The sequence below is a fragment of the Heptranchias perlo genome, chromosome 28, assembly GCF_035084215.1.
Source record: "Heptranchias perlo isolate sHepPer1 chromosome 28, sHepPer1.hap1, whole genome shotgun sequence".
Lineage (NCBI taxonomy): Eukaryota > Metazoa > Chordata > Chondrichthyes > Hexanchiformes > Hexanchidae > Heptranchias > Heptranchias perlo.
This window is the reverse complement of record NC_090352.1, coordinates 16,720,946-16,832,029: the sequence shown is the minus strand read 5'-3', so window position 1 is coordinate 16,832,029 and position 111,084 is coordinate 16,720,946. Positions and strand designations below refer to the sequence as shown.

The following is a 111,084-nucleotide window of genomic DNA, read 5'->3' as shown; positions in this document are numbered from 1 at the left end:
TGCAAGATCAAGTAGGTAAGTGAAAATTAGTTTTAATTGATTAAGTCTAGAGTGTCTTAGAAATAATAGGATTGGAAGGAGGGCTAGCAATGTATGCAGCATGTATGATGTGGGATATCATGGGTATGCAGTGTATTCAGGAGGAGTACATATGCATGGAATGTCAAAATTATGTTGGAGGACCAGCTGCTATACTCTGCTACACATGTGGGAAGGAAGGATTTCTGGAAGACATATTCCAGAAGGTGATTACCCAATAGAGAGAAGTAGAAAAAAATTGAGATGGCCTTCACTTCAGGGCAGCTGAGGCTCAGGAGGACCTGCTGCAGGCAACTGTGCAGTTGCAAGGTCAGCCTGCCTTGGCTGCTTTATCCCACGTGTGCAAGCATCTGAGGGGGGTGACAGGAGGGCAGACACATGATACTATCTTGAGAGAGTACACCTGCCAGACAACTAATACTGGGCCCTGGATCCGACTTGCCACTAATCAAGAAGTAAGCGGACCACGGTAGTGTGTCGTAACTGCGGCATGTGGGCATTGGTGGAGACCAGCAAGATCCAGAGTAACCACATCTGCAGTAAGTGTCTGCAATTCCAGAAACTTCGGCTCAGAGTTGTTGAGCTGGAGTCTGAGCTGCAGACATGGTGATGCAACAGGGAGGAGGAGAGTTATCTGGACACTTTGATCCAGGAGGCAGTCACGCCCCTTAGGTTAGGTAGTGGTTTAGGTTTGGTCAGTGGTCAGGGACAGGAGGCTGTGACTGCGAAACAAGCAGGTAAGGGGACCCAGGATGCAGTGATGGAGGAGCTTCAGCCTTTGACCTTGCCCAACAGATACAAGGTATTTGCTACCTGTATGGATCAGATCAAAGACTGCAGGGAGGATGAGAAAACTGACCATGGCACATGGTACAGGGGGCCATTCAAATGGGGGGGTAGAAAGGAATGTGGTAGGGGATGGTATAGTCAGGGGGATAGATACTGTTCTCTGCCCCGAAGGCTGTGTTGCCTGCCCAGAGCCAGGGTTAAAGACATGACATCTCGTGGCTGGAAAAGAACTTGGAGCATGAGGGGGAGGATCCAGTTGTTGTGGTCCACGTAGGAAACGACGACAGGTAGAACTAGGAATGAGGTTCTACTGAGGGAGTTTGAGGAGCTAGGGTCCAAATTAAAAAGCAGAACCTCAAAGATGGTAATCTTTGGATTGCCACCAGAGCCACGTGCAAATTGGCATAGGGACAAACAGATTAGATGGTTAAATGCGTGGCTGAAAGATTGGTGCGGGAAGCAGGGGTTTCAATTCATGGGGCACTGGCACCAGTACTGGGGAAAGAGGGAGCTGTTCATTGGGACAAACTCCACTTAAACCGGTTGCAGGGTGACCAAGGTTAGGAACTAAATATTCCAGGGTACTTGACTTTTAGAAAAGACAGGCAAAATGGAAAAGGAGGGGGGTGGGGGTAGCCCTGATAATAAAGGATGAGATAAAGACAGTAGTGAGAAAGGATCTTAGCTCAGAAAATCAGGATGTAGAGTCAGTATGGGTGGAGCTAAGAAATAACAAAGGGCAGAAAGCACTGGTGGGAAGAGTTTACAGGCTCCCTAACGGTAGTTATAGTGTTGGACAGAGCATGAGTCAGGAAATTAGAGGAGCATGTAACAAGGGTAATGCAATAATCATGGACATTAATCTTCATATAGACTGGGCAAACCAAATTGGCAAAAGTAGTTTGGAGGATGAGTTCATGGAATGCATCTGAGTCAGTTTTCTAGAACAATATCCTCGAGGAACCAACTAGGGAACAGGATATTTTAGATCTAGTATTGTGTAATGAGACCGGATTAATTAGTTATCTTATAATAAAGGATCTTCTGGAGAAGAGTGATCATAATATGATAGAATTTCATATTGAGTTTGAGAATGATGTAACTAGGTTTGAAACTCAGGTCTTAAATTTAAACAAGGCCAATTATGTAGGTATGAGGAGCAAGTTGGCTAAGGTAGATTAGGAAATTAGATTAAAAGATATGATGGTAGATAAGCAATGGTGAACATTTAAAGAAATAATTCATAATTCCCAATGAATATACATACCCTTGAGGAATAAAAACTCCACAGGAAAAGTGATCTAACCGTGGCTAACTAGAGAAGTTAAGGATAGATTAGATTAAAAGAGGCTTACAATGTTGCCAAAACAGTAGCAAGACTGGGGATTGGGAGGGTTTTAGAAATCAGCAAAGGGTAACCAAGAAATTGATAAAAGAGGGAGAAAATAGAATGAGAGTAAACTAGCAAGAAATATAAAAACAGATTGTAAGAGCTTCTGCAGGTATATTAAAAAGGAAGAGATTAGTGAAAGTAAACGTGGGTCCCTTAGAGGCAGAGACAGGAGAAATTATAATGGGGAATAAGGAAACGGCAGAGACGTTAAACAAAATATTTCATATCTGTCTTCACAGTAGAAAACACAAAAAACAAGGGTCTAATGAGAGGAAGGAACTTAAAGTAGTTAAGATTAGTAAAGAAAACATTTTAGAAAAATTAATGGGACTAAAAGCCGACAAATCACCTGGACCTGATGGCCTACATCCTAGTGCTTTAAAAGAGGTGGCTGCAGAGATAGTGGATGCATTGGTTTTGATCTTCCAGAATTCCCTAGATTCTAGAACAGTCCCCATGGATTGGAAGGTAGCAAATGTAACCCCTCTATTCAAGAAAGGTGGGAGAGCGAAAACAGGAAACTGTAGGCCAGTTAGCCTGACATCAGTAATAGGGAAAATGCTGGAATCTATTATTAAGGATGTAGTAACAGGGCACATAGAAAATCATAACATGATTAAGCAGAGTCAACACCGTTTTATGAAGGGGAAATTGTGTTTGACAAATCTATTATAGTTTTTTGAGGGTGTAACTAGCAGGGTAGATAAAGGGGAACCAGTGGATGTTGTATATTTGGGTTTTCATAATGCATTCGATAAGGTGCCACACAAGAGGTTGTTACACAAGATTAGGGCTCATGGGATTGGGGTAATATATTAGCATGGATTGAGGATTGGTTAACAGACAGAAAACAGAGAGTAGGAATAAACGGGTCATTTTTGGGCTGGCAGGCTGTAACTAGTGGGGTGCCGCAAGGATCAATGATTGGGCCTCAGCTATTTACAATCTATATTAATGATTTAGATGAAGGGACCGAGTGTAATGTATCCAAGTTTGCTGATGATACAAAGCTAGGTGGGAAAGTGAGCTGTGAGGAGGATGCAAAGGGATATGGACAGATTAAGTGAGTGGGCAAGAAGGTGGCAGATGGTGTACAATATGGGGAAATATGATATTCACTTTGGTAGGAAAAATAGAAAAACAGAATATTTTTTAAACGGTGAGAAACTATTAAATGTTGGTGTTCAGGGGGATCTGCGTGTCCTTGTACACAAAGCACAGAAGGTTAACATGCAGGTGCAGCAAGCAATTAGGAAGGCAAATGGTACGTTGGCCTTTATTGCAAGGGGTTGGAGTACAAGAGTAAGGAAGTCTTGCTGCAAATGTACAGGGCTTTGGTGAGACCTCACCTGGAGTAGTGTGTGCAGTTTTGGTCTCCTTACCTAAGGAAGGATATATTTGCCTTAGATGTGGTACAATGAAGGTTCACTTGATTGATTCCTGGGATGAGAGGGTTGTCCTATGTGGAAAGATTGAGGAGAATGGGCCTATACTCCTCTGGAGTTTAGAAGAATGAGAGGTGATCTCATTGAAACATAAGATTCTAAGAGGGCTTGACAGGGTAGATGCTGAGAGGATGTTTCCCCTGGCTGGAGAGTCTAGAACTAGGGGACATAGTCTTAGGATAAGGGGCTGGCCATTTAGGACAAAATGAGGAGGAATTTCTTCACTCAGGGTTGTGAATATTTGGAATTCTCTACCCCAGAGGGCTGTGGATGCTCAGTCGTTGAGTATATTCAAGACTGAGATGGATAGATTTTTGGACTCTAAGGGAATCAAGGGATATGTGGATTGGGCAGGAAATTGGAATTGAGATCAAAGATTAGCCATGATCTTAATGAATGGCGGAGCAGGATCGAGGGGCCACATGGCCTGCTCCTGCTCCTATTTCCTATGTCCTTGTGTTTCTTATGTTCTTAAATTCTGTAGTGACAATCAAATTTTGGAGGCCTTGAGCAATACTTGTCTGCATTCTAGTCTTAATTGTTTGGAGGCCAGAAGAGATAGCCATCCCAACCAGGTGCTCAAGGTGTCAACTGCAGAAGTTGTAGCTTCCAAGACAGAAGGTATAACTGTCCTCTGATCCTCTGTTATGAGTGCATCTGCTGCTGGTTTTGCTGGAGCTGCCATGCGCTCCATGGCCATTCACATACGCAAGTGTCGAGAACTTTATAGCTATTGGAGAACTGCAGATCCAGAGGATTTTTTCTGTTCCTCCTGTCTCCTACCGCCCCCCCCCCCCCCCCCCCTGTAGACAACCCAATTTCTCTCCACTACTTCACTTTCTGTTGGGTAGCCACCTGCTGGGGTAGGAATTCACTGTTCTCTAAGCCAGTCATTCAGTTCAAACAGCACAAAGTTAACTTTGTACCTAATCTGCTAACAGCAAGGCATCAGTTTAAAATAGTCACAGTCAGAAGGGTGGTTTGTAAAAACTTCTTTACACTAGGTTGGAGCACGGAATGCAGCTGTTAAAGCTGGAACTCTGTGCTCCCATCGGTGTTGCTTTGAAACAATGTTGTATTCTGTGCAATAAAAACAGAAAATGCTGGAAAAGCTCAGCAAGTGAGGCAGCATCTGTGGAGAAAGAAACAGAGTTAACATTTCAGGTTGAAGACCTTTCATCAGATGGAATACAATGTAGGGAAATGTGAGGTTATTCAGACAAGTACTTGCTTAAAAACTTGAACCCTTTAACATCTCCCCTTTCCCTGACTCTGTACTTGCTTAAAAACTTTACTTTAACATCTCTATTATAAGCCCGCCGACTCCCACAGCTACCTTGATTACACTTCCTGTAAGGATTCTATTCCCTTCTCCCAGTTTCTCTGTCTCCGTCGCATCTATTTTGACGATGCCACCAGTGCTTTCGATATGTCTTCCTTTCTCCTCAACCGAGGATTCTCCTCCACTGTAGTTGACCGTATCCATCCTATTTCCTGCACTTCTGCCCTCACCCTTTCCCTTCCCTCCCAGAACCATGAAAGGGTCCCCCTTGTCCTCACCTTCCACCCCACCAGCCTCCACAATCAACATATCATCCTCTGCCATTTCCGTTACCTCCAGCGCAATCCCACCACCAAACACATCTTCCCCTCCCCTTTCAGCATTCCGAAGGGACCGCTCCCTCCGCGACACCCTGGTCCACTCTTCCATCACCCCCAACACCTGCTCTCCTCCCCACGGCACCTTCCCGTGCGAGCGCAGGAGATGCAACACCTGCTCTTTCACTGCCTCCCTTAACACCGTCCAGGGCCCCAAACACTCCTTCCAGGTGAAACAGCGATTTACTTGCACTTCTTTCAATTTAGTATACTGTATTCGCTGCTCACAATGCGGTCTCCTGTATATTGGGGAAACCAAATGCAAATCGGGTGATCACTTTGCTGAACACCTCCGCTCTGTCCGCAAGCGTGACCCTGACCTGCCGGTCGCTTGCCAGTTTAATTCCCTATCCCACTCCCACTCTGGCCTCTCTCTTCTTGGCGTCTTACACCAATGAAGCTCAACGTAAGCTCAAGGAATAGCACCTCATCTTTCATTTAGGCACTTTACAACCTTCTGGACTCAATATTGATTTCAACAACTTCAGACCATAATCACTGCTCCCATTTTTTATTATTTTTTTATATTATTTATTGGACTGCAGCTGCTGGTTATGGTTCTGCTGTTGCCATTCTCAGCTACTCTAGACCTATCTTTTGTTTCTTACCACCTATTACCACCCTCCTTGCCTTGCACCATCATCCCTTTTGTCATTTAATCACTCTCGCCCTCTACCCTATGACAGACCTTCCGTTTTGTTCTTTCCTTCCCTCCCCTCCCCCCACCCCCTTCCCCTGGCTCTGTACTTGCTTAAAAACTTTAACTCTTTAACACCCTCCGCAGATGCTGCCTCACTTGCTGAACTTTTTCCAGCATTTTCTGTTTTTATTTCAGATTTCCAGCTTCCACGGTATTTTGCTTTTGTATTCTATGCACATTTTTACTCCCACTCCCTCGCGAAAGAAGGGGCTTCTAATAAACATACAACCAGGTTCAGGGTAATGGAATTGTTCTGGTGGCTCCGACTGGGAGTGTTTGATCTGTCTTTTGCAATTGGAATGATCCCTTGCAGCGATGGAGGAGAGGGATATGAAAACCCTTCCCATAAGTTCTTAGAAGGCAAGAACGAACTACTGATAGAAGAAGAAGGACAGAACCCACTCCAGTAGATTTGCAAAACTTCTGTTTGTAAAATGAGTAATAAACCCTGGACCATCCTTAGCAAGCTCCCAATGTTTGTAGTTCTTAGATGAGGAATCGCTGAAGCAGAATGCAGAAGCACATCTGTTGACCAGGTCTGCTGGAGAAGAAGCATTTCCATCTTTTCCTCAGCTACATAGTGAGTTTGTACATTCGCGTCTGTACCTGTGCTGAAGTGCATTAGGGAAGAATTTATCGATGTAATTAAACCTTGTTTGATTGTTCTAAGAAAATCAACATCTGACTCGTGTTATTTGCTCTGCACCATCTTTAATTAAGGACCTTGGGTGAAGCTGACCCTATCTCCATATTAAATAGACCTCCTCCCCCTGCAGCAATTTTTGTCATATAAATCTTTCTTGATTAAAATTCATTCATGTATTGTAAATCAACGTGTGCTACTTTACAAATCAACAAGACCTTAGACAAACATTCAACAAAGCACAGATTTTAAAATGTGAAATTGGATAAACTACTGATCTACAGTAACTGCCTTACTCCAAAGTGATAGAATAAGTGGTTAAAACTGTTCCAGCATAATGTTTTGAAATATGTTATACACTTAATTTTGTAATTTTTTTTCCTTCAAATATTTATCCAATTCCCTTTTGAAAGTTACCAATGAATTTGCTTCCACCACCCTTTCAGCCAGTGCATTCCAGATCATTACAACTCGTTGCGTAAAGAAATGTTTCCTCATGTCGCCTTTGGCTCCTTTGCCGATCATCTTGAATCTATGTCTTCTGCTCACCGCCCCTTCTGCCACTGGAAATAGTGCACCCCCTTTAAAATTGTACCATTTAGTTTATGTTGTCTCTCCTCATTCTTCCTACCAAAATGTGTCACTTCACACTTCTCTGAATTAAATTTCATCTGCCATGTGTCTGACCATTTCACCAGTCTGTCTATATCCTCCTGAAGTCTGTTAATATACTCCACATTGTTTACCACTAGTAATCCAGAGGCCTGGACTAAAATCCAGAGTCATGAGTTCAAATCCCGCCACGGCAGCTGGTGAATTTAAATTCAATTAAATAATTAAATTCAATTAATTAAATAAAAATCTGGAATTAAAATACTAGTATCAGTAATGATAGCCATGAAACTACCGGATTGTTGTAAAAACCCATCTGGTTCACTAATGTCCTTGAGGGAAGGAAACCTGCCGTCCTTACCCGGTCTGGCCTATATGTGACTCCAGACCCACAGCAATGTGGTTGATTCTTAATTGCCCTCTGAAATGGCCTAGCAAGCCACTCAGTTGTAAAATCTCGCTACGAAAAGTCATAATAAGAATAAAACCGGACGGACCACTAGGCACCGGATACGACAATGGCAAAACACCAAGCCCTGTCGACCCTGCAAGGTCCTCCTTACTAACATCTGGGGACTTGTGCCAAAATTGGGAGAGCTGTCCCACAGACGAGTCAAGCAACAGCCTGACATAGCCATACTCACAGAATCATACCTTTCAGCCAACGTCCCAGACTCTTCCATCACCATCCCTGGGTATGTCCTGTCCCACCGGCAGGACAGACCCACCAGAGGTGGCGGTACAGTGATATACAGTCAGGAGGGAGTAGCCCTGGGAGTCCTCAACATTGACTCTGGACCCCATGAAATCTCATGGCATCAGGTCAAACATGGGCAAGGAAACCTCCTGCTGATTACCACCTACCGTCCTCCCTCAGCTGATGAATCAGTCCTCCTCCATGTTGAGCACCACTTGGAGGAAGCACTGAGGGTAGCAAGGGCACAAAATGTACTCTGGGTGGGGGATTTCAATGTCCATCACCAAGAGTGGCTCGGTAGCACCACTACTGACCGAGCTGGCCGAGTCCTGAAGGACATAGCTGCCAGACTGGGCCTGCGGCAGGTGGTGAGCGAACCAACACGAGGGAAAAACTTACTTGACCTCGTCCTCACCAATCTACCTGTCGCAAATGCATCTGTCCATGACAGTATTGGTAGGAGTGACCACCGCACAGTCTTCGTGGAGATGAAGTCCCGTCTTCGCACTGAGGACACCATCCAACGTGTTGTGTGGCACTACCACCGTGCTAAATGGGATAGATTCAGAATAGATCTAGCAGCTCAAAACTGGGCATCCATGAGGCGCTGTGGGCCATCAGCAGCAGCAGCAGAATTGTATTCCACCACAATCAGTAACTTCATGGCCTGGCATATTCCTCACTCTACCATTACCAACAAGCCAGGGGATCAACCCCGGTTCAATGATGAGTGGAGAAGAGCATGCCAGGAGCAGCACCAGGCGTACCTAAAAATTAGGTGCAAACCTGGTGAAGCTACAACTCAGGACTACATGCATGCTAAACAGCGGAAGCAACATGCTATAGACAGAGCTAAGCGATTCCACAACCAACGGATCAGATCAAAGCTCTGCAGTCTTGCCACATCCAGTCGTGAATGGTGGTGGACAATTAAACAACTAACGGGAGGAGGAGGCTCTGCAAACATCCCCATCCTCAATGATGGCGGAGTCCAGCACGTGAGTGCAAAAGACAAGGCTGAAGCGTTTGCAACTATCTTCAGCCAGAAGTGCTGAGTGGATGATCCATCTCGGCCTCCTCCCGATATCCCCACCATCACGGAAGCCAGTCTTCGGCCAATTCGATTCACTCCACGTGATATCAAGAAACGGCTGAGTGCACTGGATACAGCAAAGGCTATAGGCCCCGACAACATCCCAGCTGTAGTGCTGAAGACTTGTGCTCCAGAACTAGCTGCGCCTCTAGCCAAGCTGTTCCAGTACAGCTACAACACTGGCATCTACCCGACAATGTGGAAAATTGCCCAGGTATGTCCTGTCCACAAAAAGCAGGACAAATTCAATCCGGCCAATTCCAGCCCCATCAGTCTACTCTCAATCATCAGTAAAGTGATGGAAGGTGTCGTCGACAGTGCTATCAAGCGGCACTTACCAATAACCTGCTCACCGATGCTCAGTTTGGGTTCCGCCAGGACCACTCGGCTCCAGACCTCATTACAGCCTTGGTCCAAACATGGACAAAAGAGCTGAATTCCAGAGGTGAGGTGAGAGTGACTGCCCTTGACATCAAGGCAGCATTTGACCGAGTGTGGCATCAAGGAGCCCGAGTAAAATTGAAGTCAATGGGAATCAGGGGGAAAACTCTCCAGTGGCTGGAGTCATACCTAGCACAAAGGAAGATGGTAGTGGTTGTTGGAGGCCAATCATCTCAGCCCCAGGACATTGCTGCAGGAGTTCCTCAGGGCAGTGTCCTAGGCCCAACCATCTTCAGCTGCTTCATCAATGACCTTCCCTCCATCATAAGGTCAGAAATGGGGATGTTCACTGATGACTGCACAGTGTTCAGTTCCATTCGCAACCCCTCAAATAATGAAGCAGTCCGAGCCCGCATGCAGCAAGACCTGGACAACATCCAGGCTGGGGCTCATAAGTGGCAAGTAACATTCGCGCCAGATAAGTGCCAGGCAATGACCATCTCCAACAAGAGAGAGTCTAACCACCTCCCCCTAACATTCAACGGCATTACCATCACCGAATCCCCCACCATCAACATCCTGTGGGTCACCTTTGACCAGAAACTTAACTGGACCAGCCATATAAATACTGTGGCTACGAGAGCAGGTCAGAGGCTGGGTATTCTGCAGCGAGTGACTCACCTCCTGACTCCCCAAAGCCTTTCCACCATCTACAAGGCACAAGTCAGGAGTGTGATGGAATACTCTCCACTTGCTTGGATGAGTGCAGCTCCAACCACACTCAAGAAGCTCGACACCATCCAAGATAAAGCAGCCCGCTTGATTGGCACCCCATCCACCACACTAAATATTCACTCCCTTCACCACCGGCGCACTGTGGCTGCAGTGTGCACCATCCACAGGATGCACTGCAGCAACTCGCCAAGGCTTCTTCGACAGCACCTCCCAAACCCGCGACCTCCACCACCTAGAAGGACAAGAGCAGCAGGCACATGGGAACTACACCACCTGCACGTTCCCCTCCAAATCACACACCATCCCGACTTGGAAATATATCGCCGTTCCTTCATTGTCACTGGGTCAAAATCCTGGAACTCCCTTCCTAACAGCACTGTGGGAGAACTGTCACCACACGGACTGCAGCGGTTCAAGAAGGCGGCTCACCACCACCTTCTCGAGGGCAATTAGGGATGGGCAATAAATGCTGGCCTCGCCAGCGACGCCCACATCCCGTGAACGAATAATAAAAAAAAAGTTTTGTGTCATCTGCAAACTTTGAAATTATACTCTCTATACCCAAGTCCAGGTCATTAATATATATCAAAAAGAGCAGTGGTCCTAATACAATCCCCTGGGGAACACCACTGCATACTTCCCTCCTGTCTGAAAAACAACCATTCACCACTACTCTCTGCTTTCTGTCCCCTAGCCAATTTTGTATCCATGCTCCACTGTACCTTTAATCCCATGGGCTTTAATTTTGCTAACAAATCTATTATGTGACACTTTATCAAATGACTTGAAAGTCCACATGCACAACATCAATCACACTATTCTCATCAACCCTCTCTGATATTTCATCAAAGAACTCAATCAAATTGGTCAAAGCTGATTTTCCTTTAACAGATCTGTGCTGACTTTCATTTATTAGCTCATACTTTTCCAAGTGCCAATTTATTTTGTCCCGGATTATTGTCTCTAAAAGTTTCCTCACCACTGATGTCAGCTGACTGGCTATAATTGTGGGTTTATCCCTCTCCACTTTTTTGAACAGGGGTCTAACATTTACAATCCTTCAGTCTTCCGGCACTGTCCCCATATCTAGTGAGGATTGGAAGATTGTGGCCAGAGCCTCCGCAGTTCCCGCCGTTACCTCCCTCAGCAACCTAGGATGCATCCCATCTGGACTGAGTGACTTTTCCACTTTGAATACTGCCAATCTTTTAAGTACCTCCTCTTTATTTTTTTCCTATCTAATATCGCTACTACCTCCTCCTTTACTGCTACAATGGCAGCATCCTCTTCTCTAGTGAAGACGGATCTGAAGTATTCATTTAGTGCCTCAACCATGCCCTCTGCCTCCTTAAGATCATGTTTGTCCCTAATCGGTCCCATGCTTCCTTTGATTACTCTTTTACTATTTATATGTTTATAAAAGACTTTTGGGTTCCCTTTTATGTTAGCCACTAATCTATTCTCATACTCTCTCTTTGAATAGACCAAAATTGTGATTGTTAATGACCTACTTAAATGCATGCACAAAGTGGATTAGTGATGTAATGGTCCATTTTTTCGAAGATTAAGTCTGACATTCAAACTAATGTAAGCTAAACAATGTGATCCTTTGACAGTAGTTTCATCTACTCCCCACACACCTTCAAGGTAACAATCCTGTGTTGTTTTTTCATAACTTTTCCATTATTTTAAATGGAGCAGTTCACAACAGTGACTAGAAATTCCTCCCGGCATTACATTTATCCTACAGACAAATTCAGTAGGTGAATGACTTTCCCATGGGATACATGTAATGCACGGAGGAATTTGTAACCAATAAAGCTTTGTTTTAGCTTGTGCTGCACCGTTCTACAAATAAAAAATCTTCGCTTATCTTGCGCCTCACCTTCTTGTTTTCCTTTCACTATTAATTTATTTGTCTTTTAAGTAAAGAACTTTATATAGCACTTCACCATATCCTCAGAATGCCTCAATGTGCTTCACAGCCAATGAATTACTTTGCAGTGCAGTCACTGTCTTTGTATAGCAAACATGGTAGCCAATTTACATTTGACTAAAATTATACAGCCGAATAGTGTTCTGATGAGGACACTCTTAGAATGCTGCATTTAATTCTGGGGATCAAGGCAAAGGGGAAACAATACTTGGAAGCCATACAGAGAAGTGCTATGAGTGTCAGAGGACTGAGGTATGAGGAAAGGTTAGACAAACTTGAACTCTTCTGCCTTCAAAGGAGGAAAATGAGAGGCAACCTGATAAAAGTATATAAGAAGTAGAATAGAAAAAGTTAATCCTCAGCAGTATTTCAAATTAAACCATGATTGCAGGGGAAGGAGACATTGCAGGGCTACGGGGAAAGGGCAGGGGAGTGGGACTAGCTGGATTGCTCTTGCATAGAGCTGGCACAGATTCAATGGGCCGAATGGCCTCCTATGCTGTAACCTCTCTATGATTCTATGATAGGCACAAACTGATACAAAGCAAATTGAGGTCTGATGTCAGCAGGTACTTCTTCACATAACGTGTGATTAATACTTGGAATGATCTTCTGCGTACACTAGTACAGGGAAAATTCTGAATCCATTCAAAAGGCAGTTAGATGCTGTGATCAGGAAGACTAAATTTCTATGGAAGTCTAAGCCAGATAGCCCGAATGGGCTCTCTTATCTGTACTTATCGTTGTGAAATGACATGACAGTCTCTCAATCTTTCCTACTGCTCTTGCAATCATGCAGGTTCATCTCCACATAAGGGTAATTTTATGCCTCTGACCACTAGGAATGCCTATCAGGAATTCAGGTGTGTGCCCCTCATAATTTTCTGCTCATTAATTTGGACAAAAAATCATGGGGCAGGGTGCCCAAATTCTCCGTAGATGTTTCTGGTGGACAATTTCATAAAATTACCCCTTCTCTATGTATGTAATTAAAAGTCTTGTGTCTAACTTGCATCGGTAGCATCACAACTTTCAAAGAGTCTCACGTGAAAATACAGTGACAGACATTCCAGTTCAAAAGTATCTCACCTCAAGACCTTTAAAATGTAGAGCAAACAATCATGATTGGTTTAAATTGGTAAGTTAAGTTTACCAAACACCAACTGATTAAATCCTCACAAATTGAAAGTAGCAAAGATACTAATAAGGAACTTATAATCAACAGAATACTGAGCAATTCAATCCATTAGTTTTTTTAAAGCTTATATTCACAAACCAGCAAGTACCACAAAACAGGCCACCCCCACTTGCTCTTCCACACTCATGCTGTGTACTTCATCTGATGCTCCCTGCTCAAACTCTAACTGTATTTCATCCCCCCGGAGTGAAAAATCCTGAGATGCAGCAGGTGGTGTGACATGGACTAGCCTAATGCCCTACAGAAACATAATAGGAAAGGCATCGATTAGAATCCTTGGAGCACATATACAGCAGCACCTGATGTAGTGCTGCCAGATAATATTGGTTACTGGAAGAATGTATACTTGAAAGAAGTATTCCTTGAGGGAAGACAAAGCACAAAGAATGGTTATTCACCTGCACACCTTTAGGGATGGACAATAAGTGCTGGCCTTGCCAGCGAAGACCACATACCATGAACGAACTAAAAAAAAGACTCTGGGTCACCACTTGCATGGTCCCCTCTAAAGAGTGTCACCCCACAGTGCCCAGGGCTAACTTCTCTGCAGATTTGGGGAGTCCCCTCCAGTTTTCAGCCTTTTTTTGTTGTGGCCATCCTTGGCTTGCAATGGGAAGTGAATTACTGACCTCTTCCTAAGGCCTATGAGAACTAGGCAATTGGCCACTCTGCTTCCCTAAATAGGAGTGCAAGAACAGACAGAATGCAAATGGACAATAAGGAAGTCGTTAATGGGCCTACCCAACACTAGTGAAAGGGTTCCAGTCGAGGAATTATAAGGACATGAGGATGAAGCTACTTAAGGGGAAAGCATGTGTATTGCAGGCATGCCATTGCAAAGGGAAAGAGGACTCACCTCAGCGAACTTTTATGTATGTTGAATTTCTTCCTCATCTTTGCAGGCTGTCCTCTTAACTGCAGAAACTGCATTGACCTGCTCTGCTACCTCTTCTCAGGCTGCCCTGCCTGCATTTTACTGAGGAGGTTGTTCTTCATAGCCAAAAATGGCATGCCTCTTCGACAGCACCTCCCTCACCATAACCTCCAGGGTTTTCTTGCTAATGCGAACTGTCCCATCTCCACCCTGAGAATTGTTTGACTTCTGGCTGATTTCTGGACCGTTTGCAGCAATTCAGGAACAATAGAAGTATTTCTCCCAGATCAGGAAAAACAGGTACAGCTTTAAGATGCTGCATCTACACGTTTAAGGCTTTTTATAGGAAATCCCTCCCTCCTCCCAACGTCTATGCTCCCAGTGAACATGCAAAGTGTGCTGGGAGCACGACAGTGGGATAGTAGAGGGGACCTCAGTGAGCTGGTGGTGTAAATTATAACATGTAAAGTGTCCCTGTGTCAGCAAGAAATTGGGAGCACAACTTCAGGCCCAAAATTATTTTGTGTCTCTGAGGGAACTGATTTTTCCATCTGGCTACAGCAGGCGTTTATCATGTATTCTGATGCTGAGGCATTGCGGCCAGTCAGTCAGGCTTGGGCAATAGAAAATGACCATCAGTTAAAGTGCTGGTCATTAAAGAATGGAGAGTGGAAAAATTCTCCCTAGACTGGTACATCAAAGACAAACACAGCAAGAACTACAGGTCCACCATAAGGGTGAAAAAATATCTTTTATAATCATGTATGTAATTGAGAAAAGAAAAGGAAGATTTAGAAGAGGGAAGAATGAACAAATAAAGTTTTTGAAATTTTAGCAAATATTGCAAATCCACCGTCAGAAGTAGAGCAAAATAAAATGTTACAATGTGCAATACAAAAAAACAGGTCTCAGGAAGGGAAACATTTGCATCTTCTGCAAGTTTTATAAAGTTGCAGGTTAACAGAATTACAAGTATAATATCTATGATGCCTGTATGAGCAAGGTGTATTGGGTCAGTAATGTGATATATAACCTAAGTAAATTTGCTGTATTTTAGCTGTGGGTGAACTGCTGTTTAATCTCAATGACAACAATGATAGACATCAGAAACAGCACTCCTTTTTTGTACCATTCATTGACCAACAAGGGAAACAAATGACAGGTCCACAGATGTCTACTGGTGCCCCTCTACATGGTATGAACTTACAGTGTAGCTCACTTTTTCCTCCCTTTGGATATATACTTTCCTCAGGGAGCTCAGTTAGACTTGGAGTTTCCCACATGGGAATTTGCATCTTGCTGTTCCATCAAAATAGGCATAAAACAAGCACTGAATTGTGAATTAGCAAAACAGATGTTTAAGACTCAAAGGAGAGAGGATTTTTAAACTATGATAAACATTATCATTAGGCTGTTCAAATTTTAACTTTAGAAGAAAGTCAGTGGGACCGTATTAAGGATCAAGTAGAGCTAAAAATAAACCTGCTATTAGGTTAATTGATAGCCATAGCATTTTGCTGAGTCAAGTCCTAGGACAGTTTTTACTATTTTGGGATAACTTATCCACGTGAGGACAGAAACTCCCCGTGCAGAACATATGACAAAGTATTTGCTACAGCTTGCAGGGATTTATAAACTAGCTAATTTTAATCCATTTTTGGAATGTTAGAGATCATGTGCGTACTCCCCCACTGGGATACCAGAAAAATCTTAGTAGACTTTCCAACTTATGAACATTTTCTTGACTGAGGCTAAAGGGTTTTTGCTGAACAGTCTGCCAGGGTGTTGGCCTGTTTTCCTTTTTCCAGAACCAGCAAACCTACTTTGCATTTCTAGCATTTTTCGGATGGCCTCCCATCTTCCACCCTCCATAAATTCGAGCTCATTCAAAACTCTGCTGCCAGTATCCTAACTCGCACCAAGTCCCGTTCACCCATCATCACTGTGCTCGCCGACCTACTTTGGCTCCCAGTCCGGGAATGTCTCGATTTTAAAATTCTCATCCTTGTTTCATGTTTCACGCTTCATGGCCCCGCCCCCTCCTACCTCCGTAACCTCCTCGAGCCCTACAACCCTCCAAGGTCTCTGCGCTCCTCCAATTATTGCCTTTTCCGCATCCCCGATTTTCATCGCTCTACCATTGGCGGCCATGCCTTCAGTTGCCTAGGCCGTAAGCTCTGGAATTCCCTCCCTAAACCTCTCCACCTCTTTACCTCTCTCTTCTCCTTTAAGACACTTCTTAAAACCTACCTCTTTGACCAAGCTTCTGTGAAGCGCCTTGGGATTTTTACTACGTTAACGGCGCTATGTAAATTCAAGTTGTTGTTGTTGTTTTCATTTCGGACCTCCTGCATCAATGTTACTTGCCGTTTCCTTTATATGTGTCAGCTTGGCTCAGTGGTAGCACTTTTGCCTCTCAGTCAGAAGGATCCGGGTTCAAGCTCCATCTGTAGGGCTTGAGCATGTAATGTAGTCTGACACTTCAATGTAGTACTGAGGGAGTGATTCACTGTCAACGGTGCTGCTTTTCACTTGATACGTTAAACCAAGGTCCTGTTTGCCTTCTCTGGCAGACGTTAAAGATCTCATAGCAACCAAAACAGATTAACTGGTCATTTATCTCATTGTTGTTTGTGTTTACCTATGAAACAGTGAATGCACTTCAAAAGTAATTCATTTGCTGTGAAGTCCTTTGGCATGTTCTGGGGATGTGAAAGGTGCTATATAAATGCATGTTCTTTCTTTGTGTGGGCCTTTTCCAAGTCTTTTCACGATCTTAGCTACTTGCAATTATTTTAATGCTTTTCCACTGTGACGATGTTTAGTTTGCAGGTCATTTAACCTATTAATTTCCTCTCTGTGATTGGAGTATCTGTTTTCTCTTCTACTTATCTTTCAGTTTTCAGTTCCAATAAGGGGTTACACCCAAAATGTTAACGTCTTTTCTCTTTACAGATACTGACTGATCTATATTTTCATTTCAGATTTCCAACATTTGCACTTCCTTTTTTATTAGCAGAAGGACCTTAATGCGCAGATACGCAGGTCATTAAAGGAGGCAGCACAAGAAGATAAGGCCATAACAGAGGCAAATGGAATCCTTGGTTTTGTATCTAGAAGCATAAAATACAAAAGCAAGCAGGTAAAGTTGAACTTGCACCACATCTTAATTAGGCCGCAGTATGTTGTATATAGTTTTAGACTTGAGAAGTTAGGGCTTTTTTCTTTAGAGATGTGAAGGTTTAAGGAGATCTGATAGAGGTCGTAAAGATTATGAAGGTGTATGATAAGGTAAATAATGTTAGATTGTTTCAACTGATCGGTAAGACAGTAACAAGAGAGAACATATTTAAGCTAATAATCATGAAAAAATTTATTTACACAAAATGGTGGTTAGAATGAAAAATTCTCTGCCACAAACCATTGTTGAAACAAATTATTTTAAAAGGGAATTAGATTGTTGTTTGAAAAAAAGGAATATTAAAGGGTATGGGGAGCGATCAGCACCGTGTGATTAGGTCGGTGGCTTATGTGGAGATAAACACAAGAATGGCATTGATGAGCTGAATGGCTTGTTTTTGTTTTATAACATTCTATGATTTTAATTTCCCAGGATGTTGGACATAACTCACTGCCCTGGGTTTTCCTTGGAGACACAATCCCTACCCCAAATAGTTTCCAGAGTCAGCACCATTTGAATAATTTGGGTGAGCTCCAGGTATTGGGTATTGGGTTTGAGTCAAATAGAAAGACAGAAAATGGAAAGATTAGCTAGCTTTTTTTTTTATTCGTTCATGGGATGTGGGCGTCGCTGGCAAGGCCGGCATTTATTGCCCATCCCTAATTGCCCTCGAGAAGGTGGTGGTGAGCCGCCTTCTTGAACCGCTGCAGTCCGTGTGGTGATGGTCGTCCCACAGTGCTGTTAGGAAGGGAGTTCCAGGATTTTGACCCAGCGACGATGAAGGAACGGCGATATATTTCCAAGTCGGGATGGTGTGTGACTTGGAGGGTAACGTGCAGGTGGTGTTGTTCCCATGCGCCTGCTGCCCTTGTCCTTCTAGGTGGTAGAGGTCGCGGGTTTGGGAGGTGCTGTCGAAGAAGCCTTGGCGAGTTGCTGCAGTGCATCCTGTGGATGGTACACACTGCAGCCACAGTGCGCCGGTGGTGAAGGGAGTGAATGTTTAGGGTGGTGGATGGGGTGCCAATCAAGCGGGCTGCTTTATCTTGGATGGTGTCGAGCTTCTTGAGTGTTGTTGGAGCTGCACTCATCCAGGCAAGTGGAGAGTATTCCATCACACTCCTGACTTGTGCCTTGTAGATGGTGGAAAGGCTTTGGGGAGTCAGGAGGTGAGTCACTCGCCGCAGAATACCCAGCCTCTGACCTGCTCTCGTAGCCACAGTATTTATATGGCTGGTCCAGTTAAGTTTCTGGTCAATGGTGACCCCCAGGATGTTGATGGTGGGGGATTCGGCGATGGTAATGCCGTTGAATGTCAAGGGGAGGTGGTTAGACTCTCTCTTGTTGGAGATGGTCATTGCCTGGCACTTATCTGGCGCGAATGTTACTTGCCACTTATGAGCCCAAGCCTGGATGTTGTCCAGGTCTTGCTGCATGCAGGCTCGGACTGCTTCATTATCTGAGGGGTTGCGAATGGAACTGAACACTGTGCAGTCATCAGCGAACATCCCCATTTCTGACCTTATGATGGAGGGAAGGTCATTGATGAAGCAGCTGAAGATGGTTGGGCCAAGGACACTGCCTTGAGGAACTCCTGCAGCAATGCCCTGGGGCTGAGATGATTGGCCTCCAACAACCACTACCATCTTCCTTTGTGCTAGGTATGACTCCAGCCACTGGAGAGTTTTCCCCCTGATTCCCATTGACTTCAATTTTACTCTGGTGCCTTGGTGCCACACTCGGTCAAATGCTGCCTTGATGTCAAGGGCAGTCACTCTCACCTCACCTCTGGAATTCAGCTCTTTTGTCCATGTTTGGACCAAGGCTGTAATGAGGTCTGGAGCCGAGTGGTCCTGGCGGAACCCAAACTGAGCATCGGTGAGCAGGTTATTGGTGAGTAAGTGCCGCTTGATAGCACTGTCGACGACACCTTCCATCACACTGCTGATGATTGAGAGTAGACTGATGGGGCGGTAATTGGCCGGATTGGATTTGTCCTGCTTTTTGTGGACAGGACATACCTGGGCAATTTTCCACATTGTCGGGTAGATGCCAGTGTTGTAGCTGTACTGGAACAGCTTGGCTAGAGGCGCAGCTAGTTCTGGAGCACAAGTCTTCAGCACTACAGCTGGGATGTTGTCGGGGCCCATAGCCTTTGCTGTATCCAGTGCACTCAGCCGTTTCTTGATATCACGTGGAGTGAATCGAATTGGCCGAAGACTGGCTTCTGTGATGGTGGGGATATCGGGAGGAGGCTGAGATGGATTATCCACTCGGCACTTCTGGCTGAAGATGGTTGCAAACGCTTCAGCCTTGTCTTTTGCACTCACGTGCTGGACTCCGCCATCATTGAGAATGGGGATGTTTGCAGAGCCTCCTCCTCCCGTTAGTTGTTTAATTGTCCACCACCATTCGCGACTGGATGTGGCAGGACTGCAGAGCTTTGATCTGATCCGTTGGTTGTGGAATCGCTTAGCTCTGTCTATAGCATGTTGCTTCCGCTGTTTAGCATGCATGTAGTCCTGAGTTGTAGCTTCACCAGGTTGGCACCTCATTTTTAGGTACGCCTGGTGCTGCTCCTGGCATGCTCTTCTACACTCCTCATTGAACCAGGGTTGATCCCCTGGCTTGTTGGTAATGGTAGAGTGAGGAATATGCCGGGCCATGAGGTTACAGATTGTGCTGGAATACAATTCTGCTGCTGCTGATGGCCCACAGCGCCTCATGGATGCCCAGTTTTGAGCAGCTAGATCTGTTCTGAATCTATCCCATTTAGCACGGTGGTAGTGCCACACAACACGTTGGATGGTGTCCTCAGTGCGAAGACGGGATTTCATCTCCACGAGGACTGTGCGGTGGTCACTCCTACCAATGCTGTCATGGACAGATGCATTTGCGACAGGTAGATTGGTGAGGACGAGGTCAAGTAAGTTTTTCCCTCATGTTGGTTCGCTCACCACCTGCCGCAGGCCCAGTCTAGCAGCTATGTCCTTCAGGACTCGGCCAGCTCGGTCAGTAGTGGTGCTACCGAGCCACTCTTGGTGATGGACATTGAAGTCCCCCACCCAGAGTATATTTTGTGCCCTTGCTACCCTCAGTGCTTCCTCCAAGTGGTGTTCAACATGGAGGAGGACTGATTCATCAGCTGAGGGAGGACGGTAGGTGGTAATCAGCAGGAGGTTTCCTTGCCCATGTTTGACCTGATGCCATGAGATTTCATGGGGTCCAGAGTCAATGTTGAGGACTCCCAGGGCCACTCCCTCCTGACTGTATATCACTGTACCGCCACCTCTGGTGGGTCTGTCCTGCCGGTGGGACAGGACATACCCAGGGATGGTGATGGAAGAGTCTGGGACGTTGGCTGAAAGGTATGATTCTGTGAGTATGGCTATGTCAGGCTGTTGCTTGACTCGTCTGTGGGACAGCTCTCCCAATTTTGGCACAAGTCCCCAGATGTTAGTAAGGAGGACCTTGCAGGGTCGACTGGGCTTGGTGTTTTGCCGTTGTCGTGTCCGGTGCCTAGTGGTCCGATGCCGGGTGGTCCGTCCGGTTTTATTCTTATTATGACTTTTCGTAGCGAGATTTTACAACTGAGTGGCTTGCTAGGCCATTTCAGAGGGCAATTAAGAATCAACCACATTGCTGTGGGTCTGGAGTCACATATAGGCCAGACCGGGTAAGGGCAGCAGGCTTCCTTCCCTGAAGGACATTAGTGAACCAGATGGGTTTTTACGACAATCCGGTAGTTTCATGGCCACCATTACTGATACTAGTATTTTAATTCCAGATTTTTATTTAATTAATTGAATTTTAAAAAAATTAATTAATTGAATTTAAATTCGCCAGCTGCCATGGTGGGATTTGAACTCATGACTCTGGATTTTAGTCCAGGCCTCTGGATTACTAGCCCAGTAACATAACCACTATGCTACCACTCCCACAGATAGTAAAGAGCTCTATATAAAGAAGTTATTTTTCTGTATTTCATTGTCTTGTACATATTATAGATAAATTAATAGTAAAAAAACCTGCTCATTATCAAGGGCCTTTTTTTAAACAATGGGAATTCTACAGCCTGAATTTCCTGCTGGGACATAGCTCTCGCTGACACCAGCCATATTTCTGGTCCCAGGGTTATTTGTATGTCGGAGGCAAGATCCCAGTACTCTGCTCGGGGGTCAGGCAGTCATCTGGAGAGGGAGAAGGCAACCACCACACTGCCTGATGCTGGGGCCTCTGCATGTCTGCCCTCAGAGCGCCACCACAGGTCTGATCGGCGGGGGTGGGTGGCATAGGGAAGATAACCCCCAGCAGATTTCACCTGCTCCAAATCTACTGCAAAATTGGCAGAGGCCAAGTGAAAAATATTGCTCTAAGTTAGGCAAATAGGCATCAATAAGGAATACTGTCCTCAGTGAAGGAAAATTTCCTTCTCTCCTCTTACTGGAGTTTTTTTTGGTTCCCACTTTACTCTTTTCAGGTTGCTTTTGCTACCCCTTCTCTTCCTGTCAGAGTTGATGTTCTCGCAATGGCCACATACAAGGTCGCTGATCAGATTGATTGAAATAGATGAGATGCCAGGTTACACTTGTTTGCAGCTCATCTTGTCAGAGGACTGAGTTATGACAGGTTAGGAAAAACTCAAGGTTCCATCCTTGAAAGGAGGTCAATGAAAGAGGGAGCCTTACTGAGATATACAAAATACTAAGTGGAATAGAAAACATTGACCGGAGTTAAACTACAACTATAGGGCGATGGAGGATAGGTGTATCATGGTAAAAGGCACGTTCAAGATTTATGTCAGGAAGCACTTCTTCACATACTGGGATTAATATCTTCAGGTAGGGAAATGAAGGGAGAAACTCTGAAAACATTCAAGAGGCAGTTGGGCACTGTTGTGGTGGCACATAAATTTCTATATATGAGCAAGATGGGCGAAATGGACTCCCTCATTTGCACTTATTGTGATGACTTTTTAGTGGGGTTGTAAGGGTAGTTGCTAGGCAACTAAATAAATATGGCAAAAATGAAAATACAGCTTGCCAGGTTTAGATCGTGAATGTAATACATTCCATCTGCAGGGTTGCCAACATCAACTGACAAAGCGCACACAAAGAATTTATTTAGTTTTTGGTTGGGTCACAAGTTAGGGGTCCCTCATTAGTATAGCAAATCACTTCAGCAAGAGAACTGGTAGAGCTTTTTTTTATTCGTTCATGGGATGTGGGCGTCGCTGGCGAGACCAGCATTTATTGCCCATCCCTAATTGCCCTTGAGAAGGTGGTGAGCCGCCTTCTTGAACCGCTGCAGTCCGTGTGGTGAAGGTTTTCCCACAGTGCTGTTAGGAAGGGAGTTCCAGGATTTTGACCCAGCAGCGATGAAGGAATGACGATATATTTCCAAGTTGGGATAGTGTGTGACTTGGAGGAGAACTTGGTGTTCCCATGTGCCTGCTGCTCTTGTCCTTCTAGGTGGTAGAGGTCGCGGGTTTGGGAGGTGCTGTCGAAGAAGCCTTGGCGAGTTGCTGCAGTGCATCCTGTGGATGGTACACACTGCAGCCACCGCGCTGGTAGTGAAGGGAGTGAATGTTTAGGGTGGTGGATGGGGTGCCAATCAAGTGGGGTGCTTTGTCCTGGATGTTGTCGAGCTTCTTGAGTGTTGTTGGAGCTGCACTCATTCAGGCAAGTGGAGAGTATTTCATCACACTCCTGCCTTGTGCCTCGTAGATGGTGGAAAGGCTTTGGGGAGTCAGGAGGTGAGTCACTCGCCACAGAATACCCAACCTCTGACCTGCTCTTGTAGCCACCGTATTTACATGGCTGGTCCAGTTAAGTTTCTGGTCAATGGTGACCCCCAGGATGTTGATGGTAGGGGATTCGGCGATGGTAATGACGTTGAATGTCAAGGGGGGGTGGTTAGACTCTCTCTTGTTGGAGATGGTCATTGCCTGGCACTTGTCTGGTGCAAATGTTACTTGCCACTTATCCGCCCAAGCCTGGATGTTGTCTAGGTCTTGCTGCATGCGGGCTCGGACTGCTTCATTATTTGAGGGGTTGTAAATGGAACTGAAGACTGCAATCATCAGCGATCATCCCCATTTCTGACCTTATGATGGAGGGAAGGTCATTGATGAAGCAGCTGAAGATGGTTGGGCCTAGGACACTGCCTTGAGGAACTCATGCAGCATTGTCCTGGGGCTGAGATGATTGGCCTCCAACAACCACTACCATCTTCCTTTGTGCTAGGTATGACTCCAGCCACTGGAGAGTTTCCCCGATTCCCATTGACTTCAATTTTACTAGGGCTCCTTGGTGTCACACTCGATCAAATGCTGCCTTGATGTCAAGGGCAGTCACTCTCACCTCACCTCTGGAATTCAGCTCTTTTGTCTATGTTTGGACCAAGGCTGTAATGAGGTCTGGAGCCGAGTGGTCCTGGCGGAACCCAAACTGAGCATTGGTGAGCAGGTTATTGGTAAGTGCCGCTTGATAGCACTGTCGACGACACCTTCCATCACTTTACTGATGATTGAGAGTAGACTGATGGGGCTGGAATTGGCCGGATTGAATTTGTCCTGCTTTTTGTGGACAGGACATACATGGGCAATTTTCCACATTGTCGGGTAGATGCCAGTGTTGTAGCTGTACTGGAACAGCTTGGCTAGAGGCGCAGCTAGTTCTGGAGTGTACCTCACTTCAGGGTAAGTACAAAACTTAGCAATTGTGCTGAAGTTCATGGTTCACTTATCCTTCTGATCAGAGGAAGCTGCATAAAAGTCAAAGCCAACAAGTAATGTAAGGATTACAGCACAGGAGTCCATACGGCCCATCAAGCCTGTGCCAGCTCTTTGTAAGAGCAATTCAGTTAGTCCCATTCCCCTGCTCTTTCCCTATAGCCCTGCAAATTTTTTCCCTTCAAGTATTTATCAAATTCCTTTTTGAAAGCCACAATTGAATCTGCTTTCACCACACTTTCAGGCAGCACAATCCAGATCATAACTACTCACTGTATTAAAAAGTTTTTCCTCATGTCGCCTTTGGTTCTCTTGCCAATCACCTTAAACCTGTGTCCTCTGGTTCTCAACCCTTCCGCCAATGGGAACAGTTTCTCTATGTACTTTATTTAAACCCTTCATGATTTTGAACACTTCTATCAAATCGCCTCAACCTTCTCTGTTCTAAAGGAAAACCACCCCAAGTTCTCCAGTCCATCCACACAACTGAAGTACCTCATCCCTGGAACCATTCCAGTAAATCTTTTCTGCACCCTCTCTAAGGCCTTCACATCTTTCTTAAAGTGTGGTGCCCAGAATTGGACACAATACTCCAGTTGTGACTGGACCAGTGGAACATAAAGGTTCAACATGACTTCCTTACTTTTGTACTCTTATGCCTCGATTATAAAGCCCTGGATCCTATATGCTTTTTTTTAAAACCACTTTCTCAACCTGTCCTGCCACCTTCAAAGATTTGTGCACATATACCCCCAGGTCTCTCTTTTCCTGCACCCCCTTTAGAATTGTACCATTTAGTTTATATTGCCACCCCTCGTTTTTCTTGCCAAAATGTATCACTTCGCACTTCCCTGCGTTAAATTTCATCTTCCATGTGTCCAACCATTTCACCAACATATCAAAGTCCTCTTGAAGTCTATTACTATCCTCCTCGCTGTTTACTATACTTCCAATTATTGTGTCATCTGCAAATTTTGAAATTGTGCCCTGTACGCCCTAAGTCCAAATAATTTATATCAAAAAAGCAGCGGTCCTAGTAGCGACCCCTGGGGAACACAGCTGTATATCTGCCTCCAGTCCGAAAAACAACTGTTCACCACTACTCTGTTTGCTGTCACTTAGCAAATTTCGTATTTATGCTGCCACTGCCCCTTTTATTCCAAGGGCTTCAAATTTGCCAACAAGTCTATTATGTGACACTTTATCAAACACCTTTTGGAAGTCCATATACACACTACCCTCATCACCCCTCTCTGTTACCTCATCAAAAAACTCAATCAAGTTAAGCATAATTTGCCTTTAACAAATCTGTGCTGGCTTTCCTTTATTAATCCACACTTGTCCAAGTGACTGCTAATTTTGTCCCAGATTATTGTTTTTAAAAGCTTCCCCACGACCAAGGTTAAACTGACTGGCCTATAGTTGCTGGGTTTATCCTTACACCCTTTTTTGAACAAGGGTGTAATATTTGCAAGTCTCCAGTCCTCTGGCACCTCCATCATATCTGAGAAGGTTTAAAAGATTATGGCCAGCACCTCTACAATTTCCACCCTTACTTCCCTCAGCAATCTAGGATGCATCCCATCTGGACTGGGTGACTTATCTACTTTAAGTAGAGCTAGCCTTTCCAGTACCTCCTCTATCAATTTTTAGCCCATCCAGTATCTCAACTACCTCCTCTTTTACTGTGAGTTTGGCAGCATCTCCTTCCTTGGTAAAGACAGATGCAAAGTACTCATTTAGTACTTCAGCTATGCCTTCTGCCTCCATGCCTAAATCTCCATTTTGGTCCCACCCCTCCTCTTACTACCCATTTACTATTTATATGCTATAGAAGACTTTTGGATTCCCTTTTATGTTAGCTGCCAGTCTATTCTCATACTCTCTTTGCCCTTATTTCCTTTTTCACTTCTCTGCTGTACTTTCTATAGTCAACCTGATTCTCACTTGTAATATCAACCTTACATCTGTCATATGCCCCTTTTTCTGCTTCATCTATCTTTTTCGTCATCCAAGGAGCTCTGGCTTGGTTGCCCCACCTTTTCCCCCTCGTGGGAATATACTTCGACACTATCCGAACTAGCTCCTCTTTAAAAGCCGCCCATTGTTCGATTACAGTTTTGTTTGCCAATATTTGATTCCAATTTACCCGGGCCAGATCCATTCTCAACTCGCTGAAATTGGCCCTCCTCCAATTCAATATTTTTACTCTAGATTGCTCCTTGTCCTTTCTATAAGGAATTTAAACCTTATATTATGTTCACTGTTCCCTAAATGTTCCCCCACTGACACTTGCTCCACTTGAACCACCTCATTCCCCAGAACCAGATCCAGCAATGCCTCCTTCCTCATTGGGCTGGAAACATACTGATCGAGAAAGTTCTCCTGAACACACTTCAGAAATTCCTCCCCCTCTTTGCCCTATACAGTATAACTGTCCCAATCTATATTAGGGTAGTTGCAGTCCCCCATTATCACTACTCTATAGTTCTTGCACCTCGAATTTCTGTGTAAATTTGCTTCTCTATAGCCTTCCCACTAATTGGTGGCCTATAGAATACACCTAGTGTAATGGCAGCTCTATTGTTTCTTAACTCCAACCAAATAGATTCTGTCCTTGACCCTTCAGGGACATCCTCTCTCTGCAGCCCTGCAATATTCTCCTTAATTAATACTGCCACCCCCAAACACCTTGTATCCAGGAATATTTAGTACAATTCTGCCCTAATGCGAAAGATAGGAATAGCATTGCTCTGTCACAAATATTAAAGGGACGCAAATTCATTTTTATTCCATTTCTCTTTTCTATGCCAATACAAGGGGCAATTCTGCTCGAGTTCATGCCCACTGATTTTTTTTGTTGAAAAGATTCATAACAGACAATTACAATCCACTTGTAACAATGTCTTGATCTGATTTTGTGAGCTAGATTCAAACTCAGGCCCCACGAGGTAAAACGATAGAGTTTTAAAATCAGTCTCTCAAACAAAACTTTAGTTAAATTAATTAAAGTAGTTAACAAAACTCACATCAGCAATATGTTGTGTTTCAATATATTTAGATATTACATTAGTTTTCAGATAAAACCACTTCTCACTATTCTAAATATATATTTTTACAGTACACAAGTCAACTAGGAAGGCCTGAAAAAGGGATACACAGGGTGGGCTCCTGATTTGAGCAGGGCTTTAGTAGATGGGGTGGGGGAAAGAGAGAAGGGGAAGAGAGTTGAGCAGAGCATACTGGATTCCCAAGGATGATGGGAAAGGACATTAGGGGCCCAGTCAACAAGGCTTGTTCTCGTGTTTCTCCTAAAGGTAACTGATTGTAGCCTGGGGACGCATCTGCCTGCTTACGTTGGATATGGAGGGGAGAGGAATCCAAAAGGAAAATACTTTTTTTTTTAAAAAAAAGGTATCCTTAACATCACAATGATTATGGGTTTGAGTTTCAACACCGAGTAACACTCAGTTCCTCCAGCCATGAGAAGTTTCTATATTTTCACTGCCAGGCGTCCTCCTACAGTGGAGAGAACATAAAATCTGGCAACTAGCTTGTGACATTGGCAATTGTGCTCAGGGTAATCTAGAGCCCATCTACACCTTTCCAGCTGGGGGAGGGTGTGTAAAAGCCAGAAGCTTACTGGGAAGAGATCAATAAGGAAGATTAAAATTATTATAAACACAAACACCAGAGAACTTTCTCTTCACAGTGCACTATATATTTTTTTTAAATGAAGTACAGATTGTTTTCTTAAAACGACGTTTATTTTTCCAGTTCTCCAGTAATTTCTTTAAAGCTTGTGACAAACCACTTGGCTTTCTCCTTTACTTGCTGTCGGACAATATTCCCACCAAATCCGATAAATGCATCCTAAGACAGGAAACCAATAGTTTATTAGGCATTTCTGTAAAACCAGCATTCAGTACATTTTAGCAGCAGTCAGAATCTAACTTAAATAGATTAGGCTAATTGTCTAGTACTAGAATGAGCCCCAATGGTGAATAATGAAAGGCTTAAACTTAAATGTATTTTTAAAAGTAACACACATGGTCTAAGTTACACCTTTGAAGGGACAAAGTTAGTTCTATATCTGTACGTACCGCAGGAGGGCACGCCTCCAAGTCCGTGGCTCCATCTCCAATCATAACAACCTTCTTAAAGCCCCTTTCTTCTTTTAGTAGACTTATAATCCGGCCTTTCCCACCGGATTCTGCTGTTGGCTGGGTTTCATCAAAACCGGCATACTCACCTGTAATAAAATAAGGTCAACTGTTGGGTATCTGTTATACTTTGTTTCTATCAGGTAATTTTGTGCAATAATTCAATTTGGAGGAGGGGTAAAGAAAGAGGCACAAATTTCACAAGAAGGCTTGTGCCATTTATTCTGATCACATATTCCACGTCTCAGCCTGCCAGACCACACACACACACAATGGGAGCTCTAAACATCTCAACAGCACCCATAAAATTCCTCTCATATTAAAAAAGTGTGACCCATGATGGAAACGGTCCTACTTTGAGGTCTCCTTTCTGTTAGCCATTCTACCTCTTTACTTTGTCTCACAACCAAACCAAGAACAAATCATCATTTGGGGCAGCCCGAGTGCCAAAACTAGCAGATGCTGGGATTCAAATTTATGTTGCAGAGTCTGTGGCTAGCTGCTTAACTTGCACAATTTGGCTATAATAATAAGCTCTGAAAAAGACAAGTTAAAAAAAAAGTGTTAAATTTCCCAATCCAGAGGTCAACATGTTTGAGTCTCCACCTCATTGATCATTCAAACTCAAATGGGAGGAGGAGGAAGGGATGGAGAGAAGGGCAGGGTCAATCTCACCTCCAGTTAGCCATTTACAGCAACCACAGAACATTCAGTTCCAGCTCATTTTGTTCTCTTGGCCATTCTAGTAACATGGTGTATGAGGGCAGAGAAGATAGATAATAAATGGCAGATATAAATGATAAAGGAGCCAATTATGTATTTTAATATCCAGATCTAATGATTGGCATTTACTTTAAATACAAATCTCACTGCTGTATGATAGTTGAATAGTTCCAGTAAATAATTACATTATAACATTTTCACCAAGAAATATGAAAAATGTTTCATGGAGCCAATATCACTTGTGGTAAAAATAATTAAAGAAATGACAAGTAGATTATTGAGTTTTGAATACTAGATATTTTTCCCTCTCTGCCACTTCCCCCTCACCCAAAGGCTTTCATACCCCTTGCTGGTGTATGGCTCCACAACCACTGACTGCCTTCATTCAAGTGATCACCATTCATGTATGAGCATTAATAGTGAATATTTTCAGATTATTCAATTGTAGGAGGCATCGCAACCAAGCTCAATCCAGTTCTCTGCTGATATCCACACAACTGCACTTCCAGCTGGAACCCTGGCCATGAGCACAGTGTGCGTACGCATACAATAAAAGTAGATGTAGACTCAATTCTCAATATGCCCAACATCCATTTACCTTTGACTGTCACTGGGCAGCCTACCTTCCAGGTACAATTCAATGAATCGGGGTGAAATTCTGCTCCTGTGAACCAAACGCAGAGGGGCAGAGCTTGCATCCGATTTCCATTTGAAATGCACTGCCCTGAGTTTTCTGCAAAGCCTGCACTGGAGGTTCATGCTCTCCAAGGAAGGAAATGAGGTAGTTGGTTCTTAAATTTCCACCATAGCATCTTGGGATAAAAGTAGCAGCTTGCCTCCTCCTGCAAGATTAGAAGATATCTCTGCAATTCCAGACACCATTTGGGCTGTTGTGGTAACTGACTGGGCCTGCACGCTTTCTGGTTCTTCGGGAGTCCTTTGAGTGGGGTGACCGAGTAGCACAGATGGGAGTCATCCCGAGACACCTCCCTCATTCCTACTTCCTCTTGCCATAGCCCTTCTGCTGGGCACACCCTCAGCATATTTGATGTGCGGGCAAACCATGGAACCACTGCAGTTATAGGTCAAGCTGCCAGCATACCACAGTAGGGCTGAATCATACATCCTTACACATTACAAAAAGTTATAGATATTTCTGTTCCAGGCCCAGATAAATCTCATGTATGTAAACTGTCCTGACCGTCCAATGACATGGTGACCAGGATTGGATGTTGGTAACTTCCCTGAACTTGGATGAGTCTGGCAGCATTGTTCAGGCTAACTTCCTCATGCTGCTGCTGTCAGTTCCTCTCAACTCTCCTTCTCTGGACTGTTCTCAGAGCTCTCCAGGCAACTGCATATCTTTCTGCCTCCCAGGCCTCCTCCGTCCCAGGCCTCCTCCGTCCCAGGACTGCTCTCAGGCCTATCTCCTGCGGTACGTACAGCTGACCTCTCACTGCTGGTCTCACTATCTGATTCAAGTCCCTCTCTTGCTGCCATGTTCCCCTCAGTGATTAAGCAGATTACCAATGTCAACTCATGTCCCACGCTCAGCTGGTGTCTCTCCCTGCTTCCTACTCTCTTGCACTTGGCTTTCTCCCTCACCCCATAGAAGTTTGCAGCACAGATGGAGACCATTCTGCTCATCATATCTGTGCCAGGTCTTTGCTAGAGCAATCCAAAACTAATCTCAATGTCCTATGTTCTCCCCATAGCCTTGTATCTTTCTCTACTTCAAATATATATAGTTTTCCTTAAAAGATGTAATGGTCTCTGCCTCAACCATTCAGTGACAAAAGCATTCCAACAAGCCTGTGTAAAGGAATGTCTCCTAACCGCCCTTCCCATTCAGTGATCAATTTTAAATTGATGACTCCCTTGGCACTGACTCCCCAACCAGAGAAAATAGTTTTTCCCCTAATGACTATCAAAACCCTTCACAAATTTTAAAAACCTCCATTAAATCTCCTCTGAGCCTTCGCTGCTCCAGTAGAAATAGTCCCAGGATCTTAAGTATTTGAACCCCAGGTCTCAAGTGCGCCACATCCTTCAGTGTCATTCCATTGAGTATATACTCCCATTCCTGGTTTTCTTCTCCCAAAATATATTACCTCACACTTATCCACACTAAATTGCATCTGCCACCTGGTTGCCCATTCCATTAACCTGTCTATGTCTCCCTGAAGTATGTTACAGTCTACTCACTATTTGCTAAACTTTCTACTTTTGTGTCATCAGCAAATTGAGAATGTGCTCCCTAAACCCAAGTCCAAATCATCTATAGACAACAAAAGTGAATCCAGCACTGATCCCTGTGTACACCACTTCCAACTCTTCTCCAGTCTGAGCAACACACATTTACCCATGCAAGTACATCTAGAAGCAATCTGTTGGGGTTACACCCTTGATCAGAGAGAGCAGCAAGAGATTTGCAGGGGAGACAAAAAGGTCATCCTTGAATAGGAGTTGTTTTGTGCTCGTGTTAAAGACAGCAACAGGATCTTTAAAGATTAGGAAGTATCCTATGATTAAATAGCTGTTTGAGGGGGAAAGTTTGTGTGCTGTAGCTGATCAATTGCAGAATAGTTAAGAGATAAGAACACTTACCTTTCAAACTTTAAGGCATTGAATTTCTTACTAATCTGGGCAAGTGGTCAGAAAGAATCAGAATGCAGAAACTGCATTCATCTGCTCTGCCACTTCTTCTCAGGTATCCCCAGGAAGTGCTGCTTGAACTTGCTTGCTTTCTTACAATTAAGTTGCCGACAGTGTGAATGCACTGTAAAATATCAGTGCAAAGCTGTTTTGGCTTTGCAACGACACCAAACTTGGAGTGTAAATCAGGTGTCAAGGCCCAAATGTGGATGCTGAATCACTAAATATATTCAAGGCTGAGATGGATAGATTTTCAGACTCTAGGGGAATCAAGGGATATGGGGATCGGGCGGGAAAGTGGAGTTGAGGTCAAAGATCAGCCATGATCTTACTGAATGGTGGAGCAGGCTCGAGGGGCCGTATGGCTTACTCCTGTTCTTATTTCAAAGGATGGGTGAAACTAGAACTAGGGGGCATAATCTTAGAATAAGGGGCTGCTCCTTCAAAACTGAGATGAGGGGAAACTTCTTCACTCAGAGGGTGGTAGGTCTGTGGAATTTGCTGCCCCAGGAAGCTACATCATTGAATAAATTCAAAGCAGAAATAGACAGTTTCCTAGAAGTAAAGGGAATTAGGGGTTACGGGGAGCAGGCAGGAAATTGGACATGAATTTAGATTTGAGGTTAGGATCAGATCAGCCATGATCTTATTAAATGGCGGAGCAGGCTCGAAGGGCCGATTGGCCTACTCCTGCTCCTATTTTTTATGTTCTTATGTTCTTAAAACTGTCTTGCACCAATGCTACCATAATAGTGCGAGAGCACCATTACTCTAGTTAGTGAAGTAAACTTTCCTTTTCAGATAGAAGTCAAGGAAAATGTGGGATAAGAACAATGGCACAAAATGATCAACAGTTACTTGTGAAAATACTTCAGCTTTATTTCTCTCTCCCAGCCCCTCCAATTTCTTAATGAATTTTGTGTTAATCAAGGTTAGTATTGGGGAACAGAACACTTTATTTTGGGCACCTAGAGTCAGCAAAGAATTCCAAATCAGATTTAGCAAGATTAGGTGCGATGTAAAGCTCACTTTACTCTTCCCCTTCAACATGTCTTAATCCAACCTCAAAAGATCACCTTCTACCATACCACTAATAATTTTCCCCACACTCCATGCCATTTCCCCGATGAATTGAATTGCCAATTAAGTGCCAAATAGTAGTCAATGCCCATGACAAAATTGATCTGCAACTCCATATCATTTCATGTCAGGCCTTTAAAAACAGCACAGAAAGAAAACTTTCATCCCATCAGTCTGGACTAGATTTGAATGGAGGTCACAAAAGTCACCAACCTGTCTTCTGTCCTGCTTACCTCTTGTTTGTTTCCCTTCCTTTTAGGGTGCTTCCTTCTACCACTACACCATTCCCTCAATAAAGAGGACAAGACATTCTGGATATCAGCAGCAGTTCATTTTCTTCTCCTTTGAATTCTACTAAGGAAAAGTTTTCTGGCCCAGAAATATCTAATTTACCATCATGGGGCTCCTTACCATTGAAGTAAAACTTCAGCCTGTTTGCATATACATTGGATAAGGGAATATTTATCCTCGCTGCTACATGTTCCACTATGCACTTGAATCCACCCGATATCAGGAACACTTGCACACCGTGCTTTTGAAGATGATCAACTAGATCCCTGTTTTAAAAAATACAAGTTTAAGAAACAGTTATGCTTTGTCAAAATTATTGGGATCAAAACTAAAAAAGATATTTAGCAACAAAGCTGCACTCTGCATTGAAAAATATTTTCATCACTAACTTCTGTTTCTTCCTCCTTGCTCTCTCCCCAGCCCCGCTTTGTAGGCTATTTTTCTTCCGCCTCCTGGCGGAAAATTTTTTTTCCCCTACCTCCCAGTGGTTCAGTATGTAAATGCTACATGTGCAGTCCTGAGCCACTGAGTCCAGGGAGGAACCAGGTTCCATTCCAGGCCTGCTTCAATTAGACAATCTCAAGCAGGGCTGATGCTGGGACCACAAGAGTTACAACTCACAGTCCCCACTAAGAGATTTAAAAAAGCCAGGGTTCCAGTTTCTGATTGCTATTGACTTGCAAGCAGAGTGCCTGGAGCCACCCTCTATTCTAGGCACACACATGACAAATAGCCAATATGGCAAGGATCAGTGCCTGAAGATCTATATGCAGCACAGGTAACTGGCTTCAGAAGAAGAGGAGAAATAAGAAAAAAATTAAAAAGTTACATTTTCATCTTACTATATATACACACACACAAAGTTTTTTCTTCTTTCTCACTGCAATGACACTACTTCTATGGTAACTATTTACACTTTTTCCACAGGAATCCCAGTTTGTTACTTTAAAAAAAAAATACGTTTAGAGTGTCCAATATCTTACTTCATGCCCTCTGTTAAGTGAGGGGGATGATCAGTTATTAGTTTGTTCACTTGTTCTCGTGAAGGTCGTATTATAGCTAGACGTCCTGTTAAAGCCTTCTTAAATGGGACTGTCCCTCCCATTGCATTCCGAGTCCTGTAATAAATTAAAAATAGCTCAGTTGTTTGGAGAAAGTGACCGAATGCTAGAACATACTTTGACAATGAAGACAATCTCCATGGTATAGCATGGTGCTGTGCTAAGTGAGGCAGACAAAATAGATCTAGCAACTCAAAACTGGACATCCACAAGGCAGTGTGGACTATCAGAATTGAAGACCATCACATTCTGTAACTTCATGGCCCCGATTTCCCTTACTTCTCAATCACTATCAAGTTGTGAGGCCAACCCTAGTACAATGGGAGCTGTAAAAGGGCATGTCAGGAGCAGCACCCAATATACTTTAGAATGAGGTACCAACCCAGTGAAGCTATTACACAGGGCTACCTGCATCCTAAATATTAAAAGCGCAAACAACCAACGGATCACAACAAAACTCTAGACCCACCACTTCCAGTCAAGAATGGTGACGGACAACCAGATAACTAACAGCTAGAGGAGGCTCCACGAACATTCCCATCCTCAACCATAGACAAGAACCAAGTGTTTGTAAACATACTTCAGCCAAAAGTACTAAGTAGATTATCCTACTCAGAAGGATCAAGGAGAGGCAATATAAACTAAACGGTACAATTTTAAAGGCATGGCAGGAACAGAGAAACCTGGAGGTTCATATACACAAATCTTTGAAGGTGGCAGGATAAGTTGAGAAGGCTGTTAAAAAAGCATATGGGATCCTTGGATTTATAAATAGAGGCATAGAGTACAAAAGCAAGGAAGTTATGCTAAACCATTATACATCACTGGTTAGGCCTCAGCTTGAGTATTGTGTTCAATTCTGGGCACCACACATTAGCAAGGATGTCAAGACCTTGGGGAGGGTACAGGGGAGGTTTACCAGGAAGATAACTGAAGTTCCTCATACCTGGTATGTGGAGAGGTTGGAGAAACTGAGATTGTTCTCCTTAGAGCAGAACTTCCTACCAAAGTGAATAACCTCACATTGTACTCCATCTGCCACCTTCCACTCACTTAACCTGTCTATATCCCTTTGCAGTCTCTTTGCATCCTCGTCACAGCTTACTTTCCCATCTAGCTTTGTACTGTCAGCAAACTTGGATACGCTACACTCAGTCCCTTCATCCAAGTCATTAATATAGATTGTAAATAGCTGAGACCCAAGCACTGATCCTTGCGATACCCGACTAGTTACAGCCTGCCAACCTGAAAATGACGGACTGTTTTCTGTCCATTAACCAATCCTCTATTCATGCTAATGTCACCCCCAACCCCATGAATCCTTGTCTTGCGTAACAACCTTTTACGTGGCATCTTATTGAATGCCTTTTGAAAATTCAAATATACTACATCCATTGGTTCTCCTTTATCTAACTTGTAGTTACATCCTCAAAAAACTCTAAATAGATTTGTCAAACACAATTTCCCTTTCATAAAACCATGTTGACTCTACCTAATCGTATTAGGATGTTCTATGTGCCCTGTTGCCACTCCCTTAATAATGGATTCCAGCATTTTCCTGATGACTGATGTCAGGCTAACTGGCCTGTAGTTCCCCGTTTTCTCTCTCCCTCCTTTCTTGAATAGTGGGGTTACATTTACTACCTTCCAATCTGCTGGGACCGTTCCAGAATCTAGGGAATTTTGGAAGATCATAACCAATGCATCCACTATCTCTGCAGCCACCTCTTTTAGAACCCTTGGATGTAGGCCATCAGGTCCAGGTGATTTATTGGCTTTTAGTCCCACTAGTTTCTCAAGTACTTTTTCCCCCCTCTACTGATAATTACTTTAAGTTCCTCACTCTCATTAGACCCTTGGTTCTCCACTATTTCTGGTTGTCAATTACTTTCAGAATACCCACCTGCTTTTTTTTGTTCTAATATCCAAGTTCCACTGAAAAGACCTTGGCACCCATAGCATTCATTTGTAACCCATATGGGAGTGACATTATGACACATACACTCAAGGTATTGGGTGGTGGGTTTTCTTCCTGCAACTTCTGTACTGGAAAGTCTGCAACCTACTTTATTGCCAGCAGATGAGCATACTCGCCCAAACTACATCAATGTGATGCACAAAGTTCTTAAAAAGGGCACTCTCAGGCAGCCTAACGCCTGCAACTTGTAGAGTCAGGATTTAAGTTTAAGAGGTAAATATGAAATCTTGCTCAAACTGGGTAAGGACCGTTGAAATTTAGTACTACATTCTACAATGGATTTGCCCATTAATACTAAAAAGCAAATAAAATACCACGAACACCTACATTTCTGCAACAGCATCTCCGACTCCACAGAATTTCGCTAGTTCATCAATTCCTTCTTCTTTTATCACTGTGCTGTCTACATCGAAACACACTGCATCGGCACTCCGAAGGACTGCTTTTGTTTCAGCAAGTGTCGTCATATTGCTGTGCAAGTATCTGTAGAAATGCAACAAAATGAAAGAATTATAATTCTATAGCATACTGTAGAAGTAAAAGCCAAAGTAACTGGGCCACAGGTGTTCCACACCACATACACATTGTACAACCTACAAAAAGGGAGGCTGATCTCACTTCGATCAGATTGTGGTACCTTTCCCTCCACATTCCTCTCTCTGATCATGTCCAATTTCAGTCCATAGCCTACTAACAAATTGTAATTGCTAGTCTCAGGCCAGAAAACTGTCTGGGGCGACCCACTCCTCAGTACTGGGACCATGAGCAACCTTGCCGGAGACCCTCTGATGATACAATGAAGAGATTATTCTAAGGAAGCAACAAGTCAGTTGAAGGGAAAAGTTTATTGTGGATGTGTTTTGTTCACCAAATATTGCATTGGCTCAAATCAAGTCAGGAGGTTGAAATCAAATCAGGACACTCTTAACTTTAATCTCTGTCCCCTAGTCCTTAAATCTGGTACCTAGCTGAAGAACTTTCCTGGATCCAAATTCTCCATATTTGGTGAAAATCAAAGACTGCTGTCAAGTTCCTCCTCTTCTCCAGAGACTGATGTCCTAGGGTACACAACCTTGGCTTATAACTCAGCCTTCCAAGTTTAAGGATCAGCCTAACAACCTTCCTCTGAACTCCTTCAATAATTCTACATCTTTCCTGTGATAGGGAGACCAAATCTGAATATTGTACTCCAGATCTGGCTTCACCTCCTTCGCTATATACTTACTGCTTGGGACACTGAACTGACAGTTTCAACAACCTATCCATCAAACCCTCGAGCACAATGCAATTTAATAGATCTTCCACAATCTCGCTTCTATCCAATCTCATTAATTTACGCTTAGCCAAGTTAAGCCCTACCTGCCACCTCCGCCCACTAATCTAGCCTCTCTAAGCCCTTTGGATAATCACATATTGGCTAGCATTGACCAACACACCCATTTTAGTCCCATCCACAAAGTTAGACACCTTAGGAAGATCATGTCTGTCATTTATAAAATTTACAAACAGCAACATCCTGAAAGCTGACTCTTATGGTAATTTCCCCCCCCCCCCCAGAATGAATATCATCTTCCTCTTAATTGACTGGCTAACTCCATTTACATTTAACAACATAAACACTGCAATGAGGAGTGACTGAAAATTTGTCCTGGTCTTCAATTAAATCAGTCATCTCCACTAAATTGCTTGCGGAATTGCTGTCCTATTGCCTTGTATCAAAATCTGTGGTTATACAAAAGAACCCAAAATATAAGGCAATAAAGAAACTTCAGGGGATGCGCATTTAAGGAAGTAAAAGAAAGAAATTGGAATCCCACTCCTAATTTTCCAGAATCCCAATTCTATCCCCAGTACACGCACTAATCTTCACCCCCTCCATGAAACAGACCTGCATTCCTCAAACATGATCATGGAGCAGAAATCATCATCTTTTGAAATTAAAACAGGATTGTCCTATGTTAAAGGTCATGGACCCCAATACAAATATTGATTATGACCTTCAAACATCTACAACCAAGAGGGGAAACCATGAAATCCCCTCACTTCTCCCCACCGTGGGAAAACAACTACCTTGACCTCAGTCCTCTTACAACACCAAGTTATAGTCCAGCAATTTTATTTTAAATTCACAAGCTTTCGGAGACTTCCTCCTTCCTCAGGTAAATGTTCGCGGTTTAACATAGGACAATCCTGTTTTAATTTCAAAAGATGATGATTTCTGCTCCATGATCATGTTTGAGGAATGCAGGTCTGTTTCATGGAGGGGGTGAAGATTAGTGCGTGTACTGGGGATAGAATTGGGATTCTGGAAAATTACCTCAGGAACATTTACCTGAGGAAGGAGGAAGTCTCCGAAAGCTTGTGAATTTAAAATAAAATTGCTGGACTATAACTTGGTGTTGTAAAATTGTTTACAATTGTCAACCCCAGTCCATCACCGGCATCTCCACATCAGTCCTCTTAGCCATCGAATTCCCAACCGGACTTGAGGCCTGACAATGAGACCTAAACACCATGATCTAAGAGGAGTGAGTTTTGCTGCATCTCAAATTGCCCTCTGCAACCTGAACAAGCAGGAGAGAAAACTAACTCAGAATACTCCGTCTACATTACTCACCCCAGTAAGCTTACACAAAGGACACAGGAGTATCTAGGAAGGCTGAAGAGGATGGGTAGGCAGCGTTCCCTCAGTCACATCTTCTGGTCATGCCCTACAGTGCAAAAGTATTGGTAAACAATTTTCATTCATCCACCTCAATGCCTCCTAGGTCTATTAGTTGAGATCTATTTGATCATTTGATAAATCTGCTGCTTCTTGTCAAATGCAGATGCATACCTATCTTTTGGAAATAGATGACCCTTGTTACAGGGACATCATGGATATAATGGCAATGGGGAATGGCCCATATAAAATACTGTGCTCCCTTCAGCTGAAACCAGAAGAAATTCTCCAGAATGATACCACTTCACCAGTAAAATAATATCCCAGAGTAATTCATAACTTTACTCCTATTCACTATATTCAGTTATTTCCTGCCTCCCTGCTCCAACTCCACCCAGCAAATCCAGAGTTACCAATCCAACTATGCAAGTTATGACAACCTGATGCTTCAGTTTATTGATTTTTTATTTGGAAAGAACAGAGAAATCCAGTTTAAAGAAAATGCTCTGTAAAACTTCCCTCGGTCACATGCTGATCCTAATGAAGTAGGCTGACAGCAGTCTGCAAACTAATTGCCACTCTATCAGTACTTATTCTGAGCTGACCGATGGAGAAGTTGTTTCCAGATTAAACTCTTGTTTGTTTATGCATCAAGCTCTCTTTCTTGGGGAGGAAAAGGTTTAATAACCAGACTAAACTTATTTTTCTTTAATCACTTTTTGTAGAGTGAAACCACATTTTGGGAGATTATTCCAACAAAACCTCACATCAACTACCTTGCTGACCGAGTTTGCTAATACAATAGGATTTAGCACTTTTAAGACATCAGTGAATTTATGCCCTAAAGGCAACAAAAATCAATCTCATTAGTAAATCCCCCTTGAAGCTATAGCAAAATGGCATTTGAGAAGCTTAGAGTTGAAAAGAAAACGTGATTGTATATAGTATAACGTGATTTTCCTGCCTTCTCCCCCATATTCTTTTATAATCTTTTTCGAATATCCAGTATCTCTTTGAATGCTATAATCAATATAGGATCAAGCACCACTTATGGCAAATCATACCACATTCCAATAACTGCATAGAAAAGTTCCTTCTAATCCCCCCATTCATGTAGCTAATACTTATCTTGAGATTATGATCTTCTGTCTTTGCTTTACCGGCCAATTGAAATAGGTTTAACTTGTTTATTTCATTTATCATTTTGAACACCTCTATCAAGTATTCTCCCAGTCAGTTCGGGCCTTCACAGCTGACTCTCAATCCAACATTACCTCGGTGCTAAGCAGTTACGGCTTCCTTGCCACATTAAACTATTAGTGAATTCACAAATCATTGCTCCAAATCATGTGCTTTTTTCCTCGAGAGGAGTAAGCACGTCCGCTTAGATTTTCAGCACAGCGGTTTGTCCTTATTCTCTTCTTCGTCCCAACATGCACGAATTCGAATATCCTTGAATCACGAAAAGAAAAGCCCTCTCAGCCCAGGACCCAATATTCAGCCCCAGGAGTTAGACCATGGCGCTTATAAAAGGATTTTGTCATTTTAATTCTCTGGCAGCCAGCACTCGACTCGAGCTCCTTTTCCAATCTTGCTAGACTGTCATTTTATTAACAAAAAAAAAAGAGAAATAACCCTGTAAAAGATCTGATTTCGGAGCTTGCTCTCTTCCAAACAAATAGTGACTAGAAATCCATTCGGCACTTACCTCCGGCCTGTGCAGACTTCCAACGGAATGGGCAGTGTAATTCACACAGCACCATCCATATGCCGACAATCTTACTTTCACTTCTTTCAGTGTGGCCAAAAAAAAACACACTTAAAGGGAACGGGGGAACTCAGTCTTATACAGACTTAAGGATTGGGTGAGATTTCTTTCCCGGCGGACCGAAGACTTAAAGTGAATTACTCTTTGTATAAAACAGTATCACAGCACGTCACTTGGCACTAATGCCCCACTAATCACAAGGTGCAACGTAACTTTAACCAGACGAGAGTCGCCGGAATTTGGAACCAATAGATGCCTTTGGTACGCTTTGGGACCCAGTCTTAAAAAGTTTATTAAAAGGGCAATATCACGCTCCCCCTTGTGATCATAAGTGGGCCCCACCTTACAAGTTTCTTTTAAATGCCGACCAGAGAAAACAGAAGAAACGTAATGGCCCTTTGATGAACTCCTAGATTTGAGAATCTAATGCATTGGCAAAGTTTGTAAAATGCTTTTTGATAGCCGGTCCAACACAATGCTGCATTTTATATCACTCTGCAGTGAAAATAATGGGCCAGAATTTGATGTCAAAATAATGATGAGGATAATGGTGCTTGCCGTTATTTATGTGCAAATGCTACAGCAACTTCAAGCAAGGGGCAGATATGCGGTTGAATGCGGATATCCAAAAATCGCGGTCCGAGATGCGCCGCTCTGCCATTAGCTTCCCGAAAACGGCATCTCGCTGTCTGCCTCACCTTTGAAATGCATTGAATGTCGTGACATTGCTGTATTTGCGCAGCCATTGTAAACTAAACTTGCCACAAAAAGTTGCGTCCCTTTCATTCTAAGTACCCTTTTAACAACATGATAAGTGTTAATTACTGCCAGTCAACTTCTCTGGTGCTGAAAATTAACTATTACAAGTGTGGAATCTCATTCACCATTCAGGTTTTAATTGTTGGAGATTTTAAAAACGTAAAATTAATTTTTTTTTAACATTTGTTTTACTTTTCCATTCTGTCTCTTTTTTCTCCCTTAATCCAATCTTTCTTCCCCTCTCTTTATTTCTCTTTCTGTATCTGATTTGACATTGAATTCACCCACTCTAATTTACACTTCCTTCTCAGTCCTTGTGCTGTCAATTTCACAATCCTTCGATCTGATTAGTTAAGGAGCAAAACAGTTACTTGCCCTGTTCACTCAGGCCCCAGATGCCCGATGTCCCTCGCTGTGGTGTTATCACCTTGCAATTAATGAATGAATAAAACTCACTCACCCTCTGTTGCCACAGTGACTGTAACTTTTTATATAAAATGTATCTCGTCGACGCTCGTCCTTCGATATCGAAGAATAAAACTGTCAGAATATCATCTCATTTTTTTGCAGTGAGTTCTTTGATGACTGATGAGATCTATTTTTTGCTTGGAATAAGTGTCCGTAGATTGAACAGTGGATCCTGGATACACCAGGTTAGGAATCTTGATTCCTCAAGTGAGACTTCCTCAGCTGGCGTTTAGATTCAGCATCAGCAATGCGACGGGCCTCAATATATCTATTGATTTTAAACTATTACCAAACTGGAAGCGCCGGCATTATGTTTAGTGGAGCCCCTGAGAGCCAGGAAGGAGCGAGTGCAGAGACTGTGTGGACTCCGCTTCCCCGTAAACAGAACACCAACTGATTCTGGAACCTGCTGATTCTGCAATTCCGGCCTGCTCCAACATTCCGAAGGATGTCAGGAAGGCCTGGCCAATGGGGCACCGACGCCATGGCTACATTCCGAAGGGCCGACCAATGGCTCCCTCAGAATGTACATTCCTGACTGTTCGCTTAGGCTGACTTTACACAACTCCGTGACCTGCTCCACCCTGCAATGAGCTTCAATCTCCAGATCCAGCCTACCGGCAAAGCCGCCTACTTATACCTCAGAAATAGCGCTCACTCCACTCTTATCTCAACTCACCAAGGCTCAAGTTCTCATCCAGGCATTGGTCATCTCACACCTTGACTTCTGCAATGATCTCCTGGCCAGCATCTCCTGCTTCACCCAACATGAAATTGAATTCGTTCACAACTGCACAACTCAGATCGTGTCAGAAATTAACGTGTCACCTGCGTGTTACTCCAGGTGGGGACCCTTGAGTCTCCTATGCTTAGCAGTTCACTTTTCAAACCCTTTTGCTTTTACTATATTTTTTGCTACCTTTAAAAGCCTCCTCAACAAAATTCATTGGCTCTGCTTTTGTCACCTCCGCTGACCCGTCTCCTATTTCTTTGGTGTCAGATCCAAGTGGCCCCTCCCAAAGCATGAAGCCCCTTAAAGCCTGTCAAAACATTAGACACACTTTATCAGTGCAAGTTGTTGTTGCTACGGTTAGTGATTCATCGACATTCCTGATATGGTTCTCCATTCTAAAATTCTGTCCTCCAAAATCTGCCCATGTCTCTGTCTCACTCCCAAGCACTCTTACCTCTATTTTGTCAAAGATGAGTATGATCGTTCCTCCTTTGAACGCCATTCTCTTTTTGCTTCTTAATTCCAAATGCACTGTAAATCTCCCATCTTGCTGCATCCCTAGAGTGTTGAAATCAAGATATATCCAACTATTTCCATGAGGCATTGTAACTATTCTCGGTGGGTGTGCAAGAGCGATCTCCATTCATTGAATGTATAAATAGGCTAGCCTGATTGAGAGATTGGTGAGACCACCAACCATAACCTTTGGGAACTAAGATGGAACTTTTCCCACCAGCCCTTCAAACTGTTAGAGAGGGGCTTTCAACCATCTATCTGTGCTGGATTGCACGTCAGCATGTCCTGTGAACCCTAGGTGTCCTTTCACTGGATTCTCTTGGGCCCCCGACTGGCTTGGGACCCCATGCAGTTGCACTGTTGCACAGCCCTAATGCCACCCCTGCAGCCCTTTAATAGATTTTTCCAAGGCTGAAAGGGGCCCCATTCCAGAGACTTGAGCACATAATCTAACTTTAATGCAGTACTGAGGGTGTGCTGCACGTTTGGAGGTGCCATATTTTGGATAAGAGGTTAAACTAAGACCCGTCTGAGGTTTGTCTCTGAAGTAAATGTATAAGTTCCCAAGGCTGAAGGGGTGGGGATTAAGAGAGTAAAAATGAAGGCCAAAAGCCCCCCTTGCAGGTTTCAGGCTGAAGTTGACCAGTTCGGCCATGGTCTATGCTAGTGCTATGGCAAATGGCACAGTTCTGCATATGGCTCTGCTTACCCAGACCCTTGTGAAGACACTTTCCCACAGCCATTGCCAGGTGGATGCAATAATGCCTGCAAAAAAGTTGGTGACATAGTGGCAGGTGTGGCCATTCAGGCTTCGTTGGCTGATAATCACCCTGCCATGCCTTTTTTCACGCAGTACCAGGTACAGTATAACATGCTGTGATTGAGGGTATTTCTGAAGAACTATCCAGTACAACAATCAGACCTTCACACATATCTGTGCCATTGATCCTGCTGTTACAACTTGCTTCCATTAGAGCCTCTGCCTGCACTAATCATCTGTCAAGGCAAGGTCCGGTCACCTCTGTACATAGAAGTGGGTGTGCAGGCTCTGCTGATTGGGCACAGTGAACCTCTCACATCGCAATCAGCCTGCCATTCATAGAGTCATTCAGCCCATTGTGCCTGTGCTGGCTCTTTGAAAGAGTTATCCAATTAGTTCCACTCTCCTGCTCTTTCCCCATAGCCATTCAATTTTTCCCCTTCAAGTATTTATCCAATTCCCTTTTGAAAGTTACTATTGAATTTGCTTCCACCACCTTTTCAGGCAGTGCATTCCAGATCATAACAACTCGCTGAGTTAAAAAATTCTCCTCATCTCCCTTCTGGTTCTTTTGCCAATGACCTTAAATCTGTGCCCTCTGGTTGCTGACCCTCCTGCCAGTGGAAACAGTTTCTCCTTACTTACTCTATCAAAACCCATCATAATTTTTAAACACCTCTATTAAATCTCCCCTTAACCTTCTCTGCTCTAAGGAGAACAATTTCAGCATGCTGCCCTGGGAACATTTTGTAAAAATTCAAACTGTTCCCAGGGGAGCATGCCCTTGGACCGTCCAAGAAACGTGCCAAGAATTTGGTGACTTCAACATTTGGATTCCCCTTCATGCTTTCATGTACTTACGTTTTTCATTCATCTACTACAACAGAAGCAATATTGTGTGTATCTGCAGCTTAAGAAAAGCCTGTGCAGCTACTTGTTTTCACCTGTCAGGGCTGTTCTTGAATTGTCAGCTTTTTGGGGGCTGTGTCAGTTTCTTTGAACTTTTGCTAGTTTTGCTAGTTTCCAAGGCACAGGCCCAACAGAGTTTGAAAGCGCAGTGCCAACACAGACCCAAGGCACACACCCGATGGTTGCCCCAGAGAAAAGCTTGTTCAAACCTGTTCAGCAACAATAAAAAAGTTTGAATTAAGAGACTGCCGTTTTAAAAGAAAATAAACTTATTATATTTTTATTTTTTAAGCGTAAAACCCCCACAGAAAGATGGCGACACACATCATGATAATAGCGTTTATATTGACCACTGTACTCCAGATCGTATTCTCGCTGATGTCTGTCATTTTCCTCATGGCTTCCACCTTCTCCTCTTTTGTTGGCTCTGGCACTGGCTCTGAGCTAATGCCACAGAACCAGCCACAGCAACGGATAAAGAAATTCCTTTTCTTCCTTGGTTCTGCAAAGGAAACATGTAAATAATGAATTACACAGCGGGTGCTGCTTAAATCTAACGTTAGAGCATTGAGCTCCCATTCAGAGGGTGCTGCTTATATCTAAAGTTAGAACGTTGGGCCCATTGAGATGGTGCTTCTCTTATTTAAAGTTAGAATATTTGTCTCTCATTCATAAGGTACTGCTTATATCTAACTTTAGTGCACTGGGCTCATTTTAGCAATGCTGTTTATATCCAGCCCAGGATCGTTTAGCTTCCATCCACCTTATCTAACCTTCTCTCCTCTAGTGTACTTTGTTGACCAGTCGCATTCCTCAGATGACATTTCCATGGTCCCAGCAGCTCACAAACCTATCATGTTCTGCACAACATTTGACCTTCTCTGTGTACTTCTAATCTTAAATCTTATTTCTAACCAGATATCTATCTAGCTGTTTTTAAGATGTTACTGGACAACACTAGTGAGTTTGCCTGGGAGTCTGCTCCACATTCATCACTTTGTGCAATGAAAATTTCTTCTAATCTCTTGTCTCATTAGGGACTCATTAAACTTATACTCATTCCTTAGTTCTGTGCTCACTGTACCAGTTATATATTTAAATGATCATTTCTCTCAGCATTTTAAAAAATGTTCCCCACAACCTTCTTGATCCTTTTCCTTTCTAGTTTAGTCTTATTGTCTTGAGGTGTCAGCAACTGCTAATTTCCAGGCTTAGTACCTATTGCCACCGAGTGCTTGCCGGTAGTGCCATTTTCTGCTTCTTCTTGAGTTTTGATGTTTGGCTTGGCCTCTTCCTCAATGTCCAAGTCAATCCTTTCGTCTTGGCTGTAGCGAAGGCTGTACACCAGACGATGTAGCTGGAGGGTCAAACAGTTACTGTTAATTTGCTTCAGTCACTAACTCTGGTAGTGCAATCCATAGCACTGTATTCTCTCTACTGCCTCAACATCCTTCTTATAGCACGGAGCCCAAAATTGCACACAGTACTCCCAACTGTGGTCTTACTCAGGTTCTATATAGATTCATTACTTCTCGACTTTTATATTCCTACCTTTTGCCATAAAATCCAGTATTCCATTAGCTTCTTTATGGCGTTTTCTCCCTCAGGTGCTGCTTTTAATGTCTTGTGAACCTCACCCAGCCTTCTACTATTCAAAGTATAATTAGAATCATAGAATCATAGAAAGGTTACAGCATGGAAGGAGGCCATTCGGCCCATCAAGTCCGCGCTGGCTCTATGCAAGAGTAATCCAGCTAGTCCCACTCCCCCGCCCCATCCCTGTAGCCCTGCAAATTTTTTCCTTTCAAGTACTTATCCAGTTTCCTTTTGAAGGCCATGATTGAATCTGCCTCCACCACCCCCTCAGGCAGTGTGAAAAAGTATTTCCTCATGTCACCTTTGGTTCTTTTGCCAATCACCTTAAATCTATGTCCTCTGGTCCTTGACCCTATTATTACTTTCTAAAAACAAACTAAAATATACAACCTCACATATACTGACATTGAATTCCATCTGCCAATGTTTTGCCCATTCCATCATCTTATCAGTAGCCCCTTGGCACTTCCTTTGGTCCTTAGAATTATTTATTATGCCTTCTGTTTTAGTATCATCTGCAAATTTGGACATCACTCCCTCTTGCTGTATATCCCAATCATTGATGTGAACAGTGAACAGAAGTGGTCCCAGAACAGAACCGGGTGGGACATTGCTACTCACTCCCAACCACTCTGCTAGTAACTCCTATTCTCTGTTTCCTCCCTTTCTAACCAGTTTCTAATCCAATTTTCTACCCTCCCCCTAGTTCCATATCCCTTAATCTTCTCCAACTGTCTCCTGTGTGGGACGTTGTCAAAGGCTTTTTGCAAGTCCAAGCACACCACATCCACTACATTTCCCCATCTATCATGTCTGTCACCTCCTCAAAGAACTCTATTAGATGTAAGACTCTCCCTCTCTCATTATCTCTTTATCTGTTTCTCTGCTTCTTTCTTCCTCTGTGTAATTTTCTCCCTGTGCTCGTGTTTCTATAATCTGTGCCTTGCTGTGTGTCTGTCTCTCTATCTCTCTTCCTCTGTGCGTTTACTTCTATTTTTCTGTCTCTCATTTTTTCTCGGCCTCTCTCTATTTTTGTGTTTCTCTGTCTCTATATTTGTCTCCGTTGCTATCTATCTATCTTTCTATCTCCGTCTCACTTTCTGTCTATATCACTCTCTCCCTGTGTGTGTATGTTTGTATCTCTCTCCTTGTCTCTCTCTCTCTCTCCCTCTCATTCTCTCTTCCCCTCTCTGCCTCTAATCCCTCTGTTTCCCCCCTTCTCGCTCTCCTTCTCTTTCTATTATTTTCTCTGTCTATATATGATCATAGAATGGTTACAGCACAGAAGGAAGCCATTCGGCCCATTCAGAACATACCGGCTCTCTGCAAGAGCGATCCAGCTAGCCCCACTCCCCTGCCTATCCCCCAGGAATTCCCACAAGGTCAATGCCCAGATTTAAGGCCCACTCTGAAGCTGCATTGGCAGTTTGGATATCACAAATTTCCAGGGCCTCAGTCCCCTGGGGCTGGATTCTCAATATTTTCAGTAATGTTTTTGAAGTGAGAAAGAAGCAGACCAATAGATGAAGAGAAAGACAGAGACTGAAAGAGAAACTGAGTGTGAAAAAGAATAGAGAAATAGAGGAAGCAGTGCTCCTCATTCCCAGCCTTTCCTGGTTAAAGACTGGTAACCGTCAGTTATTTGTCCTCCAGAACTCACATGTTTCTCGTCGATCTGTGGAGTGCAGAAGGAGATGATGAGGACCAGCGCACATGTGCAACTGAACAGGATGATGGCGAAGTGGAGGTAGTGGATCCCACAGAAGATGAATGGGCAGGAGGATGGGAAGATGCAGCTGCCTGTACCATAGACGAACGCAGCAATCATCCGGCAGAGCCCCATGGCCAAGCCCCCAATCAAACCCCAGAAAGCACCCTGCAGGGGTAATAAATAAGAATCCATTCACAACTAGCAGGTAACTGACATTGAATTTACTAACTAGCACTTAACCTAACAACTAGCTTGTAATTTTTATTTCAGGGAGTTATTTCCTGATCCCTTCTGGATAACAATGCCCAGGTACAGGGGACTGGCTATCACAGTGTGTTAATTACACTGTCCTTTCACCTCTGGGACCTGGGTTTGAATCCAGGCCCAGGTGATCAGGTGCCACAGTGTGTTGGATACACTGTCCTTTCACCTCTGTTTACAAGTTTGAATCCAGCCCCAGGGGACTGAGGTCCTGAAAATTTGTGATATCCAAACTGTCAATGCAGCTTCAGAGTGGGCCTTAAATCTGGGCATTGACCCCGTGGGAATTCCTGGGATTATTTAATTATAATATTGGAGGGTGGTCCTGGTCCACAACTCCTGCTGCTGACTGGAGAGTTACGTGGGGTGGGGGTGGGGGGCGGGTGTTGCTGGGCACAAACACTTACAAGTGCAACCAGGCTTAAAAGTCAGCAGTTTCTTATAGATGGAGCCGTCCACTGAGGTAAGTGGACAGTACTTTGCCCTACATGCAAGTTTTGTGCAGTACTTATGCCCAGAGACTGCACTTTGTACCTTGTGCTGAGTTGCTCTGTGTGTGATTTTCAAGGAGATAATTCTGAGAAGAGAAAGTAGGTCCTGTGGTACAGCAAAGAAGTAGCTGGAGAAATATCTACTCCATCCTCAGGATAATAATCTGAGGACTTAAAGGGTGTGCCACTGGGCCCTCCTCTAAGCACCGCACAGCCAATCTTACCAATGGGTCTTGCAAGTATTGCTGGCCCAGATGAGAAAAAGGAGGGCATGTCTGCTAGACACCCATGGGAAAAACCAAAACTGTAGCTAGAGCAATGTGGAGGATGCTGGTTCTTGCTCCTTGACTCCCGGGATACCAGGAAGTTGTTCAATGACCTAATGAGGACATGCAAGAAGAGATAACACAAGACCAAATCTAACCTCTCTTCATCCTCTTCTGCAGATGAATTACAGCCATACAAGGCACAGAAGGGGAAGAAGAAATTAAGAGCCTTTTTCCTCAGCTATTGTGAACCACTGCGTCACTTGTCCTCCATCTTTGACCAGCCCAGAGGCAATCACTTGGGGGGAGTAGATACTGGGAATGAGGAGATTGCACCATGAAATTCATCGATCACAAGGTAGCCAGGAGAATGTGTTCATTTTAGAGGGAGCGGCATTGTCTGTACTCTCTGGTGGAAGAGTACCTCTTAGTATGGCTTCTTCTCCTTTGTTGTATTCTTATCCTGCCTCTCATTTCCTCTTCCTCCTGCTCCTAATCTACCTCCAATATAAGGACTTTTATGGAAATGCCCAAGTAAACTCCATGGTAAAGGCTCCCTGACAGAAGGGTGTGAAGGAAAAGATTTCCTTGCCTGAAACTTTGGAACTGGCAGCTTGCAGAATTCTTTCTTAGTTGCATAGCTGAGAAACTATTTTTGTAATCAGTTCAGTCAAATCTGATATTTTTTTTATTCGTTCATGGGATGTGGGCGTCGCTGGCGAGGCCAGCATTTATTGCCCATCCCTAATTGCCCTTGAGAAGGTGGTGGTGAGCCACCTTCTTGAACCACTGCAGTCTGTGTGGTGAAGGTTCTCCCACAGTGCTGTTAGGAAGGGAGTTCCAGGATTTTGACCCAGCGACGATGAATTTCAGGCAAAGCCTATGGTCAGTCAAAGTCAGTGAACTCAACCATTTCTTGGTTTGACAAGTCATGCAAGTAAATTGCTCCTCTTTTCGACAAGCTTAAATCAGATGCAATTCTGATGTAAATGGCAGAATTTCTGGGCAGAAGCTTTTGCCCTCATTACTCTGTCATGCAAATATGTACCGCTTTGGAGGGTGGCATATCTTCTGCCAGCAGCCAGTTCCACTTGAGAAGGGGTGTAACTTTGGTGTGTCTGACTTATGCTCCAAATTCCGGTCCCCTTCATTAGAACTATACCACTTTTTCCCCCAAATATCATGGAATTTTGGACCCCACTAATCTATATCTAACCCCTGGTGCACCTGCCTTGGGTGTGCTTGATGGGACAGTATAGCGGGAGCTTCACCTTGTATCTAACCTGTGCTATACCTGACCTGGAAGTGCTGATGGGACAGTCTGAAGGTGAAAATGAAAATTCACTCCGTCAATGGCTGTTAACTTTTATCAGAATGGCTTCTTACTGGTTCATTGACTCTTTTCACAAAGACGCCCAACAGGACGACTGCGCCGATGGGCGGTGCCAGGTAGCTGGTGACAGATTGGATGTAGTCGAAGAGTTGCCCACTCTGTGCTGCCTGTACCACAGGGATCCAACCAATGCTGATCGCGACAATACAGAGAATCCAGACTCTGAGGAGGAGACGAAGGGGACATGTAAATTATGGGTGTTTCTATGGTTAAGATTCCATTCTGGTCATATGGCAAGGACCACTGTTCATGCCATCAAGATTCCTCATGCACGCAGGCTCTCTGAGTTTCTTCTGTAGTTGTGCTATTTGAGGATATGGAAAAGCAGAAGGGGATTGTGACAGATGATAGTCTGACCTTTTGATGACACCGCCACCTAGAGGTGGCATTGTGTACTACGTACTATAACAGAGTGATGCTTCCCTCAAACTTTCAAATAGTGACCAACATATGGAATGGACTTCCAGATATAGTGGAAGTGAAAACCATGGAATCATTCAACAACCAAGTGGATGCTGCAGAGAGGGGATGTTAAGATCTTTTGGCCCATCTCAGCTGAGATGGGCCAAATGGCTTCCGTCATCTATAATTATCTTGTGAAACATTCCTGAGATCCTGTTAATGATTCCTCACCTGCCAACGATCATCAACTCCTTGTCGCTGGCCCCCTTTCGGATCCTTGCCCAGATATCCATGGTGAAGAGCGTGCTGCTGCTATTGAAGATAGATGCCAGTGAGCTCATGAGAGCTGCCAACATCACGGCAAGCATCAAACCACGTAGTCCTGTCCGGAGACACATGGCAAATTCAAACCAATTACAGAGTTGGTACCTTGGGGAACAGTGGGGACACAATGGGGACCAGTGGGATATAAAATTGTCACACTGAGGAATAGTGGGGTATCTAAGGGAAATATACTGGGATTAGTATTTTATAATGTGTATAGTGCTAGTGAGTATAGAAAAAGGAAAGAGCAGATGAATGCGTGGCTGGAGAAATGGTGCAGGAGGGAGCGCATTAGAATCCTGGGGCATTGGGACCAGTTCTGGGGGAAGTGGGACCTGTACAGGCCGGACGAGTTGCACCTCAACAGAGCTGGGACAAATGTCCTTGCGGGGAGGTTCACTAGTGCTGTGGGGGAGGGTTTAAACTAATTTGGCAGGGGGATGGGCACCAGGATGTAGCATTGGAAAGGAGAAACAAGGTGCACAAAGGATTGGGAGAAACAGATAGCACTAGAGTAAGAAACAGTACAGTATTAGGTGGGATCAGACTAAGAGAGAATACAAGAAGGTCTAAGATAGATTTACAGTGCATGTGTGTAAACACACGCAGCGTAGTGAATAAGGTTGGTGAGCTGCAGGTGCAAATAGCCACATGGGAATATGATGTTGTGGCGATAACGAAGACCTGGCTCAAAATAGGGCAGGATTGGGTACTAAATATTCCTCATTGTAAGGTATTCAGGAAAGATAGGGAAGGAAAGAAAGTGGGGGGTGGGGGGAGTGGCAGTATTGATTAAGGAGAATATTGCAGTGCTGGAGAGAGAGGATGTCCTGGAGGAGTCAAGGACAGAATCTATTTGGTTAGAGTTAAGAAACAATAGAGGTGCCATTACACTACTGGATGTATTCTATAGGTCACCAATTAGTGGGAAGGATATAGAGGAGCAAATCTGCAGGAAAATTACAGAGAGGTGCAAGAGACATAGAGTAGTGATAATGGGGGAGTTCAACTATCCTAATATAGACTGGGATAGTAATAGTGTAAAGGGCAAAGAGGGGGAGGAATTTTTGAAGTTTCAGGAGAACTTTCTTGACCAGTACATTTCGGGCCCAATGAGGAAGGAGGCATTGCTGGATCTGGTTCTGGGGAATGAGGTGGGTCAAGTGGAGCAAGTGTCAGTGGGGGAACAGTGATCATAGTAACATAAGGTTTAGATTAGCTACGGAAAAGGACAAGGAGCGCACTAGAGTAAAAATTGGAGGAGGGCCAATTTAAGTGGGTTGAGAACGGATCTGGCCTGGGCAAATTGGAGTCAAAGACTGGCAGGCAAAACTGTAATTGAGCAATGGGCAGCCTTTAAAGAGGAGATGGTTTGGCTACAGTCTAGGTACATTCCCATGAGAGGGAAAGGTAGGGCAAATAAAGCCAGAGCTCCCTGGATGACAAAAGAGAGAGTAAGATGAAGCAGAAAAAGGCGGCGTATGTCAGATGTCAGGTTGATAACACAAGTGAGAACCAGGCTGAATATAGAAAGTTCAGAGTCTTCTATAGGCATGTAAATAGTAAACGGTTAGAAAGAGGAGGGGTAGGGCTGATTAGGGACCAAAAAGGAGATCTATGCATGGAGGCAGAGGGCATGGCTGAGGTACCAAATGAATACTTTGCATCGGTCTTTATCAAGGAAGATGCCGCCAAATTCACAGTAAAAGAAGATATAGTTGAGATACAGGATGGGCTAAAAATTGATAAAGAGGAGGTACTAGAAAGGCTAAAGTAGATAAGTCACCCGGTCCGGATGGGATGCATCCTAGGTCACGGAGAGAAGTATGGGTGAAAATTGTGGAGGTACTGGCCATAATCTTCCAATCATCCTTAGATAAGGGGGTGGTGTCAGAGGATTGGAGAATTGCAAATATGACACCCTTGTTTAAAAATGGGTGTAAGGATAAAACTGGCAACTACAAGCCAGTCAGTTTAACCTCGATGGTGGGGAAAGTTTTAGAAACAATATTCCGGGACAAAATTAACAGTCATTTGGACAAGTATGGATTAATTAAGGAAAGCCAGCATGGATTTGTTAAAGGCAAATCATGTTTAACCAACTTGATTGAGTTTTTTGAGGAGGTAACAGAGAGGGTTGATGAGGGCAACGTGGTTGATGTGGTGTATATATAATTCCAAAAGGCACTTGATAAAGTGCCGCATAATATGCTTGTCATCAAAGTTAAAGCCCATGGAATAAAAGGGGCAGTGGCAGCATAGATGGTTGTTTTTCCGACTGGAGGGAGGTGTACAGTGGTGTTCCCCAGAAGTCGGTACTAGGATCATTGCTTTTCTTGATATATATTAATGTCTTGGACTTGGGGTGTACAGGGCACAATTTCAAAATTTGCAGATGATGCAAAACTTGGAAGGGTAGTAAACAGTGAGGAGGATGGTGATAGACTTCAAGAGGATATAGACAGGCTGGTGGAATGGGTGGACATGTGGCAAATGAAATTTAACGTAGAGAAGCGTGAAGTGATACATTTTGGTAGGAAGAACGAGGACAGGAATCATAAACTAAAGAGTACAATGCTAAAGGGGGTGCAGGAACAGAGAGATCTGCGGGTATATGTGCACATATCGTTGAAGGTGGTAGGGCAGGTTGAGAAAGAGATTAAAAAGGCATACGGCAACCTGAGCTTTATAAATAGAGGCATAGAGTACAAAAGCAAGGAAATTATGTTGAACCTTTATAAAACACTGGTTCGGCCACAATTGGAGTATTGTTTCCAATTCCGGGCACCGCATTTTAGGAAGGATGTGAAGGCCTTAGAGAGAGTGCAGAAGAGATTTACCAGGATGATTCCAGGGATGAAGGACTTCAGTTATGTGGATAGACTGGAGAAGCTGGGGTTGCTCTCCTTCGAGCACAGAAAGTTGAGAGGAGATTTGATAGAGGTATTCAAAATCAGTAGATAGAGAGAAATTGTTCCCATTGGCGGAAGGGTCAAGTACCAGAGGACATAGATTTGAGGTGATTGGCAAAAGAACCAAGGGTAACATGAGGAAAAACTTTTTTACACAGTGAGTGGTTATGATCTGGAATGCACTGCCAGAGGGGGTGGTGGAGGCAGATTCAATCATGGTTTTCAAAAGGGAATTGGACAAGTATTTGAAGGGAAAAAATTTGGAGGGCTATGGGGAAAGGGCGGGGGAGTGGGATTAGCTGGATTGCTCCTGCAGAGAGCCAGCATGGGCTCAATGGGCCGAATGGCCTCCCTTCTGTGCTGTAACCATTCTGTGATTCTATGATATAGAGAAGACACAGTGGGGCATATACAGGAGACACACAGTGGAACAGTGAGATATATCGAGGAGGCACTGTGGTATATAGAGAGGACACACTGGGGAACAGTGGGTTCTAAAGAGGAGACATGGTATGGCACATATACACTGGGGAACAGTGGGATATATACAGGAAACACACTGGGGAACAGGGGTATATCGAGGAGACAGACTGGGGAACAGTGGGTATATAGAGTGGATGCACTGGGGAACAGTGAGAGATATAGAGAAGACACCCAGTGCTGTATATGGTGGGAACAGTGGGATATATAAACACAGAGGGAAGCAGTGGAGTGTGTAGAGGAGATATTGCAGGTTTCTTTAGGATATTTATGTTTGATACTTAGGTAAAAAGCTAAGGCCCAGAGTGCAGGACAGCACTAAGATTGAAAAAATAGCAAGGAGGATGATGTAAATTAGGAAGTGTTCGTATGGTGACACCAAGTTTGGATTTTAATGGTGTGTACTTTGTAGGGGGAGGGGAAGACTGAGCTGAGAAGCTCCTCATTTGAGGTCCTATGAAAGAATGAATTAGAATTAGAGACTGAGTAAGTTTATCCAGTGTGGAACTGAGCCATGCAGAGCAGGAAGGGCCCAAGTTCCATCCCCAGACTGAGCTGAGTTAGCTGATCTCACACAAGGAGCTGGTAGGGGGGTTACAATTGGCTCCTGTCTCTCTGTGTTAAGGGTGTGAAAAAACCCTGCTCCTGATCATTGTCGAATGACCCCTGCTGGACATTGTGGACATTGGATGAGGAGAAGACCAGGGTCAGCTGCAATTTCCCTCACAATGCAATAACCTCCCTCACACATGACCACTCGGTCAAGGTACCGGAAGGTAGCCAGCGCCAGTGGAACCATGCACAGGTGAGGAGAATAGGGAAGAAACAGCCAGAGAAATTGGTGGGATGAATTCTGAGTTGAACACAGAGAGGATACAGGGAAGAGGGAGTGTGGATGATGGGCTATTTGCAGCTTGGTTTTATAGTGATACAGATTGCATACCGTTGGGCATCAGTGTGACCACCAGCTTTGGGTAGGCAATGTTCGAGCAACCAACTGGAGTGCCGCAGATTCGCTCGCATTCCTCTGGCACAACACATGCGACCTCATCTGTGGGAGAAGATGGATGCGTTAGAATAAGCTGGTTTTCCAAATTTGGCCCAAATTAACTTCTTCAAATGGACCCTATAGAATATTGTCCCAGATGTTGATCAACTGTTAGCATCAGTTAGACATTGAGCAAAGCTCACTGCACCATTGAGCTTTCCCATGTCAGATGAGGTACAGTTTACATAGCGAGTAAAGCGTCCTGTACACTGTCCTATCAAACACTTTCAGGTGAGGGGCAGCATGAGTTGGATACAGAGTAAAGCTCCTTCTAAACTGCTAGAGCAGTGTGGTTTGTCTTCCCTGTCAGAACAGCCCCCTCTAGTGTTCACAAAACAGGTTTCAGGGCAGAACTCTGAACCTTTTGCTATTACATATCATAGAACAGAATCATAGAATGGTTACAGCACAGGAGGCCATTCAGCCCGTCGAGCCCGTGCCGGCTCTCTGCAAGAGCAATCCAGCTATTCCCACTCCCCCGCCCTTTCCCCATAGCCCAGCAAATTTTTTTCCCTTCTATCCTTGTCCAATTCCCTTTTGAAAACTACGATTGAATCTGCCTCCACCATCCCCTCAGGTAGTGCATCCAGGTCATAACCACTCGCTGTGTGAAAAAGTTTTCCTCATGTCGCCCTTGGTTCTTTTGCCAATCACCTTAAATCTACGCCTTCTGGTTCTTGACCCTTCCGTCAATGGGAACAGTTTCTCTCTATCTACTCTGTCTACGCCTTCATGATTTTGGAGATTTATTCAGGATGGAGAAACTTGGTGAGAAATTGAGCTTGTGACAAGAACTGTGATGTTTTAACTTTTGAACTTTCAATTTGGAGCCTAACTGAGGCTTTTGGGGCCTAGCTAACAACTCCAATAAAGGAGATATGGTTTGAAATTCTTTAGGAATCAGGTGTTTCTCTTTTTAAACATTAAAATATTGGTTTCCATGGAGGCAGCCTAAATGCAAGCTGGGGTAGCCCAGTCTGATTCGAAAGTGCCCGTAATGTTACTGAACAGTGGAACATATTTTCTTAATGAACTACAGAGGTTATTATAACAGCAACTGAACATCAAATAAAAAGCACGTTGGTCATTGATTGCCATCCAATTTTCCTTTCAATGCTTAAGGCGCTGACTCTCGCTGGGGGACGGTTCCATGGGCATTAGTTGCTCACCATGTGACCATATGTCAGGTGTGGGTCTAAAGAATGACTGTTAGGAGGATATTCAACTGTGGGGCATCGCAGCCAAGCCCGCTCCTGTCATCACCTGATATCCAGACACTTTCCAGCTGGAGTCACTGGATAGTGGATAATGATCAGGAGCAGGAACCCTGTCTCATTTTCCCCTGCCTGACACAGAGGTGCATAGGCCAGTTCTAGCCGCTAACCCAATTCGAGCTAACTCAGCACAAACCTGTGATGGAACCTGGGCCCTTCCTGCTCTGTGTTGGCTCAGCGCCATCTCCGAATGAGATCAATTAACTCAGCACAGGCCGGGGATGGAACCTGAGGCCTGAAATTGGGCTCCTGCTGCACTGCCAGCACAGGGGCACTTTGTGCTACTGGCACACTGAGGGGACCTCCCCAGGTTTTGTGCTGCTATTTATTGCTGCATTGTCAGCATACTTTGCCTAGCTCACTGGATGCACAGAGGTAAAAGGGGCATCATTTCTTGAGCAGACCCTTTAAAGCTGAACTTGCAATCCCTGTGGAGCACACAAAGAGCCGTTTGGAGAGCAACTTTGTGCATTTATGGGAAAGCCAGATAGACATATGAGGGAGAAAGGAATAAAAGATCATGCTGATAGGGTTACATGAAGTAGGGTGAGAGGAGGCTCTTGTGGAGCATAAGCACTGACATAGACCAGTTGGGCCGAATGGCCTGTTTCTGTGCTATAAATTCTATATAATTCTATGCAGCATGTTGGAAAATGCGCACAATTCCCAGGATGCAGGTCGGAACGCTGCCTGAGAGAGTCTGGGAAGTCAGGTTGAAGGAGGTTGAGGCAAAGTGGCATCTTTGGGCACCCTCCTCAACAAAATGCAGCGAGAGCGGCATGGGAAGAGGTGGCGGGGCAGGTGAATGCAGTCTCTGAAGTTAAAGGGACAGCCTTCCAGAAGAGGAAAAAAAGACCCTGGAGAAGCTTGCTAAGATACCTGAGCTCTCTACTTATCTGTACTGGTCCGCAATACAATATTGGTAAGACACGCCTACGCCTTCACCTTCTTTAGCAGGAGACACTCAGGACTGGATTTTCTTCTGGGATGGATTCACCATCAGAGGTGGGTTAGGGCAGGACTTCTGCCCGCTGCCCAAACCCATTTTCTTGGGCTGGGCTTAATTCTTCAGGCAGGATGGGATCCTCATGGGCTCTCCGTCACACAGGGGGAGCCCACCACTGCGAGCGAGAAAAAGTCAGCAGTGCTTAAAGGGGGCAGAAGCGTCCCAAAGATTTAAAAAAAATATTCCAAAGAGAGGCTCTCCATGAAGCACAGGTCTTGCAGGAAGAGGAAAAGGACCTGAAGAGGGAGAAAGGTGTCCACTATTCGAAACCTCTCTTTCCCAACATTGCCGTTAACGGGTTTCCTGTCACAGCTCCAGGATGAATTGGCAGCCTTCTCTTGGTGGTCCCTGGGGCTGGCAGTACTTGAGGCAGAATACAGGGAAATCAGCCCATTTTCTGCCCTGCCTCCCCGCCATCATTTAAATATGGTGGGGTGATCAAGGGTCGAGCAGCTGAGACCTCTACTGGGGATGGGGGATGGGGAAGAGAGGAAGATTTACCTCAGTGCTTTTTTAAAAATTCATTCATGGGATGTGGGCGTCGCTGGCGAGGCCAGTATTAATTGCCCAACTCTAATTGCCCTTGAGAAGGTGGTGGTGAGCCGCCTTCTTCAACCGCCGCAGTCCGTGTGGTGAAGGTTCTCCCACAGTGCTGTCAGGAAGGGAGTTCCAGGATTTTGACCCAGCGACGATGAAGGAACGGCGATATATTTCCAAGTCAGGATGGTGTGTGACTTGGAGGGGAACGTGCAGGTGGTGTTGTTCCCATGTGCCTGCTGCTCTTGTCCCTCTAGGTGGTAGAGGTCGTGGGTTTGGGAGGTGCTGTCGAAGAAGCCTTGGCGAGTTGCTGCAGTGCATCCTGTAGATGGTACACTCTGCAGCCACAGTGCGCCGGTGGTGAAGGGAGTGAATGTTTAGGGTGGTGGATGGGGTGCCAATCAAGTGGGCAGCTTTGTCCTGGATGTTGTCGAGCTTCTTGAGTGTTGTTGGAGCTGCACTCATCCAGGCAAGTGGAGAGTATTCCATCACGCTCCTGGCTTGTGCCTTGTAGATGGTGGAAAGGCTTTGGGGAGACAGGAGATGAGTCACTCGCCACATAATACCCAGCCTCTGACCTGCTCTTGTAGCCACTGTATTTATGTGGCAGGTCCAGTTAAGTTTCTGGTCAATGGTGAACCCCAGGATGTTGATGGTGGGGGATTCGGCGATGGTAATGTCGTTGAATGTCAAGGGGAGGTGGTCAGACTCTTCCTTATTGGAAATGGTCATTGCCTGGCACTTGTCTGGCGCGAATGATGCTGACAGGAACAGAGATCCAGCAGTTGGCCCCCCCATCCCATTTTGTTTCATTTTCAGGTGATATACCACCTTTAAGAGCTCCTCGTAGCTGCTATGCAAGCTGCCTTAGCCTATGCTTCTGCTTTTATGGTGCACTGGAATTACATTACACTAATGACGCAAGGCAGCACAATTTTTGGAGAAGCCCGGACACAAACTGTTCCAGTACAGCTACAACACTGGCATCTACCCGACAATGTGGAAAATTGCCCATATATGTCCTGTCCACAAAAAGCAAATCCAATCCAGCCAATTACCGCCCCATCAGCCTACTGTCAATCATCAGCAAAGTGATGGAAGGTGTCGTCGACAGTGCTATCAAGCGGCACTTACTCACCAATAACCTGCTCACTGATGCTCAGTTTGGGTTCTGCCAGGACCACTCGGCTCCAGACCTTATTACAGCCTTGGTCCAAACATGGACAAAAGAGCTGAATTCCAGAGGTGAGGTGAGTGAGACTGCCTTTGATATCAAGGCAGCATTTGGCCGAGTGTGGCACCAAGGAGCCCGAGTAAAATTGAAGTCAATGGGAATCAGGGGGAATACTCTCCAGTGGCTGGAGTCATACCTAGCACAAAGGAAGATGGTAGTGGTTGTTGGAGGTCAATCATCTCAGCCCCAGGACATTGCTGCAGGAGTCCCTCAGGGCAGTGTCCTAGGCCCAACCATCTTCAGCTGCTTCATCAATGACCTTCCCTCCATCATAAGGTCAGAAATGGGGATGTTCGCTGATGATTGCACAGCGTTCAGTTCCATTTGCAACCCCTCAGATAATGAAGCAGTCCGTGCCCACATGCAGCAAGACCTGGACAACATCCAGGCTTGGGCTGATAAGTGGCAAGTAACATTCGCGACAGACAATGACCATCTCCAACAAGAGAGAGTCTAACCACCTCCCCTTGACATTCAATGGCATTACCATCGCCGAATCCCCCACCATCAACATCCTGGGGGTCACCATTGACCAGAAACTTAACTGGACCAGCCACATAAATACTGTGGCTACAAGAGCAGGTCAGAGGCTGGGTATTCTGTGGCGAGTGACTCATCTCCTGTCTCCCCAAAGCCTTTCCACCATCTACAAGGCACAAGCCAGGAGTGTGATGGGATACTCTCCACTTGCCTGGATGAGTGCAGCTCCAACAACACACAAGAAGCTCGACACCATCCAGGACAAAGCTGCCCACTTGATTGGCACCCCATCCACCACCCTAAACATTCACTCCCTTCACCACCGGTGCACTGTGGCTGCAGCATGTACCGTCCACAGGATGCACTGCAGCAACTTGCCAAGACTTCTTCAACAGCACCTCCCAAACCCGCGACCTCTACCACCTAGAAGGACAAAGGCAGCAGGCGCATGGGAACAACATCACCTGCACGTTCTCCTCCAAGTCACACACCATCCTGACTTGGAAATATATCGCGATTCCTTCATCGTCGCTGGGTCAAAATCCTGGAACTCCCTTCCTAACAGCACTGTGGGAGAACCTTCACCACACGCACTGCAGCGGTTGAAGAAGGCGGCTCACCACCACCTTCTCAAGGGCAATTAGGGATGGGCAATTAATGCTGGCCTTGCCAGCGACGCCAACATCCCATGAACGAATAAAAAAAAACACCCCAGAACACAACTAACAAATTACGAAATGAAACTTGCCCCATGGAGGCATGCAAACCAGGGCTAAAAATTTGAATTTTCCCCTCTCTTGTAAGGGAATGTCATTTCAGGCTTTGAGTGCCATTTGCTGTGCTTGGCTCAGTATCGTATTGGGTGAGATCAGTTAACCCAGCACAGGCCGGGACTGGAACCTGGATGCTTCCTGTTCTGTTCGTTTCTGTACATCAGCACACAATACCCTCCCCATCCCCATTGGTGAAGCTCCCTGCTCCCATTAATAGGGCTGTGAATTTGGCTGCCAACCTCTCCACAAAAAACAAATTGTGAGATTGGAAAGTCAACGTTCTGAAGATGGTGATGCAAGCTCCCTTTATTATCATTAGGTCGCACAGTGTGTGGGTGGGGAGTGGGGGGGGGGGGAATGGGGAGGGGGGTGTGAGCTCTTACCTCGCCAATGGACTGTCACTCTTTTGTATTCTCCCGCCCATTGATAAGAATCCATTGGAATGGTATAAATAGGCATTTGATTAAGAAAACTTACTTGGGTAAAGGACTCGACTAATCATGCCTGGCATGACCATCAGGTACATGGGCAACAGCTTTATATAACCACATAGGACACAACCGGCCTTCACATGTGTCAGGTTCTTAGCAGCAAGGCAACGTTGGATGATGACCTGGAAGAGATGGACACCAATTAGTTGTTAGAAATATCTCACTAAAAGAGATCCAATTTTACTCCTGGGGAATTCAGCATCAACTGTCAGCATCAAATACTCCCAGCACCTATACGGTATGGGTTAGATACAGACTCAAACTCCCTCTGCATTACCCTGTCAAACACTCTGAGCTGAAGTACAGCACGAGTTAGATACAGAGTAAAGCTCCCTCTACTCTGTCCCATCAAACAAAGTAACCCTAATTTTAGAAGTGGAGCCCTATTTTAACAGTGTAATTTTCCCCCCATTTCCCATCTTCACACTCTCAACTAAGTGAGTTTGCCAATTTAATGCCAAATTAGGGGCAGTTTTGTACTTCATAATATTTCCTGCCTTTGCCCCAACCTCAACCTCTCTGCCTGTGAAATCCTCATTCAAACCTTTTTCACCTCAGGTTTGACGTTTCCAACACTCTCCTCACCAGCCTCCTGGGCTCCTCCCTACACAAACTCCAATTCTTTCAGACCTCCACTGCCCACATTAATCACTTACCTTTCACCCCTGTCCTTACCACTCTCACCTTTCACCTCTGTCCTTACTGCCCTCACCTTTCACCTCTGTCCTTACCGCCCTCACCTTTCACCCGTCCTTACCGTCCTCACCTTTCACCTCTGTCCTTACCGCCCTCACCTTTCACCCGTCCTTACCGTCCTCACCTTTCACCCCTGTCCTTACCACCCTCATCTTTCACCCATGTCCTTAATGCCCTCACCTTTAACCTCTGTTTTTACCGTCCTCACCTTTCACCTCTGTCCTTACGGACAGCACCTGTCACCCCTGGCTTTAGCGTTTTCACTTATCACCCCTGTCCTTACAGCTATCACCTATAACCTCCATCCTAATGGACATCACCTGTCACCTCTGCTCTTACCACCCTCCACTACCTCCCCATCCCTTTGAGCATCAACTTCAAAATCCTCGTCCTCAACTTCAAATCCTTCCACACCCTCGTTCCTCCCAAATTGCCAACCTTCTCCAGCTCTACATTCCTGCTCCATACTCCCCTCTTTTGAGCCTGTTAATGTGTGTCTACCTCTCTCTGCACCATCAGTGGCAGAGACTTCAGTTATCATTACCCACACTCTGGAGCTCTCTCTCTAAAGGCCTCCATCTCATGACTTCTCTCTTTATCTTCTCAAAACCCATGATTTCACCTTCAGTCACCTCCCCTAACTCCTATGTTCCACTCGTATCTGATCAGTTCCTCTCAGGCATGCTTTGATACCTTAAAGCGATAGATATGCATCTGATATTGCTCATGAAGACTAGGTTGATACTGCCCGAAGGTCAATAATACACTCACAGCCAGCAGAGAGTGGAAACTTTCCTCCCATCTTACTGGGGCTGAAAGAACAGTGTACCTAACACACACTGTTCCCTGAGGCTGGATTCAAACCTAGGTCCCGGGGTGAAAGGGCAGCGTATCTAATATCTGGCCCCTTATAGAAGTTTTCTTAAGAAAATATTTTGTTGAGAACTGGGGATCAATGTCATTAATGGTCAATCACCAGCCTACCTGATCACTGCACCAGAACCAAATTGCGATGATGGTAATGCCAAAGATTAATCCTGGCCAGGGTAGGTCACCAGTGACTGCATCTCGTAGGAGGTTGTATGAGTCAGCACGAGGGAGGTAGCACTTGTCGGAGATGTTGTAGCGGAGGGGATCTAGTGAATCATGAAGGGTTGGCACAGCCTCTTTGTACATGGCAAACAAAGCCTGGTAGCCCCCAACTTCATGGAAAGCTGTGGAAGATGGAGCAGGAATCCACAGGTTAATGGCAGAATCACAAAATTGCAAGATAATTACAACTGAGGAAGGCCATCTGATCCATTCTAATTAATTCACCGAGAAAGGTTCTAAAACCCCACCCCATGTTGTAGCATCCAAATATTTCCAGAGACTTTGCCTCCACTACTCTGGAAGCTTATTCCACCTTGAACAATCTTTAAGTGAAGAAGAATTTTCTGATATCTGTCCTAAATTTACCTTTTACTAGTTTGAACCCGTGTCATCTTGTTCATGCAATTTAATTTATATATAATATTCTGGACTTACCTTTTCCATTCCCTTAACAACCTTATTAACCTCTATAAGATTACCTGTCAGATGCCTCCTTTTCAGGCTGAAAAGTCCCATCTCTCTCCAGACCTGCCTTATAACTCAGACCCCAAACTCTAGGGATCGGCCTCATGGCTCTTCTCTGCATCGCCTCCAGTGCTTGAATGTTTCTTTTGTTTCTTGGTGACCAGAACCGGACAGAATATTCAAAGCATGGTTTGACCAGAGCACTATAAAGTTTGCTCACTACCTCCCTTGACTGATATTCTACTATTAGGCCATGTAGTTGAACTACATTTGTTGAATGCTGCTCTGCATTGGTTGGGCGTATTTAGCCATTAAGTCTACTAAGACCCTAAGGTCTCTCATTAAATGTCATCTGTCATCGTTCTGTCCACTTACACATTTGGTCCAACTCATTCTGTCATTTCTGAGCTGCCTCTTTTGATTCCACTGCCCCTCCTAGTTTGATATCATCTGCAAATTTGATCACTTTATAGAGTTTCTGAATCCACATCATTTATGTAAATTAGAAACAGTAATAGTCACAACACTGAGCCCTGAGGCATCTCATTCAGTAATCCCCTCCCACCAGTCTGACATAAATTCTTTAATAAGTGCTCGTTTCCTATTCTTCATCTCATTTACTATCCATTCCCAAGATTTACCCTGAATTTTTGTAGCTTTGAGTTTGACTAAGAGCCTTTCAAGTGGAACTTTGTCAAAAGCATTTGGAAGTCGAAGTACAACATGTCATCGGGCTTACCACAGTCCAATTGAGTTATGAGCATGAGCATGAGCATGGGGTGAAAGGTTACCTCATAACAGTATGGTGCTCAATAAGAGGGAGCCTCACCATCAGGAACCTCTTTTAAATAGGGCTCTTCATCATCCAGGCTCCCTTTAAAGAGAGAATTTTGCCATCAGGACCCATTTCAAAGAGGGAGTCTCACCCTCAAGGATTCCTTTTAAAGAGTGTGACCATAAGTGATCTCTTTTAAAGAGGGATTCTCACCATCATGGAATCTATTTTAAGAGAGTTTGACCATCAGAACCACTTGTAGAGAGGGCGTGGAAGGATTTCAAGAGAGTCTTACCATCCCTGACCACTTGTAAAGAGGGAAACTCGCCATCAGGACCCTTTTTAAAGAACAAGTCTCGAGGAAGAATCGAGGTTTCATCCCTGATCTATGCTGAGTTAGCTGGTCTCAGCTGGGGTGGGCATTAGGGGTTGTCCTTGGCTTAGGAAGAATAAAAATAAGCAAAGTTTCTTCTTAAGATTACTATTTAATGACCCCTGCTGGAAAGTGTGTGTTTGGATGTTGTGAGGACAGGATCTGGCTTAGTTGTGATGCCATCATTGTTGAATAGTCTGCTGCCACTCAAGCCCAGGATTTTAACCTAGGGTAGGACTGCGGTGTGCGGGGACTGGGGGAGGCACTGATAGTGGCGCTAGCGTAAGGCCCAGGCAATCTTAGCTCCCAGGCCTCATTTAAATGTTGCCAAGATGACTCCTGCTCAAAGCCGATGGGGATGACGTGGAGGCCGGTGAGCAGGATCGGGAGCGGGATTTCGTGCAGCAAGAGACTGATGGTCCCAGGTACTATGTCATCCGGGTGGGGGAGAGGGGGATGCGATGAGAATTGCGGCTGGTGAAGGAGGGGGAAAGCCCAGGAGGCTGGGAGGAGCACTTTAAAAAATGTTTCAATTACCTGGGCCTCTTTTGGCACTGGATCCTGTTTACCGCTAGCTTTCCCAAGTGGCTCTGATATTGGGCAATGCAGCCACGATCCCCAGTTAAATCGCTTCAGGGTCCGAAAGACGTCATTGGACTCTGACATTTCCATTTTCATGAAGCTGTGGCTTGCCTGCAGCAGGTGGCCTCAATACTCCTGAAAACCTGGGAGTTAACATGGTAGCTGGCGTGAACACAGGGGGAGGACAGCGGGTAGTGCCCGACTGCCATTTTAACCCCCCACCTGCACCGTTCCAGCCGGGTGATCAGGGTTAAAATTGGGGCTTCATTCTCAGGTCTCACACATGGCCCTTGTGTGAGGCTTCCAGCACCATGGAATCTGTACACCCAGTGACAGACAGTGCATTCAGAGGAGGAAAGAATTGGAGGAAAGAGACTCCTTGAGGCAAACAGCAAGAACTAAGACCACCAGGGGGAAGCTGACCCAGAGAAAGTACTGAGCCTGATGCCATTGGATTTGAAATAACAAATTGAAAATGTCTCTAATTAATTAAAGGACAATATTATACGTAGACACAGGCATTGTACAACATCATGAAATATCTTGCAAGAATATTGTTACGGATTTGGGTCTGCTGTCGATATCCACTTGGGTTCAGTGGTATCAGCTGCTCCCTTAAGCAGTCTGGTCACCTGCTCCTTATGGATGTTGACTCCCACAGCCTGGTGTCTATTAGAGCAGTAGTGGGACCCAGGAGTGTAGCAACGAAACTCCCTTGTGTTCTGCGTCTCCATGTCTTAAGCACGTGTACTCCTTCAATCTCTCTGAAGGTGGACTGTGTTAACATTAGGCGAGATGGTGTTTCATTCCATCTGTAAATTGGTTTATTCCACAATTGGCAAAATATACACACTGAGCACAATGAGAGACACTTGGTACAATCAGTATAACTTCTGTTTGTGTACCAATACAAAATACAGAACATACATACGCTAGCCTGCTTTGGGGTTCCTTCCTTAACTTAAAAGGATAGACTGCTACCAGTCTTGACAGTCAGCATGGGGCTGTCCCAAAAGACCAATCCTTTTATGCATCTTTTGCTCAGAATTCATATTAAAAACTGCTCATGTCCGATTCTTTTCTGTAGAAAAGTGGCCAAAGAATCCCGGACTGTGACTAGCACTGATGCTCCCAAACAAAAATGATTCTTACAGTTGTCATTTTTCAGTACAGTGAGTAAGTAGTATTAGAGTTATGTCACGGTATTTTGATGAAGACGAGTTCATGCACGCCATTTGTGGAGCAAGAGGGATTTGTCTTCTTCCCTCTCAGTTTTCTCCCATCCTCTCCTCAAGGTGCTGACTCTTGCTGGGTACAGGTTCCACAGGAACAGAATGCCCTCTGATACCTCAGCCAAGTGCCCATGTGAGCCCAGGTAGTGTCAGCAGATTACTCAATTGTAGAAGGTATCACCAATGAGCCAGAACCCAACATTCACGCACATGCACTTTCCATGAGTGGTCACTAGATACTGATCAAGAGTGAGAGCACTGGCTGATTTTCTTCCTTTCCAAAGCCAGGGGCACTTAGGTCCTGGTGCAGCAATCCCCTGTCATGGCTGAGATCAGCTAACTTAGCCCAGACTAGGACTGAACCTGGGCCCTACCTGCTCTGTGCGGCTCAGTCACTCACAGTTTAAACTCAGTCAGGCCATCGAGGGGACATGGGGAATTTTTTTAGCTCTTTCTTGTCTGAAAGGTACAAAGAGTGACTCACTTACAGTATCCCATCAGCACAAAAGCACCAACAATGATCACAAATGTCTGCACTGTGTCCGTGTACATCAATGCGGCCAGGCCCCCTATAATCAATCAGAAACAAGCAGTCAGCATCGTGTAGAAACAGGCGCCCAGCATTGTACAGAAACAAGCCTTTTCACTTTGTGCTATGCTGCCCCTTGCTCTGCAAAACTCTACCACATTGGGTGAGATCAACTTACTCAGCAGAGATCTCTCCGGTGCCCTTGCTACACTCCCACCCCCCCCCCCCCCCCACCTTATTAAATTACCTTTGTCACCACCTTACCTGTCCCATGCACCAACTCAGAGACATTCATCCGGGGGAATCTACATAGTGGAGATGAGGATATTATATAAGGTGAGTCACAGTGCACGAGGAAGCTCGAGGAGCGGGGAGTGGATGAGGACTTGGCTGGACGCCAGTGGAGGGATTGGAGATAGCTTCCCTTGGCTGAGGAGGAAGCAGACTCAGATTCCATGGGTCCTGCTATGAAAAGAATGACGTTCAATGAACATTACACCTGTGTGCAGACACTGAGGTCATTCTCCCAAGGTGTGCGGCACAGGACATGGGTCTCCATTTGGTGCACTGACCGTGTATGCTGCAAAATCAGGAAAGCTTTCTCCTTGTTGCAAAGATCAACAGGGCATGTGGCAGCTTCATTCTAGTCTGTGGTACAATGGCCTGCCAATACTCACTGTCTGGGCTCATGCAGGAAGAATGGCCTTTTGAAGGATGGCCCCTATTCCAGTGGAACATGTACCCCAGCGAGAGTCAGCACCTTCAGGACAGTAGGTTCGAAAATTATGAGTGGGGATGAGGGTGAGGGAATCTGATTTTAGAACAGTTCTCCATGGATTTATTGCTGTAATATTAGTGTCCGTTTCAAGGTCACAGTGGCTTAGCTGAAAAGGAATAAAACTGATTGGCCCAGGACATTGGAGTTTCCCTAAATGTTCCTGCAATGTAAGGGTTAAAATGAATTGTATTACTAGGATGGTGGAGGGACATGGTTAATTTAAGAGTAAGGACATTGTCAACCTGCATTCCAGAATATTCCATCTGACCCTGTGAATGTTTATAGAACGAAAGAGTCAAAGGCCCCATGAATAATTACAAGGGAACATAATTGAGGAATTTTAATCGCCCAGTCACTTAGCACAATTGTCAGTATAAGCTAAAAATTAAAGAGGAACATCGTATCAAAGACCTTGTTAGTTTATCGACTGGAACAGATGGACTTTTGGAAAGAGCCCAGCAGAGTTGTGCTCACTTGTTGTGCACAGGGATATTCAAAGAGCAATAAATGCAAACGTTCCTCCTATATCTAGTTCTTTCTACCACAGGTAGCCTCAATATTGCCAAAAGCTGGCAGTAACATGGGGGAGGGGAGACGAGGCATGAAAACACAAGCTTCCTAAATCACGATAACCTGAATTAATGGAATCTAGAATTGAGGGAATTAGGCCTGATTTAGGTAGTAGGGCTAAATTGGGCTTCAGTTAGGTAGTGGGCCTCAAATAGTTGGTGGGCCTCAAGTAGCCCCCTACATGGCCTCAGTTAGACAGTCGGCCTTAACTAGGCTTCAAAAGTTTTCACAGTGATGGCCTTGCCAGGACCCACTTTGTATGTGTGTTTCCTTCTAGTAAACCAGTTCTTCAATTACCTCAATCGGTCAATGGCTTTTTAAGCTCTGACTATGTAACTCCCCAACCCAGTAAATAAAAAGTAAATTCAGATTACCCTGCAGAATCAAATAAAAAGACATTTTAAATTTTGAGACAGGAGGATGTACAAATACAAGAATTGGCTGATTGATGGCAACTACCCCAGGAACGGGGTAAGATCAGATGCTGAGACTCTTACCCGATGGGGGATTACCCCTACCGATGCCCACAGTGGAAGCTTGCAAGGGTCACAGTTGGATTGCTAGATATACATTCAATAACCCTAGACACTATGTGTCACATGAAGTGTTCATAGAGGTGGGGGGGGTGGGGGGAGGGAGACAACCAAGCTGAATCTGATCCTGTCCACATCTGACGCCCACATAAATACAACATTGCAGCAAGAGTCACTGGATAGTAATCAAAAGTAGGGATCCCGGCTGCTTTTTCTTCTCCCAGAGGCACTGAGCCCAATTTTAGCACACCTATCGCCAACCCAGCTGCAATCAGCTAACTAAACATGGGCCAGGGATAGAACTCAGAACTTCCTACACTGTGTGGTTTAGTACTACACCGGGTCATATCAGCTAAGTCAGCACAGACTAGGGATGTAACCTGGGTCCATCCAATTTGTGTTGCTCAGAACTACACTGGGTGAGATCAGCTGACTTAACACAGACCAGGGATGGAAGCTGGGTTCTTCCTGCTCTGTATTGTCCATTTGTCCAATTTTCATCTTCCTAATTTCTCAAGGGTCAGCCCGCAGAATGCTCCATGTAAACATGATATTCACTTGCCTGATCTTCAGTTCCTACCTGTGACAGTGTAGATACAAGTAATAACTAGCAGTGCAATTACTGCAACATAGATGTTCCAACCCAGGGCTTGTTGGATGAAGACCGCCCCAGAGAACATGTCCACCTGCCAGATAATTAGACAAAAAAAAATCGCCGTCAATAAATAAATGTCAATAAGAGCCAATGTAACTGAAGATGGAGTCTGATCGTCAGGGATCCTTAAAGAGAGAGATGACCATCAGGATCTCTTAAAATGGGGGTCTGCCCATCTAGACCCTTAAAGAGGGAGCCTGACCACCAGGGACCCCTTATAGATGGAGTTTGACCATCAGGGACCCTTAAAGAGGAAACCTCTCCTTAAGAACACCTTTTATGGAGGGAGTCTCACCAACAAGGACCAGTCAAAGAGAGAGAGTCAAAAAAAGGTTGAATGCAGTGAGGGCCATGGGGAAATACTCACCGAGATCTTGGTAAATATGTATAGAAAGAGAGAGATGAGGGAGAGGTAGAGTCTGATTCGGTTTCCTCCAAACCTCTTCATTAGGTACTGGGGCATGGTGATGACCTGGGAAAGGACACACGAAGAATTCTCAAGTAATTTCCAAGTATTTTCATCCCCTGTTTAAAATAGTCATTGAATCCACTTATCTCTGAAAAGGGCCAGGCCAATATTTGGTTACAAAAAGGATTGGCAGGAAAGAAGTTTCCTGGAGACATTAATTGGAACTGGGTGTCACATTATATTTGATACACTGAGGGTCATTTTGACTTTGGTGCTAGTGTACAAAGGTTTATATCTATTGAAATCAATAGAAATGAAATTCCGGAGAGATGTATAACGGGCAGCTGAATCGATAATGCTCCTTTTACACTATCACCCAATGTCAAAATTACCCCCACTGTATTTCACCAGTGGCACCCAGGATTGAATCCAGCTCCAGGGCTCTGGGTGACACAGTGCATTAGATACATTGTCCTTCCATCTCTGGGACCATGTTTGAATCCAGCCCAGAAGACTGGGCATCAGAGTGCGTTGGACAAGTCCACGCATCATCTGGGAGTTGTACAATACAAATGCTAAAACAGTTCAATGGAAATGGAATCTTGTACTCACCCCAGCTGTCAGGTAAACAGGGACGAAGAGCCAACCCAGGAGCAACACAATAAACAGAGCCTGTGGGAGGCAAATCCTGGAGTTATACAGGGCAGATCGTTTCTTCATTTGTTACTGAGAGACAAGAGCAACATCAACAACTTGCATTTATATAGCGCCTTTAACGTAGTAAGACGTCCTAAGGCGCTTCACAGGAGCGATTTTCAAACAAAATTTGACAGCAAGCCACATAAGGAGATATTAGGACAGGTGACCAAAAGCTTGGTCAAAGAGGTAGGTTTTAAGGAGCATCTTAAAGGAGGAGAGAGAGGTAGAGAGGAAGAGAGATTTAGTGAGGGAATTCCAGAGCTTAGGGCCTAAGCAGCTGAAGGCACGGCTGCCAATGGTGGAGCGATTAAAATTGGGGATGCGCAAGAGGCAAGAATTGGAGGAGCGCAGAGATCTCAGAGGGTTGTAGGGCTGGAGGTGGTGACAGAGATAGGGAGGGGTGAGGCCATGGAGGGATTTGAAAACAAGGATGAGAATTTTAAAATCAAGGATTCCCGGACCGGGAGCCAACGTAGGTCAGCGAGCACAGGGGTGATGAGTGAAAGGGACTTGGTGCAAGTTAGGATATGGGCAGCAGAGTTTTAGATGAGCTCAGGTTTACAGAGGATGGAAGATGGGAGCCCAGCCAGGAGTGCATTGGAATTGTCCAGTCTAGAGGTAACAAAGGCATGGATGAGGGTTTCAGCAGCAGATGAGCTGAGGCAGGGGCAGAGACTGGAGATGTTACAGAGGTGGAAGTAGGCGCTCTTGGTGATGGAGCAGATATGAAGTCGGAAGCTCATCTCAGGGTCAAATAGGACGCCAAGGTTGTGAATGGTCTGGTTCAGCCTTAGACAGTGGCCAGGGAGAGAGATGGAGTCGGTGGATTGGGAACAGAGTTTGTGGCGGGGAAGGGAGACAATGGCTTCAGTCTTCCCAATATTTAGTTGGAGGAAATTTTTGCTCATCCAGTACTGGATGTCGGACAAGCAGTGTGACAAATCAGAGACAATGGAGGGGTCGAGAAAGGTGGTGTTGAGGTAGAGCTGGATGACATCCGCGTACATGTGGAATCTCACGTTTTTTCGGATGATGTTGCCAAGGGGCAGCATGTAGATGAGAAATAGGAAGGGACCAAGGATAGTTCCTTGGGAGACTCCAGAGGTAACGGCACAAGAGTGGGAAGAGAAGCCATTGCAGGTGATTCCCTGACTATGACAGGATAGATAAGAATGTAACCAGGCGAGCGCAGTCCCATCCAGCTGGACGACGGAGGAGCGGCGTTGGAGGAGGATGGTGTAGTCAACCGTGTCAAAGGCTGCAGACAAGTCAAGAAGGATGAGGAGGGATAGTTTATCATGTTCACAGTCACATAGGATGTCATTTGTGACTTTGATAAGGGCTGTTTCAGTACAGTGGCAGGGGCGGAAACCTGATTGGAGGATTCAAACATGGGGTTGCGGGAAAGATGGGAACGGATTTGGGAGGTGACAACACATTCAAGGACTTTGAAGAGGAAAGGGAGGTTGGAGATGGGGCAGTAGTTTGCAAGGATAGAGGGGTCAAGGGTGGTTTTTTTTGAGGAGGGGGTGATAATGGCAGATTTGAAGGGAAGGGAGACAATCCCTGAGGAGAGGGAACCGTTAACAATATCAGCTAGCATGGGGGCCAGGAAGGGAAGTTGGGTGATCGGCAGTTTGTTGGGAATAGGGGCGAGGGAGTAGGATGTGGGTCACATGGTCAAGATGAACTCAGAGAAGGCATGAAGAGGGATAGGAGATAAACTAGAGAAAGATACAATTTCTTGGCTAGGGCAGGGGGGGAACTTAGGGGAGGTTTGGCTTGGTGGGCTAGGGGAAGGGAGGGAAACGGCAGAGGCAGCTGAATGCATGGTCTCAATCTTAGTTGTAAACAATTTTACAACACCAAGTTATAGTCCAGCAATTTTGTTTTAAATTCACAAGCTTTCGGAGGCTTCCTCCTTCCTCAGGTGAACGTTGTTGGAAAGATGGGAACGGATTTGGGAGGCGACAACACGTTCAGGGACTTTGAAGAGGAAAGGGAGGTTGGAGATGGGGCGGTAGTTTGCAAGGATAGAGGGGTCAAGGGTGGATTTTTTTGAGGAGGGGGTGATAATGGCAGATTTGAAGGGAAGGGGGACAATCCCTGAGGAGAGGGAACCGTTAACAATATCAGCTAGCATGGGGGCCATTTCCAACAACGTTCACCTGAGGAAGGAGGAAGCCTCCGAAAGCTTGTGAATTTAAAATAAAATTGCTGGACTATAACTTGGTGTTGTAAAATTGTTTACAATTCTCAATCTTAGTGACAAAGAAGTCCATGAGCTCCTCGCACTTTTCATTGGAGGTGAGGGTGGAGGGGGCAGGGGAAAGGGATTTAAGAAGATGGTTTGTAGTGGAGAAGAGAAGCCGGGGGTTAACTTTGCATTCCAGATGATCCTGGAATAGTGAGCAGTTTTGGAAGAGGAGAGCAGGACCCGAGAGTGCTTTATGTGGTCCACCCAGATCTGGCGATGAATGGCTAAATCAATTGTCCGCCATAAACGTTCAAGTCTGCAGCCCTTGGGCTTAAGGGAGCGGAGATAGGGGCTACACCAGGGGGAACGACTAGGGTGTTAGAAAGTAATAGTTTTAATGGGGAAAAGGGCATCAAAGGTGGAGGCGGGGGTCTGTTTGAGCAGATCGGTAGCTGCAGAAATGTCGTGGTGAATGGAGGGCCTAAGGCTAGACAGTTGGGAATTTGAAAGTGACTTGGGGGAGAGTTTTTTCCAGGGGCAGACACTGAAGGAAGTGGGGTTGGGAGGGGGAAGGGGGATGTGGGTGGAAAGGGATACAAGGAAGTGATCAGAGATGGCCTTATCCGTGATTGACATGATAGGAGTAGAGAGGTCGAGGGGGTGGCCATGAATATGCGTAGGGGAGTTCATATGGAGGGAGAGATTAAGGGAGGAAGGAGGCCAGTGAACTCAGAGGAGCAAGAGCATGGTGTGTTGAGATGGAGGTTAAAATCATCGAGGATGAGAAGTCGCTCGGTGCAGAGGCTGAGGGAGGAAAGCAGTGAAGATATCTCGGTGAGAAACTTGGCATGGCACTTGGGTGGGCGGTAGGGAACGAGGATTTTAAAGGAAAGGTGAGGGGGCAAAACAAGGTGAGATGCTCAAAGGAAAATTTTTGGAATCTAGGGGAATCAAGGGATATGGGGATCAGGCAGGAAAGTGGAGTTGAGGTCGAAGATCAGCCATGATCTTATTGAATGGCGGAGCAGGCTCGAGGGGCCATATGGCCTACTCCTACTCCTATTTCTTATGTTCTTAAGAGAAGTTGCCCGAGTAGTTGGGGGACAGACAAAAGTGTGATTTGGTGATAAGGGCCACACCATCACTGTGGTGGAACATACAGCCAGGCTGGGAGGCTTCATTAAGGGGGATGGTGTCATCACCCGTCAGCCAGGTTTCCGTCAAGGCCATAATGTCAGTGCAACCATCCACAGTTAGCTCAAGAATGGCAAGGGCCTTGTTCACAAATGAACAGACATTCCAGAGGGAGATGCGAAGAGGGGTGGTGATGGCTGATTCGCTGGCAGAGTCTACAGGGTCATTGAGACGAGAAGGAGATTGGCATGCTGGGCAGGAAAGTCAGCGAGAGAGTAGGATGGAGCAGTTGGGGTTGCTGCTCGTAAGGAGGCAGCGACGAGTGTCTCGGTGGGCCCTTCAAAGGATGCCAAGAGAGGCACCGAGGGAAGCTGTAGGCTTATCTAAGAGGCAGTCAAGCCTGGGATGGCGCCAGGAGAGTAGGAAGGTCGAGGAGTGCTGAAGGGTTGGGGTATGGATTTGGGGGGGCAGATTACCCGAGAGTGGAGAAATGAGAGGAGGCATGACGATAGGAAAGAGGGGCCTAGGAGGGGTAAAGAGAAAGAAGAAAAAAAGTGAAAAAGGGGAAATAGAAGCGATGGGCTCGGGATCGGAACGGCAGCCAAAACGCCCATGTGAGTGGACACAGGGAAACTCAAGTTACATAGGTATGGTTACATAGCAAGATTCGGATAGATATGTCCTGGTAATAACGGAGAATAGAGAGGAGACAGTAGGAGGGAGTCCAAGGTTAAAGTCAGGGGTCCCGTGGTGGGATAAAGTTGACGTACATAGGGTGGAATCAGCTTGGAGCAATGATGAACTGATATCCAGGTTCAGAGACAGATGTGAAGGGTAGAGTATTGGAGGATGCACCTGGAGACCCAGGTGAGGGGTTTAGAGTGCAGGACAGCACCAAGGTTGAAATGTGCAGGAGAGATGATGAGGTAAATAAGGAAGTAGTGGCTAGATGACACCATGTTTAGGTTTTAAAAGTCTGTACATTGCAAGAGGAAAGGAGGACAGAGGGACATGATGGGATCCTGGGAAAGAATGAGTTAGAGCAGGAGACAGTGTGATGCATCTTGATTTCAACAAGATGAGGAGGTAGGGAGGTAAGAATGGTATTTGTATCATATGAGGACAAAAGAAGAAAATTCAGAGGAGCATTGACCATAGGACTATCGATAAAATAGAGGAAAGAGAGGTTGATATGGAGAGGGAGAATGGAAGCTGGAGGTGAGAGAGATATCAGCTACCAGGTGACAAACTTTAATCAAATTTCATCAAATATATCTCATCCAGTTGATACGTTTGTACGTGGGATGTATGTATCTGATCCCTCAGGGTCCAGGGACAGAAATACACCATTAATGTACGAGATCCCTGGGGGTCCAGGGTCAGTAATGCACCTGATCCCTGAGAGTCCAGGGACAGTAATGCACTATTAATGTACAAGATCCCTGGGGGTCCAGGGAGAGTAATGCACCTGATCCCTAGGGATCCAAGGATAGTAATGATCACTGTGGACCCGGGGATTGTAATATATCTAATCACGGGAGTTCAGAGGCAGTAATGCATCAGATCCCTGGGGTCTGGAGACAGTAATGTGTCTGATTGCTAGAGTTTTGTCCGGAATATTGTGTTTTCCCACTAGGGGAATACATAGCGAAGTGTGTCAAGCTGTAGTGTGGACACGAAGAGGGTCCAGCTGGGCAAAACTTGCAATCCCAAAGACGCACCAATCAGCATGCATAAAAGGTTAATTGCCTACCAAGTGATGTCATACTGGTTTCACCACACTTACATTCCACTCAAAGCCACCAACGGCCAAGCCGTTTGCCGCCCCTGTTCCCGCTAAACCGACAAAGTGTCCGCTTCCGATGTTACTAGCAAAAAGTGAGGCTCCAACCTAGAGGGGGAATTGAGAAAGAGACTCGGCGAGTTTTTTTTTTAAACTAAATCTTTCTTCTGCTGCAAGACTGGAGAATTGGATATCAAAAAATAAATTTTACTATAAGAAGTTTACAGAGAACTGGGCATCAAAATAAGTTAGCATACTGAACTTTCAGCTCAGGAAGCTGGATGCAATCAATTACCGCCTGATTGAGGCCTAGTTGAGGAATCTAAATTGAGGAATTTCTTTATTGCCCAAATAGTCTTAAAAGTTACTTGCTGCTGCTTAACAATTTTATAGCCATTAAGGTTAATTCCCATGGCTTATGGAGTTATTAATCAATCCAACCATTTGTACTTTCACATATTCAGGCTGTGGCTCACCAGCCGATTGAGATTTTCTGCCCAACAATGGCCCAGTTGTGAATTAACACAAAATTGATTTTAGTTTCCTTAAGATTTCAGTATTATGGTAATTTTTTTTTTATTCGTTCATGGGATGTGGGCGTCGCTGGCGAGGCCGGCATTTATTGCCCATCCCTAATTGCCCTTGAGAAGGTGGTGGTGAGCCTCCTTCTTGAACCGCTGCAGTCCGTGTGGTGACGGTTCTCCCACAGTGCTGTTAGTTTGCTATAATTTAAGAAGCTGTTGTCAATTAAATTTAAATCAATAAAATAAATGTCACTTACTGTGTACCATCGCATGTCCCTCCCGGCCAAGAAGTACCCACCCACTGTCGCACGGTTGGTCCTACACATGGACTAAAAAGAACAAAATATATAGATAACAGATCAGATTACATTGGCAGGTAATCATGCATGTTTCTGTTTAGGAAGGAGAAACAGCGAGCAGGTGTATAACCGATGGCAGATGTTTGCAATTGGAGGGGAGGGGGTGGGGTCAAATATTACATGATTTTACCCCATTCAGGGAGCATGTCCTCCAAATGTAAGGACAGGAGCAGGAATTAGGAGATGTGAAAACAGAAGGCATGGCACCACTCAAAGTTTGTACCACACTGATCCCTCCTTCACACTCCATTCTATTCAGACACACAAGCTGGCATATCGCATGAAGCCTGCTAATTTGTTCTGTGGGAGGGCTCCAAACATTTGTCCTCTTTATATTTCTGCAGGTATGGCAGGAGAAGCTGGCTAGAGGCCTTCATAAGTGGAGCCAAGCAGCACCTCACCTGGCATCTTGCCGTTCCATCTCACGTTGCTCATCACCGGCACAGGTCCATCCACCCCGGGAAACTTAAATACTCAGTTTGAACTAGTTGATAGGCGGAGCACAGGTGAGCAGGAGCAGGTGGAGGTGGTCAAGGAGGAAGGGGAAGCAACTGCCTGGAGGATGAGGTCACTTCTATTCACAGCTGATGTGGCCAGAGATTCAGATCCCCCCCCAGTCCAGCTTTTAAAAGAAGGATGATTTTGGAGCATGAGTCAAATTGTTGGAGTTATTGCAGGATGTACCTGGTAGCTTCTGACACATGGCAGCTAGTGTGGAAGATGCCATATCCAGATACCTATGTAGGGCATTAATACCATGCAGACCCCTTGAAACAAGTAGCAGTTCCAGGGCCAACTGCAGCCCAGCCCCTCATGGCAGAGGCCATTATGCCAGAATCTGTACCCCTTGTGAATGCTCGGACTGCTTTTATACAGCCTGGGGATACAACCTCACCTCTTCTATGGATAGAATAACTGATGAATTTAGTCAAATGAGGTGAGAGATTGGTGTGGGCTTCCACAATGCCATTGTTGCAATGGGGCTGCTCACGCACAGATCAGTAGGCACAGTGACATGGAGGCCAGGAAAAAGGGCAGGTCAGACCTGGCACAGGATGATGTCGCTGTCTCTCCTGATGACAACACAGCCACACCGGTCTGATTCCCTCCTCCCCTGCACCGAAAAATTCACAGGAGCCAGAAAGCAAGCAAGGAAGAGTTGCCCCACACTAGTAGTGCAGCAGCTTAAAGCAGGGCAACTGGGGGCTATGCTCATAGAAGTCGAGAGGCACTTTGATCCTTTCATTGACACAGAGCTGCCATTCATTTCACAGGCTCCTGCCATGGGGCCTGAACTGAGAAGAAGCACCAGATTAGGTAGGTGAGCACAATGTGTACCGACTAAAGCACCTCGGTTTAAATGCACTTGTTATTTTGTGAATAAATTATTTTGGCACAGTAGATTCTGTTTGGCCAACCTTTCATTTATGTGGCAGGTTAACAAATGTGCTCTGAAGAGGAATAGTCTTTGCTGGGACATACGGGCGGTGGTCTTGGTAATGTTGGAATGCTAATTTATTTCAGATGACAGGGAAGATGGTAGGAGGAGTGTGGAAGGAGTGGAAATGGGAAAGATTCTTGGAGTGTGCATGAGAATGATTTGTCAATCAAGATTTTGTGAATGGCTCGTGTGGTTTGCAAATGGACTTCTGACACTGGCTCCTTTGCCTCTTCTGACTCCTCAGTCATGTCTTCCAGCTCCTTGTTTGAGTCCTCTTACTGCTGCTTCTCCGAGCAATGGCAGTGTTGTATAGAATGCAGTAATCCATGATGATGCTGGAGACTTCCCAGGGTTGTGTTACAGGGCCCCATTTGTTCTGTCAGGCAATGACAGCGTGTTCTCAAAAAAAGCCCTGGACTTTGGAGGATCCAGTCATTCTAAAGAACCCTAGGCCTTGGGCCTGTTTATCCCAGGGAACTATAGGGAAGGAAATTTATTGGTTGGCTCTGGAAAATAAGACACCAGTAACTTGCTGAATGTACTGCTGACGTATGTTGCTAATGTCATCAGTGGTCCTCTGGAAACACCAGGAGGAAAATAAGTTCAAGGTGTTGGTGATCTTGACTGTTACTGGCAGTGCTGTGCCAGCCCTGGAATCTGGTTCTCTTGCAGCAGTTAACAGAACTCCCAGACTACCTACCTGCTGAACCTAAGCCTAAGCCTGTGAAGGCACTGCTCCTCTGTTAGGGCCAATAATGTCCTTTGGTTGATAGATTCTTTGGAGGTGGGTAGTGCCCTTCTCTGATGATGATATTCCACCTCCCAGGCATCAGGAGTGCTTCCTGATCATCCTCCTCTTCCAAATAACACATGTACAAGCGTATCCTAAATGGGACCCCAATTCTGCTAAAGCAGTGTTGTCCAATATATTAGCCACTAGCCACATGTGGCTAATTGGGAATCTAGAGCAGCTAATTGTTAATTGTAAATAAAAAATGAGCAATAGATTGTTGTTCGGCATGTGATCTCAATACTTATATTCACATGGTGTATGCATGTGCACTCTAACCTTTTTGTTCTATGAGGAATTACAAAGAATGTACAGCACAGAAACAGGCCATTTGGCCCAACAGGTCCATGCCAGTGTTTATGCTCCATGTAAGCCTCTCCTCACCCTTCATCTAACCCTATCAACATATCCTTCTGTTCATTTCTCCCTCATGTGTTTATCTTGCTTCCCCTTAAATGCATCTACGCTAGTTGCCTCAACTACTCCTTGTGATAACGAGTTCCACATTCTTACCATTCTCTGGGTGAAGAAGTTTCTCCTGAATTCCCTATTGGATATGTTAGTGACTATCTTATATTTATGGCCCCTAGTTCTGGTCTACCACGCAAGTAGAAACATCTTCTCTACATCTAACCTATCAAACCCTTTCATAATCTTAAAGATCTCTATCAGGTCACCCCTCAGTCTTCCCTTTTCTAGAGAAAAAAGCCCCAGCCTGCTCAATCTTTCCTGATAGGTATAACCCCACATTTCTGGTATCATCCTAGTAAATCTTTTTTGCACCTTCTCCAGTGCCTCTATATCCTTTTTATAGTGTGGAGACCAGAGCTGTTCACAGTACTCCAAGTGTGGTCTAACCAAGGTTCTGTACAAGTTTAGCATAACTTCTCTGCTTTTTAATTCTGTCCCTCTAGAAATGAACCTCAATGCTTGGTTTGCTGTTTTTATGGTCTTATTAACTTGTGTATCTGTGCCCCTAAATCCCTTTGCTCTTCTACCCCGTTTAGACCCTTATTTTCCATGGAGTATGTGGCCGCCTTATTATTCCTACCAAAATGTACCACTTCACACTTATCACATTAAAATTCCTTTGCCCATTCTGCAAGTTTATTAATGTCTTCCTGCATTTTGTCGCAGTCCTCCTCAGCATTAACTACATCCCCCAATTCTAGAGTCACTTCTGTTCACTGCGTAGATCAATGATTTGGATATAGGCCTAAAAGGGGTGTTGTTGAAATTTGCAAATGATACCAAAATAGGAGGTACAATTAGTTCTTTCGAAGACTAAAGGAAGCCATAAAGGGATATTGATAAGATGGCCTAAAAAGAAATAGATGGAATTCAATGCCAGTGTGAGGTCATGCAATTTAGTAAAAAAATAACAGCAGTAATTATACCCTGAATGGAAGTAGGTTTGGTGCTGTGAAATTTAGGGGTATAGATTCACAGGACATTAAAAGCAGCACCTCAGCTTGATAAGGTTGTAAAGTTTTAGGTTTTATCACAAGAGTTATAGAATAAAAAAGCCAAGAGGTAATGATGAGCCTATATAAAACCTTAATAAGACTTCAGTTAGGGCACTGTGTGCATTATAGGGCTCCACACTATAGGAAGAATATTGTGGATTAAGCGAGGGTATAATGCAGATTTACTAGGATGGTGCCTGGAATGAGGAAATACAAAGAAGATAAACTTGAGCCCTGATTTTAACCTAACTCGCCCAGCAGGAACGGGCTGGGTTTGGATCTGACACCCATCTTACACCCTGCCCGATTTTACTCTCTACTGAAGTTAATGGGATTGGGGTCAGGGTCAGGGCAGACTGGTAGTCTAAAGCCTTGGCAGAGTGGCGCTGCAGGAAATTTATAACCAATTTCCCAAAAATGATTAGTGCACAACTTTCAGCCTGTCTCTTGAAACATCAGGGCATCTGAAATGTAGCATGAGGACACAGTGCCCACTTTATATGTGGGCAGCCTGCTCTTGACTTAACGACCAGCATAAGTGGAGGAAAGCCAGATCCAGGTCACTGTACTATTGCGTCAATTGAGATCTGCCACCTAATTGAGCCCAAGCTGAGGCCCACCATCTAAATTAGGCCCATTCGAGGCCACCACCCATCTGATTGAAACCCAATTCTTTCAACTCAAAATTCCATACTGGTGTTAATTTAATACAGATTGCAGTAATTTTGGAAACCCTTGTATATTCTTGTGTTTTTACGTACCTTCTCTCCTCTCTCGTGCAAATCCTAGCCTCCTGGCAATATTGAGGCTATTGTGGTAGAAGGAACTAGATATAGGAGGAACAATTCCATTTACTGCCCTCTGAATATCCTTGTGTAGATCACATGGATATGATTCTGCTGGGTTCTTTCCAAAACGATGGCCCGTTCCGGTCAGTAAACTAACAGGGTAAACAAGGTCTTTGATACGATGTTCCTCTTTAATCTTTAGCTTATTCTGACAACTGTACTAGGTGACTGGGCAATTAAAATTCAGTAATGTTCTCTTGTAATTATACGTGGGACCTTTGACTCTTTCGCTCTGTAAACCTTTACAGGGCAGATGGAATATTCTGAAATGCAGGCTGACAACTCCCTTACTCTTAAATTAACCATGCCTCGCTCCCATTTAATAATAAAGTTGACTTTTAACCCTTACACTGCAGGCACATATAGGGAAACTCATGTCCTGGTCCTATCAGTTTTCTTCCCTTTCAGCTGAGCCACTGTGACCTTGAAGTAAACACTAATATTACAGTAATAAATCCACTCAAACAAGAGGTGAATCTTTTGTCAAATTATGTTCCCCTGTAATTATTGCTCTGTAAACCTTCAGGTTCAGGTGAAATATTACAGAATATTGTGTGAAATAATCAGCCCCACTCCAGTCTTTAATCTAGGCTGATGCTCCAGTGTACTACTGGGAGAGTGCTGCATTGTTGGAGGTACCATCTTCAAACAAGCCATTAGACTGTAGCCTATTTCCCTGTTCTGGTTGTTCGTGTGGATGCTAAAGACCCCATGGCAGCATTGGAAGAAGAGCATGGAGTATTCCCAGTTGCTCAGCAAGCATTCCTCCCATAACCAACACAATCAAGAAACAGATCAACTGGTCATTGCTGTGGCATCTTGCTATGCATAAAATGATAGTCAATTTTGCCTATACAACAACCATCACTACATTTCAAAGTAATTCACTGAATGTGAAGTGCTTTGGGATATTTCGGAGTCACATTATGAAGTGTTATATAAATGCAAGTATTTTAACAGTACACAAGCATGGTGCTGCTCATGGTGAGTTGGAGGATAAACTGTTATATCACAAGAGGGGTATTATCAACAAAATGTGATGGGGAAAGTGTTACAGGAAGTAACTGTAATGCTTACAGGGAGTTCACACCATACGCAAGACTCCTAATATAATGTATAGACTTAGAAAGCCACTGAGGATGCAATTACACTACAGTTCGACATCTGAGACCAATAGCTGCAGCTGGATACATGCATGGACAGAGCTGTCTCACCACAGTTGGAGAGTGGGTAAGGGGAGAATCCCCTCCATCTAAACATTTCAGTTAAGAGCAGGTAAGTTTATAAAGCATTTAGGGAGCCCGTTGCAAACCAGATTTCACATCACACTGCATTTATATTCCATATGGTGTCAAACTGAAGCAGCATGACACTGCCCCCTTCAATCCAGGGAGTCTTGTTCTGCTTCTCTCAGGAGTTAGATTGGGCTCTGATTCAGGATTCACACTGCAGGTTTTAGCATTGATGTGAAGCTGAAATCAATTCACACAATTTCACTAAACTGCCAGCGTAAATGCATCCTGAAGTGTTGGCACAAGCTTTCCCTAATCCCCATCTCCAGTTTTCTCCCCTCTTTTTGAAAGAGCTGACTGTTGTCGAGGTAGATTCCACTGGTGCTGGTTGGCCTCTGGTACTGGTTGGCCTTTGGTACCTCACCCAAGGCCATTCTTCATGAGAGAGACTAGACAGTGAGTGTCGGTGTGATACTCAACTGTGGGGAGGATCACAGATGTCCCCAATCCTGTCCTTACCTGATGTCCATATACACACATTTTCTAACAGGAGTCACCAAACACTCATCAGTAGCAGGATTCCTGGCTGATTTTTTCCATCCATAACCCAGAGGCATTGAAGCCAATTGTAGCACTTCTACTACTGCCTGTCTAGGATGGGCTAACTCAGCACAGACTGGGATGGAACCCAAGTTCTTCCTGCTCTGCGTGTTTTAGTAGCACAGTGAGTGAGATCAACTAACTCAGAAAAGACAAGAGATTGAGCCCTAAGCTACTAAATTGCACACCTGAAACGGAAAGTTACATAAAAACAAAGGGCCCAAGTCTGCCGATACAGGGAGACCCAGACCCTGTCCTGAGTTATGGGTACAGGGTCAACTGCATACATGAAGTGGGTGGCCCGCATCTGTAAAGGTGCATCACCCCAACAACAGCCCGGAAAATTGGATCAGGTCTACTTTGCTCTGATGGTGGCGGGATAGGCCTATATCAGGGAGGCCATGATTTTAAAGATTTTAAGGCATCAATTACCTTTGGTTGTAAGAATTCTGGGGCCAATCCTGGAGCCAAAGTGAGACTCACAGCAGCTCTCTGCTGACGAGATGTGCTGGAACTATACCCCGGTGTGGGGCAGTGGAACTGTAACCCAGAATGGGGCAGTGGAACTTTACCCCAGAATGGGGCAGTGGAACTGTAACCCAGAATGGGGCAGTGGAACTGTAACCCAGTATGGGGCAGTGGAACTGTAACCCAGTATGGGGCAGTGGAACTGTAACCCAGTATGGGGCAGTGGAACTGTACCCCAGTATGGGGCAGTGGAACTGTACCCCAGTATGGGGCAGTGGAACTGTACCCCAGTATGGGGCAGTGGAACTGTACCCCAGTATGGGGCAGTGGAACTGTACCCCAGTATGGGGCAGTGGAACTGTACCCCAGTATGGGGCAGTGGAACTGTACCCCAGAATGGGGCAGTGGAACTGTACCCCAGAATGGGGCAGTGGAACTGTAACCCAGAATGGGGCAGTGGAACTGTAACCCAGAATGGGGCAGTGGAACTGTAACCCAGAATGGGGCAGTGGAACTGTAACCCAGAATGGGGCAGTGGAACTGTAACCCAGAATGGGGCAGTGGAACTGTAACCCAGAATGGGGCAGTGGAACTGTAACCCAGAATGGGGCAGTGGAACTGTAACCCAGAATGGGGCAGTGGAACTGTAACCCAGAATGGGGCAGTGGAACTGTAACCCAGAATGGGGCAGTGGAACTGTAACCCAGAATGGGGCAGTGGAACTGTAACCCAGAATGGGGCAGTGGAACTGTAACCCAGAATGGGGCAGTGGAACTGTAACCCAGAATGGGGCAGTGGAACTGTAACCCAGAATGGGGCAGTGGAACTGTAACCCAGAATGGGGCAGTGGAACTGTAACCCAGAATGGGGCAGTGGAACTGTAACCCAGAATGGGGCAGTGGAACTGTAACCCAGAATGGGGCAGTGGAACTGTAACCCAGAATGGGGCAGTGGAACTGTAACCCAGAATGGGGCAGTGGAACTGTAACCCAGAATGGGGCAGTGGAACTGTAACCCAGAATGGGGCAGTGGAACTGTAACCCAGAATGGGGCAGTGGAACTGTAACCCAGAATGGGGCAGTGGAACTGTAACCCAGTATGGGGCAGTGGAACTGTAACCCAGTATGGGGCAGTAGAACCATACCCAGAATGGGACAGTGGAACTTTACCCCAGTATGGGGCAGTGGAACTTTACCCCAGTATGGGACAGCGGAACTGTACCCAGTAATGGGACAGTGTGATCAGGACAGCAGGGAACAAAAATGGGAATAAACATTTAAATAAAACATGGCCGACTATGTAAAATAGTGCGCTGAAGAAAAAACATTCAAGAAGATTAGAACCGCTGCTACGTGAGGGAGTGAACACTTACCCACAATCCAACGCTGATGACCAAAACAAAGTACATGACGATCACGCTAATATCCGCAGCATTGTTGATGGCCACAGTTTGGGATGGAGACGTGATTGGTGTTGGAGACGCAGATGCCTTCATTTTAGCTCAGTATGCAGAGAGGGAGAGTAACTAGCAGGAAAGAAGCTGAGATAGCGTCTGACAGTATGGGGGACTGGCCTATTAATACAGGGCTGGTGAGTAATGATTGAACCAATTACATTTAATAGGTTACTGAGTGCCGAGAATCTCCCTATTCAGCACCAGGCCCCACTCAGGGGAGACTTTCCAATAATGATCCTCGCAACGGATTCCATCAAAAAAATCTTAATGGATAAATATGGTACCCCTTGTGGTACTGAGATACACAGATCAGGGAGAGCCCAGGTTCCATCCCAGGTCTGTGCTGACTTAGCTGGCCTCACTTGATGTGATACTAAGTGTAATACTTATGTTAGCTGAATAACCAGGGTTTATTCTTGCTAGCAGGAATTCAGACTAACATGTTCACGTTTTTAAGTAGGCCAGGCACATGGATCCTCAGTGTATCCAGGGGCAGTATATTTGCATTGAGTATTGCAGAATTGAGCCTCTGGAGCAGAGGGTCTCTTCTTGGGGAGCAATTGGCCACACTCTGGGATCTCCAGAATGTGGTTACCTAAAGGGCACTGTTAGCCATTTTAGGGAATAAGGATAGTGTCAAAAGAGAGAATTGGGTGACCATTGACAGGGACAGCAGAGGAAGGCGGGACTCACAGGTGTAGGCAACCCGAGTTACTGAATTGTCCAATAGATACATAGTGTTAGACAACTGTGAGGTGGAAAGTGATAGTGCCTCAGAGGAGGATGGTAGCATGGAGAAGAGAACTACCGAAGGCTGTGAGAGGCATGTGGACCAGAAGAGAGTAGAAAAAGTGGAAGATTCTATTGTCAAGGAAATAGACTGCTCTCTTGCAGTTGTGACCGGGAGTTCTGAATGGTATGTTGCCTTCCTGGTATCAGGGTGAAGGATATCATTGAACGAATGGAAAAATGTCTGGGAAGAAAGGGAGAGCAGGCAAAGTTTATGGTCTATATTGGAACCAATGACACAGAAGAACGTTCAAGATCTTGTAGCAGGAGTTTAAGGAATTAGGCACTAGATTGAAAAACAAGGCCTCAAGGGAGTAATCTCTGGATGCTCCTGTGTAACAAACTGTACAGGTTAGGAGAGGAAGATTATGAAGGTGATCACGTGGCTGAAAGGCTGGTGTAGGAGGGAAGAGTTCAAATTCTCAGGGCACTGGGGTAATTTCTGGAACGAGGGAAGGCTATAGCGTAGGGATGGCTCTCACCTGAACCACAACCACAGCAATGTCCTTTTGGAGAGGGTAAATAAACCTTTCGCATGCCTTCACAAACTGAAGCTCTCAACAAAAGACACTGAGGGTTAAATTGGATATTCCCCAAACACAAGTGCTGGGATCAGGGTCTGCGATTAACCCACGCCTGTTCGTTGCTATGCAGGCAAACGTAACATTCGTACTGCCTGCTGTTTTAAATGATTCCTGCGTGCAGCCAGCACTACCTGCGCTGTTGATTGGCTGCACGCATCAGCACTGATCCCAATATCGCGAGTGGTTAGCGCTACTTAAAGGCAGTCTGCACCTCTTAAAGGGGAGGTGCACTGTGGCTGCAAGAAGTGGTGCAAGTGATTTGAGAAGTAATTCAGTGCTCCAATACTTTGAAGAATGGCTACGCCTGCAAGACAGAGTGTACCAAGATTCTCTGATGATCCACTAGAGGCCTTGGTGCAATAGGTGGAGAGAAGGAGGGGCATCCTATATCTGCAGGGGGCAAGAGGCCCTCCTGACATATGCTCGAGATGCAATGGGAGGAAGTAACGGTCGAGGTAAATGCAAGGAGCATAGCGCCAAGAACATGGATGCAGTACAGGGAGAAGTTCAATGATTTAACACGAGTTGTCAAGGTGAGTGAGTTCAAGTTTCAAGTGGCATATCATACCAACTGCATCATTAGCCTCATCAACTGGTCAATGCATTTCACCCCCCCATCAACCACCAACCAACAATCTCTTTCAATCAGTACTCATTCAAATCAGATGCTTCCTCTCACCCTCACACATTACCACTGTTACAAGCCACACATCCACAACTCACAGGTCACACACACAGGCAACTATTCAACCATGACAGCCACATCACCCAGACATCTTGCAGGACACTCACTGACGCACTTCCCCTCTTTCTTGCAGGAGAAGGTTGCACATAACAGTAGGCAGCATGAAAGAACTGAAGGAGGACAAGCGTGCCTACACGTCTTAACTCCCATGGAGAAGAGAGCGCTGGCCATCATTGGAAGGGCCATCACTGAGGTCATGGCCACTGGTGGTGCTGGAGGTATCGATGATGAGGGTCTCTGCATACCTAATCCTCCTTCTTGCTTCCCACTTCTCCCTCATCCCACAATCTTTTCTGACTCACGTACTGCAGATGATGTAAGCACACACTTTTTACTTTCTTCTTTCCCCTCACAACTCAACCCATGAACCTTTGTCATTTCAGATACCAAAGAACTGGAACCTGCAAAATCAGAGGAGGCAGAGGAAGAAAAGAGTGATGTTGAAAGAACACGGTCACTCGATCTTACACTCGCAGTCACCAGCTCAGAGACTGACACTGAGCGTACTTTAGAGGCTAGGATAGAGGAGGGATCTGCACATGGTGAGACACCGGGCACAGATGCGCAGGAGCGCCAGGAAAGGATACCGCGGGTGCCAGTTCACCGGAGGGCGAGGTCGCACACCAGTTCTGCTGCAGAGAAGTCAGATGATGACCTCGATGGGCCAGGCTACAGAACAATCTGTAACCTCATGGCCGGCATATTCCTCACTCTACCATTACCAACAAGCCAGGGGATCAACCCTGGTTAAATGAGGAGTGTAGAAGAGCATGCCAGGGGCAGCACCAGGCGTACCTAAAAATGAGGTGCCAACCTGGTGAAGCTACAACTCAGGACTACGTGCATGCTAAACAGCAGAAGCAACATGCTATAGTCAGAGCTAAGTGATTCCACAACAACCAACGGATCAGATCAGAGCTCTGCAGTCCTGCCACATCCAGTCGTGAATGGTGGTGAACAATTAAACAACTAACGGTAGGAGGAGGCTCTGCAAACATCCTCATCCTCAATGATAGCGGAGTCCAGCACGTGAGTGCAATAGACAAGGCTGAAGCGTTTGCAACCACCTTCAGCCAGAAGTGCCGAGTGGATGATCCATCTCGGCCTCCTCCCGATATCCCCACCATCACAGAAGCCAGTCTTCAGCCAATTTGATTCACTCCACATGATATCAAGAAATGGCTGAGTGCACTAGGGGTTAAACGGCTTAATTTTGCCCCCTAAAGCTTTATTTAGAGCTGAGTCCACTGATCGTTGATTACTATTGACAGTTGGTTAATCCCTACAGGGAAACTTTATAGATCTGTTGAGTCTCAGTTGTTTGGTTTAAAAATGCATGGTGTCTCACCATTTATATAAATGCACATACAAGTCTCACTCCTCACATTTCGCTGATGATGCTGACAGCACTGCTTTAAAGCAGATTTGTTTCACCGCACTAGTTGACAGAACTGCAGATTACTCAGTTAATTACTTCCAATTAATTTTTTAAAAGCTACTTGCGTAGTTGAAGTTTAATGCAAAATCAGCATTCAGTCCAGTTCTCCTGCAGTTTTTCATGAGATGCTCCTTACCATGTGAGTATATGGGGGCTGTGGACTGGTTCAGAATAAGCTCGATCAATGAAACTTCCTTATTGATGAATAGGGACCAAACACGCGCTGTGAATAGAACACTCACAGTCACCACATCCTCAGTACCCGACCCTCCACAACATAACTCACAAGGCCCTATCTTACCACAGCCCCTTACTCAAAAAGAATTTAACATAAGTAAACAACATTTTGATTGGAAACAAAAAAACTATAGAGAGTTTGATTTTTCTGACTGAACGCAGCCTTTTATTTCAATTTGAATAAACTTTTTCTAATCATGACTTTACAAACTTCAGATATATGGCCGGTTACATTATTGAATTACAGTAGATCTCTGCTCCACACTGGATACGAGCCAAGGGTGACTTGGTGCAGATTTGTAATGTGGAATGTTGCCCTGCAGGGATATTCAGGAACTGGAACCCGTTCCTTACATAAAAAAGAAATTGCACAAATAGCTGTGATCAGTATGGTTTTCGTTATAATTAGTCAATGTTTTGATTTTAAAAGTTGTATTGTCAAAACTTTAGCCCAGCAGTGAAGAAACAGAGAGAGTGTGAAGGTTGGGTCAAGCTGTGAAAAAAATATTCAGGTTAGCTGAATCAGGGATACAGGTAGGCTGATTGATGAGTTGTTCAAAGTCATTCAGGATAGCAATGGACTCAGCATTAGTCCTGGCCTGATCAATCAAAGAAATGCAGAGCCCATTGGTAGTGGTGAACAATAAAGTCACCAAGAATGGTGGATTGCACCAGAGAGGAAGTTAAGAGTCGATGGATTTAATTTTGTGTTTGTTAAAAAGTTGAAATGTTCTAGAAGGTTATTAAGGTGGGAGAGTGATGGAGACAGTAGATGAATCTGGTGAGTCAAAGTAGATATAGTGTTAACCACAGGAGACTGAAGTCAGGTGATTCAAGGGAACTAAGGCAAGCAGCAGGGCTGTATGATCAGCACATACAAACACCTTCTTTAGATTGGAAGTTGGGAGTAGAAAATGTAAGAAGAAAATTGGAAGGAAGAAGAGTTCGAAAGAGGTGAAACAATAGATGGGGTTGGCATGACTAAAGAAAGAAAATGACAAATTTGAAGGGATGTAGAAGTGCAGGTTAAAGGGAGAAGAGGAATCAGCAGATGCAACAGGTATGATTTGGGGTGTCCCAGAGGCTGCAGTATGGTCAAAATCTTCAGGTTGTACTGCATCTTAGTTAAATTTATTCTAGGGGTTTGTTTGATTTTCTTGAACTAGAATGCTTGCATTGCCAAGGGAATCATACTAAAAATACAGTACAGCCTGAGTCTTATATTCATTTTAACAGCGTCCATCTTACCTGGTAAAGAAAAATCTTTAAATTTATATAGCATCTTATCACATCCTCATGACGTTTTTAAATGCTTCAAATCCAATGAATTTCTTTTGAAGAGCAGTCACTATTGTTATACCAGGTATGGTAGCATAGTGGTTATGTTACTGGACTAGTAATCCAGAGGCCTGGGCTAATAATCTGGAGACATGAGTTCAAATCCTGCCATGGCAGCTGGGGAATTTAAATTCAGTTAATTAAAATAAAATCTAGAATAAAAAGCTAGTATCAGCAATGGTGACCATGAAACTACCGGATTGTTGTAAAAACCTGTCTGGTTCACTAATGCCCCTTTAGGGAAGGAAACCTGCCGTCCTTACCCGGTCTGGCATATATGTGACTCCAGACCCACAGCAAGGTGGTTGATTCTTAACTGCCCTCTGAAATGGCCTAGCAAGACATTCAGTTGTACAATCCTACTACAAAAATCATCATAAGAATAAAACCGGATGGACCACTAGGCACCGGACACGACAAGGGAAAAGGCCAAAACCAAGCCCAGTTGACCCTGCAAAGTCCTCCTCACTAACATCTGGGGACTAGTCAAGCAGCAGCCTGACACAACCATACTCACAGAATCATACCTTTCGGCCAATGTCCCAGAATCCTCCATCACCATCCCTGGGTATGCCCTGTCCCACTGGCAGGACAGACCCATCAGATGTAGCGGCACATTGGTAAACAGTCAGGAGGGAGTAGCCCTGGGAGTCCTCAACATTGACTCCGGACCCATGAAGTCTCATGGCATCAGGTTAAACATGGGCAAGGAAACCTACCGCCCTCCCTCAGCTGATGAATCAGTACTCCTCCATGTTGAGCACTATTTGGAGGGTAGCAAGGACACAGAATGTACTCTGGATGGGGGACTTCGATGTCCATCACGAAGAGTGGCTCAGTAGCACCACTACTAACCGAGCTGGCCGCGACCTGAAGGACATAGCTGCCAGTTTGGGCCTACGGCAGTTGGTGAGAGAACCAACACGAGGAGAAAACCTACTTGGCCTCGTCCTCACCAATCTACCTGTCACAGATGCATCTGTGCATGACAGTATTTGTAGGAGTGACCACTGTACAGTCCTTGTGGACACGAAGTCCCATCTTCACACTGAGAACACCATCCATCGTATTGTGTGGCACTACCACCGTGCTAAATGGGATAGATTCAGAACAGGAGAAATCCAATCCAGCAAATTAGCGCCCCATCAGTCTACTCTCAATCATCAGGAAAGTGATGGAAGGTGTCGTCGACAGTGCTGTCAAGCAGCACTTACTTACCAATAACCTGCTCACCGATGCTCAGTTTGGGTTCCGCCAGGACCACTCGGCTTCAGATCTCATTACAGCCTTGGTCCAAACATGGACAAAAGAGATGAAGTCCAGAGATGAGGTGAGAGTGGCTACCCTTGACATCAAGGCAGCATTTGACCGAGTGTGGCATCAAGGAACCCTAGTAAAATTGAAGTCAATGGGAATCAGGGGGAAAACTCTCCAGTGGCTGTAGTCATACCTAGCACAAAGGAAGATGGTAGTGATTGTTGGAGGCCAATCACCTCAGCCCCAGGACATCGCTGGCAAGGCCAGTATTTATTGCCCATCCCTAATTGCCCTTGAGAAGGTGGTGGTGAGCCGCCTTCTTGAACCGCTGCAGTCCGTGTCCCACAGTGCTGTTAGGTAGGGAGTTCCAGGATTTTGACCCAGCGACGATGAAGGAACAGCGATATATTTTCAAGTCAGGATTGTGTGTGACTTGGAGGGGAACATGCAGATGGTGGTGCTCCCATGCGCCTGCTGTCTTTGTCCTAGGTGCTTAGGTGGTAGAGGTCGCAGTTTTGGGAGGTGCTGTCAAAGAAGCCTTGGCAAGTTGCTGCAGCGCATCTTGTAGATGGAGCACACTACAGCCACGGTGCGCCGGTGGTGGATGGGGTGCCAATAAAGTGGGCTGTTTTGTGCTGGATGGTCGAGCTTCTTGAGTGTTGTTGGAGCTACACTCATCCAGGCAAGTGGAGAGTATTCCATTGCACTCCAGATTTGTGACTTGTAGATGGTGGTAAGGCTTTGGGGAGTCAGGAGGTGACTCACTCGCCACAGAATACCCAGTCTCTGACCTGCTCTTGTAGCCACAGTATTTATATGGCTGGTCCAGTTAAGCTTCTGGTCAATGGTGACCCCCAGGATGTTGATGGTGGGGGATTCGGCAATGGTAATGCCCTTGAATGTCAAGGGGAGGTGATTAGACGCTCTCTTGTTGGAGATGGTCATTGCCTGGCACTTGTGTGGCGCGAATGTTACTTGCCACTTATTAACGCAAGCCCGGATGTTGTCCAGGTCTTGCTGCATGCGGGCACGGACTGCGTCATTATCTGAGGGGTTGCGAATGGAACTAGACACTGGACAATCATCAGTGAACATCCCCACTTATGACCTTATGATGGAGGAAAGGTCATTGATGAAGCAGCTAAAGATGGTTGGGCCTAGGACACTGCCCTGAGGAACTCCTGCAGCGATGTCCTGGGGCTGAGGTGATTGGCCTCCAACAATCACTACCATCTTCCTTTGTGCTAGGTATGACTACAGCCACTGGAGAGTTTTCCCCCTGATTCCCATTGACTTCAATTTTACTAGGGTTCCTTGATGCCACACTCGGTCAAATGCTGCCTTGATGTCAAGGGTAGCCACTCTCACCTCATCTCTGGACTTCATCTCTTTTGTCCATGTTTGGACCAAGGCTGTAATGAGATCTGAAGCCGAGTGGTCCTGGCGGAACCCAAACTGAGCATCGGTGAGCAGGTTATTGGTAAGTAAGTGCTGCTTGACAGCACTGTCGACGACACCTTCCATCACTTTCCTGATGATTGAGAGTAGACTGATGGGGCGCTAATTTGCTGGATTGGATTTCTCCTGTTCTGAATCTATCCCATTTAGCACGGTGGTAGTGCCACACAATACGATGGATGGTGTTCTCAGTGTGAAGATGGGACTTCGTGTCCACAAGGACTGTACAGTGGTCACTCCTACAAATACTGTCATGCACAGATGCATCTGTGACAGGTAGATTGGTGAGGACGAGGCCAAGTAGGTTTTCTCCTCGTGTTGGTTCTCTCACCAACTGCCGTAGGCCCAAACTGGCAGCTATGTCCTTCAGGTCGCGGCCAGCTCGGTTAGTAGTGGTGCTACTGAGCCACTCTTCGTGATGGACATCGAAGTCCCCCATCCAGAGTACATTCTGTGTCCTTGCTACCCTCCAAATAGTGCTCAACATGGAGGAGTACTGATTCATCAGCTGAGGGAGGGCGGTAGGTTTCCTTGCCCATGTTTAACACGAATGAATAAAAAAAAATAAAGCCAAGAGTCTTAGCCAGTTGCACACGACAAGATCCCACAAATAGTAAATTGGATGAATGACCAGTTATGGAAGCCAATGATACCAAACTTATAACAGCATAGCAAATTGCAGAGTAGCTTAATGGAATGTGCAGATCGGTGGTAGAAGGTCAATGCAGGGAAACATGAAATAATACATTTTGGGAAAAAGAACAGAGAAAGGAAGTACACTTTGAATGGTAGCATTCTTAAGATTGGAGGAACAGAGAAGTCTAGGAATGCAGATATATAGACCTTTAAAGGTGAGAGTGCAGATAGAAAATAATTTGCATTTATATACACTTTATCATATGCTCAGGACTTCCCAAAGTGTTTCATAATCAATAAATTAATTTTGAAGTGTAGTCACTGTTGTCACATAGGCAAACACTGCAGTTAATTTGCACACAGGAACATCCCACAGATAGCAAATGAAATGAATGACCAGTTATTCTGTTTTTAGTGGTGTTGTATATAAAGAGGAATGTTGGCGAGGACACAGCGAGCACTCCCTGTTCTACACCCGATAGTGCCATGGGATCACTTACATCAATGTTGTCCAATATGTTAGCCACATGTGGCTAATTGCATTTCTGATTATTAAATAAAAAGAGTAATAGACACCATTGTTAGGCATGTGATCTCAATACTCATGTTCACACAGCGTATGCTTGTGTACTTTAACCTTTTTGTATGTTTGTTGGTAAAATGGTAAGAAGAGGAGCAAAGTTTCCAAGTGTTTTTATTTCCTTGGTTACTGAATGGTGGTAGATATTTGTTCAGTAGACACGTGAACTACATTTAGCTGTGTTGTGTGGGAGTATGTAAGACATTTTCCACTAAAATTAGTACATGTGGCTAGTCAGCAATTTCTATTAGACAACATTGTTTTACATCCACCTGAGCAGGCAGAATGTAATGAAAGGAAGACAAATTCCCACCTCTTGCAATCTTTCAAATGCCGGCCAGAAATTGAAGATATTAACATCAAATGAGTAATTTAGATTTGAAGACTACTCCCAAGTAATCAAACTATTTAGGAATCCAGATAAGATCATATGCTGCCACTCACTATACAGGCACCTCTGACTTTCCCCAGCTAATTTTGTACCCTGAAATCAGGCGTAAGGCCAGGTTAAGATCTTCAGTTGGGGAAGGGAGGACTGAAGTGCTCTGCAATAGCAGTAAAATTTACTGCTTCATTGCTGCCGGAGTAAAACTGCATCTGCCAGAAGTGTACATCAGGAAACTGTAACATCAGCCCAGTCACCAAAAATTACAAGCTACAGACCTGGTTGACTCTCAACTGCCCTCTGAAGTGGCCTAGCAAACCACTCAGTTGTATCAGGGATGGTCAATAAATGCCAGCCCTGCCAGCGACAGCCAAATCCTGGGAACATTTTTAAAAATGCACAATTGCCCAATGTTCACTTCTACAGGAACAGTTCTACTCCCAAGTGGAAAAATTACCCTATATTGCCTGCATGCTTGTATATTTTGGCCTTTCTACTGTCTTCCCGTATACCTTTGATGCAAGGATTTATGATTGCAAAGCAAGTTGATGGCTAACGGTTTAAGTTTATTCCATTTCTACTTCCCCATTACTTTTCCCAAATGTTGATTCAATAACTAACTTCCACCACCCACCCCCACAAGTGCTTCTAATTAAACTACTGGTGTTTTCAATGGATGGCTTTGATGAAAATCAAGTGGGGCCCACACCAATCTGCAGTCACCAAGTGATTCCTCTTTAAAGCTTCCTCTAATTTTCTTTCATCTTTGTTAAAAAGAACTCCCTAGGAAGATTTCACTGCCACACGGGGAGAAAGATTGCAGCTATTGTATGAAACGAAATGCCCATTGTGCTGAACTATTCACAGCAGAATTAAGTGGTGTCAGGGCAGGTGCAGAACTACTTGAGACCAGCTCGGTGTCTCAGTGGGTGCCAATTTAAAGGAGGCACCACATGCAACACAGGGGAATGCCCAAAATCACCAGAGCCACCCCTGAGTGCTTTCCACAGTGATTTTACTACACCCATATGAACCAATGTTTCTTGTGAGCTTATATTTCTGGTCACTCTTGAGTCTGACGGGAACATCAGGCATTGCTGGTCTGTTGCTCTTTGACAACACTTGGGCGAGCACAGTCAGCCCGGGTATCCGGTGCCCTCCATCTCCTGGCAGCAAGGTCACCCTCACGGAGAGGGGAGCGTTCAGCATCCCAAAGGGCGAGGCTACGGACCGCCCCCCGGGGTGTAAGGCGCTCAGGCCCCGCAGCACGGAGTATAAATCGCGGCCCTTGATGCTCCCCAGGGGCCCATTAAGGTTCAGCCTCCAAGGCCCCGTCGCCTTGGCAGCGGCTCCGACAGGCTGGCGCGACGCAGGTTGCGCGCTGACATATTGTGCGTGTCCTGCTGCCTCCTCCGTGCGTGCCGACGCTCTCCTGCCACGCGTGCTGACGTTGCCGTGGAGCCGGGCGGATGGAGCCGTTTGCTGTACTTGCCCTCTCGCTGCTCCTCGGGGCGCTCATCTTCCTCATTTCGGCGGCGGTGACCGGGTCGCGAAGGACCCGACCGCAGGAAAGCAGCAGCAGTGACGGTAAGGAGTCAGCGCACAGGGGGAGCAGTGTGTTCCGGCACATCGGCGGCTGCGGCCTTGCCAGGCCCCGGCTGTTAGCGCTCCCTATAGGCTGGAGGACCGAGTGGGCGGGGTTCCGAAGCGGCTTCATTCATTACTTAGTAATTGCTAGGAGGGACAAACACCAAGGTCCATCTAGTTCACACCTTCTACCGCCCTGGTAGTCGCATGATACAGTGATAATGGAGTTGCTGACTAAGCATAGCAATCAATCGCTATCAATTAATCTACAACATACATGACTGGAGGAAACGCACAGCGGTGGAGAGCTTTGGGAACCTTAAGTCCACAGTCACCTGTTGGCCCCAAGCATGCTACACACTTATCATATGTCATGTCTCAAATTACTCATTTACTGTATCCCAAATTGTTTTTTCTGAAATGTAATTTGCATTTGAATGAATCAACACCATCTGCTTCTACCGTCTCCCTAGGGAGCCTGGTCCATAGATTGACCACTGAAATCTGGGCATAACCATACCATCCTAATTCCTCAGCACTATTTCTACCAATTAAGGTAGTAGAAGCAAAAGCATTGGTGTGGATATGTATATTCTTGCATATGGTGTACACATTGTGTTCACTAGCTGTATTTCCTCTGTCACAATTTTGTGATGCTTTTTATGTCAACGTTTAACTGCTTATGTAGAATCATAGAATTATTATGACACAGAAGGCGGCCATTTGGCTCATCGAGCCTGCACTGGTTCTCTGCAAGAGCAATTCAGCTAGTCCCACCCCCTGCTCTTTCCCCATAGCCCTGCAAATTTTTCTCCTTCAAGTACCTATCTGATTCCTTTTTGAAAGCCACAATTGACCCTGCTTCCACCACCCTTTCAGGCAGTGCATTCCAGATTCTAACCACTGCGTTTTTAAAAAAAAACGTTTTTCCTCACCTTAAACCTGTGTCCTCTGGTTCGTGATCCTTCCACCAGTTGGAACAGCTTTTCTTTATTTACTATGTCTAGACCCTTCATGATTTTGAACACCTCGATCAAATCTCCTCTCAACCTTAGAATAAAAAATTATTTCTTAACAGCTGTCTGTTATGATGTGGTTGCAGGCTTTGTCTTTTTAGAAGTTGCAGCAACACGTCTGGAGCAATTAAGAACCACAGGCGTTAACTGTTACAGCATTACTCACCAAGATTGTATATGATATACACTACCAGTTGCAGTTAAATCTAGTATCTCGCAATACTAAGTAGAGGGAGTGGGCTTTAGCTACATTGGCAGCGTTCCTATCCTTTGGTAGCACCAGAGGATGGTCCTAAAGTTTTGACGCACTGTAATGGGGCTGCTAGGGATTCCAGCACATGAGGGATGCTTTGGTCTAACATCACTGTGGAATGGGAACCTGATGCTTGGTGGAATATTGTATTTGGCGCGCTGGTCGTTTGCTGGTGTCTGTCAGCTGTGAGTAGTTGGAGAGGGCATAAGCCTGATAGCACTGGATGGGGTTGAGAACAACCCAGGTCTAACAGCACTGGTTTATGACTGTACAGAACCCTTAAAAAGACACTAAATTTGGTGTTTTGCAATTGGTACCTGGAAGAGTGTATCCGTCTCTTGTCTGCCTTTCTGTGTGTGTCCCTCTCTCTTTCTTTCTGTGTCTCTTGCTCTGTGTCTGTCTCTTACAGGTGTTAGTAATTTGAATCTTTACATTTTCTTTCGATCAGCAAAACCCTGATGATATTAGGATTTGTTTGCTTTCAAAATTCAATTCTCATTTTTTAAAAAAAGGATGAGGAAAGACACTCTGCCTGTTTGTATATGTCCCTCTGCTTAATACACTTTCCAAAGTTTAGAGTATTTATAATAGGAAACCAACAAAAACTGAAACAAGTGTCTAATCAGTACATTTATTTCTCTTTCTCCCTCATGCATACACCCGTCAATCTCTTTCTTTTTTTAAAAAAAACCACACAAAATAAATGTTACCTCCAGTAGAGTTTTTGAAAGTGGTCCTTTAGCTCTTCAAATAATTTGGAAAAACAACCAATTGGATTTTATTACAGATTGAGAGAGAAGCTTAACATCAGTTGGCTGGCTTAAATGCTACTGATGCACCTAGGGAAATTCTGCACATTTCATATGCCCAGACAGTAGGATGTCTCTGTCAGCTAACAGTGCCACTGCTGTAAGCAAAAAATTAAACTCCAAGCCCAGGCTTTTGGGAAATGCTAAGGCCCTTGGGATTGATCCTGATACCCTCCTCTTTATGGCTTAGTACCAATAGAGTACTAGAAAGCCAATTGATTGACAGGCTTATCATGTGTTAAAGCGATGTTATATCATCACCATAAATAACATTATAGAGATTGTGGTGTTAGGCAAGGTTTTATTGGTCTTTGTGTTGTTTTTTTTTCTGTAGCAATCCCGCTCTGGTATTTAAACTGTTCACAGACTGGGTCAAAGTCATTTGCGGGTGTAATATCCTTGTCTATGCTCGCTTCTGTAGCTGCTGCCTATGCCCCTCTCCCTATCTGCTGTCCATGTTCTCCCATCAGAAGATAAGTGGCATGTTTGGCTGAGCACTTTGGTTATAGATAGATAGATATTTAATTGAATTAGTATAAAATGGATGTGAACTGAAGCTACCTGTTGTTTTATTCAGAGGACAATAAAGTCAGTAATGGTGTGAGCGAGAGGAACACAGCATCGAAGAAGCAAAAGCTGCAGCGTTCACGTAAAGAAAAATTGCAGCAACACGTGTTCACCCACCCAGTGCTGGCCACTGCACTGAAGGTAAGGAACTGCTAAGTTATGCAGCAGATCTGTCATGACACTACAAGCTTCAGCGACTGTGTTAGTAACGAGTACAGTGTGATACCTGAGTTGGGGGAAATGAGGTGAAATCTGAGTAGTAATATAAGATCACAATCTGTGTCGTTCAACAACAACTTGCATTTATGTGGTGTCTTTAACGTAGAAAAACATCCCAAGGTGCATTGCAGGAGTAATCAAAAAGACAATTCAGACATTAATCCTGGACTCCTCCAGCTTTAGGACTGCGAACACTGTGTGACAGCCAGTACGGTGTAGGACACTTTGTTCATGCAGCTGTTGTACATCTTGGTTCAAAGAATTAACTCCACCTTGTCAATTGGGTGTGTTGCTTGTCCTATTCTCCAACACCTTTGAATGGAAATTGTCATAGCCTGGACTTTTGTTTACCTTTCCATCTGTACCCTGCATTCATTGATGTAGTGTGTTGCAGCCCCTGGTGCACTGTAGCATATAAGTACCAACGTACAGCTATGCAGACCTCTCACCCCAGCAGGGAGGAGATCCATGTGTCCCTTATTCTAGCAGACCCGCAGTGTAAGTAAACAGCTCTTGCAGGTTCAATAGCAGTTGTTGTTTCAATCTTGTATCTAATCTATGTGAGTGTGTCTACCCGAGAGCTCCTTGCAGACGAGCCCATCACTGGGGCGCGTCTACTGACTCTCTGACACAACTTTGGTGAAGCTGTGGAAAAAGAACAAAATAAGATGTCCCGCTATAAGCTTGGAATAATTTTTTTGCACATGGACGGTAGATTGTTCCTCACAAGTTTCTTTGTCTGGTTGCTGATGGCCTCTGATCCTGTGAGTTCCTCCCCTTGTAGTCACTGATGGGTGCCAGCCCAGTGAGGTTGTTCCCATTCAGACACTGCCAAGCATTGGCCACATGTAATTCCTTCCTGTCTGGTCGCTAGTAAGTGCTGGATGTGTGCATTCTTCCCTTTCTGGTCATTGATGGGTGCTTGCTCTTTGAGATCTGCCCCACCTGGTCACTGGGCACATGTGAGTATCTTTCTGTTCATCACCAATGAACACTGGCCTGTGTAATTCCTCCTTCACTAATAGGTGCTGGCCCATGAGTTCCTCCCTGTATTGTCGCTGATGACTGCTTTCTTGTGGGCCAGTACTTGCCACTGATAGTAAACGAGGAACTCTATGAACCAGTACCTGTTGGTGATGATGCTGGAGGTATCATTTGTGGGTCAGTATGTTTCAGTTCAGGATGAACCTCGTGGGCCAGTACTTGTTGGTGATGATGCTAGATGTACTCTGTGCGCCAGTACCTGTTGGTGATAGCACAGGAAGAACTCTATTGTGGTACTGGTCATGTATTTTTAACCTCAGCAGGATTGTTGCACATTCGGGTCTGCCGTAAGTACCTCCTTGGTGTCGGTCGCAACCGTAAGCAGTCTGAATACCTTACTTTTATGGGAGTTGACTCACTTTCTTTTTCTTTTTCTTTCTCTTTCTTTCTCTTTCCTCTTCCTCTTCCTTCCCCACCCCCCCCCCCCCCCACCCCACAACATCTATTTGCATGATAGTGTAACCCAGGGGGTGATAATAGTAGCACCTTGTGATCTGGACAAAAGAGCTGAATTCCAGAGGTGAGAGTGACTGCCCATGACATCAAGGCAGCATTTGACCGAGTGTGTCAACAGGAGCCCTAGTAAAATTGAAGTCAATGGAGAGTTTTCCCCCTGATTCCCAGTGGGTGCTGTCATACCTAGCACAAAGGAAGATGGTAGTGGTTGTTGGAGGCCAATCGCCTCAGCCCCAGCACATCGCTGCAGGAGTTCCTCAGGGCAGTGTCCTAGGCCCAACCATCTTTAGCTGCTTCATCAATGACCTTCCCTCCATCATAAGGTCAGAAGTGGGGCTGTTCGCTGATGTTTGCACAGTGTTCAGTTCCATTCGCAACCCCTCAGATAATGAAGCAGTCTGTGCCTGCATGCAGCAAGACCTGGACAACATCCAGGCTTGGGCTGGTAAGTGGCAAGTAACATTTGTGCCAGGCAATGACCATCTCCAACAAGAGAGAGTCTAACCCCCTCCCCTTGACATTCAATGGCATTACCGTTGCCAAATCCTCCACCATCAACATCCTGGGGGTCACCATTGACCAGAAACTTAACTGGACCAGCCATATAAATACTGTGGCTACAAGAACAAGTCAGAGGCTGGGTATTCTGCGGCGAGTGACTCACCTCCTGACTCCCCAAAGCCTTTCCACCATCTACAAGGCCACAAGTCAGAAGTGTGATGGAATACTCTCCACTTGCCTGGATGAGTGCAGCTCCAACAACACTCGAGAAGCTCGACGCCATCCAAGACAAAACAGCCCGCTTGATTGGCACCCCATCCACCATCTTAAACAGTCCACCACTGGCGCACCTTGGCTGCAGTGTGTACCATCTACAAGAAGCACTGCAGCAACTCGCCAAGGCTTCTTCACAGCACCTCCTAAACCTGCGACCTCTACCACCTAGAAGGACAAGGGCAGCAGGCGCATGCGAACACCATCACCGTGTCACACACCATCCTGACTTGGAAATATATTGCAGTTCCTTCATCGTTGCTGGGTCAAAATCCTGGAACTCCCTATCTAACAGCACAGTGGGAGAACCTTCACCACACGGACTGCAGAGGTTCAAGAAGGTGGCTCACCACCACCTTCTCGGGCAATTAGGAATAGACAATAAATGCTGGCCTTGCCAGTGACTACCATATCCCATGAATGAATAAATGTTTTAAAAAAAGAAAAAAATGTGTCTTTTGCATATGTACTTCAAATTATCCAAAGGTGAATCAAATGAACACTCCGTGATATAAAAAAATTAGTTGCTTTATTTCTCAGTAAGATGAACATGCAGAACAGCAGTTAATTCAATCCGTATGGCTTATCTTAGTGTAATAATACAAAATAAAGAGCATGCTATAATACCCACATCAGTGGGTTATCCTACTTGACTCAAACAAGATAGCTTCTAACTATTTTTCAACATTCCTAACCTCAGCAAAAGCTCTCTTTAACAATCCTGACCCTGCCTTCATAGCCTTTCTAGTTTGAGAACCTGACTGCATGTGTCTATTTCTGTGCTTTATCTCTTCCTGCTCACAATTAGATCTGCTAAATGCCTGGCACCAGCGACTCTCCAACACATTGGGTGTGAGGTGTTTATTGATTAGTGAGAAAACCAGTTAATTGCTTATCATAGTAGGTACAACACAGGAGGAGGCCATTTGGCCCATTGTGCCTGTGCCGGCTCTTTGAAAGAGCTATCCAATTAGTCCCATAGCCCTGTAAATTTTTTTCCCTTCAAGTGTTTACCCAATTCCCTTTTGAAAGTTACTATTGAATCTGCTTCCACTACCCTTTAAGGCAGTGCATTCCAGATCATTACAACTCTCGCTACGTAAAATAATGTTTCCTCTTTTCGCCTCTGGCTCTTTTGCTGATTCACATTTCTTTATTGTTTACAATCTAGGAGGAAACAACATCAAAGCTAGTTTATTAGCAACTTAACTACCTGTTATCTCATACCTGTTTTTAAAATTTGCATGAATACACTATGCCTTTAAATCAGATTTAAAGTAACACCTTTTCCAAATGTAAAAATTGTCATAAGATCCTGAAATGTGCCAAGAACCCTTAAAGTCAGTGTAAATGAGACACGTCTTATCAGTGACCGAAAAAGAGCTTTGATTGAATTGTGATTTTATTTTAAAGGGTCACAGTGGGAATATCAGCTGCCTGGATTTCAGTAGCAATGGGAAGTACCTGGCTTCCTGTGCTGATGACCGCACAGTGCGAATTTGGAGTACAAAAGACTTTCTCGAGCGAGACCATCGTTGTGTGCGAGCCAATGTTGAGCTTGATCATGCCACACATGTGTGCTTCAGCCCTGACTCCAGGTAAAATGTGATAGATTTAAACATGTTGATGAGTCGTTAGGATTTCAGTCTTTGGCCCTTGTTTATTTTTGGATACCCCATTTGGCTTGGCTTTTAGCACTGACTTAACATTTGTATGTTACTGGAAAAAATGTATTTCTGCTGTGCCAGATACATCATTAAGAATGCCACTTGCCAGTTAGCTGGGCCTGAGTTACTTTGCAAATTCAGTGAGCCTGAAAAAAAGCAATTTACCAGCTTGCAGGCAACTGTGTGTGCTAACAGCTCCAGCCAGCTCTGATCCTTCACTGTGTCTGATTCTTATTGTTTTGTGCCACTCCCACATCTTGGTCCTGTGGCATTTGAAATACCAGCAGTGTGTTCATTTAATTTTCTTTTTAATTCTGAAACTACAGAGCCTTCATCACATGGCTGGCGAATGAAGAAACGATCCGTGTTTTTAAAATGATCAAAAAGGATGAAGGTTCGTTCACGTTCAGCGCTGCGCCTGAAGACTTCCCGAAGAAGCATAAAGCTCCCATTGTGAACATTGGAATTGCAGAAACAGGTGCGGCTCACTGCCTCTGGTCAGGGTTCACCCAGTGTTGGTGGTTCGTTTCTCTGGGCTGGGGATTTATCCAGCATCTGATTCACTCCTTCTGGTTGGGTGGATTGACCCAGCGAACAGTACTGTTCACTTCCTTTGGTTGGGAGAATTCGCCTTCTAGTGCAAAAGCCAGTCTGTCTTTTTGGTGTCCATAGTTCTGCTTTATTCCTGACTCTTTAGTCAGAAGAGATCAAAAGCTCTCCCAACACAGTGGGTATGAGGTGTTTATCAGTTACGGAGACAAGCTACTGAATTGTTTATTATTTGCAGTCTGTGAAAGCAGCAAAGATAATTCGTTAACACTTTATCTACCAACTGTCTCCAAATCCCTTTTTTTTTTAACTTGCATGCATTAAACCTTTTTAAGCGTAACGTTTAAAGTAAAAGTTTTTCCCCAAATCCTTTCTGTGTAAAAATGGTCAAAAGATCCTTAACAGTGACCTGGGATGACTTGCCAATGCTTCCCCCCACTCAGTGCATAGAGAGGTATTGTCAGTGCCTTCTGGTGATATGGCTGAAATAATAGAATTACTACATTTGGCAATTGTAGATGCAAAGCTGTGCAATGTGTGGACACTCAGCCTTTGCACCACTACTGTGTTTACAGTGTGAGTATGTGTCAGAGCTGCAGTGTGATTTGTCCTTTTCTGCAGTGGGGCTGTCAACTATAAATACTGGTGGGGGCTGCCTATACAGAGCAAAGTGTAATAACTATGTGTCTATTTTAATCTTAATCCTAGGAAAGTTCATTATGTCTGCATCCAGTGACACTACCATCCTGATCTGGGACCTGAAAGGAGAGGTTCTGGCTACAATTAACACTAACCAGATGAACAATGCATTCGCCACGGTGTCTCCTTGCGGAAGGTCGGTGTCATTCACATTTGCTTATTTTGGTATTGAATGACCAAAGCCCAACAGTAATGCTATACGCAGTGGGTGCAGTAGGAGAGGGAAGGTCAAAGCAGAAAGCTCTATTGGGTCTGACCAGATAGCATTTGCAGCCAGTGTTCCTGGCAGTATTTGGGCTGTGGCTTCGCATTGTAGCAGACCTTCACTGCTGTAAGGAAAGATTGTGGAGAAATTAGATTTTAAACACAATTTTCCATGGCTCATTTCCTTTTTTGCAGGTTTGTGGCCTCATGTGGCTTTACACCAGATGTAAAAGTTTGGGAAGTGTGTTTTACCAAATCTGGCGAGTTCCGGGAGGTGACAAGAGCCTTTGACCTAAAGGGACATTCTGCTGGTGTTTACTCGTTCGCTTTCTCCAACGACTCCAGAAGGTGAGATCTCTTTGTAAGATGAGCATTGGATATCTGAATAGCATGCGCTGTTTAACTGCAAATCAGCACCCCATCTACCACCAACCTCCCACTCCCCACCTCAGATTTCAGTGTTTCATTTGTACAAGAACTCAAGAATAGCTTTCAAACAATTGTCACAGCAAGAGTTAATGGTACATGGACCAGGAGAGCCAGAGTTCACAGAGAAACAAGATCAGATTTTTAATGTAACATTTTTGATAAACATACAAAAATGGCGGACAGGTAACGACCCAGCTCATCTATCGAGCTAGTTTCATATTGTCATGTTGCAGTTGAGCATTAAAACCCCCATCGCTTCCCACCCACCAGGCCAATCCAGAGAAAAGCCTTAGGCCATTTCAGGGAAAAATTCTGGGAAATTCCTCTCCAACCCCCTGAAGGCGATCAAAACAAATTCCATGCGATACATCGGCCAATGTCCCACCTATCTTTTGTAAACTGCAATATTGGCCATAAGTTAGAAACTTGTCCAGCTATCCATTGCAGCAAATCCATTCTCTATACACGAGCTGGCAACTTGTTCCATAGATCAGTGATCCACTGTGAATACAACATCTTTCTGACACCTAACCTAGATCTTTACTTATGTAACTGAAATGCGTTTCTGCTGGTCCACCCTAACCTATCTAACTCAAATAGTTTATCCAAATGGATAGACTCCAATCCCTTCCATTATTCAAATCTCCTTGCCATCTATGCTTTTCTAAAGTAAAAAGACCCAACTCTCTAAGCCTTTGTGCTAATGAAGGGCCCTTCTGTGAGCCTTTTCCAGGGCCTTAAAACTGGACACAACAGTTTAGATGAGGCCTAACAAAGGTCATGTACAAGGACAGGATAGGGCTTTTCCTTTTGCATCAGACCTTCCTGGTAATATATCTAGTACTTTATTTGCGTTTGCTATTTGTAAGCTTTAGGAGATTCACATTCTATAATAACTAGGTTCCTTTCTCGCTCCCCAGTCTTAAACTCTGAACGGTCTATAGTGTACTTTTGCTCAGTGTTGGTTCTACCCACATGCATAATACTACATTTATCTGTGTTAAATTACATCTGCCAGACTTGGGCCCATTCCCCCATTGCACCTGGATCTGATTCTAATTGTTTTTTCTCATCTAAGATCATAACACTCACACTGTTGTTTGCATCATCTGCAAACTTGTGGATAGTTCCCCCAATGCCTTTGTCCAAATCATTAATAAAGATGGCAAAGAGCAATGGTCCCAACACCGATTCCTGTGGGACTCCACTAATAACCAGTCCCCACACAGAACCACTGTCATTAATAACAACCTGCTGTCTACGAGAATGCAACCAATTTTTTTAAATCCACCCCAAGATCTGCCTGCTAATCCTACGTGACTGCATCTTATTTAGTAGCATATTGTGTGGCACCTTATCAAAAGCTTTTTGAAAATCTGGTTTATACCATGTCAACCGGGCTACCTACATCCACCAACCTAATAACTTCCTCAAAACAATTCCACCAGCTTGTAAGACATGGCCTTTTCCAGAAGCCATGTTGAGAGCCTTTAATAATCGTTTCTGTCGCAGTGTTCACACATCATCTGTAATGATTCCTTTTAGCAACTTTCCTACAACCGAAGTCAAGCTAATGGTTCTATAATTTCCTGGTTCTACCTTGTTGCCCTTTTTGAATATTGGCACCATACTTGAATATTGATTTGGGGCCCAAACAAACTGTTATCTAATTCCTGAGCAGATGTCTGTTGAAACAGTCTAAGTTGATGTCCCAAGGCTTTGGTTCTGCTCTTTTCACTTTGGATAAGAGAATCAGTAATCACAAAAAACTAAACCCTGTGAGTGGAAGGATGTTTTCTCGGAAAATGTAACTTTTTTTTTGGTACCAGATGATTATCTTTCTTTTAGTTTGTACATTGTGTAATGTCATGGTAGTCATTAATCTATGTATATTAGTACATTGGATAGTTAGTGTATTTAATTGACTACTTCTTGCAATTAGTTATAGAGCATGATTGGCAAAGTCCTGTGAGCAGTTCACCTGCCTTCAGATAGGTTTTGGTGCTTGAATAAATGAAAGCTAAATGAGGGAGAGGTAGTACATTTTTAACTGATGAGTTGGAATTGAGTTATTAACTGGTTGGGGTAAATCATTGGCTTGTGGGCTGGGAATGATTTACTAACTGAAATTATTAATGATTGGTTGGGAGTTGTTGAAGTTACAGATTCTAAATTCCAGTGGGTTGTGTTTTTTTTTATTCAAAATTCAGAGGTCTGAGTAATTAATGAGAAATTCACTCATTTATCAAATTTGTTTCCTGGACAGAATGGCAACTGTCTCTAAAGATGGCACCTGGAAGCTGTGGGACACCGATGTTGAGTACAAGCAGCAGCAGGACCCCTACTTGCTGTTCACGATGAAGTGCGATGCCTCTGATTGCTGCCGAATCGCTCTTTCTCCTGATGCCAGGGTGGTAGCTATCTCTAGTGGCTCCAACATCACAGTGCACAGCGCCAAGACGGGCAGGCAGGAGGAAGAGTTTTTAAACGTGCACGGGGAGGAGATTGCTGGCTTGGCCTTTGACATCAACAGTAGGTTTTTAGTTTCGTGTGGTGACCGTGCAATCCGGGTCTTCCACAATGTGGTGGGCTACCGTGCGGTTATTGAAGAGATGGAAGGCAGGCTAAAGAAGGCAACAACTGATGCAATGCGAGAGAGATTGCAGCAGCAGATCGATGTTGCTCAGAGCGCCTTAGAGGCGGTGTATACCAAGAAAGAATAAAACTGCGGCAAACTAGAGTTGCCTTCGGTTCCTGTGTGTTTCTGGGTCTCTAGGCTCGGAGGAATGTTTGTGACTTCACTTTAACTCTACGTTGTTTTGTACTCAAAATGGATACTGTCAGCAGCAGCAATATCCTTTGCCATTAGGTTCCAGCCATCAGTAAAAGTCATTCTCAAGAACCAATGGAATTGATGCCCAGGACTGAATTTGAATCTGTTTGGTTGAAGCAGAATTTCTGTAAATGAGAAAATACAAATTTTCAATCTTTGTACCTGGAGCCGGTTCTCATTTTGTGTTCTGTTCCACTATAGCAACAGTCAGCGTAGTAGATTGGCAGTGTATTGAGCTTAGAAAATGGGAATCCTTTGAGGACTGTTGAATGTTTGATTACAGATTTCAATACTGTGCAATGAAGTGATGCAGTTTCAGAATGTTGTGCCTGGAATCAGAGGCACTAGTTAGTGTAGAGTTGTGTGGAAACCTTCAGCAAACTTCTCTTACTGGGAGTTTGAGTGTCAATGTTTTCAACTATTTGTGATTTTTATATAAGCATCAAAACCCGCAGGCGATCTCCATCTGGCCAATGAATGTGAGTGCTGTCAAAAACCTGATGAAATCACTTTGCTTAATATCTCAAATCATTTTTTACAGTTTTCCCTTTCTATCCCAGCCCTCCCTGAACTTGTCACAATAGGGGGGATAAAGGTGAAAACAGATCCTTTGTCGGCCTGGATCCCAGCTCGCGCCCTTGACGTGGATCCCAGCTCGCGCCTTCGGCCGAGAAACATCACTCTACCCTACTTGTGTATGGTTAGTGGTGGTGGTTGGGGGAATGTTGTCACCTATCTGCGGGGGCGTACATACCTACGTGTGGGAGGGGAGATGGGGCGGGGCGGAAGTTTTTAGCCCCTTCCTGTGGTCGAGGAGAGTGTGGGATCTGCTTGTCCTATAAAAATCCGATTTGTTCATTAAACAGTTTAGAATGGGTAAATGTGGACTTTCCTTGAATCAGCATTATGACACATGTAATTTGAGCTAGATGAGACAGACAGTTTATTGCTGTTTATTTCCCAGTGTTTTTTGGTCTTCACATTGAACCCTTGTTTTTTTTGTGCTTCATCAGCTAAGTGCTAATCAATCCTGAAGGCAGGCAGTGCTGGGCTAAGGCTATCCTCTGCTTTGGAGTCTCAAATGGGGTAAAGATTATCTGTAAAATTTAGAAAACAGTCCAGTTGCTAAATGAGGTGATACTGTTTCCTGACCTCCTATTAAATGTAACCATGGCAACCATTTCAAACTATGTGCCCATTTAAAGGTGCAACCTGTACTAACCCCTTAAAATTGGACTTTGCACATTTAGTGTGAAATTTAAAAATTGTTAGGAACAATTAGATTAAGACTATGGCCACAAATTATACAACATACTGCCATTAAGAAATAGATGGATTTGCTCATTTAACTGTGAGTGGATTTTTGATTACCCAATGTAAAGCAAAATCAGGGATTTTAGTATTAAAGATGAATGGGTAATGCATCACTTGGTTTGCTACATTGAGATATCAGTCCTGTGAAACTGGAACCAACAGCTAATTTAGAGTACACTTTGTGGATGTTAATTATTGTGTTTCCCTTATGTTAGCTGTGGCTCAGTTGATAGCACTTTTGTCACTGAGTCATAAGGTTGTAGGTTCAAGTCCCACTCCAGCGACTTGAGCACAAAATCTAGGCTGACACTTAAATTTTGTGTAGCATTGAGCGAGTGCTGCACTGTCAGAGGTGCCGTCTTTTGGATAAGATGTTAAACCGAGGCTCTGACTGCCTTCTCAGGTGGACTTAAAAGATCCCACAGCACTATTCGAAGAAGAGCAGGGGCGTTCTCCTGGTGGACTTCCCAACGTTTACCCCTCAACCAACACCTAAAACAGATGATCATGTCATTTATTTCATTGCTGTTAGTGGGACCTTGCTGTGTGCAAATTGGTTTCCTACATTATAAGAGTGACTGCACTTCAGTAGTAGTACTTCATTGGCTATAAATTGCTTTAGGATGTCCTGAGGTCATGAAAGGCACTATATAAATGCAAGTCTTTTTCTTTTTCTGAGGACAAGTGCAGAATCCTCTCCAACCTCACGTGTTGTTCACGGTCGACTAATATGTGAATTGCTTTAATGCTGTAATCTCCTCAACTCATCCTCAGCTTCATTCAGTGCATCTAACTGCATTTCGAGCATCCCCTCTTTTTTAACCCACTATCCCGCTTAGTGAATTATTCCAAAAGTTCATCATTCTTTGAGTAAACAAGTTTTTCTAGGTATCTATTCTAAGTTTGCTTTTCAATAATTTCCATTTATTTCCTCTGGTTCTACTTTCGTGACTTATTTTGAAATAATATTTTGGATTTACTTCAGACCATTTAATATTTTATATACCTCTTCCTTGAATACCTTTATTCTAGATTCTTGACTTTCTCCAATGTTTCCTTATAAGCTTATCCCTTTAGACTTGGGATTAGTATTAAAGCTTTCTCACCCCATGCAGTGCCCCTGTTTTTTACTAGTTTGCTGACCAGAATTGACTACAGTGCTCCAAATGTATATGTTCAGTGCACTGTAATGTTTTAGCATAACCTCTAGATTTGTATTCTAAAGTGCACTGTAAAGCTTTCATTTTAGTATTTTGAAGCCCTTGTATCACAAATGTTGTAATTGAATCAGGCTTTATCAGACCAAGGACAGTCTTCCTGCAACAATGGCCATTATTTGGGTGTACAGCAGATGGAAACCCAGAGGAACAATGTACATTGTCTCAGAATACAAAGCTTTTTCCTAGCAGCAGCTGTGATCATCTATGTTGCAATTAATGAGCATCCAATGCAACCATCTTCATCAGCCTTCTGCTTGACCAGAATCTACAGTATGCCTGCTCGAGTGAGCAGATTGGATTGTAGTGGGGGCCAGAAGTCAGTCCCAGCCCAATTTTATGTATTTTTTTTTTTAAAAGTAGGTCTTCTGGACACCAGCCTTCACGGATCTCGGCATGTTTATTTTTGGGTTGCAGCCAGCTGCGATAAGACCCAGATCTGTGCCAGCAATGCACAGATTCATTAGCCTAGCATCAGTAACAGGTAAAATAATGGAATTGATTGTAAGGGGTAGGCTGGAGCAGGACCTGTATAGCAAAAATGTAGAGAAATAGTCATGAATGTAGAATGGTGTTGCAGTAAATGGTGGCACACTTGTAATATAGTTTATTTAGACTTTCGGGAATGTTTGGACAAACTTCCATATGGAAAGATTTTGAATTAAATTAAGATCCATGGGATGTCAAACTATATAAAATGGTATAGATAATAATTCAGGTGATACTTCAAAGTAAGAAAGAACTTGCATTTATCATATAGCACCTTTCTCGACCTAGGATATCCCAAAGCGCTTTACTGCCGGTGAAGTACTTTTGAAGTGTTCCACTGTAGAGAAATGCTGCAGCTAATTTGCGCACAGCAAGATCCCACAAACAGCAGTGAGATAAATGAGTAGATAATCTGTTCTAGGTGTTGGTTGAGGGATAAATATTGACCGGACACTAGGAGAACTCTCCTGCTCTTCAACAGTACCACTGAGCGGGCAGAGTGGGTTTCGGTTTAA

General features: G+C 44.7%; 3 protein-coding genes across 5 annotated transcripts; 1 reads left to right on the top strand and 2 right to left on the bottom strand.

The window, feature by feature from the left end:
- Nucleotides 1-26,870: 26,870 nt before the first annotated feature.
- On the bottom strand, nt 26,871-40,692 carry psph (phosphoserine phosphatase). Of its 2 annotated transcripts, XM_068008135.1 has the most exons (7): nt 40,427-40,692; nt 38,674-38,767; nt 36,384-36,539; nt 34,001-34,135; nt 33,138-33,283; nt 28,209-28,357; nt 26,871-27,978 (listed from the first exon to the last, which is right to left on the bottom strand). In XM_068008135.1, the coding sequence occupies exons 3-7, from the start codon at nt 36,521-36,523 to the stop codon at nt 27,871-27,873; spliced, it is 678 nt and encodes a 225-aa protein (XP_067864236.1). In that variant the 5' UTR covers nt 36,524-36,539; nt 38,674-38,767; nt 40,427-40,692; the 3' UTR covers nt 26,871-27,870. The 2 variants fall into 2 exon arrangements, with proteins under 2 accessions (XP_067864236.1, XP_067864237.1); XM_068008136.1 differs by lacking the exon at nt 38,674-38,767.
- A 4,203-nt stretch (nt 40,693-44,895) lies between these two features.
- Nucleotides 44,896-85,101, bottom strand: slc5a2 (solute carrier family 5 member 2). 2 transcript variants are annotated; one of them, XM_068008132.1, is made up of 15 exons: nt 84,913-85,101; nt 76,594-76,665; nt 75,816-75,920; nt 70,612-70,671; nt 69,958-70,062; nt 69,516-69,621; nt 67,014-67,094; nt 62,991-63,220; nt 61,297-61,432; nt 55,411-55,518; nt 50,983-51,133; nt 50,343-50,511; nt 47,888-48,103; nt 45,850-45,988; nt 44,896-45,133 (listed from the first exon to the last, which is right to left on the bottom strand). In XM_068008132.1, exons 1-15 carry the CDS (start codon nt 85,033-85,035, stop codon nt 44,919-44,921), a joined length of 2,016 nt encoding a protein of 671 aa, XP_067864233.1. In that variant the 5' UTR covers nt 85,036-85,101; the 3' UTR covers nt 44,896-44,918. The 2 variants fall into 2 exon arrangements, with proteins under 2 accessions (XP_067864233.1, XP_067864234.1); XM_068008133.1 differs by lacking the exon at nt 47,888-48,103.
- Nucleotides 85,102-95,855: 10,754 nt separating this feature from the next.
- Nucleotides 95,856-107,716, top strand: tbl2 (transducin beta like 2). Its single transcript, XM_068008131.1, has 7 exons — nt 95,856-96,030; nt 98,686-98,816; nt 102,582-102,766; nt 103,162-103,313; nt 104,093-104,219; nt 104,483-104,635; nt 106,983-107,716. Exons 1-7 carry the CDS (start codon nt 95,913-95,915, stop codon nt 107,437-107,439), a joined length of 1,323 nt encoding a protein of 440 aa, XP_067864232.1. The 5' UTR covers nt 95,856-95,912; the 3' UTR covers nt 107,440-107,716.
- The last annotated feature ends 3,368 nt before the right edge of the window (nt 107,717-111,084 follow it).

Bases quoted from the DNA above. Each gene is read 5' to 3' on its own strand.
- psph (XM_068008135.1), bottom strand. From the start codon at position 36,523: ATGACGACACTTGCTGAAACAAAAGCAGTCCTTCGGAGTGCCGATGCA. The intron at 33,284-34,000 runs GTAAGATATTGG...TTTTTAAAACAG, and splicing joins CACTTAACAGAGGGCATGAA to GGATCTAGTTGATCATCTTC. The intron at 28,358-33,137 runs GTAAGGAGCCCC...ATTTTATTACAG, and splicing joins GCTGAAGTTTTACTTCAATG to GTGAGTATGCCGGTTTTGAT.
- slc5a2 (XM_068008132.1), bottom strand. From the start codon at position 85,035: ATGAAGGCATCTGCGTCTCCAACACCAATCACGTCTCCATCCCAAACT. The intron at 70,672-75,815 runs GTAAGTGTGGTG...TGCCTCCCACAG, and splicing joins TTGGTGGCTTTGAGTGGAAT to GCTCTGTTTATTGTGTTGCT. The intron at 45,989-47,887 runs GTGAGTTCTGGA...TTGACCCTCCAG, and splicing joins CACAGATCGACGAGAAACAT to CTACATCGTCTGGTGTACAG.
- tbl2 (XM_068008131.1), top strand. From the start codon at position 95,913: ATGGAGCCGTTTGCTGTACTTGCCCTCTCGCTGCTCCTCGGGGCGCTC. The intron at 98,817-102,581 runs GTAAGGAACTGC...TTTATTTTAAAG, and splicing joins TGCTGGCCACTGCACTGAAG to GGTCACAGTGGGAATATCAG. The intron at 103,314-104,092 runs GTGCGGCTCACT...TCTTAATCCTAG, and splicing joins CATTGGAATTGCAGAAACAG to GAAAGTTCATTATGTCTGCA.